Here is a 144,179-nt window from a genome sequence, read left to right as displayed (position 1 = left end):
CTTCTTGTGATGTATTCTTTTCTACCCTTTAAAATGAAAATAGTGAGTCTTCTTTAAACGGAGCCAACTATTAGCTAAGGAATAATGTGGACAGGGGAGAGTGATCTAGAGCAATCCACAAAGTCAATTCAGGTTCATGGCTGTGGACACAGTCTCACTGAGTCTATCTCAATTTATATGGTGGGCTAGGAGCTCTGGTGCATATATTAAGCTAACAGTTTTAATCAGAATGAAAGGAAACAGCCATCTGGACACCTTCATCCGCTTTGAAAGGGTGCTCATCGCCAACATTCCTGGCTGATGAAACATATGGATTACCAAAGAGATTGGAAGATATACAGCCCCTGCTGTGGACCCGTCACTTTCAACTACAGACAGACCCCTCTCTGTTTTTCTCCAGCCTTCCTTAGGAGTGAAAATTCACGGAGGTTAACACTTCTGCTCAGTGTTGTTCAGCATCACAGTGGACTATTTTCTCATCCCCAGTGAAATACTGAAATGGTAATGAAAACTGCTGGTGAATAATAAACCCAGGGATAGGCAGGGGCAAAATGAGTTAGAACCAAAAGATGTGTAACTGAAAGGGATGCTTGGGAGAGGGAGAAAGGGGATGACATACTCAGAATTATGCAGGGGGCAGAGTTAAATGTATAAGAAACTCTAGTATTGGGATTTAGAGCTTGAGTACTGCAGAATTTCAGAACTGATCTGTGCCACTGGTTAGACAAGCAATTAAGCTCTGATTACACACATTTTTCCTCCTGACTCATAATTCTAGTACCTACATGGAAAAGCCAAAAACTGAAGAAGGGTTCAAATCACAGCCCTGACTGCTCTGCTCCTTCCCAAGTGCTTCCTCTTGCCATTCCTAGGAATTCAGAAGCCCCAACTGATTCAGACCAGGAGCTGAGAAGCTGGGTGAGGGGGGTGGTGCGGACAGGGACATCAAGGTGGAGGGAGGAGGATGTGGTTGCTGAAATCTGCCAGAGGGCAAGTCCAGAGGTGGGAGACCTAATGCTTTGCCCTGGGAGGATGTCTCCTCTTTGTCTCTGAGGGTTAGCGCCGCTGTCCATCAAGTCCTTTCTAGGTTATGAGTAGGTGAAAAACAGTTCCCCTGCTCTCCTTTATCCTGCTGCTGTTTGGATGGATTTAGACAAGAGGAATATCCTAGACTCTGATCTCAGCTCTACCTTTTACTTCCTTACTCCCAGGGTAAGCTTTGACACTTTATCCTCTCTGGACCTCAGTTTCCTCATATGTGAGAGGTACAGTCTACTGTGTATAAAATAAATAGGCTCCAAGGATAGACTGTACAGGGAATATGGCCAATATTTTATAATAACTATAAATGGAGTATAATCTTTAAAAATTGTGAATCACTATCTTGTACACCTGAAATTTATATAATATTGTAAAGCAACTGTATCTCAATAAAAAAGAGAATTAAACTCGCAAAAAAAAAAAAAAAGGAATGTCAGTGAGGCTTTTCTTTTAGAGATGGCATCACAGCCAGTGAGAACTATTAACCTGGGTCTCCATAGGGCATTCCTCACTTAGTGACCTGTGTCCTGTCATAGCATACAAGATATCCTGGGAATCTAAAGAATTATAGGATGAGTCTTTAGGTTTGGGACATTTGAGAGAAATCTGGGGCAGTTTGGGGCAGGTTGCAGTTGGGGCCATTTTATTGTTTCATTGAATATAAGGGTTTCCCCCCCCCCTGTTTTTCATTATTTTTGCCACTTTAGGTGAGTTTTAAGGGAGGAAAGAGAAGTAAAAATGCTTTTACAAGTATTTAACCAGAAACTCCCTAAGTTTGGCTTAAATATTTAGCACATTTTGATTACAATTCACAGTGTATGTGCAGAGGGAGTTTGGGGGTTTAGAGCATTGAATTTCAAGTCAGTTTAAACACTGCCCCCATCACTCATGAGATCTTGGACCAGTGACTTAATCTCTCTATGCCTCAGTTTCTCCATAGGAAAAAAATGGAGATAATAAAATCTTCATGATAAGCTTATTTGGGGGCTTAAATAAAATAACTCATTTTAAACATTGAGCAAATAGGAGGGGAACCAAAAAAATACTACTTAACTGTTATTATAAATTTGCCTGAAAAGTGTCAGTTTAAAGAAACAATGAAGTATTGGTTGATTTGCCAAACCTAAATTTGGATAGACCCTACTAATGCTCAGGTATTTATACCTATTGTACATCCAAGTAAGAAAATACAGCATTCTTTTCCCTGAAGGAATAATATGCGACACTTTCTTGTAGTTCTATCCCATAAATGTATCAGTGGGATAGAGTACCAACCCGTGATGGAAGCACACATGGCACTTCACAAGGCAAGTGTGTAGTCATTATTATCTTTGATGGTGCAGTCACACTGAGTCAGACATTATAATTACCACTATGTAGATAAGGAATAGAAGTGACTTGTCTGAGATCTCACAGTAAGGGTTTCAACTTGGAACTTCTCTCTTTTTGTCCTCACTTTGACCCATAGACCCTCATCAGAGAGATGCAGAAGGAACATGAGTCATCCTCTGCCTCCCGCAGGTATTGGAGAAAATAAAATACCAAAATAGACAGAGGTAGCACACCTCTCCTCTTTATAGCCATGCAGTTTAGGAAGGCTTAGAATGAGTGAATAGAAATTTTCTCAAGTCCTATATAGAATAAGGTAAGGTATAGAAGGAAGAAAAGGAAGGAAGGAAGGAAGGAAGGAAGGAAGGCTACTTCTGCCCCAAGAATATAAGTTGCCATTCTTATACTCTCACAGACCTGTATTATTTGAGAGTTTTATTTCCTACAATCTCTGTGAAAGCAACTTATAGTCATGCTTGACATTATCAATTGATTTCAAACTTAACTTCCCCCTGGTATGTGAAAAAAGGATGAAGCCTGAAGAGATGACAGCAAGAGATATTAGGAATGTAAGCATACAAATTGCTCAATATCAGGCTATCATTGGGAGCCGAGCATTGTTTCACTGATGGGAGACTGGCTAGGGAAGCAGTGATTGTGAATTAAAGAAAGAGCTTTATAACTGTCTTCTCCTCTGTCTATAGACAGTGGGTGAGCGTCCAGAGCAGATATTTGTCTGTTACAATAGATGGAACAGTTCTTTAAGACATGCCTTTATGGAGATGCCAACAATTTTATGAGAATGACTAATCCCAATTTGTAACAAGATCCATGTACAGTTTTACAATATGGTTAACTTAAGCACATGGACAGGCAGAAAATATTTAAATGGGTTTTCTCCCAAAAGATGCTCTCTCCCTAGCTCTTCTACCCATGTTAGTCCACATCCCTGTTCTGATTCATTTTACAGCATAAAGGAAGTTTCATTTCTTAGCTTTGGGGAAAGAAACATAACTCCCAGATTGAGTTTAAGTTGAAAACAGGGATCACTATTAAACATCCTCTGTGGAGGTCGGCGCTTTAAATGTGTAACTGTCCACTAATCATGCTCATTAATCAGGAAGGCTAACTACAGAATAGCTGCAAACAAGGAAAAGCTCTCAGTGAGGAAGATCTGTTTAGGACACCTAATGACACTTTTGCTGGGGGACTTCTCTAAAAGCAGCTAAGGAAATAAGCTAGAGACACATAATATTCAATAGGTCAGCCTATTAGTTGAATTTGCATGTTTTTATCTTTATCTTTTTATCTCTTAAACTCAGAAAACAATGTCTCAGAAGATAATTAGGCATCATAGGCACCATGAAGCCATTCATCTTCAAAGCTTCTGCCTGGCAATTTGATACAATGTTGAGACAACTTCAGTTTCTTAATTTCCTTCATATAGTAATCACTTAAATAATTGAAACAAATTTTCTAAGTCATATCCTTCCTTATTCATTCATAATTATCCAATGAATTGAAGTACTTTCCTGTAATTTCAACCATAATATAATAAGTGCTATAATCAGATAAGTTTAAAGTTTAATCAGCTCAGACTTCTATGTCTATGGAAATGTTTTAGTAATCTAAATTAAAATCACCTCCGATAATTCACTCCTCTCAATGGTATCTGGTAGTTCAAGGAGGGGCATGGTGTTAGCATTCAACGCCTTTGTATTGTATTGAGCAACAGTTATTTTCTTTAAGCACAACATAAACTGCATTTCAATATCTCTACAGATTTCCATATTGACAAGAAGAAAGTAGAGCAAATTTACTAAATAAATCTGAACGGGATGGCCTAGTGTTATTACATCTCCATATTTTAAGGACATGAATTTGCTTGCTTAAAAGCCATCTGATGAAATTCTAGTGCCTGTATTTTGAAGGGCAGGTAAGCTCAATCTCATTAGAGTCCATGGTGACAGTCTAGGAAAGCATATTCAAACTGCACTTTGGAAATAATCCACTTTGTTGTAAAAATCCATTTATGATATAAATACATACACACACACACATACACACATACACATATATTCAGTTCTACAGATCTATTGGAGGCAAAAGTCTACTAAATTAGGAAGCCACTTCTGCAGACAGTCTCTCAGTACACAGTGATATCAATACTGTGAATTGATTGATGCTTTTTTCCAGTTATACATTCTATGCAGAAAATTATAAGGAAAGGGAAAAGAATAGGCTGTAAATCGCATTTACTATTAAAAATATACTTATCATTAACTTTTTTTTTTTTTTTTTTTTTTGCGGTACACGGGTCTCTCACTGTTGTGGCCTCTCCCGTTGCGGAGCACAGGCTCCGGACGCGCAGGCTCAGCGGCCATGGCTCACGGGCCCAGCCGCTCCGCGGCATGTGTGATCTTCCCGGACCGGGGCACAAACCCGTGTCCCCTGCATCGGCAGGCAGACTCTCAACCACTGCGCCACCAGGGAAGCCCTCATTAACATTTTGAAAATATAGAATAGTATAAAAAATGAAATAAAAATCGTCTATAATGTCAATATTCAGTGATAACCACTTTAACAGTTTGGTATACACACGCATACATACATACACAAGGACTTACACATATAAGCTTTTCTTCAATTGGGATTTTTACTACTATATATGCAAATGCAGCTTCTTAAAACTTCTTGGAAGTTTTCACTTGATATTGTGCCATTAATTTTCTTTTTGTATTATGTACGGTCAGGCCACTCAGGATGGCTGTTCTCTCGCTCTCAGAACATCCCCTGCCCGACCAGTGCCTGCTTCTCCTATATCTTACTCAACTGACTGAGCTTCCTACTTGCCCCAGGCCCCAGCTGGTGATTGTTCTTATCAAAGGGGACGGGAGGGGCGTGCCCTTCTGCTGGTTTCCCTAGTAACTAATGAGCCCACCTGTTGTCAATTCCCTATAACTGGTAATCTCTCCTCCACCACAAGGGGCCCCTCCCCGGGAGCGAAGACTGCCGCCGCGTCCTGCGTCCTGCCCATCATTCGCTGCACGTGGTGGGGTGCTGCTCCAGGACCTTGCTTCAGACCTGTAAGCTGCCCCTTCCATTAAACCACTGATGTCTCTGTTGCTGACTCCGGGCTCTTTCTTTGGTTTTGAAGCTGGGCAAGCACAGGCCTCGTAGGCCTGCGGGGTGCAGCCCAACATATTATTAACTATATTTCCAAAACATGTTTATTGTTAATGGCTGTTAGACTATAAGCTCCATGAGCATAGGGACTATCTTGTTCGTATAACCAGTAACAAGTATGACATAATTTATTTAACCATTTTCCTATTGTTTGACATTTAGGTGGTTTCCAAATTTTCACTGACATAAATATTACAGTATTCTTTTTTTTTTTTTTTTTGCGGTATGTGGGCCTCTCACTGCTGTGGCCTCTCCCGTTGCGGAGCACAGGCTCCGGACGCGCAGGCTCAACGGCCCTGGCTCACGGGCCCAGCCGCTCCACGGCATGTGGGATCCTCCCAGACCGGGGCACAAACCCGTGTCCCCTGCATCGGCAGGCGGACTCCCAACCACTGCACCACCAGGGAAGCCCCAGTATTCTTAATGTATGACTTTTCCCAGTCTTTCCCCTTTACTTGACAGCTGTTTTGTTTCTATCTCTCTGCCACCCTCAGAGGGGAGCTCTATTTTGCCTGTTGAGTCTTTGAGCTTTTGTGATGCAGATTTAGAAGGAAAGAGGTGAAGCTGAAGTTGAAGAACAAGAGGCTTGTGGGCGCTAGGAGTGGAAGAGGGATTTTCTGAGAATTTTGGAGGACAAGATGTGGGAGTAGCTATGTGAGAGAATTAGATGGGAGGTAAAAAGTGTTGCAGTGGTCCATGTAGCCTCTTCACTGTGTTCTTAAAATGTAAGTACAGAAATTGAAGTGAATCAGGTGGGTTTCTTTGCCTGCCCAACATTCATCCTTTAGGATTAGGGAATCCTAACTTCTGAAACAAACAGCCCCCAAATCTCAGTGGTTTAACATCATTAAAGTTTAGGACTCGCTCATGTCACTGTCCATTGGGGTGTTCAGTGGGTGAACTTCAGGTAGTGACACAGGAACTCAACTCCTTCCATATGGTGAATCTGACATCCCACAGGGTCCCTGAGTCTCGCACTGGTCCTTCTACATCCTGCCTGGAAGCAGAGAGAGCACCAAGGACTCTGCAGGAGGTTTAATGGGCCAGACCTGGAGGTGGAGTACATCGCTTTTGCTCCGTTCTGTTTTCCAGAATTCAGTCAGGTAGCCCCCATCTAGCTGCAAGGGAAATTGAGAATGTAGTTTATTGTGTCCCAGAGATGGCTAGTCTCTGTTATCACTTCCTATTCTCTGAAGTCTTGATAAAACTGTTACTCAAGGTATCTGTGTCCTCTTGGCCAAATGGTAGACAGGGCCCAACTAAGGCTATTTGGAATCTCCTTCCTTCCCAATTATTTGAATCTTGAGTAAAGTGACAAAAAGATGGAAAACATTTGGGGCTGGTTCATTCTGATGACAATGCTCTGTAATAACCATTCCTTTGTTCCTGCAAGGGGGACCACCGTAGCCTGGGTACTGTCTTTTATAAGAACTAGATATTCGACTTTTCCTTCATATCCGTAATCTACCCACATCCTTACAACAAATTCCTTTGCTGCCTAAGTTAGCTACAGTTATTTTTTGTTGCTTATAATCAAAGGACCCTAACTAATACAGAACTTGAACTCTCTTTGAATTATGTTCCTTTGTTATTATTACTAATCTGTGTTTCTTCACTCATAGCACCACTTTTGGATGATGGTTTTATAAATGTTACAGAAATAATGTTGAGATAAACTGATGTGTACATAAATCTTTACCTTATTTCCATTTCCCTAAACCAAATGCCTAGACCAAATATATTTTAAAAAAGCATTTATGGGCTTCCCTGGTGGCGCAGTGGTTGAGAATCCGCCTGCCGATTCAGGGGACACAGGTTTGTGCCCCGGTCTGGGAAGATCCCACATGCCACGGAGCAGCTGGGCCCGTGAGCCATGGCCGCTGAGCCTGCGCGTCCGGAGCCTGTGCTCCGCAATGGGAGAGGCCACAGCAGTGAGAGGCCCACATAACGCAAAAAAAAAAAAAAAAAAAGCATTTTAACCCTAATTATGTATTTCAGTCATTTAAACACCCATACAAAATATTTTCATATCATAAACATTCCATTTCAGCTTCAGAAATTGTGTTTTCATCATTCTAAGTAATAGCAAACACAAGAAAGCATTCATCACACAGCCTAGTGTTAAAGTTAGGTTGATGAATCTAATCATAAGTGAGGAAATCCTTCCAGAAACTTTAGATACAGTGTGAGTTTTCTAGAACACTGTGTCCTCAGTTGCAATAGGATGGCAAGAAAAGTTGTGTCGTATCCTTAGTGAGCCTTCAGTCGCTTATTTGCTTTTGGTCATGGTCAATTCAGATCTCAGTTTCAGTGGAAGCCATTCTTGGCCCCCTCTCTTTTATTTTTGTCTCTTTTCCTCCACACTGGGACGTCTCTTAACCTCCATGAAGCACCAGGCCACTAAGTTCTGCCCACATAAGTCAGTCAGGTCTTTATGAAATTGCCCATGGGGTTTTGCTGTTGCATGAAGACAAATTCTTTCATAGAGGGTTGGTTTGTCTTCTTGGTTTAGGAAAGAAAATGGGAAAATCTGGCATACAGATATTCATGTATCCCAAAAAGAAAGATAAAGACAATTTTTCTTTTTAATTTCCAAAAAGAGGAAAAGCTTTTTTGAACCCTGCATACCTTGGGCAATTCTTTTTTTTTTTTTCATCTACAGCATTACAGTTTATTGACCTATAATAACCAACTTTTAATAACACTTTATCATTGTAAAGATCTCGCCCTTTTTTTTTTACCATCTTTATTAGAGTATAATTGCTTTACAATGGTGTGTTAGTTTCTGCTTTATAACAAAGTGACTCAGTTATACATATACATATGTTCCCATATCTCTTCCCTCTTGCGTCTCCCTCCCTCCCACCCTCCCTATCCCACCCTTCTAGGTGGTCACAAAGCACGGAGCTGATCTCCCTGTGCTATGCAGCTGCTTCCCACTAGCTATCTATTTTACGTTTGGTAGTGTATATATGTCCATGCCACTCTCTCACTTTGTCACAGCTTACCCTTCCCCCTCCCCATGTCCGCAGGTCCATTCTCTAGTAGGTTTGTGTCTTTATTCCCATCTTGCCCCTAGGTTCTTTATGACCTTTTTTTTTTCTTCTTAGATTCCATATATATGTGTTGGCATACGGTATTTGCTTTTCTCTTTCTGACATACGTCACTCTGTATGACAGACTCTAAATCCATCCACCTCACTACAAATAACTCAATTTCGTTTCTTTTCATGGCTGAGTAATATTCCATTGTATATATGTGCCACATCTTCTTTATCCATTCATCTGTCGATGGACACTTAGGTTGCTTCCATGTCCTGGTTATTGTAAATAGTGCTGCAATGAACATTGTGGTACATGACTCTTTTTGAATTATGGTTTCCTCAGGGTATATGCCCAGTAGTGGGACTGCTGGGTCGTATGGTAGTTATATTTTTAGTTTTTTGAGGAACCTCGTCTCATAGCGTTGTGGTCGGAAAAGATACTTGATAAGATTTCAATTTTCTTAAATTTACCAAGGCTTGATTTGTGACCCAAGATATGATCTATCCTGGAGAATGTTCCATGAGCACTTGAGAAGAATGTGTATTCTGTTGTTTTTGGATGGAATGTCCTACAAATATCAATTAAGTCCATCTTGTTTAATGTATCATTTAAAGCTTGTGTTTCCTTATTTATTTTCATTTTGGATGATCTGTCCATTGGTGAAAGTGGGGTGTTAAAATCCCCCACTATTATTGTGTTACTGTCGATTTCCTCTTTTATAGCTGTTAGCAGTTGCCTTATGTATTGAGGTGCTCCTATATTGTGTGCATATATATTTATAATTGTTACATTTTCTTCTTGGATCGATCCCTTGATCATTGTGTAGTGTCCTTCCTTGTCTCTTGTAACATTTTTTATTTTAAAGTCTATTTTATCTGATATGAGTATGGCTACTCCAGCTTTCTTTTGATTTCCATTTTCATGGCATATCTTTTTCCATCCCCTCACTTTCTGTCTGTATGTGTCCCTAGGCCTGAAGTGGGTCTCTTGTAGACAGCATATAGATGGGTCTTGTTTTTGTATCCATTCAGCCAGTCTATGTCTTTTGGTTGGAGCATTTAATCCATTTACATTTAAGGTAATTATCGATATGTATGTTCCTATTACCATTTTCTTAATTGTTTTTGGTTTGTTATTGTAGGTCTTTTCCTTCTCTTGTGTTTCCTGCCTAGAGAAGTTCCTTTAGCATTTGTTGTAAAGCTGGTTTGGTGGTGCTGAATTCTCTTAGCGTTTGCTTGTCTGTAAAGGTTTTAATTTCTCCATCAAATCTGAATGAGATCTTTGCTGGATATAGTAATCTTGGTTGTAGGTTTTTCTCCATCACTTTAAATATGTCCTGCCACTCCCTTCTGGCTTGCAGAGTTTCTGCTGAAAGATCAGCTGTTAACCTTATGGGGATTCCCTTGTGTGTTATTTGTTGTTTTTCCCTTCCTTGGGCAATTCTTATACAATAATATACAACTGTGAAATTGGAATAACTGTCACTGGGTAAAATTTACCTCAGGTGTGGCCACCTCAGCCAAGTATTTTGTTATTGTTGTCCAACTTGTGCTGTTTGAAATACATTCTTTATCAAAATGTTAGCATAAAATGTTTAATTAGTATTTAACCCAAAATATAATATAATATAATATATATATATATATATATATATATATATTTTTTTTTTTTTTTTTTTTTTTTTTTTTTTGCAGTTCGCGGGCCTCTCACTGTTGTGGCCTCTCCCATTGCAGAGCACAGGCTCCGGATGCGCAGGCTCAGTGGCCATGGCTCACGGGCCCAGCCGCTCCGCAGCACGTGGGATCTTCCCGGACTGGGGCACGAACCCGTGTCCCTTGCATCGGCAGGCGGACTCTCAACCTCTGCGCCACCAGGGAAGCCCTATAATATATATTTAAAGAAAAAGAGGCACAAAATTAACTAATGATAGAAAATTTAACAAAGCAATACAAAAGTAAGAGTAAACACTTTTAATAAAATTAGACTGAAACAAGTCTTTCTTAACTTGAAACCAAAGCCAGAAGAAAATGAAAAAGATTTTAAAAGCCACTTATCAAAAAGATCTGGTAGAATAATTTTGTGAGCAAATTTTAAACATCTATACAGAATAAATTTTGTTACTGAGCCCTGGAACAGTTTAAAGAAAAAGGAAATAGTCCAGATACATGGTACAAACAACATTACACTATTGCCAAATCTTACTAAACTAAAAGAAAGCTACTGACCAACCTCACTTATGAATGTCAACCAAAAAATATCCTAAACAAAATGTTAGTAGATAGAATTGGATAAGACACTGAAAGGATAGTAGATCATGAATAAGTGTAATTCATTCTAGATTGCAAGGATAATTTGATATAAATAAATAAGTTAACATACTATTTTAGCTGCCAAAAACATTTAATTCCAAATCTTTTCCTGATTTTTTAAAAAATTTGTGAAGCAGGATGGAATGGATATTGCCTGAATATATAAGATAAATACATATTGAAAATTTAAGGCCAGTATTTAGTGGATAAATATTGGAAATGTTTCCATTAAAGTCAGAGATAAGGATTTCTTAGATCGTCACAATTATTTAGTACTATTCTGAACATTTGAGACAATGCAATTAATCAAGGAAATGAAATAAGAGGTATACATCCTTGAAGGGAGGATGCAAAATTATCATAATTTCCAGCTAATATAATTTTATACTCATAAACGCCAGGAAAACAAACTGTAAAACTTTTGGAACTATTAAGAGTATCAGTAATGTAGCTAGTTTTAAAATAAATATACAAAAACACAGTCAGTCTTTTCATTTACCAGTGATAACTAGTGAGAAAACTACCACATTTACAACAACTAAAAACAAAGAAAATCAAATAGAAAAATAACTAAAAAGAAATATATAGTAATACAAGTTATAAAACTCTACCAGTGTACAAAAATTAACTCAAAGTGGATTGAAGACTTGAATATAAGACCTGAAACCATAAAGCTTCTGGAATAAAACATAGTCAGTAAGCTTCTTGAAATACATAGGTCTTGGCAATGATTTTTAAATCTCATACTAAAAGCAAGAGTAACAAAAGCAAAAATAAACTGGGGCTACATTAAATTACAAAGCTTCCTCACAACAAATGCAGCAATCAACAAAATAAAAAGGCAACATACTGCATGAGAGAAAATATTTGCAAATCACACATCTGATAAGGGTTTAATATCCAAAATATATAAAGAATTCATACAACTGTGGTGATTATTTCATAATGTATACAAATATCAAATCATTATGTTGTACACCTGAAACTAATATAATGCTTTATCAATTATACCTCTATAAAATGAATTTAAAGACATACCTTGCTTCTGGACAAAAAGATTTGGTGTTGTAAAGATGTCATTTCTCTTTAAAATAGACTCCAAATTATATGAAATTTCAATAAAAATCCAACAGGATTATTTTACAACATGACAAAAATTACTTTCAAGTTCATCTGCAAAGACTGTAACAAAGGAGAGGTAGGGAGGGGACACACACTTTCCCTATTAGATAGTAACATCTTGTATTTAGCAGTAATAGTAATAACAACAACAGCAACAACATGGATGGTATTGGCATAGGAAAATATAGTCTGTGAAGTGGTGGGGTGAGAGGGTAGAAAATCACAAAAACAGACTCAAGTATTATGAAAGCTTAGTGTTTTTGGTTTGCAAACTCAGGAGTTTCCTGGGTGACATCTGAAACTGTCCCCCCCACCCCTCCATGCGGAGACAAGCCACTCCCTATTGGTGGGTGGCAGGTTTAATAAGGAAGGGAACTTAACGATGCTTGCCATGGGTGGATGCAAGATGAGTAGCTCTCTGCACCTGCCCCCCAGTTTATACAGAGTTTAAAAGTTTATACAGAGGCCTTAACTGGGTTCAGTCATGCATACAGTCCAAATGGTCTCAGCAACACAATACTCTCTCAAAGCTGTGTCCTTGAAGGACTTCTAGGTAGGCAGAGTAGGTGGTACATACATTCCGAGGATAGGGGAGGGGGCGAAGTCTCTGATTGCCCGGGGTCCAGCTTGCAGTTCAACTAGTAGTCACGTCCTCACTGTGACCTCCTCCAACAAGTGTATGATAAATGTGTTATTTCAAATCACAGGGGAAAGATTTGCTATTCACTAAATAATTTGGGGCAACTGGCACCTTAAGGGAAAAATTACATGTCATTAATTCATTTCCAGGTAGATTAAAATTTTTAATAAATGTCAAAAGTGAAACAAAAGTCTGAGTACACACTTTTAATAACAATAAAGTGGAACAAGTCTTTCCTAACTTGACACCAAAGCCAGAAACCATAAAAGAAAATGCACTTACATAGAAATTAAGTACTTCCTGGCAGCAAAAACAAAAACAAAATAACACAATTATAGAAGTGTAAAAAACTTAGAAAAAACTAGTAACACACAGGATGGACAAAGAATTACTACTACAGGATGAATAGCTCTTACAAATCAACTGTAAAAAGAAAAATGGTCAAAGGCTATGAATAATCAATTCGTGAAAGAACAAATTAAAATGGATGAAAAGTATGAAAAGATGTTCAGTTTCATTATTTTCTAAAACAAACAAACAAAAAAATAATAAAAAACAAATCTTTTTAAACCATAAGATTGGCATCAGGTGAATCAAATGTTGGTATAGAGGAGGCAAATTTTTACCTCCACCCTCTTACTATTGTTGGCTGGGCCTGAGGATTAAACTGACATAGACAGGTTAACAGGAGAAAAGTATACACATTTAAATTAAGTTTTACATGACACAGCAGCCCTCATAAGGAATGAAGATCCAAAGAAATGGCAGAACCTACATGCTTTTATATTAGGTTGAAAAAAAGAAGCAATTGTGGAAAAGTAACTAAACACTGTAGAGAGGCTAAAGGAAGGTAAGAATTATTTGAACAAGGTCTGTTTGTACAGAGTTCTTTCTGCCTCAGTTCCGTGTCTCTGGTGATAAGAACGTCTTCCTTTTTCCTGGCAGAGAGATCACACCTTTCACATGGGAGTTTTATCTCCTGCTTTCAGGAATAAAAAGGAGGGTCTGAATGCCCATCTTGCCTCTGCTGCTTCTCAAGTGCGTTTAATGCAAAATAAGCAATATGCCAAATCTGTGTATTTTGGGGTGGCATGCTCTGAACTCCTTCACTGGCAAAGGAGAAAAAAACTGGCATTTTTCCAAAACTTTTGATAGGGGGTATGAATGGATACCTTTCTGGAAGGCGTTTTTATCAATCCATATAGCAATTATAATGGCATATCACATTCAATCCAAGATCTCATATGTAGAAATTCTCCAAAAAGACATAGTTATAGCATAGGGGGGAAAATGCGTAAATATGCCCGTTGTTTTAATAATGATAAAAGCAAAACTGAAAAAACAAAACACGACAAAATGTCCATCAGTAGGTGATTGGTCAAGTAAATGAGACACTTGGCTACCATTAAAATTTAAGGCTGTAGTTTTTTATCTTTTGAGGTAGAAACACAAAATCAGCACATTCCTGAGTGGGAAAAAATAGGCTGCAGTAAAGGATGAATTCATTTATAAAGCATATGTCCACATATCTATACATGTGTCCATGTACATTTAGAAATCTGGAAGTTTATCTCTGGCTGGTGAGATTTGGTGATTTTATGGTCTTAATGGGTTTTTTCTCATTTGATTTTTATTTATTTATTTATTTACTTGCTAAATGGGCATGTACCCTCTTAACTATAAAATATTAAGCTTTTCCAAAATAAGTCACCTTGCCAACCAGTTCCCCAACCCTTTTGGTTCTGTCCCTCCCTCTACACCGACAGTACCACATTTCTTCAATACTAAGCTGCACATTTTTTTCTCACTAGGAGCCATCTTAAAGTATATGGCATCTCACAATTGCTGTTGGCCAGGAGGCTGACATGACATAGCTGTCAGTGCCTGTGTATGTGCAAACTTGGTTATAGTTATTCATATTGTCATCACTGAAGTTAATTGCAGACATCACTGGTACTACATCTGTTGAGTATAACTGGCATTTAAAATTGCTTTGGTTACTGTTGCTACATAACTAATCACCTCAAGACTTAATGGCTTAAAACAACCATCATTTTATTATCTCTCACAGCTTCTGTGGGCCAGGAATTCAGGAAGAACTTGACCGGATGCTTCTGGTTAAGAAATCTCTCATGAGACTGCAGTCCCATAGCGGCTGGAATCAGAACAGCAGAGGCTGAGGGTGCAGGAGCACCTGGAAACTGGCAAAGCATCTTTCTCTCTTTGCTAGTCTCAGGGCTTCTCCATGTGATCCTTCTGAGTTAGAATAGTTTGGGCTTCCTTGCAGCATGGCGGCCACAGACCAGCCAGACTGCTAACATGGAAGCTCTGGGCTCTAGAGCAAATATTCCAGCAAACAAGGTGGAATTTTTGTTGTTGTTGATGGGGGTAGGAGTTTATTAATTAATTTATTTATTTTTGGCTGTGTTGGGTCTTCGTTTCTGTGCGAGGGCTTTCTCTAGTTGTGGCAAGCGGGGACCACTCTTCATCACCGTGCGCAGGCCTCTCACTATCGCGGCCTCTCTTGTTGTGGAGCACAGGCTCCAGACGCGCAGGCTCAGTAGTTGTGGCTCACGGGCCCAGTTGCTCCGCGGCATGTGGGGATCCTCCCAGACCAGGGCTCGAACCCGTGTCTCCTGCATTAGCAGGCAGATTCTCAACCACTGCGCCACCAGGGAAGGCCCAAGGTGGAATTTGTATCATCTTTTTCAGACCTGGCTTCAGAAGTCATGCAGTGCCACATCGGATGCTTTCCACTGGTTACATGCAAGTCACAAACTAGCCTAGATTCAAGGAATGAGAAACTAGACTTCCCCTCTTAATGCGGCAGTAGTAAGCTTCTAGAAGCACATGTGGGACAAGAGCTATTATTATGATCACCTTTGGGGAAAAAAATATCTGCCACAAAATGTTCTCAAAAAGATTATACTTGCATTTAGCATTAAAATGTAAAGTTATCTTAAATCCAGAAAAGTACTACATGATAAAAACAAATCCCTTTCTTTATGTCTAACAGAACTCTTTCAATAGGTGTAAAATAAAACTTTCAAATGATAAGGGAGCAGTGTCTCATAGTTTAATTGGCAGAATTTATTCTGTCTTGGTGTCCATTGCAGAGATGTCTTCCATTTGCCCGTTCAGGTCTACTTCCCACACTTCTCCTTGTGAGGCGGATGGATGTGCTCCTGTGCCCACTGGCTTCAGGTTGGGTTGGACCAGTGGAGAGGCCCGGCAGGAGATGGGAGGGTGGGAGGGTGGGAGGGAGGGAGGGCAGGCAGACGGAGCATTCACTTACCTGTTCTCTGCCTGTGAGCTCCTGACTCAGGTGGTCGCTGTACAATTCGCTCCCCTTCCAGGTTTATGTAACATCCCCCATCCCTCTTTCTTTTATACTAAGGTAGTGACAGTTCCTCAGATGTTAGCCCTAGGTTTCTACACTTTCCTTTCTGGTTCCCCTACACCTTTGTAATTAGTGCCTTTGTAAATAAGTCCCTGACTGGTCAAGAGGTGTATAGAATAATGCTGCGTTTTACAACTAATGGCATCTTAGAATAGATTAAACACGGCCTTAGAAGTGACTTCACTTTACATGTTAACAGGGTGAACAGAGACTGGCCTGTCCAAGGCCTTCCCACTGTGGGGAGGTAGGCTGGTGAAGCTGGAAGCTAAGGGGAGAGACATCAGGAAAATTCCCTCCTGTAGAGAGGCATGGCCACTGGGCTGTATGGGCGTGATCCACTGTAATATTTTCTGTTGTAATGCCCTCGTGCTACAAACACACTTTCAGTTATGTTTGCTTGGTGTTACAGCCTGATCTCATCTATGACGTAGGCAAGGCCCAAACCTACCCTTGTTGTGTAGCAGAAATACAAGAGCAGCAGGAAGGAGAGACTGTTGCCAAAGCAAGAAATGACCTAAGAAGGATGGAGAATGCTCACATAGAAACAGCTGACTGAAGGGATAAGTAAGAATCAGAATGGTTAGGACGTGGATGATTTCTTCATGGAGTCTCAGATACCTGGGGAACCTCTGCTGCCGTATGTGACTCAGGGTCTCAAAGGAGAGGGGAGGTCCCTGAAGTCTGGGGGCACCTAGGTTTCATAGTTTTAAACCTATTTAGGTGAGCCTATTTGTTGAACACTTTTAGGCGTGAGCCCACTCTTAGCCATATCTCTGTGTCTTACTGGTGGGAAGCAAGCCAGAACCTCCTAAATCACCTTGAAATCTGCTTAAAAATTTTAGCCATTTCAATTCTGCCAGATACACCAGTGGTACACTGCACTGAAAATAAGGCATATTCTTTGCGAGTAGAAATGGGTAAAGGGACGTGTGCTTGCTTTCATTTGACACATTACTGATTCTTCTGAAACTTACCAAAATAGAGCATGCAGACTCTAATTGGTTGTGGAAACTGCCTTATAAAAAATTCAGTTAACACTTTTTTGAGTAAAAAATTATTTCAAAGGTGACTGTCAAGTTAATTTCAACAATTACGAATCCTGTTTTTTCAATAATTCTAATTATTGAAATGTCAAGGAAAAATAGATTATATTCCCAAGAAAGGGATTAAAAGGATCATTAGGAGAGCCTGAGCTTTGGCGCACCACGTACTGTTTATACTGAAAGAGCTCTTGCAACTCCCTCTTTCTCCACTAACTTGTCTCTTTCCCATATTATAAGAATCCGCTATGTGCAGAGATCTCTGTTTCCACAACTGCAGCAGTTGTTACTTAACTTTCTTCCCTCAGGGTATTTACAGTGTCTCCTAAAGATTAGCTGTGATGTTCCATTTTGCCAAAGGTGCCCACCTCCCTCGAACAAGACCTCCTCCAGCAAGATAATTCTTTAACGTTTCAGAGTTTAAAAGAAAGTGTACTGAAAATGAGAATTATCTGTAAAACAATCCCATTCTGAGGGTTGTCTACTTTCATTTGTGAATGGATTAATAAACATGGAAGATTAAAAAATAGGTTTATCTTTATATCATTTGGCCCTGACTTAAGATCATTCAGGTCTAGAAAACCTACCTGCAACAGTAACCCTGGGCAAATAGTCCCAGGAATTCCAATTGTCCACATATGCCATGTTTGATACATACATTCTATGTCATAATTAGTAGGTAGAGAAATATAAAATATTATACAATGTGGCTGGTGAGGCAAAATGTTTGCTTTCAAAAATCTGAACTTTGAGACCCTAGAAATAGACTGGGAGAGCCTCTGCAATATTCTTTCAGCAGAGGTTCTCTATAAGGCAGGATTATTCTAGGTGCTCATGTCAGAAACCCAATTCAAACTAACTTCTTTCAGAAACTCAAACTTGTCTAATAAGATCGTTCTAAAACTCTGGTTAAGATACTTTTCAAGAAAACATGTCTTTTTCTCAGCTGTCCTCACCAATGGTAGATAAATTAAATAAATTAGTGCCCTTTTTTATCTTTGCTGTGGTGAAATGGAAATGAAAACATTTTACCTCAGCCTATATTAGGTTGTGTTGCTATAAAAGCTCACGCTCCACTACAGTTCATGTTATAATGTTGAAGAGATAGTTTACATCCAAAAGATCTGTGCTTTGCATGATCCAAATGGATGATTGGGAATTAGGCCAAATTTTCCCTTAATTGATTTAATTTACTAAATTTTTTACTTTTGCAGATAAGTTAAAAGCCAATATTTAAAAGCTTGCTACAATTAAATTTCTAAGAGCCAAGCAAACAAGTAAAAAGAGTAATCTTTGGCTATGCACCCAGAAATAGTTTCAGGTGTTAATTTTATCTCCACGTCTAAAATATATTCTAACATTCCATTCAGAGCCATTGATGAGAAAGTCGATGGAGTAATGGGAATAAGAGGCAACATTCCTCACTGGAATTGCTCTCTTGAGCCAGAAAAAGGCAGTCAAAGGTGTCTCACAGGAGCAGATCTCCCAAAGACCAGGACTGGGGGCAACTGGCCAAATCTTCCTGACAAACCTCAGCTATTACCTAATTACCCTCATTTGTCTTTGCTTTAAAAAGCTAGGGAATTCCCTCAGTTCTCAGCTCCAATAGAGCGGGAGAGAGACCTAGCCCATGGCATAGGTGAATTTGGTTAACAGCTTGCTTTCAGCTGCAAGGGACCCTGGGGGGTCTGTAAGTAACTGAACAAGGTCAGAGTTGAGCTACTATTGCCAACACTGTCTGAAATTTCTATAAACACTCTCTCAGGTTCAGACATTGATCCAAGGAATGTATCTTGTAAGAAGGGGACATTGCCTCTGAATAATGGATTAGTGTATTTGATCAACTGGCTGACCGTAAGGAGATGGCAAAAGATGAGAGAATGGGACATAGGTGAGTTAAGTTTTAATAAGGAGACTATAGAAGGGCACACATTAAAGGGCAATAGCAGTTAGGACAGTGTATTAGGGTTCTACAGAGAAACAGAACCAGTGTTATTTTATGTATATTATATATAGGTTTTTAATATACATACATCATATATATATATTTGCATACATATCAACCAATAGTCTATTGAGATATATATGTGCATATATATAGATATCTATGTCAATATCTATACATATATAGAGACAGTTTTATACATATACATATATAAAGAGATTTATTATAAGGAATTGCTCACGTGATTACGGAGGTGGAGAAGTCCCTCGATCTACCATCTGCAAGCTGGAAACCCAGAAAAGCTGGTGATGCAGTTCAGTCTGAGTCCAAAGGCCTGAAAACCAGAGGGCTGATGGTCCCATTTCAAATGCAGGAGAAGACTGATGTCTCAGCTCAAGTAGTCAGGCAAAGAGTGAATTTTCCCACCCGCCATCTTTTTGTTCTATTTAGGCCCTCAATGGATTGGATGAAGCCCACCCACATTGGGGAGGGCAATCTGCTTTACTCAATCTATGGCTTCAAATTTCATCCAGAAACACCCTTACAGAAACACCCAGAAAAAACGTTCAGCCAAATATAGGGACACCCCGTGATCCAGTCAAATTAATACAGAAAATTAACCATCACAGGCAGGCTGCAATAGAAAGGGATAACCAGAAGAAAGCACTGAGATACTAGGTACCTAGAAATGCAGGAATCCAAGAAAAGGATTTGGAAGCAGGAATCAGAACCTTTGTTCCCTTCACCATGATCTGGGATTTAACCTTGAACAACTGCTTTTGGGTATTCAGTGTAAGACGAAGTATTTGGAGAAGCAAGAGTGAGTCCCCTCTGAGTTCAGATGCATATTTCCAGGCCCACAAAAACAGTCAGTAACCAGTGAGATGCATTTTGTGGAAGGGAGAATGTCAGGAAAAGTACACATCAGCTGGAAAGCTCACATTTATTACTTACAAGTTAATGTCCTTGAGCTCCGTAAACCTCAGTTCCCTTACCCAAAAAATGGAGATAAGACCTTTTAGGTTGTTTTGAGGATTAGCAGAATGACTGGTGAGTAAAAAACACTCAATTAATGTAAGCTGTATCAATCGCTGCCATAACACACACACACACACACACACACACACACACGATGGTGAAAGCCTGGATCTTGGCCAAGGTCAACATCTCATTCTCAATGGATAATATTCAACACATATTTGACAAAGATCAACTCTTTGTTTTGTTGACAACATTCTGATCAGCTGCTTGGCCATGGGGACCGAAATATGATGCACTGATTCTTAGCCGACCCTGTGCTAGCACCAATATTAATTAGTTTATGCCAGGAATTCCTCAATAATGTAGGAATTAGCCAGGTCTGCACTTAAACTTAAAACCCATATGTCTTTAAATATAACTGAAAACTATCTAAGATGACCTGTGGGTTATTTCCTTCCACAAGCTTGCTGGATTTTTGGTACCAACAGTAGCATGGAATCCTAAAGGGTACTTACAAGAGAGTTTGTGAGAATCTTGTGTATTCCTCTGACAAGATTCTGTAACCATATACAAATGATTTAAATATTATTTCACACTAATCATGCTTTCCATACTAATTGCACACAGAATCAGCTAGATGATTCAGTTTTCCAGCAGCTGTGGGAACAGCGATTCTCAACATTTGGAACCCGGCTGAGCTGTACCAGAATCACCTGTTAGGCACCCTCCACTGCATTCCAGGGCATAATGAATCAGAATTTCTGTAAATGGGGCCCAGGAATCTTTATGTTTAATAAGCTCCCTGGATCATTCTTATTCAGAGCAAAGTACAGAAAACACTAGGTTTAAGATATAAGGTGGTATGGCTAATGTTAGAATTAACATTTCTAATATCAGAGCCCTTTGCCTTCAAACTCTGTGGCTGACATTCTATCAAAATTCAGTCTCTTTCTTTGCCTTATTTAAGAACAATTCAGTTAACAGAATCATTCAAAAAATTAAACACTTTTCCGTGCCTTTGGGTCAGCATTCTGGATTCAATTTAATTGTAGATAATTAAAGAGCAGAAACACGGTTGGGGGGGGGAGTTCAGTTGTTTAAAGGCTGTGATTTGTGACCATGGGTAACTTCTCTGCACTTCTACTACCCCAGGGGTAGTTCTCAGGGGTGAGCTGTTCCTCACCCGCCCCATCAGTACACTCTCCCTATATCACGCTCATCACATGTGCTGTGTCCTGCCTTGCATAGGTGCCTTGCACACTTGGTGTTCTGCACATGTCATGGTTTTGCTACAGTCATTTCTCAGCTGGGGAAGTGCTAGGCTTTCCCTGAGTAACTGCACACTCTCAGTGGATGATGGTCAGTTTTTGTGATTCATTTCTTTTCCTCCACGTGATGTTTGCTCTGACCATATTTATTGAAATGCAGTTTTACATCTATTGAACTTAATAAGGAAAAAATTGAACTTATATTTTGTAGGTTTTTTTCACTTCACTTTTCTTGTAATAATCATTTTTATTATATTTTTAAATGCATAGCTGTGTCACAGATTTAAAAAACATTCCTTCACCAAAGATAGTTTGCAAAGCACTGCTCTATATCACATTTTGTAAACAACTTCAGACAAAACAGCTCTAATTTACCATGTTCTCACTTGCTAATCAGGAGGGAGTTGTACTAGATCAGCCATGAGATTCTCTAGGTCTGTAATTCTCTGTGTATACAGTATATCTCATTTTCCTATGGGTGGATTATTCACTTATTCCATGACAAACTTTTATATCTACACTGACGTTTTGCTGCCTCTCCTCATAGCTCTGCACCATGTCTCCCACTGTGAGACTGTGTAGGTCTAAAGAATAAAGAACATTTTAATAATAGCCCAATCAAAATGTAATTAAGAAAGGTAATTTGGCACCAAAAATATCATATAATACATATCAAAAATGAATTCTAGGTAGTTCTTGCTATCTGCTATTTTGAATTACCACTTCTCTCCTCCACTGAGATTTAAATATTTATATCAATGTATTGAAGTATGCATTTCTTTTTGAACTCCCTGCATGTGCCTTATCATAGTAGACATCACATTTTATTATAATCATTTGTGTAACATTTCAGCTTCCTTGCTAAACATTTAGCTTCACAAGAATGGAATGCATTTCTGTCTTACTCACCACTTAGTTCTACTGTTTAGATAGCCTCTGACATATTAATAAATATTTATGTGATTGAAGGAGTGAATGGATGAATAAATGAATTTCATAGAGGAAGAAATATGGATTAGTCTTTCATTTCTTTATTGTCTCCTGAGTATTTCTTGTCCATTACCTTCCTTTTGTTCCATAATCTCTGAGCACAAATTATATAGTTTGAATAGAATCTAAGATTTCATGTGTCTGTTCAGGGAGCCATAGTTACAAGATGTCTTAATTCCTTCTCAGGTTTTTGTAAAGTGCCAAATGCCCAGAATAACTGTTATCTGTTAAGTCTACTTCTGATAAGTTATCAACCTCTCTCCCTTTCTGTTTTGGATTAGACATCATAAATTTTGCTTTTAGATTTTTATTGATGATCACATCACATCTCTCTTGCTTGCATTGCATAAGCAGGGCTTTGGTTTTGTCTTCCTTTTTTAATGTATTTAGCCAGCAGGAGCTTAAAAAGCAAAGTGTTTTAAGTTAAGAAATTACTTTTTTTCTCCAGAGAAAGTGTAGACAAAGCAAGTTGAAAGAGAGACCCAATTAAATAAACTTCTGTCTCTGGTCATGAGATCCCAAGGTCTGCATGCTTCACATGTAATACTAACAAGGCCTTCCTTTTTGGATTTACTCTGCTTAGAGTAAGGAATGACATCACAATATGCATTACTCCCAGTGCTTTCAAAATGTGCTGACTTGCTGAAAGTTTCCAAATGGCTTCTTTGTAAGCTGTTAGGGACCATCTGGCTAGCTGTAGATAGACAAGTTTCAACATATGGACCATAACACATACATGGCACTGCTTCACAAGTGCAGAAAATTAAGAAAAGGTTGCTCTCCTGACACGAGAAACTCATGCTAAAGATGCAGCACCATGTAGCGGAGGGCCTGCCCTAAGTTGCACATAGGAAAGCTTAATTCCACTTCCTGCCCACTCACTGCACGTGTCACTTGATCACACCAAGTCTCCTGGATTTCCTCATCTGAAAATTAAAAAGAATGCTAAGTCAACATTGGCTTTCCTCCTTCTCTTTCCCTCCTTCTTTCCCTCTCTCCTTTTCTTCCTTCCTTCCTATTAAGAAATATTTATCAATGTTTTATAGTTCTCAGCACATGGGTCTTTTACCTCCTTTTTTAGGTTTATTCCTCGGTATTTTATTGTTTTTGAAGTGATTTTAAACAAGATTGTTTTTTACTTTCTCTTTCTGATATTTCATTGTTAGTGTAAAGAAATGCAACAGATTTCTGTATATTAATCTTGTATCCTGCTACCTTGCTGAATTCATTTATTATTTCTAATAGTTTTGTCCGGAGTCTTTAGGGTTTTCTCTATACAGTATCATGTCATCTTCAGATAATGACAACTTACCTCTTCCCTTCCAATTTGGATACCTTTGATTTCTTTTTCTTGCCTTATTGCTGTCACTAGCACTTCCAATACTATGTTGAATAGAAGTGGTAAGAGTGGACAGCCTTGTATTGTTTCAGATTTTAGCAGGAATGCTTTCAGCTTTTCACTGTTGAGTATTATGTTGCCTGTGAGTTTGTCATAAATAGCTTTTATTATGTTGAGATATGTTCCCTCTATACCTACTTTGGTGAGACTTTTTGTCATGAATAGATGTTGAATTTTATCAAATGCTTTTCCTGCATCTATTGAAATGATCATGTGGTTTTGTCTTTTTTTTGTTAATGTGATGTATCACACTGATTGATCTGTATATGTTGAACCATCCTTGCTGCCCTGAAATGAATCCAACTTGATAATGGTGTATGATCCTTTTTATGTATTGTTGGATTCGGTTTGCTAAAATTTTGTTGAGGATATTTACATCTATATTCATCAAACATATTGGCCTGTAATTTTCCTTTTTTGTAGTGTCTGTCTGGTTTTGGTATCAGGATGATGGTGGCTTCATAAAATGACTTTGGAAGTGTTTCCTCCACTTCAATCTTTTGGAATAGTTTGAGAAGGATAAGTATAAGTTCTTCCATTGAAAAAGGAAACATTGATAAAGGAAGTTGAAGATGATTCAAAGAAATGGAAAGATATCCCATTCCCTTGGATTGAAAAATTTATATTGTTTAAATGGTCATACTACCGAAAGCAATCTATGGATTTAATGCAATCCCTATCAAATCATCCATGACGTTTTTCACAGAACTAGAACAAATAATCCTAAAATTTATATGGAACCACAAAAGACCCAGAATTGCCAAAGCAATCCTGAGGGGGTGGGGAACAAAGCTAGAGCCATAACCCTCCCAGGCTTCAGACAATACTACAAAGCTACAGTAATCAAAGCAGTGTGGTACTAAAGGGCATATACTTAGAGAAAACAGTAATTCAAAAAGACACATGCACCCCAATGTTCATTGCAGCACTATTTGCAATAGCCAGGTCATGGAAGCAACCAAAATGCCCATCAACAGACAAATGGATAAAGAAGATGTGGTACATATATATAATGGAATATTACTCAGCCATAAAAAGGAACAAAATTGGGTCATTTGTAAAGACATGGATGGACCTAGAGACTGTCATACAGAGTGAAGTAAATCAGAAAGAGAAAAACAAATATGCTATATTAACACATATATGTGGAATCTAGAAAAATGGTACAGATGAACCAGTTTGCAAGGCAGAAATAGAGACACAGATGTAGAGAACAAATGTATGGACACCAAGGGGGGAAAGGGTGGGGTGGGATGAATTGGGAGATTGGGATTGACATATATGTACTAATATGTATAAAACAGATAACTAATGAGAACCTGCTGTATAGCACAGTGAACTCTACTTCATTTCGCTGTACACCAGAAACTAACACAACACTGTAAAACAACTATAACCCAATTAAAAAAAAAAAAAAACAGTGTGGTATTGGCACAAAAAAAAAGACATATAGATTCAACAGAACAGAATAGAGAGCCCAGAAAGAAACCTATAAACCTATGGTCAATCAATCTTAGACAAAGAAGGCAAGAATATACAATAGAGAAAAGACTGTCTCTTCAGCAAGTGGTATTGGGAAAGCTGGAGAGCCACATGTAACTCAATGAAGTTAGTGCATACCCTCACACCATACACAAAAATAAACTCAAAATGGTTTAAAGACCTAAATATAATACATGATACCATAAAACTCCTAGAAGAGAATATAGGCAAAACTTTCTTGGACATAAATCATAGCAATATTTTCTTAGATCAGTCTCCAAGGAAAAGAAATAAAAACAAAAAAAATACATGGTACCTATTCAAACTTAAAAGCTTTTGCACAGCAAAGAAAACTATCAACAAAAAGAAAAAACAACCTACAGAATGGGAGAAAGTATTTGCAAACAATGCAACTGACAAGGGGTTAATTTCCAAAATATACTAATAACTTACACAACTCAATGTAAAAAAAAAACAAAAAAAAACAAAAAAAAAAACCCAAACAGCCCAATCAAAAAATGGGCAGAAGACCTAACTAGACATTTCTCCAAGGAAGACATACAGATGGCCAGCAAGCACATGAAAAGATGCTCAACATTGCTAATTATTAGAGAAATGCAAATCAAAACCACAATGAGGTATCATCTCACACCAGTCAGAACGGCCATCATCAAAAAGTCTACAAAGAGGGACTTCCCTGGTGGCACAGTGGTTGAGAGTCCGCCTGCCGATGCAGGGGACACGGGTTCATGCCCCGGTCCGGGAAGATCCCACATGCCACAGAGCGGCTAGGCCCGTGAGCGACGGCCACTGAGACTGTGCGTCCGGAGCCTGTACTCCGCAATGGGAGAGGCCACAACAGTGAGAGGCCCACGTACTGAAAAAAAAAAAAAAAAAAGAATCCGCCTGCCAATGCAGGGGACACAAGTTCGAGCCCGCCCTGGTCCAAGAAGATCCCACATGTCACGGAGTAACTAAGCCCATGAGGCACAACTACTGAGCCTGCACTCTAGAGCCCACGAACCACAACTACTGAGCCTGTGTGCCACAACTGCTGAAGCCCAGACACCTAGAGCCCGTGTTCTGCAACAAGAGAAGCCACCACAGTCAGAAGCCAGGTCACAATGAAGAGTAGCCCCCACTCGCCGCAACTAGAGAAAGCCCACATGCAGCAATGAAGACCCAATGCAGCGAAAAATAAACAAATAAAATACATTAATTTAAAAAAAAGTCTACAAAGAATAAATGCTGGAGAGGGTGTGGAGAAAAGGAAATTCTCCTACACTGCTGGTGGAAATGTAAATTGATATAACCACTATGGAAAACAGTATGGAGATCCCTTAGGAAAGTAAAAATATAGCTACCAAACTAAAAATAGAGCTACTATATGATCCACCAATCCCACTCCTAAGCACATAACTGGAAAAGACAAAAACTCTAATTTGAAAAGATACATCCACCCCAACGTTCACAGCAGCACTATATAAAATAGCCAAGACATGGAAGCAACCTAAGTGTGCACCAACAGATGAATGTATAAAGATGTGATACACACCCACACACACTAGACTATTACTCAACCATAAAAAAGAATGAGATAATGCCATTTGCAGAGATTGGTTCAAGATGGCGGAGTAGAAGGATGTGCTCTCACTCCCTCTTGTGAGAGCACCGGAATCACAGCTAACTGCTGAACAATCATAGACAGGAAGATGCTGGAACTCACCAAAAAAGATAACCCACGCCCAAAGCCAAATGAGAATCCACAATGAGATGGTAGCAGAGGTGCAATCACAATAAAATCAAATCCCATAACTGCTGGGTGGGTGACTCACAAACTGGAGAACACTTATACCACAGAAATCCACCCACTGGAGTGAAGGTTCTGAGCCCTGCGTCAGGCTTCCCAACCTGGGGGTCCAGCAACTGGAGGAGGAATTCCTAGAGAATCAGACTTTGAAGGCTAGCGGGATTTGATTGCAGGACTTCGACAGGACTGAGAGAAACAGAGACTCCACTCTTGGAGGGCACACACAAAGTAGTGTTTGCATCGGGACCCAGAGGAAGGAGCAGTGACCCAATAGGAGACTGAACCAGACCTACCTGCTACTGTTGGAGGGTCTCCTGCACAGACGGGGGGTGGCTGTGTCTCATCGTGAGGACAAGGACACTGGCAGGAGAAGTTTTGGGAAGTACTCCTTGGTGTGAGCCCTCCCAGAGTCTGCCATTATCCCATCAAAGAGCCCAGGTAGGCTCCAGTGTTGGGTTGCCTCAGGCCAAAGAACCAAAAGAGAGGGAACCCAGCCCAACCCATCATCAGGCAAGAGGATTAAAGTTTTATTGAGCTATGGCTACCAGAGCAACAGCCAGCTCTACCCACCACCAGTCCCTCCCATCAGGAAACCTGCACAAGGCTCTTAGATAGCCTAATCCACCAGAGGGCAGACAGCAGAAGCAAGAAGAACTACAATCCTGCAGCCTGTGGAACAATAGCCACATTCACAGAAACATAGACAAGATGAAAAGGCAAAGGGCTATGTACCAGATGGAGGAACAAGATAAAACCCCAGAAAAACAACTAAATGAAGTGGAGATAGGCAACCTTCCAGAAAAAGAATTCAGAATATGATAGTGAAGATGATCCAGGACCTCGGAAAAAGAATGGAGGCAAAGATTGGGAAAATGCAAGAAATGTTTAACAAGGACCTAGAAGATTAAAGAACAAACAAACAGAGCTGAACAATACAATAACTGAAATGAAAAATACACTAGAGGGAATCAATAGCAGAATAACTGAGGCAGAAGAACGGATAAGTGACTTGGAATACAGAAAGGTGGAATTCACTGCCATGGAACAGAATAAAGAAAAAAGAATGGAAAGAAATGAAGACAGCCTAAGAGACCTCTGGGACAACACTAAATGTAACAAAATTCGCATTATAGGGGACCCAGAAGGAGAGGAGAGAGAGAAAGGACCCAAGAAAATATTTGAAGAGATTATAGTCGAAAACTTCCCTAACATGGGAAAGGAAATAGCCACCCAAGTCCAGGAAGTGCAGAGAGTTCCAGGAAGGATAAACAGAAGGAGAAACATGCCGAGACACATAGTAATCAAATTCACAAAAATTAAAGACCAAGAAAAATTATTGAAAGCAGCAAGGGAAAAATGACAAATAACATACAAGGGAACTCCCATAAGGTTAACAGCTTATTTCTCAGAAAAAAAGTCTACAGGCCAGAAGGGAGTGGCATGACATATTTAAAGTGATGAAAGGGAAGAAACTACAACCAAGATTACTCTAACCTGCAAGGATCTCATTAAGATTCGATGGAGAAATCAAAATCTTTACAGACAAGCAAAAGCTAAGAGAATTCAGTACCACCAAACCAGCTCTACAACAAATGCTAAAGGAACTTCTATAAGTGGGTAACACAAGAGAAGAAAAGGACCTACAAAAACAACCCAAAACAATTAAGAAAATGGTAATAGGAACATACATATCGATAATTACCTTAAACATGAATGGATTAAATGCTCCAACCAAAAGACACAGGCTTGCTGAATGGATACAAAAACAAGACCCATCTATATGCTGTCTATAAGAGACCCACTTCAGACCTAGGGACACATACAGACTGAAAGTGAGGGGATGGAAAAAGATATTCCATGAAAATGGAAATCAAAAGAAAGCTGGAGTAGCCATACTCATATCAGATAAAATAGACTTTAAAATAAAAAATGTTACAAGAGACAAGGAAGGACACTACACAATGATCAAGGGATCGATCCAAGAAGAAAATGTAACAATTATAAGTATATATGCACACAATATAGGAGCACCTCAATACATAAAGCAACTGCTAACAGCTATAAAAGAGGAAATTGACAGTAACACAATAATAGTGGGGGACCTTAACACCTCACCTACACCAATGGACAGATTATCCAAAAAGAAAATTAAGAAGCAAACACAAGCTTTAAATGACACAATGGACCAGATAGATTTAATGGATATTTATAGGACATTCCATCCAAAAACAGCAGATTACACTTTCTTCTCAAGTGCGCAAGGAACATTCTCCAGGATAGATCACATCTTGGGTCACAAATCAAGCCTGAGTAAATTTAAGAAAATTGAAATCATATCAAGCATCTTTTCTGACCACAATGCTATGAGATTAGAAATCAATTACAGGGAAAAAAACGTAAAAAAACACAAACACACGGAGGCTAAGCAATACGATACTAAATAACCAAGAGATAACTGCAGAAATCAAAGGGAAATCAAAAGATACCTAGAGACAAGTGACAATGAAAACCTGATGATCCAAAACCTATGGGACACAGCAAAAGCAGATCTAAGAGGGAAGTTTATAGCAATACAAGCCTACCTCAAGAAACAAGAAAAATTTCAAATAAACAATGTAACCTTACACCAGAAGGAACTAGAGAAAGAAGAACAAACAAAACCCAAAGTTAGCAGAAGGAAAGAAATCATGAATATCAGAGCAGAAATAAATGAAATAGAAACAAAGAAAACAATAGCAAAGATCAATAAAACTAAAAGCTGGTTCTTTGAGAAGACAAACAAAATTGATAAACCATTTACCAGACTCATAAAGAAAAAGAGGGAGAGGACTCAAATCAATAAAATTAGAAATGGAAAAGGAGAAGTTACAACAGACACCACAGAAATATAAAGCATCCTAAGAGACTACTACAAGCAACTCTATGCCAATAAAATGGACAATGTGGAAGAAATGGACAAATTCTTAGAAAACACAACCTTCTGAGACTGAACCAGGAAGAAATAGAAAATATAAACAGACCAATCACAAGCACTGAAATTGAAACTGTGATTAAAAATCTTCCAACAAACAAAAGTCGAGGACCAGATGGTTTCATGGGTGAATTCTATAAATCATTTAGAGAAGAGCTAGCTCCTATTCTTCTCAAACTCTTCAAAAAACTGCAGAGGAAGGAACACTACCAAACTCATTCTATGAGGCCACCATCACCCTGGTACCAAAATCAGACAAAGATACTACAAAAAAAGAAAATTACAGACCAAAATCACTGATGAATGTAGATGCAAAGATGTTCAACAAAATACTAGCAAGCAGAATCCAACAACACATTAAAAGCATCATATACCATGATCATGTGGGATTTATCCCAGGGATGCAAGGATTCTTCAATATATGCAAATCAATGCGATACACCATATTAACAAATTGAAGAAGAAAAACCATATGATCATCTCAACAGATGCAGAAAAAGCTTCTGACAAAATTCAACACCCATTTATGATAAAAACTCTCCAGAAAGTGGGCAAAGAGGGAACCTACCTCAACATAATAAAGGCCATATACTACAAACCAACACCAAACATCATTCTCAATGGTGAAAAATGGAAAGCATTTCCTCAAAGATCAGGAACAAGACAAGGATGTCCACTCTCACCACTGTTATTCAACATAGTTTTGGAAGTCCTAGCCCCAGCAATCAGAGAAGAAAAAGAAATAAAAGGAATACAAATTGGAAAAGAAGAAGTAAAACTGTCACTGTTTGCAGATGACATGATACTATACATAGAGAATCCTAAAGATGCCACCAGAAAACTACTACAGCTAATCAATGAATTTGGTAACGTTGAAGGATACAAAATTAATGCACAGAAATCCCTTGCATTTCTATACACTAATGATGAAAAATCTGAAAGAGAGGAAACACTCCCATTTACCATTGCAACAAAAAGAATAAAATATCTAGGAATAAACCTACCTAGGGAGACAAAAGACCTGTACACAGAAACCTATAAGACACTGATGAAAGAAATTAAAGATGATACAAACAGATGCAGAGATATACCATGTTCTTGGATTGGAAGAATCAACATTGTGAAAATGACTATACTACCCAAAGCAATCTACAGATTCAATGCAATCCCTATCAAACTACCACTGGCATTTTTCACAGAAGTAGAACAAAAAATTTCACAAATTGTATGGAAACACAAAAGACCCCGAATAGCCAAAGCAATCTTGAGAACGAAAAATGGAGCTGGAGGAATCAGGCTCCCGGACTTCAGACTATACTACAAAGCTACAGTCATCAAAACAATATGGTACTGGCACAAAAACAGAAATATAGATCAATGGAACAGGACAGAAAGCCCAGAGATAAACCCATGCACCTATGGTCCACTAATCTATGACAAAGGAGGCAAGGATATAAAATGGAGAAAAGACAGTCTCTTCAATAAGTGGTGCTGGGAAAACTGGACAGCTACATGTAAAAGAATGAAATTAGAACACTCCCTAACATCATACACAAAAATAAACTCAAAATGGATTAGAGACCTAAATGTAAGACCAGACACTATAAAATTCTTAGAGGAAAACATAGGAAGAACACTCTTTGACATAAATCACAGCAAGATCTTTTTGATCCACCTCCTAGAGTAATGGAAATAAAAACAAAAATAAACAAATGGGACCTAATGAAACTTAAAAGCTTTTGCAAAGCAAAGGAAACTACAAACAAGACAAAAAGACAACCCTCAGAATGGGAGAAAATATTTGCAAATGAATCAATGGACAAAGGATTAATGTCCAAAATATATAAACAGCTCATGCAGCTCAATATTAAAAAAACAAATAACCTAATCCAAAAATGGGTGGAAGACCTAAATAGACATTTCTCCAGAGAAGACATACAGATGGCCAAGAAGCACGTGAAAAGCTGCTCAACATCACTAATTATTAGAGAAATGCAAATCAAAACTACAATGAGGTATCACCTCACACCAGTCAGAATGGGCATCATCAGAAAATCTACAAACAACAAATGCTGGAGAGGGTATGGAGAAAAGGGAACCCTCTTGCACTCTTGGTGGGAATGTAAATTGATATAGCCACTATGGAGAACAGTATGGAGGTTCCTTAAAAAACTAAAAATAGAGTTACCATATGACCCAGCAATCCCACTACTGGGCATATACCCAGAGAAAACCATAATTCAAAAAGACACATGCATCCCAATGTTCACGGCAGCACTATTTACAATAGCCAGGTCATGGAAGCAACCTAAATGCCCATCGACTGATGAATGGATAAAGAAGATGTGGTACATATATACTGTGGAATATTACTCAGACATAAAAAGGAATAAAATTGGGTCATTTGTAGAGACGTGGATGAATCTAGAGACTGTCATACAGAGTGAAGTAAGTCAGAAAGAGAAAAACAAATATCGTATATTAACGCATATATGTGGAACCTAGAAAAATGGTATAGATTAACCGGTTTGCAGAGCACTAATTGAGACACAGATGTAGAGAGCAAACATATGGACACCAAGGGGGGAAAGCGGTGGGGGGTAGCGGTGGTGGTGTGATGAATTGGGAGATTGGGATTGACATATATACACTAATATATATAAAATGGATAACTAATAAGAACCTGCTGTATAAAAAAATAAATAAAATATAATTCAAAAATTCAAAAAAAAATAAACCAAAAAAGAAAAACAGAAAAAAATAAAACCACATACAGGCATCTCAAGCACATGACACCATGGTAAACACTTTAAGAATTTATGAAACAATTTCCAGAAAACCTAGGCTCTATGAGTGCCTCCTGTTTAATGTTTACAGAATCAAACTAAGGCAACAGTCACTATGTTATCTCTTACAAGTACATTACTGCTCAGTAATTCTTTCCCAACATTCAGTCTTACCAAAAGATGATAGCTGATATCCTAGAGTGAGAAGAGAGCTTAGAATAGTAATTCTTGCTGAACAATCCAAAAATATATGTAAAATGTTTATCTCAGTGATCTTCCCAATTCTTAGTTAAAACAAAAGCCGTACCTTTGGCACAAATTATATCATAGGTGAAATAGTATAAGTTGTTTGACATTTTTTCTCATTCTCTCTCAATATCTACCTTTTCCTTTCCTTTGGCTGCCATACATGGAAATCACAGTGTCCAATGTCCAGCCTCTGTAGCCAGAATGAAGCAGAGAATTCAAGGATCAGGCGTTCAAGTCAGGCAGGATAAAGAGCCAATATGAAAATCTAAGGTCCTAATAAAAAAATTAAATACATATGAAAACCTGCATCAACCCAATTAACCATAATGTCCTGTCTTAAACTACAGGAAAGAAAAATGTCGTTCCCTACAAACCTCTACAGCACTTACTATACTATATGGTGACAAGCTGAGAAATGTCTGCCTTCTGATGGCAAATTCCTCAAAAGGAAGGACTTACTTTATCCATTCTGGTTCCCTCGATGTCCACAGCGCTGAATGTAGCAGGAACCCAATAAATGCTCATTAATCAAATCAAGGAGTCACTATTTTTTTTAAAAAGTTACAAAATGGATGCAGTTAATTACAGAACTGTCTTAACTACCTGTTAGGATTGTAGCAGATATATAAAGTTTGCCCTTCTGTTATTCCATGTAGAGCGACATTTATAACGTCAGACCTTCAATTAAAAGTCATTTAAGTTGCTTTATTACAGCTACAAATAAACTTTATTTGATGTAATGTAATAAAACATTTTCAAATTTAACAACATTTATCTGACCAGAAATAATCATTTAAATTATGAATATAAGTATTTACAGTTACTTTAGCAAATCTGCGGTTCAGGAATTTGTACAAGCTTTGTTGGAAAGGACAGTGCCCACCTCCCCTTTCAGAAAGGCCGACCCTTCCCCGTGTGTTGTAAGAAGCAATGTCAGTGAAAGTTGGAAGAAATCCACCATCCACGTAGGAATTCCACATTATCCTGTGAAAGAACAGCTATATATATTATAGGAAAATAATATTCTCTTTCAGTTCTCTTTTGTCAAATGAAGGTTGGTATTCATTTTGTCCCCTTAGAGGTACTCTTCTCTGATCTACTGTCTTTCTGTCTCCCTAGCTCATACATATTACACAGAACCATTTAAAAAATATATACTATCTACAGAGGGATCTTTTCTGTTTCCTGACCTGCCCTGAATGTCTACCACTTTGGGGAGAGGGAGAGGAGAAGAACAGAACTGGCCAGGCGCACATTTGATTTAAGATACAGAGAACACAAAAACCAATCCTCCAGAAGGAACAGAATGGTATTCTGGAGGGTTCCTAACACCGGCCCAGGTGACCTCCGATGCACACAGTTTAATAAAACGCTGCTCAATGAGAATTAACATGTGGATGTTCCATCTCCAGAAGCATCACAGTCTTCCATGGAAACCCCATTATTCCCATACTTCCTCCCCCAAACCTCACAGTTAGGGACCAGCCTGTGGGCCCACTGCGCCCAGGTGTAAACAACAGTCACAAGTTCTGTGCCAACAATCATGTTACTATATGGTGTGGTGACGTAGCCCCCGCTCTTCATCCAGGGAAAACCCCTCACAGGAGGAATTGCCCTCACCTCTCAGGATCCCCCAGAAGAAGAGCAAGTGCGAGAAAAACCTTTATTCAGGTTTTACTATTCTCTCCATCCTGAGATGTTTCTGAGTTAACACCATAACGAGAGAAGCGAGTTAACAAAGAAAGTACGCTGGTGGGGACGTCACAGGGACCCTGCAAAAAAGCCAAACCGTTTGACAGAAGCTGAACAGACACTGCTCTGGGAGATCACTTGTAGTAGCTGATGACGGGCTTCTGTTTTCTAACGTGGACATGCAACGTATTCATCACTATGCTTACGGCAGTTTGCTGGGGAAACCACCCTTCTGTCCCACAACAAAATACATGTCTCATAAATGATTCCTGAATATTCACAAGGCCTAGACTCAGAAACATGGGAACTTTCTTCACTTGCACGGACTTGGACAGAAGCAAAGCACCAGAAACTTTCCTTTCTGGAACTCAGTTCTGTGCGTGTGCTTACTGCTGAGCTCATTGGGCTGCTTTCATCTGCACACGATAGCAGTGATCCACAGGTAAAAAAGCAGAGGTCACCAGCCCCCTCATAATATACTTTGAACACCAGGTATACTTTGCTGGTCACATTTTAGCCATCCCAAGAAAGGACAGAAGCCTCATTCCGTTCCGAAGTCTCAGCAAATGATTTCGTTCTGTCTCCACCTCTGTCTTGCCTTGTTTATTTCATCTCCATTATTCTGCTTTTGATCATGAATCATGACTTTTTTTTCTACAGTAGTCAGAGTTTTGTCTATAAAGAGAAAGAGAGAGAGAGAGAGAGAGAGAGAAAGGAGGCAAGAAAATGATTTAGCAGAACTGTAAATGTGAGTTTTCATTTTGTGGTGGGTGGATTTAATGTTTACTGCATTCAGTAATTTGAATTATTTGTGGTTTCTAAGGGGTTATGAGCATCTAAGGGGAAAGAAAAAGTGCTATGGCTCTTTTCATACATTTCGTAGCTTCTACAAGTTGCCGGGGCCTTAATATATTTGCAAATCAGCTCCAGATAACCCTTTAGAAATTCACTTTTATAATATAGCTTTAGCCCAAAATGGCTCTACTCTCAATAATCCCTGCAAAATACTACTGCACTTGCCATACTTGAAAATAATAATGTTGACTACAGTGCAAGTGTTCTCCCAGTCAAACCTAGGAGGGTGCACTATAGTAAACCCTGTGTGCAGAGACCGGGAAACCCCACCTCCCTGACTTCCTTCCTCCTAGATTCACAGAAGTGCCATGAATCATGGAGAAGTTTTGGCCAACAGCTGAGGAAGTCTCTTTCTCCTTAGTGTAGAGCCACAGTCCCTCTAGATACACACTCTCCTACCTCTGTACCATCACAGGACTCAATTTACCGAACTATATCCATATGCATGAGAGCCAGGTCTAAGAGGGTCCAGGGCCTCTGCCTTCCCATCCCATTGAAAGTGCCCCTCTCACTTGGCTGTCAAGACTTGTCAGATGGGTTTCCCTGGTGACAGGATCAGTTTCTCCATAAGACACCATCTCTCGCTTTGTGCCTTACCCCACATGATGGTGCCTGAGGAGAAGCACCGCACTTCAGTTCGGACCCATGGTTCCAGGCTGCTGGGTACGTAGGAGAAGGCACTGGAAAAAGGCTGTGTCCCCAGTGGGGCTCCACACTTCTTCTTAGCCTGCGGTCTCTGCCTCTTCTCCCATAGAGGAGACTGCACTTCCTCTGTAGCTCACAACGGCTCATGAACTTTACTGAATCTCTCCAGGCTCCAGCACCATCTCTGAAGTCTCCCTTTCCTCACCATCCACCTGCTAGTCAACTTCCAAATGTCCAGACATCCTTGACCTCTTTCGTAGTCTCAATGCCACCCTCCTCATGCAGGCCCTCCTGACAGGAGGCCTCACTTTTACATTGGTCTCCAACCCATTTCCTTTCTTCTGCTGTGAACCCCTATTTACACTGCATACCTTGTCTCACTCCAGCTCAAAAACCTTCCTCTCTCCCCACACCCACTTTGCCTACCTGCCCTCCAAGCTGACCCCAATCTACCCAGCTTCTAGGTCCTGCTGAAGACATACCCCAGGTTCTTTATGTACCTCCATCCATTTCTGTGTCCCTCTGTCCATACTGTCCCCTCTGCTTTGAGTAGCCCCAAACCCACCTCCACCCCTGCCATCCTTTAATCCTACTTTTTATTTAAGACCCACCCCAAATATCACCTCCTTCATGATTTCTACCATGGATATTTTCTTTCTAAGACATCCCCCCCCGAGGCTTATTTTTCTCGTAGGTATGTTTGTATTGCTTCATTTTATTTTGTGCTATGTGTATTTACTGTCTACTAAGAAAACAAACAAACAAGAATATTAGAAAAAGCAAGAGAGGTCAATTGCCTGCATTTCCTACTTTAAAGAGACACTGCAAAGTTAAAATGTAGGCAACTACAAAGCATGAAGCAAACAAGCTATTATTAGTACTAATTGATGATTTAATAAAAATAAAGAGCTGAATTCCAGCTAGTTAATGATGAGGAAAATACTACTCTGGGGAAACAGCCAAATTTTTGTTTGTTTCTGTCTTTAAGACAACATCCCACCACAGATATCCAGGTGCTTGATGCTTCTTCCTAATTTCCACTGGGACCCGTTTCATGTTTTTTTTTTTTTTTTAATCACTGGTTTCTGTAAAGAAAAGGTAGAATCACCCTGAACTCCAAAGCTTCAGTACAAACCAGGGAGCAGCATATTGACTACATTCATGGCAGGAACTCAAGGTTATTCCACTAGAACTGCAATTGACAGGGATTATAAGAGGCTCATTGACGAAAAGAAAGGAGAAGGGAAGGCACAGCTACTTCAAAACAATTTCATGAAATTCTTTTATATGGAAGTATTTTAGAAACTGCTATTCAATATTGTTCACAGTAATGGTGTCAAAGAACAAAAGTCATCTAAATGTGACACTTAAAAGCCATTTATGGTGATTGAAAGCAAATCCATAAATAAAGCCATCAAATTAAAAAAAAATCCCTGCTTCTATCACATTATCACATTTGGTTTTATATTACCAGTATTTGAATGCTTGTGAAAAGGTGACAGAGACTGTAATTTAGACTAGTGAATTACAATTACCAGTGAAGTATTTATAGCCTTTTCCCTCTATTCACTCCCTACCCAAGGAAGACTCCTGAGTGCCTGCCAGACTCCTGAGCCTCTCATTACGTTGATCAAGAAAATGGGGAAATATTTGGAAGTAGCAATACACAATCCAGTAGATTGTTTTTACAGGAAAGGAGGGAAACTATTATATAGGAGAAAAAATAGAGCCAAGAAGGTGGAATTAGGGACAAAAGTAAAAGAGACTAGAACCTAAGCAGCCAGAGGGGAAGAAAAGAGCTAGAGAGATTGGAGGGAGCAGCCCGGAGTCTCTAGGTTGGCCAAGAAGTGTGAGCGCAAGAGAGATAGGGAGGGGAACAAAGGGTTCTAAGGTTTGCTGTGAGCTATGGACTGGATGCCACATTATTCTTCCAGAGACTCCAGGAGAGTTAGGATTGCTTGGGGTTATCCAACTGGTGTTTACCTGAATGCAGCTGTGGAGAGCATGGACCATGGTGGGAGGTCTGGTTACTAGTCTTTTACCAGCCACCACCACATCTACAGCTACCCAGCCCACTGGACTGTGAGCTTCCAGAGGCAAAGACTGTCACTTATTCATCCTTATATCCCAGACATTCCTGGGGCCATGCCTTGTACACAACAAGCCCTCAAATGTTTCTGGAGAAAACAAGCCAATGAAGAGATGCCTTACTTCCAGTCTCTAGCTTCTAATTCATTCCACATGATGCCACTAAATCAGTCTTCATGGCTTTGGTGATTCCATTTTCCTACTTGCAGAGATTCAGTTAATGGCTTCCTTCTGCCCACACTAGGGTTTCTCAACCTTAGCATTATGGACATTTGGGGCTGGGTGATTCTTTGCTCTGGGGGCTGCCTGTGTAAGCCAGGATGTTTAGCAACATCCTCAGCCTCTACTCACCAGATGCCAGGAGGTCTTCCCCTCCCCCAGTTGTGACAACCAAAATGTCTCCAGACATTGTCAAATGTCCCCTGGGGGCAAAATCACCCCAGGTTGAGAACCACTTATCTACACTAAAAATCCCAAATTTCTGGGGCTGGAATGGAAGATCCTTCATAATTTAATTTATTTGACCTTTCCATTATGATCTCTAAATCTCCCCTACAATAATGCTTAGCTTTGGGCAGCCTGTCCTTTGCATAAGATCCCACACTGACGCCTCTATAGCAAATGTCTCCTTCATGTGGAATGCCATCTCTAGTCTCCTTTAGTTATAAATGCTTTAACTTTCATAGATATACTCAAGCCCATATCCTTCCGGAAGTCTTCTCTGATCAGAGTTAGGGAAATCACTGAGTTACTTTCCTCTCCTTTGAATCCTATAGCTTTTCCTGTCTCCACTTTTCCTGTGTTCTCAACACCAAAAGAGTGAATGAGCATGTGCGTGTTTAATGTACAGTCTGTGCAATAGAAATACATGCACTAAGGCAGGAAAGACATCATGTGTTTTCTGGATCCTCCTCAATGCCTGACACAGTTATAAACAAGAATTTAGAAAGGAGTCCTCCCACATTGGAACTGAAAAGAAAGCAGCCTGCTATAGAATTTTTTTAAATAGCAGCTGTTCCAACTCTCTAATTAGAAACTTCTAATTAGAGTTAATAAATATTTAATAAATATTTAGGCCATTCATCCCAAATGATTTTAACATTCCATAATTATAAATAAAATCAATAATTATAAATTCAAACAGAGAGATGTAATGAGGACACAGTCATTTTCTGAGGCCAGGGGAGAGCAAACTATGACCCGTGGGCCAAACCCAGCTGGCTACTTGTTTTTGTAAATAAAGTTTTATTGGTACACCACCATACTCATTTGGTTACTTGTGTCTGGGACTGCTTGCTCACTACAAAGCCAGAAATAAGTAGTTTCAGTGGAGACCGTATGGCTAGCAAAGCCTAAAATATTTACCATCTGGCCCTTCACAGTAAAAGTTTGCTGACCCCTGTCTTAGATTAACAGGAAAATAATACCCAAGACTCCGCATTAGCTAAAGACACAGAGGCAAATATCCTTGGATGTTATGTTGGCTGATTTACTTTTATACAAGTCATAGTAGTGTGGAAGTTAAAAGTACATTTAAACACAGATGTCCTGTGCTCAAATTCAGCTCCACATGGATGACTGAAAAAATTATTTGACCTCCCCAACAGAATGGAGATGAAGGAACCCAACCTCTCATAAAGTCATAAGGATTAAGTGACATAATTCACATGGAGTGCTCAGCATAATACGTGAGAGTGAATCATCAATATATGTGGGTGACTATTATTTCAAACTGGAAAGCCTGTTTGTGTGACATTTGAAAATTAGCATTTTCTACACTATCTGAATTATGTGTGAGTTATTAGCTAAAATAATCAATAAAATTATTCTCAAGTTCTTTGACTGTATAGGAGGAAAACTAACAGAGTGGTGTTTCCTAGTTCAGGATTTCAATGGTTCTTTCCTAGTTTCTATACTGGCTACTTAACTGGACCCCCTGCCACCAGTCTTTCTATTTTATCAGCCCTTCCCACTGCTGCCAGGGAGACTCTCTTCAAACGCATCTTTCAGCATGTTACTCCTGGGAACTGAAACCAACATGCTTTTCAGCTCCTGTGCTAAACAACTCTGGGGCCAGGCAAAATCACCCAGTACTTGTTCCAGGAAATAGTTGTTTCCAAAAGATAAGACTGGGCACCAACTAAACAAGCTTACTCATCAATAGTAAGACTATTAGACTTACTGATAGTTTGCTCATTCATACTGGCATCGAGGTGCCTGGATGGGAGGGGAGTTTGGGGGGAGAATGGATACATGTATATGTATGGCTGAGTCCCTTTGCTGTGCACCCAAAACTATCACAACAATGTTAATCAGCTATAATCCAATATAAAATAAAAAGTTAAAAAAAAAGGCCCTCACTTAGTTATTAGTTATACTCACCAATCCAAAGCTATCATGTCATAATCTCTGCCCAGTCCTTACCAGTTCCCTACCTTAACATGACCCAGCCCCAGCTCTAAAACTCTATCAGTATCCTTTGCTTATTCCCTCCATCTGAGAAGCTATCAAGTCTCTGTCAAGGAGGTGTCCTCCTAAGTTACAGTAAGTCTAATAAACTTAACTTACTTCTGTTAACAAATTTTTTCTAAATGTCTTCTTAGAGAGCTGATGGCTAAAATCCACAGCTCAAAACATTCAATAGCTCTTCACTCCTACAGACTCAAGTCATTTGACAAGTAGTGTTGCATAATAGCTAAGAGCACATGCATTGGAGTGATTCATACCATACCTACCACTTAGGGGCTATTTGATCTAAGTTACTTTACGTCTCTGAGCCTCAGTTATTCTTCTTAAAATTGGGGATGCCAGAAGCACCTACTTTACGGGTAGAATGATGTACATCATGATAGCATGTAGTAGGTGTTCAATAATTGTTAGAAATTATTACTTTATTATCTAGTACAGTGTCAGGCACCGTACTAGATTCTGCAAACAGAAATTTGACTAAGACATAGCTCCTTCCCTGAAGGAATTTAGAATCTGGTCCTGGTGAACAAACACTAGTGGTCAATTCAGTAAGAATCTTATAGGCCTGGAAAGATCCCTGGGGATATAGGTTGCTCATTGCATATATTCTGAAACCTAAGATTGTATTCTTTCTTAAAAAAAAAAAACTCTTAATTTTTTACTACGAACAATTTCATAGGTACCAAAGAGTGTATGTAATAGAAGTAAAAATAAATACCTGTGAAGCTATTTCACAGCTCAAGAATTAGCATATCTGTAGTCTTACAACTTTGAGTTCCTAGGACAGGAAATGATGATCTCTGGTTTCCCTTATACATATTAAGGAGATGTTTCTGCCTCCTTCATCCTGGTGATGAGTTAGAGAACAAGCTGAGTTCCTTGAGGTTTTCAGAGTCATTTGGGGTGTATCCTAGGTTGGGAGCCCCTAGAGTCTACTGTAATCCATGAGGGCACTTCGGGACCCTGTTCCCCTGAGACAGCTGAGAGCACAGAGGTCTCCCTGGCCATCTTGATCACAAATAAAGGCAGGCTAGTATATGTATGGTATATAGAGGCAAGACTCACATGATGTGGGATCTAGACCCAGTGGTAACGCTAATCACTGTGGGATATCTCACTTGCCAGGACTCAGTTACCTCTCCTGTCAAATGAAAGGATTGGGCAAGATGACTGAGGAGGTCCCTCTAAGCTACCACCGTCCATGGTTCTCTGGTCTATTCCAGAGAACCATGTTCAGTGAAGAGGGATAACTCTTCTCTCACATCCAACACTGATCTGCTCTCTCTCTCACCAACACCTTCTATTTCCTAAATCCAGTTTCTTCCCCTCAGCTTTCAAACATGAAGATGTCTACTCTACCTCAAATTTAAAACAAAGTCTTCACTGGACCTGACAACTTTGCTATATTGTCTCCTTCCTTCTTTACAATGCCAAATTCAATCATATGTGTGTTACATGTAAAACCCATTTCCTTATCACCACTGGCCCTTTGTGGTCCTTTTTTGGATCCCAATGCCCACTGTAATTGCTTCTTGGAAAGCTACTAGTGCTTCCCAGACAAACTCAGCAACTCTCTATCAATTCCCAACCCCTAAAGATGGGTAGTACTTTCTAAAAGCTCTGTAGTTTTCAAGACTTTGCTCCATCCTGGCATCTCCCCACACAAACCACTCCATACTGCCCTACTCGGGCCCTTCTCCCACCCTCCTCGTGCAGGCCCTCCTGACAGGAGACCTCTCTTTTACATTGGTCTCCTACCCATTTCCCTTCTCCTATTGTGAACCCCTATTTATACTGCATACCTTGTCTCACTCTGGCTCAAAAACCTTCAGCTCTCCCCACACCCACTTTGCCTACCTGCCCTCCAAGCTGACCCCAATCTACCCAGCTTCTAGGTCCTGCTGAAGACATGCCCCAGATTCTTTATGTACTTCCATCCAGTTTTGTGTCCCTCTGTTCATGCTGTCCCCTCTGCTTTGAGTAGCCCCAAACCCACCTCCACCCCTGCCATCCCTTAATCCTACTCTTTATTCAAGGCCCACCCCAAATATCACCTCCTTCATGATTTCCACCAGTGAAGGATGAAGTCATCAAAACAGTTTTACTGGATCTAAGAGTAATAGCAACTAAAATGATAATGTTACAAGAATCAGAGCTATAAGGACCTAATGTGGATGTTATTTATGGAGAAAGGATGAAAAACATCACCTTCCTTGTCAGCACTGACATCAATTGCAATTCATCAGCGAATCAGTCTCTTCTTCCAATCCAACTAAAAACCTATCTTTGGCTTTTGGGATTCTGTTGGGTGGAATACTGGAGTCTACAGTATTCTAAATTCAAATCTGATATGCTTAGTAGAAAATAAGCTTGCTACTGATTCCGGAAGCTTTCTACGATGTGCTTCAAAAAGGAGTCCCATATAAGGGTTGGGGGGATAGAAGGAAAACAGTGATAAATGACCTTACAGCACAAGCTCAGGTCTCTCAGGCCTCTCGGCAAGCTTCAGGGCCTCGTGCATGCCTGCAGCCGAGAGCTTCCGGTTGATATTCCGGTACTGGCACTGGAGCAGGCTGCGGTAGGTGGTCCTCAGGTCCCGGTTGAAGAAGGCATATATAAAGGGGTTAATGAGAGAGTTTGCATAGCCCAGCCACAGAAATGTCCTCTCCACCCACAGCGGGATGCAACTGCATGCGGTGCCACAGATGAAGGGTCTGGCCGTCGAGAGGAGGAAAAATGGCAGCCAGCACACAGTGAAGGCCCCGACGATGATCCCCAAGGTGGTGGCTGCTTTCTGTTCCCTCTTAAAGATGGAGATGTTTTTCCGTTCATGTTTGAGGAGTCTCGAAAGGTTTGCACACTCCTCCACCTCCTTCTGGAGCTTCACCATGCCGTTCAGGGAGACGATGCTGTCGGGCTCCTCGGGACGCGGGAAGCCGGGGAACTTGTGTTTGGCGGCGCTCTTCCTGGCAGCCTTGTAAATCTGGTAGTACATGAAAAGCATGACGGACATGGGGATATAAAATGCCACTGCGGTGGAGTAGATCGTGTAGCCAAAATCCTGGCTGATCAAGCACACCTTGTCATCATTTACGTTCTGAGCCCAGCCGAAGAGTGGTGGTAAAGTGATGGAGGCAGACAGGAGCCAGACAGAGAGGATCATCTTGGCCATGCACTTCCCATTCTGTCTCACAGGGTACGTCAGCGGCCTCGTGATCCCAAGGTACCTGGGAGAGAAATGGAAAGAGAACACGTGACTGCCGTGATCACGGCAGATCAACTGGGGAGTACCACCAGCCAGGGACTAGGCTGTGTACCTAGTAGCTCTCTTCTTCACACAGCCCTTCCTGGTAGGCATCATTATTCCCATTTCATAGAAAAGTAAACTAAGACTCTGAGAGGTTACCTATTTTTTTCCAGGTCACACAGTCAGTCAAAGGCACTGCCAGCATTCAGCCTAAGAGCCCTGTGCCTGTAATGCTAGTCCATGCTCTTTTCATACCTTGTAGCTTCTCACAGACTGTGTAGTCAATGAACTATAGATTCAATATATGCCTTCCCCCCCATGACCACTGCCACTGAAATCAGCCAGGAACAAAATGTCAAGCCTGATGGGATGTTGTGATGCATCCTCACGAGTTAGCCAAGCTCCACCACACTCGGATATTACACACCCACTGATCTCCTCTGTTGTCTTAATTCAGGCCAGCTCTGAATTCATTTTCACTTCCCCTTTGCACTGAAATGAAAGCACTTCTTTAAGATCAGAGAGAGCTGTGAGACATTTAGGAAATCCTAGGGTTTTGGAATGGAAAGTAGCAAGTGATCATTTTTTTATCCCCAGAAAATTCTCACGCAAGAGTAATGTCTGAGGAACAATCTATAAAATAAAAGCAGCCTGCCTCGTCTCTCCAGTTCTAAGGAGGATCACAAGGAAGGGCATAATTCTGAAAAATATTAGGCAAATTCTGTGCTTAGTTCTATATAGAGAATAGATATTTCTCTGTCTCTGTTATCAAGGATTTATAATGCAAAAGAGACTCAGCAAACAGAGAAAACATAGTCAGCAAGATGTTCTGTCAAATGCTTGGTAGTGTTCCGCTTTCCAAATCTGTTTTCTCCTCTGTATTTAATAGTCTTAGCTTCTATTTCAGGGAGGATTCAAAGAGCACTTGAGAAGCTAAGACAGGTAAAAGCTGGCCATTTTGTTGGTTTTCTACTTCATTTATGTACATAAAAGATACACTCGTGAAACATGAAAAGTTATTTTCTGAAAGTAGGTCACTTGGTGGTTTGGAATTTAAAAAATAATTATTTTGTGATAGAAATAGCCTCACATGTTACGTTTGAATTATTTCACAAAAGTTGCAAATCATGCTTTCACAATGAAAATTAGCATCAATGGAACACTTACAAGGCAAAATTGAAATACAGTAAAAAACGAATAAGCCAGATTTGCTTATTCAGTGAGAATATTCATTCCATCCTTCAACATATATCAATAGAGTTCCTTCTATATGCCAGATGCCGTTTTAAATGTTGGGAATATGAATAAAAGAAGCAAAAATCGTGAATGCAGGCACATGGGGAAATCATGCAGGGGGTGAATGGGAGGACTGAGCCTCGTGGTAATGTTGAAGGGACTTCTGATCCCTCCTCCCAAGGGTGCAGGCGTTAGTGGCAACAGTTCTTCATTTCACCTCTGCCTTCCCTTGTCCTTGATAAAGCTGACTCACAAGCACTATCTCTAGGTTTTTCAGCTGTAACTAGGATTATGTTTTGGTTCCTGGATAGAATGAAGGATGAGAAAGAGGGAGGTTCTCCTGAGAACTCAAGAGTAAGAGCTGAAAAGGAAGGGAAAAGAGAAAAGGAAGTGGGAAGGAGGGAGCAAGGGAAGAAGAGGGGAAAGAGAGAGGGAAGGGAAGTGTGAAGTAGCCTCAACCTTATGTGGAATTGTCAAATTATCTGAGTTTTAAGCTATGGGGAAAGAAAAATTTAAGGAAAAGAAAAAAAAAAATAGGTAGATGAGGAAAGCCCTGAAGAAAGGTGTTAGAACTGACTGCACGCTCACAATTAAGCTCATCCCTGCCCTGAGGCTGAATGCAGAGTTTCCCCGGGGGTGGGGGGTGGGGGGCAGGGGCTGGAATCTCCCCTGCTTTGCTTTGGTTCAGGAGCTCTCTCCAAGTTTTTCCTGCTGGAACTCCTTTGCAAACCTCTCTTTTTGGACCTAGTCCTTGCTCTCTATCAACTCCTGTGAATGGAGCCTTTGGGCTCCTTCCCAGATTCCCCAGGCAGCCTTCGCCAGGGCTTGGACTTTGATTATTTTCTCCCTTTGCCTGTAGCCACAGGCATAAGCTGTTTGCTCCCAAGCCTGGACCTGGCTTCCAGGATATTGTACCAACCCAGGTTGGAGGTCCAATGACAGGGATTAGTTCATATAGTTTCCAAGGTGGCCACCAGATGGCATTGTCAGACCATCTTACATCTACTTACTGGGGGGTTGGGATGGTAGGTAGTTAGAGCAATACTGTAGGTGTTTGTTGGAAGGAGGAAGGAGGATTACTCATGACAAGAAAAGAAATTATATTGTATTGGGGGGGGTCATACAAAAAATTAGCAAGCCTGGAACTCACAACCTGGTAAACTCCAATTCTTGAGGAAGTCAGTTCCGTTTTCCCTTCCATCCTTCACATTTTCATTACTTAAATAGGGACTTATATCTTCAGGCTTAATTAAATCTAGCCTCTCTCCTGCTCACATAAGTAATATCAAATCTACAAAGATTAATCCTGAGAGATTAATTAATTATCAAAGGACATCTCAGAGTATTAAATAATCTCATAGGAACAACATACTTATTCATCCTAATATATTTAGTCTGACTTACATTTCAGTGATGAGGACTCAGTCCTTCCTGGATATACAAATTATATTCCATAAACTTCCCTATTTTAGGCTCCATTCTCTAACGGCCTCAAGTAATGTCTTACAGTAAAGGAATTATATTTTCTTCTTTAGTCTCCTGGGTACCACCTGGGACTTTGAAAGGCTAAAATCAACCAAAAGATGATCAGAAAAAAAATATGAGTGCTCATTAAAGTGTCTGGAAATAAAATAAATAAACAAAAGTCAACAACTTTCTAAAAAAGGATTAACAATCAGAAAATAGCATGGAAGAAAATAATTTCATTCACAGCAACAAGCAAAAAATTAAAATATCTAGAAAAATCTTTTAAAATGACCAGAGCCTATACGAAGAAAACATAAAATGATACCGAGAGACCTAAAGGAATGCCTGAATCCATGAGAAAAAAATTTTTTTAATAAGAAAATATAGTATTATAAAAGTGCCAATTTTCCCTTAATATAAAAATATATAACTCTAGCTGAAAATCTTAGCATTTCTTTTGTTAGTTCAACCAAATGATTTTTAAGTTCATCAAGTAAATAAGCAAAAATAGACAAAATCTGAAAAAGATGAAAAATGAAGGGATACTTATAAAAAAAGTATGAAGCCACAGAAATAAAAATTCAATAATAATTATTCAGAAATAGACAGATCAATAGAACAAAATAGATCCCAGAAGTATATTCAAATATATAAGGGAATTTAATATCAGAAAGTAAGTCATTTTAAATCAGAGTAAAAGATTAGATATTCATGAAGTCTGACAACTGGCCAGCAATTGGGGTAAAAATAAATCTGAATTATCCTTCTCCTTATTCAAAAATAAATCCCAGATGGATCAAAGATTATCATGTAAAAAAATTAAACCCTAAGACTATTAAGACTACTATGAAGAAATATAGGTATTTCTGCAATCTGGCCAAACCATGATACAGAAGCTTGAAACTATCAAATGATGCATTGATAAATTTTTGACAAAAATTTTATTAAATAAATAAATAAATGACATTTAGTTTAATTTAAAAATCACTACATACAGAATTAAGTCAAATGACAAACTTGCAGTCCAAATAACAATATCTCAATGTTCACAGATCTCTTACAAGTCAGTAAGAAAAAGACAACCATCTCAACAAAAATAGTGAAGCAATTAAACAAAAAAGAAAAAAGAATATCCAATAAGCACTCAGAAATATGTACAACTTCATTAATAATTAAAGATATACAAATTTTAAAATAAGGACAAGTGCTCTATCATTTTGCTGACGGGAGTTTCAACTGAGATAACGGTTTTGGAGGGCAGTTTGGTAATTAATATACATTAACATTTGCCTTTTGGCTCAGTCAGGTTTCTAGGAATTTGTCTTGGAAATATAATTGTACAGGTGCAAAATGATTAACGTGCAAGGAAGGATGTTAACTAAACATAAAATAGAGGAGAAAAGAGATGCAATCTAAATATCTATCAGCAGATTAAAGTGTAGTGTGTGTGTGTATATATCGTGTAACCATTAAAAATTATGATGTATATATCTATTTACTGATATGAAAACAACCCAACCAAAAGTAGATAGAAAACAATGACTAGCCCTAAAGGACAAGTAACAGAATATCATATACTCTATTAACCTGTTTATGTAAAACTAGGTGTTTGTATGAGTGTGTGTGCATGTATATATACTGAGATGTCTCGAAAAATATCCACCAAGATATTAATAGCAATTTTATCTGAGTTGTAGAGATTTGATTAGTTTAAAATTTTTTCTCTTTGCTTTTTTATGCATAATTTTTAAACTGTATATAATTTTTTAAAAGCCATGTTAATTCTAAGAACAAAATGAAAGGTTTAAGAGAATTCTGTGATTCCTAAGTCACGTAAGTGATTTTGGCAACACAGATGATCTGGTGCATAAAATCTGTAAGAAGCTGATAATTAAATCTTAGATAGTTTTATTCGATTAGCTTTTCAAAAGTGTTTTATTACATTCACAAGTTCACACAAAGAAAACAGAACTCATTGGCATTTAAAATCCCATAATTACTACATAAAGTAATATTGGTTATTCAGGGAAGTGTTTGTCCAAATTACAAATTCATTCTCCCCAATCTTGGATAGTATAAATCTGACCTTTTGGGGCGAGGCGGGGGGAAGCAACTTAGATTGATTCTAAATATTCCCTAATATGCATGGTTAACATTTGTCACACTAGCATTTTATGCTCACTGTTAATTAGAAAGTGGTGTGCTTATAAAGCCTTCAGAATTTTACTTTAAAATGCATACAAATGTGAAAGTACAGTAAATCTCAGAGACAAAGGCACCAAAGTATTATATAATTGAAAAAATGTATGCAGCTCACATTAGGGGTTCCATTATAGTGGGGGTTTAGAGAAAAAGAGGATTAGGGAGTTAAAATACAAATGGAGAGGGATTTGAAAGCAGATTAACTCGCTGCCTGTCTTCTATCCTAAGTGTATAGAAATTATAGATAATGGTTCTTTAATTAAATGGCTTCTCCTGAGTTTTGTTGCTATAGAATAATACTTTATAGGGTAAAGGAATATGGGTAGAATTACTCTGAAATACAGTGTTTTGGGGAATGTTAGGCTTAATAAAGGTTTGCACACTTAGAATCTCTCTTCCATGAGACCTCCTCCCTTACAGTAGGTGAGATTCACTGCAAGCTCCAGCCTCCATCAGTGGTTCCCGAAATTATCAGATTATCAGACTCACCAAGAATCTTCTGAAACATACAGACTCTGGGGCCACCATCCACAGATTCTCTTTCGAGGTCTGGAGACTCAGGGTTCTGCATTTAGGACTGATAATTCTGGTTCTTTACCCCATGCACTTTTAGGGTAACTTTCCTTCATTCAGTTACAAAGACTTTACACTTACTGTATGAAGGACTTTACTTTTACTTTTCATATTTCATCTTAATGGTGTGCTTCCAGTTTGGCCTAACAAAATTGTCACAAATCATATTTCCAATATCTCAGTTATGAGTTCTATCTTTCAGAACTGTGCTAAATGCAAATGAGGTAAGCATGGTGTTTGTCTTCATTGAGTTGTAGATTTGTTTAAATGTGTAATACACAGCAGGGTTTCATAAACCTTTCTGACAATAAGAAATAAGAATATTTTTACAACAAGAAATACATTTCCCACAGTCGCTCAGTGCAAATATATATATTTATATATACAAATAAGAAATTGATACATACATATGGGTATACATCTATGAAGGTATATAGATAGAGATGCATATATTTATACATATGAAACTGAAACAAAGTTTCATATGTATAAATATACACCATACTTACCATTACAACTTGCAATTCACTCTCTTCTACTGCATGCTATTCTACTTCAGATTTTTTAAATGCTGGTCTTAATGCACTAATTTGATTTCATGACCCAATAATGGAGCACGACCCAAAGTTTGAAAAGTACTGGCTTTCAATAAACACATGGAAAGGTATTAAACATCATGAGTCATGAGGGAAATGCAAATTTAAAACACACTGAGATAATACCAACATACATCAGACTGGTTAAAATTTTAAATAATGATGATGCTGACAATAATAGTAAGAAAAATAAATTATAATGCCAAGTGTTTTGTAAAGATACAGAGCAACTGTAATTGTCATGCACTGCTGGTGGGAGTGTAACCTGATGTAACTTTGGGAAACCATTTCTTAACACCTACTAAAGCTGAAAAAAAAAACCCCACTACATATATATTTTTTTCTGTGACCCAGCAATTCTTCTATGTATACAATGAACATTCATCAGAATACATGTATAAGAATGTTCAAAGCAGTGCTAATGGTAATAACCCCAAATAAAACCAACCCATTCTACAAGAATAAAATAAGTACAATTCTGCAACAGTAGAATGGGTACATAAATTGTGGTATGTTTACACAGCAAATTCTATAAAATAACAAGAATGAACCAACTACTGCATCAACATGGATGACTCTCACAAACATAACACTGAGCTAAAGAAGCCAAAACCAAAAGAGAACACAATGCCCCAAAACAGGCAAAACTAACCTATGGTGATAGAAGCCAGAAGAGTCATTGCCTTGATGGGGGAGGGCATGTTCTGGAAATGTTCTATTTCTTTATCTGGGTGTGTACATAGGTATGTTCACTTTGTAGAAGTTAAGTGAGCTGTGCAGTTAGGACTTGTGTAGTGTTCAGAATATATATAAATAAAGTTAATTTTTAAAATAAAATTTTAAAGAACACCATGGACTTAACATATGCCACTGAACTGGATGTTGACCTGTTCTCTAAAGCTATTTTTTTAAAAATTTTATTGGAGTATAGTTGATTTACAATGCCGTGTTAGTTTCAGTTGCACAGTAAAGTGAATCAGTTATACATATGCCTATATCCACTCTTTTTTAGATTCTATTCCCATATAGGTCATTACAGAGTATTGAGTAGAGTTCCCTGTGCTATACAGTAGGTCCTTATAAGTTATCTATTTCATCACCCGGATACCAAAACCAGACAAAGATACCACAAAAAAAATTACAGGTCAATATCACTGATGAACATTGAAGCAAAAATCCTCAAGGAAGTGCTAGCAAACAGAACCCAAGAATACATTAAAAGGATCATACAGCATGATCAAGTAGGATAAAACTATTTTCAAAATGGGGTTCCACTATACTTTTCAACCATTTTCATCAGTGTGTCCAAGCTGTAACTATAGTTAAAACCAGTAAACAATCTAAAATCCCTATTCTGACCTCAGTATTGAGGTAGAAAAGTGGGCAGAGGAGCGGGGACAAAAAAGTAACAAAATTTGGAAAGCATAACAAAAGCTACCTCTTTGAAAAAGTAAATTATGAAACAAGAAATGAGCTTTTCCCTTTAGGGAGAGAATCAGAATTAATTAAAATAAAGCAAATCGCTTAAAAGTACTTTTAAAATATTCATATATTGTTGCTACCTAATTAATTACCACAATTTAGTGACTTGACACCAATCCTGTAGGTGTCCTCACAGTTCTGTAGGTCAAAAGTATGGACACAGCACAACTGAGTTCTCTACTCAGGGTCTCACCAGGCTGAAATCAAAGCGTTGGCCAGGGCTGAGGTGTCACATGAGGCTCAGAGTACTCTTCCAAGCACGTGTGTTTGTTGGCAGAATTCATTTTCCTGTAGCTACAGAACTCACAGAGGTTACCACCTTCAAGCATCGGCTGCAGTTCTCAACCTCTCTGATCTTTAGACTCTCTTTGAAAAGCACTCACCTGATTAGATCAGGCCTATTGACATTCAAGGGGAAGGAAGCATACAGAGCATGCACACTCGGGAAGGGGAATCTTGGGGCCATCTTAGAACTCTGCCTACCACAGACACTTGGTTATAACAGAAGCTAAGGAGACAAAAAATATCCCACCAAGGGAGCTCAGCAAAGACCTATTTGCTACCTACTCAAGTTGAGACAAGCCTTCCAGTGAGACTAATGTTGTCTGCACTCTATCATAAGGCAATGGTTTTTCTGCTGAATTTTTCTGTCATTTTATGCAAAAACATAAGGGTCCTCTTACTGTCCACTTGGTTTTTTAGTCACCTATTACGTAAAACTCTTTATGTCTATTAAAAACTACCAAAGTAGTGTTTTTAGGTAATTACAGAAAGTCATGAAAATGAACAATATAGGAGATCACTAGTGACCGCTACATTATGCCTGGTGTTAATCACTGCAGTTGTATCTGAACTTACAACAGACCCTGAATTTTCCCACCACAGAATTTTTCCACTCAGAGAAACAGAGAAATGGCAAGGCAAAGAGTGAGCCCCAAACTTACCAACAACAATAAAAAAAAAGGAATGGCATAAAAGCTTAGCTAAAAAGTTCAAAGATTACAGGAAGGGAAAAAAAAATATATATATATATATATTCTGTTGTATGATTGTACTAAGGGGCTTCTAATCCCACCTCACCCCCAGAAGCAGTACTGAAGAAAGAGGGTAAGTGAGTAAAATCCTTAAAATTCGGACTAGTACCCTCTTATTTGGAGAGAAGCAAACTGAGGTGGTAAGAAGCCAGCCTGACAAAAAGTAATGAAAAACCGTCGTGAACAGAAGCCCCAACATATCATTTCAGCAAAGGTAAGAAGGGCCACCAGAATTTGCTCTCTTTTAGGACACTGGGCTGAACCGGGATACACCAAGGTCCACAAGGGGTAACCCTCAGCTTAGTGGAAAGTACTCCGGTACAGGACATTGAATGAGAATTCAGAAAAAAGAACAGTCCTCCATTAAAGGCTACACTCAGCTGCAGTGAAGTCTACTCCCTTCCCTTCTTCCAGCCCTTCAGGCTACGGAGAAGTAGATACAATAAACGGTAGTCTAAAGAATAAAACTAACCGATATCAAATAGGGCTGAATATCAAGGAGAAGTCAACCACACTATGTCAGAACAAACATTAAGCTTTAAATAACTCATGAATGAGCAAGATGGGAATAAAATGATATAGTAACTATACCAACATGCTACAAAAATAACCCTGGTGAAAGAAGCAACTGAATATGCATAAGACTGTTGAAGAACAAAGTTCAAAAAGAAAACACAACCCTCAGAAGAGAAGCAGTTTTCCTACAAATACTTTTCACTGTGAAGGAGCTTAACAAGTATATGTTATCACTACAGTAGAGGCTCAAAGATGAGATGTTAAAACAACAGAACAAGACACAAAAAGGGACTGTAGGGACTTCCCTGGCGGCGCAGTGGTTAAAAATCTGCCTGCTAATCACAGGTTTGAGCCCTGGTCCTGGTCCGGGAAGATCCCACAGGCCGCGGAGCAACTGAGCCTGCGAGCCACAATCACTGAAGCCCACGCGCCTAGAGCCTGTGCTCCGCAGCAAGAGAAGCCATCACAGTGAGAGGCCCGCGCACCACAACGAAGAGTAGCCTCCACTCTCTGCAACTAGAGAAAACCCGCTTGCGGTGACAAAGACCCAACGCAGCCAAACATAAATAAATAAAAGAAAAAAAAAAGGGACTGTAGAGTTAAGGAAATAAACTGAGGCCAAAACACCACCAGTGCAGATTTAATAGATAAATTAGAAGCAGCTTGGAATAGAACAGACACACCTGAAAAGCAAATCAATGTCATGAAGTAAAGGCTTGAGGTAATAACAATAAATAAAACACAGAGGGAAAAATGCATTCAAGCAATTAAAAAGAAGATAACAGTCATACAAAGAGAATGCAACATAAACATCACTGGTGTTCCCAAAGAAAAGAAAGAACCCAACAAACATAAACAACAAAATCGAAAACAGAGGTGCAGAGGTAAACAGAGGTACAATACATAAAAAGTATAATATAGGATATTTTCCTTAATGAAAGAGCTGAATGTTATGATCCAAGGAACATATAACATAGTGGGGGAAAGAATGACAGAATTATTATCAATGAGATCTATCCAGGTAAAGTCACTGAACTTCAGAACGTGGAAAGGTGTACGCAGACATCTGAAATGAAAAAAGAAATCAAGGAATATGAAAGGGGGAAAAAAATCGAGCTGGTTCTCAACAGCATCAATCCGTATCAGGACAAACTTAAAAAAAGACGTGAGTGTACAATAACATTATACCTGCTATTTAAGGTTATGAAATCAACAAGGAGACTTTTTCAAACATGAAAGAATTTGGGAGGATATAGTGCCCTTTATGGGTTTATCCCTTTGGGGGGGCAGAAACCAAAATTCATCCAACCAAAAGATGAATCAAATTGAAGAATTTAGAACCATGATTCTAAACCAAGGTTATCACTGAACCTGTTTAAATGTAGAAACTAACACCTGTGGGAATGATATTAGAAAAACATTATGTAAATTTCACAAAGTAAAAACAATATAAACCACAAGAATCAGGAGCTGAGGGAAACAGTGTAGGACACAGTGTTAGAATTCTAACCATGTAAACTTTCACAGTGGGGAACAACTGATACTGTCTAAAATTTTAATATATAGTTTATGTAAATCCAATTTCTCACCAGTTTTCATATTTTCCCCATGACCTTCATACAATTTTTTAGGAACTACTAGCTCTAAAATTAATAGCTCTTACTTGAAGTTCTTCCTTCTTTTTCAATTTTCTTCTTTTAAATTCAAGTAAATTCAGTTTCAATATTTCATGAAAATAACATGTATAGTGTGATCATATTCTTATAAGTTTTTATCTATCAACTTTCTATCTACCTGCCTGTAGAGTCAGCCAACCAGACAGCCAGCCATCCTTCTAAATGGACATAAGCACAAAGAGACAACTAAAATGATGCTCACCAAATGCTATCATGGATTTTTTTCTCTGCACAGGGAGAGTTTAGATGATTTGTGGTTTTATTTGTATTTTTTACAATTGCTTGAAATTTTTTAAATGAGCACATTTAATTTTCACAAAAATTAAATTATTTCTCTAAAATATAGCAAGGTCTTTTTAAAAATAATGATTTCAACCAGTCATTTAACTCACCTGCCAGTTGGTTCCTTACAAATCTCTCCATGAACTTGGCAAGTGTGGAATTAACTGTTAATTTAACCGTATTCAATTCCTCAGAAAATTTTGCAAATTATCTGTGCTCTCTGAATTCTCACTAACTTCTTGGATTGCAAAGTAAATTGGGAGAGAAAGCCAGTTCTAAGCATCCTAACAATATAATCTCCTAATGAGATGCGGTGGACTAAAGATGGCTATGTATTCTTTGTCCCCTCTCTCTTTGAGAGGTAAACTCTTCCCCTCTCCTTTATTCTAAACTCAACTTGTGACTTATCTTTACCAACAGAGAGTGGGGCAAGTGATACTGTGTAACTTCTGAGGCTGAGCCTTAAGAGATCTGCAGCTTCCACCTTCACTGCTTGGAAAACTCCCTCTTAGGAGTCAACCATGCTGCAAGGAAGCCCAAGCTAACCCTGTTAAGAAAGACAGTGCCACGTGGGGAAGCACTGAGGAGTCAGACATATAAATGAAGCCTTCTTGGACCTTTCATTCCAGCCTAGATACCAGCTGAGTGCAGCCAAGTGAGTAATCCCACATGATGCCTTTTGGAGTCAACAAACCACCCCACATGAATTCTGCCCAAGTTCCTGACCCAGGAAATTAGAAGCAATAATAAATAAAGTTACAGGGTGGTTTATGAGGCAACAGTAGATAATTGAGACAGCATAACAAGGCCTTATTCTCCTAACTAGCACGTGACCTTAGAAATTGGATTCGCTGGCAAGTACTTCACCACACCACTAGGAATGAGTCTGTCCAACCCTACTGTTTTAACTTGACACCTGCATCCTCTAAAAAGTGAGCCACAAACACTAGTGTTTGAAGCAACTCTAAAATCCATTCCATGCCTACACTGGGACTTTGACTCCATCTTGACTGATTAATTTATTCATTCAAAGACTATATCTTCAGTATCTGCAGTACTGCTTTAAGGACTGGGGAGATACAGTAGTGAATGAAACAGACAAAAATCTATGAATCTGACAAACTGGTGTGGGGTGGAGAGAAAACTCATAAATAAATAAGTAAAAGCATATAGTAGGGTCAGATAATTATGAGTGCAATGGAGGAAAATAAGGCAGGGGAGGGGACTAGGGAGTTCAGGGTGGGGTTGGGGGCAAGCTGCAACACAGATTTGCATTATGATCACAACCTCTTTCACCTCTACCTGCCAGGCTAGGTGTCTGGACCTCAACTTTTCCTTGAAATTTGAGATTGGCATGTCCCTTTGGGTTGAAGATCCCCATTATCTCAAGCAGGAGTTTCCTACACAAGTTTTATTCAACAGAATCTAAACCTTCCCCATGCAAGGACGTATTGAAAGAACACTGACTGTGGGCCTGTGCTTTCTTCCCTCCTCTAAGGCTCAGCTTCTAAATTATTTCTCTTCCTCTCTCTCTAACTTTCCATGTCTACAGGCTTATTCTGTTCCACCTAAAGGTATAAATGTATGGGTGGGTGCATGTGTTTCTACTGTGTGTCTATATTATATTCCATTCAATCCTCCATAGTTCTCATTCCTTTTCACCCCAGTTTTATGGAACACCTTGTCTATCTCAGCTGCTTTTATTTCCTACCCACCCACTTCCTTCTGATTCTCCCAATAATCTGGTTTCCACCCCCATCACTCAAAAGCAGTTTACTCTAAAAGGTTACCTCCCTTTTAGTCAATTCTAATTGTTTTTTCTCATTTTTGGTAACTCTCGACTTTTGTCCTCCCTGAAGTGTGATTGCAGACTGCCCAGTCTTTCTCAAAATGCTCTCCACCCTCAACTTCTGTGGCACTGCCTTCCCCCCTTCCTTATCTTAGGCTGCATGGAGAGGTGCCATCTCTGGAGTGGCTAGATGATATTTAACCTCAAGAGAAAATGAAAACAATCTAAACCTTGCACTGGGCAGATCTGGTTTGCATTCTAGCTCTGTCCTTTTAACTAACTAAAGTATTCTGAAAAAGATCCTCAACCTTCCTGAGCTTTCTCTGACTCACACAGAAAGCAACAGGAAAAGAATATCTATCTTGTGATTCACTATGATGATTACATGAGAACATGTATGTAATTAAAGCTTTTGCCCCACTCTCTACCTAACAGCCACTCAAAATATATAGCTGACTTCCTTTTCTCCAAACCCCCTTTTAAAGAAAGGAATGGGCAAATAAAACTGTAACCTGAGTCGATCCAATAAGAGAGTAAGAGGGCTGTAATACAAAGCATCTGAGAAAGGAAGTAAGACTAGAGGGGAGTTATCTCTACATACAACAGAGTATAGCAGCACACAGTAGGTGTTTGTAGAATTCACTGCTGTGACTGCTGGCTGGATCTGAATTGGTGAAGTGGCAGTACGAATGGTGAAAAGAAGACGGAAGCAAGAGGTAATGTTGAAACAGAGTAAACAGAACTTGAAAATGGTTTAGTAAGGATGAGGGATAGGGATAAAGATACAGGAGGAATTGAAGAAGCTCATCTGTTTTCAAGCCAGGATGACAGGGAAGATGGTGCGCCAGTATCTGAAGTAAGCAGTTCTCAATCCACTGTAATCCACCTTTCTCCCAAGAGGCCTCTGAGACGGATCTCGCTGGGATGACTGATGCCCGCTCTAGATCCCGAGGACATTCCTCCATCCCCATCATACCCGATAGCCCTGCAGCTCTCAGTATGCACTCACTGCCTCCTTCCTGAAACTCTTTCCTTGGTCCAATATTGCCACACTCTCCCAGTTTTCCCACCCCTCTGCCCACTCTTGCCCAGTCTTCTTTGCTGCCTTGTCCTCCACTAGCGGGCCTTGATGTTGTGGAATTCCTCAAGGCTGGGTCCCAACGCCACTTTTCTTCTATTTCTAATTTCCTAGTTGTCCTCCACAATTGCCAGTGCTTCAAAAACCTCTATGGGCTGATGACCCCAAAATTTGAATCCCTAGCCTGGACCTCCCCTTGGAGCCCCGGACTGACAAACCCAACTGCCTCCTTCACGTCTCTACTTTGCTATCTCTAAAACATTTTATTCACTCCTTTGTTCAACAGACTTCTATTAAACACCTTGTATGGGTCTGGCCCCATCTCGACATGTGCAAATGTATCATCGTCCCCACCAACTGAGCCTTCTTCTATTCCCCTGATTCGTGAATCCATCTAAGGGTGTGGTCCAGAAACCTGGGAGTCATCCTTGACTCCTCCTCTTTCATCATTCCCCTCCCCGTTATCGACACAGCCCTGCCTATTTTACCTCCTCAGTGCCTCTAAAACCTACCCGCTTCTGTCTGTCTCCACTGCTACCACTCTAGAATCACTCTCTCTCCATGGATCACCACAACAGCCTCTAAATCGGCCCTCCATATCTCTTCTTCTCTTTCCTAATCCATTCGCTTCATGCATCCAGGGTGATATTTTCTTTTTAAAATTTTTAATGTTAACTTATTTCATTGGATAAGTAACATCTTCACATACTTCAAAATTTTACATATAATTAGGTGTATATTGAGAAGTCTTACTTCAAATCCCATTTCCATCCTCCTCACCCCCACCTCATATATGTATCCCTTTTATTAGAATCCTGTGCACTCCTCCAGCTTTTCTTTATACAAAGGCAAGCAAATAGAAATACGTGTTCACGTCCACTGTCTTACACATGAGACAGCATACTGGACACACTATTTTGCATTTTTCACTTAACAATATATCCTGGAGATACTTTTACACTAGTGCACTGAGAGCTCCCTCGTGCTTTTTCAGAGCTGCATAGCATTCCATTGCAGGGCTTTGCCATTGTTTATTTATCCAGTAATCCATAAATAATAGGATAAATAAATTCAACTGGTATCAACAACATTTTTACCTACGCCATCCACCAATCAAGGACATCCACACTTCAGATGTGAACACCCAGACGTATAAAGGATGAAAGAATTCCAACATCTTGGTGATATGAACCCTAAAACTTAGGGGCCACCTGTCCTTCGGTTGGCCTTTGAAGAAAAGGAAGGATGTGGTTGGCAAAGGCTGGTGTTCAGCTACTCAAGGTCCCACTGACACACAGCACAGAACTGATGTTTATTCTGATTAGCCAAGAACACTCCCATTATCTGGAGCCCAGGGCCCAGTTCACAAAAATCCTGCAACGGCTGAAGGTGTGTGTACTTGAGCCATCCTTGCAGAAAAGACAAGAAGGCAAGTTTCCTTAATGTACCCCAAGTTGCTGCACCATTGGAATATGAACATCATTTTACTCCTACGTTAAGAATATCATGCATAGCAGTCTAAATTCATCGATATTCAAGTTATTAAAAAGCATAGAAAAATATGGCATATATAGCTTTGGGAAAGACACATGTCTTTCTATTTAATATTTTGAAAACACCATTTCCCCTTAAATGAATTGTATGGAAAGTTACAAATGAAATTTACTCTATACTCTCTTTTTTATTCATGATTGTTGATAATTAATTTGCCCATTTCCATTAATCTTCCCCCAAAGCAATCAACTAGCAAGTATATTTAATCTTCAAAAGCATATTATGTATGCATATGAATACATAATTCCAACGTATTTTCTTTCTGAACTGAATTGCTTATCTGACCTAGGCCCATCACAAATGTTCACATATTTCCACTGAAATAGAGTAGAATATAAATCAGCATGTACTTACCAAAATGCATTTTCTCGTTTAAAGTTTTAAACATACTCAGCTTTATACCTCACGACTAACTATAACCAAATACATACTTTAAATAATTATGAGAACAATGAACAAAACATGTTTTACAATTAGAAAATCAATGATATAATATATTCTAACCTACAAAAGGAATTTTAAAAATTAGGTTCTAAAAACCAAAGCAAAAATACAACAGTAACATCAGAACCAGTTGACAAAACACCAAATGCCAAGAGTCAGTGCTTTGAACAAAATGAGTAAAATTGAAAATCCCTTTTGTGGACTGTGAGATGAGAAAGAAATTAAAAGAGGAAAGAAACAAAAAGAGAAAGAAAATATTATATAGAAAGACCAATAATTTTCAAAGTAAATTAAAACATACAACAAAGAATTAAGAAAAACCTCTTGGGAAGAACCATAAATCAGTATATCTTTAAAAATAGTATTTAGGAAGGCATCTCAATTGAAAACTGATGACAAAATTACCATCAAATAATTCAATAACCTCCTAAGTTCAGAGGATATTAAGACAAATTCCTAAAAACAAAACCTCCACATCATAGCAGCACAATTTTATTCTTATCTATGTAATACTTTAAAACAGCAAATAGGCATCAGGTATTTGGTTACTTATTCTTGTCTTTCATTTTAATCCTTTATTCTCGCATTTTTAAAAACTATTTCCCCATAAAGTGGCATTACTTATCAGTTTGAAATAATATTCAGTATTAATAGTCTATATGAGCCATCGCAGAGTCTAATAGCTTAGCTGTCTTCCTCTCCTAGGACACACGACCTACATCAGTAAGAGAGAGACGTTCCCCTCCTCTTCCTTCCTCCTTTGGCACACTAATCACTAAAAAACCACTACCACTTTAATTTAAAGGTTATCTGGCAATGAAAGGGACATTTATCCCCCAAGGAGAGAGGGGAACTACTTCAAAGGAATAAGACTTTTATTAATATTTTTCAATCAAATGTTGCAATCTCTTTATCCTTTTTCCTTTTGTAATTTTCATGTTGGCTTATGTAAGTGCTTTGTCCATGTAATACTCACCCTTTCTAGGAAAGTCATCAGATGGGATGAGTTAATTGAAAAAGAAACAGAATTAAAAATTCAATGACCAAAAAAAAAACAAAAACAAAAAAACACTACAGCTTTAGTGCAGAGGCTATTTCTATTCTTCCCTTCCTTCCCTTTGTCCTGTTTCACGACATGTGTCTTTACACTAAAGCAAAAACCTTCCAGAATTAAAAATCATAGCTGATAAAATTACTTTCTACATGTATGGGGGGAAAAATTGTGTTCTTTTTATACGTTTGTCTACCCATAAACCCACCCTCCATTGTGTAAGTTTAATGAAATATGGCTTATTTTTTCCTTTTATCCCCAGAATGATTATGCTAAAAGAACAAGAAGAGCAAAAATAATTCTGCCTCATGTTTTCATAGCATTTGAATAATACCGGCTGATATCTACTGAGCATACAGCATGCCAGGCTCTGTGATAAATGCTTATACACAGCATTGGATTCAGTCCTTACAACCCTAAATGGTAGGTATTATCCCCATTTTACAAATGGGGAATTTAAGGCTCAGAGAGGTTAACTTACTCTCCCAATGTCACATAGTTAATAAAGCTCAAAACTGGGTTTCAAACATGGGTTTTTCTCCAGAGCCTCCCCTTAACCAATACACACTTTTCTACTGAATAAGTTACAAAGCACATCCATATACCTGGTCTAGTATAATCCCTGTCTCCCATTTATATTGGAGAATCATTGAATATCTAGCTGGAAAGAGCTTAGAAGCCCTGACTCTAACTCAATATGGAAATTCCCACTTAGAGCATGACTAGCTTTTAGTTAAATTCATACACTGACAGAGAAGTCACAGCTGCTTGAAGCAAACAGCTACATTGTTGGATCGTCACAAATGTTTAAAAAGTTCTACGCTAAGTCCAGGACAACTGAACCTTTTAATGGATTCCCTTCCATGGGTGTTATTCTTTTAGAGCAACTGAGACTAATTCTTAATCTTTTCCATGTGACAACTATTCAAATGACTGCAGTCATTTGTGATCTTTTCACATCTGTTCAGTTAGGTCCTTTCCATTGGAAATGACAGAACTCCACGCTCAGACAAGATTAAGCAAGAAGGCAAGTGTAAGGGCTCACAAATAAAAAAAGTTGAGGTTACACTTCAGGCACGTCTCAATCCAGGGGCCCAAAATGATGTCACCAGAATCTGGGTTCTCTCCAATTCTCATCTCTATTCCCATCAATGTGGCTTAATTCTCAAGCTCAGCGAATGGCAATATGGTGTCCAGCAGCTCCAGAGTTATATTTTGCAAGGTTCAATCTGATTCAAAAGTGTATGCTTTCCCCCAGCACAGCCAGAAAATGTCTTATCGTGTTTTGTTGGCTCTGATCAGTTCACACATCCATCCCTGAACAAATCATGCAGGCCAGGAAAAACAACCAACACCCCGGACTGGGGCATCCACTTCACCAAAACACATGGAGTAAGAATAGGGGTAGGGATCGTTTCTCAGACAAAAATAGTAGTTCTACTGAAAACAAATCATCCTTCTTTTCAGTAGAATTTGTCAGTGATCTTATAACATGACTACAGACTTGAACTCAGGACTCCAAATGTGCCTGAACCAGCATAGATTATGTGAAAAGCAGAATCATTTTTTCACATTTGTGTGTTAGATTTATAATTCAAGCTTATATGATTATATTGGTAATTCAAGGTGTTTCTTCTTTGTTGGAGTTGTTCTTCTCTCAAGTACTGAGCGCTCATTTTGTGCTAATTGTGTCCCTAGCCTATTCCTTAGGGAGACTCTACAACCGTATCTCTTATTATGACCTCTGCACTTTTGTCTGACAGGGTTATAATTTGGAGGCTGCTTCACTTGAATTTTGTTATAACAGAGGATCAGTTAGATACATTTGGCTAGGAAAAAATTTTTTTTCAGAAAAACCAGCTCAAAATGGCCTAAACACTGAGAATGATTTATTATCTCCCCAAACATGAAGTTGGCTGGCTCTGAGATACTTAATTTGCCAGCCCAAGAACATCATGCAGGACTGGGTTTCCTTCCATCTTTTCACTCTGACATCCTCAGTGTTGGGGCCGGCAGCTCCATGGACAGGATATGGCAACTGCCATTCCAAGCATCACACACAAACCAAACCCAGTGGGACTCTGACATACCGTCTCTTCATGAGCATCTCTTTGTAAGCAATAAAACCCTCCCAGATGGCCTTCTCCACAGCCTTCTGCTCAAAGCTCTCCAGCTGTGCATGACATCATATATTTATCCCTAAACCAATCACAGATAGAAACACGAGATAACCATGAGTGGTTGAGTGAAACATGACCACGTGTAGAAGAGGGGGTGCCTGAACAAAATAAGGTTCTTTTAACAAGGAAGAAGAGGGGACATACGTGGGGAGGTAGCAGAAAAGAGTTAAAATCAATCATACTCTCACCACCCCAGAAACAGATCTGATTTATACTGTGGTGTATTTCCTTCCAAAGTTTTTTTCCATCTTTTTTGGTTGCTTCTCTTAAAATGTTTTCATTCATTCATTTGCTTGACAAATATTTATTGAGAACCTAACTGCTTCCCACTACTGTTCTAGGCAATGGAGATATGGTGGTGATAAAGGCAAGGAAATAATTGGATATGGCTTTTCAAGGCAGTGTTAGGTGCCGGGTAGATGAATTAAAAAGGGATTGAGAGCGAGGACAGTGCAGTGGGCGAGGAGAGGTGGTGAGGTGAGGGCAGGCCTATCTGAGCAGAGTCCTGAGACAGGTGAGAGTGAGTCACAGGAGGATCCAGAGAAAGTGAATCCTATATGCAGAGGCCCTGAGAGCAGCACACGGCCATGTCCAAAAGCCAGCTGAAGGGCCAGAGTGGCCAGCATCATCGGGTAAGCAAGAAAGGGAGATGTAAGTGACACATCTGGCCAGGAGCCGGACCTTGTGGGGCCTGGCAGGCCCTTATGAGTCCTTCAGTTTTATTCTCAATGAGATGAGAAGCCCTTGGAGGGCTGAGCAGGGGAGACAGGGCCTGACTTACATTTTGTGACATTCACTCAAGCTGCTCTATGCATGAGAGACTCTGTGGACACAAAATTCTAGTAAGCAGACTTCTTTCAAGAATTTCTGACAGCTTTTTTTTTTTTTTTTTTTTTTTTTTTGTGGTACGTGGGCCTCTCACTGCTGTGGCCTCTCCTGCTGTGGAGCACAGGCTCCGGACGTGCAGGCCCAGCGGCCATGGCTCATGGGCCCAGCCACTCCGCGGCATGTGGGATCCTCCTGGACCAGGGCACGAACCTGTGTCCCCTGCATCTGCAGGCGGACTCTCAACCACTGCGCCACCAGGGAAGCCGACTGACAGCTTTTTAATGTCATTTTTTCCTCATTTATAAGAACAATGCTGTCTATTCACTAGCTTTCTCCTACGTCTCTGAGAGTCTGTTTCAATTCCTTATTGTAGACAGGCACTGGCCAAGAGAAATATATAATGAGAGCCACAGATTTAAAGTTTCTAGTAAAAAAAAGAAGTAAAAAGAAATAGGTGAGCTTGAATTTAATATTTTATTTAACCCATATTTCCTAAATATAATTTCCACATATAACCAATATAAAAATTTTAATAAGATATTGTACAGTCTTTTCCTTGTATAAAAGCCTTTGAAATCTAATGTATATTTTACACATACAGCCCCATCATAATTCTCACTAACCACATGTAGTTACTGCTTACCATACTGGACCTGGAAGTTTGGGACAATAGTTTCCACTTGTTCTGTATTCCTTCTAATGTGTCCCTTATGCTATATCATACCTTTAATATTTGAGGACTTAACTTCATAAATATTTTAATTTTAAAAGGTCTGGCTAACTTTAATATCCAGTATCACTCAGATCTGTTGGGTGGAACTTGTCTCATTCTATTATCTCCTTAGATTAACTTTTTAGTCTCAAATACTTTCATTAAAAAACACACTCATATAGTTGTAGGCTGGCTAGCTCTAGTTCAGGATATTTACTTGAGAAAAGTAGAATACTGGCAATCTTTATGTCCTGTAATTAACTGGATACATTTTATTAACCTTAGAAAAGATGTAAAGCAGAATTATTTTTTCTTTCTTTTAAGTTCATGACCTAAATTTGATTTAGTCAAGTAAGTAATTTCATAAACTTCACACCTCATAGGTTGAAAGAACTTCTCATAGGTTGAAAGAACATAACATCGTTTTTTAATTTTAAAAGCAGCATTTAATCAGAGTAAAATAAAATTATCAGGTATAAAAATGCTGATTAACCAGAATACTTAGGGAATAAGATGGTTTTGCTAATTGAATTCTAAAGTTACTGTTTGTTCCTTATTGTGAAAAATCTTTCTAAAATATATTAGGCAGACTTCCACTTAAATAAGTATAGTCTACTTACTATAACATAATTTTGTTTGATGATTCCAGAAGTTGTGCAGCTTCGGTGTTATTATTCTGAATAACAGCCATTCTTGTACAGCGATATAAAGAAAATCCAATTATTTAAGGTCTTAGTTTAGCTGAGGTCTGGCCAGAATTCCCTACAGCATGGCAAAATGAGAATAACTATTATTTTATAGAGTAAGTGAGAGTGTACCAGTTAGGAATGCTTTGGGCTGAACACAATAACCTCTCCAAAGTGGGGTTTGTTTTCCCATGGAGGTCAGGGGTCCCAAACAGGTATGGTGACTCTGCAATGCCATCAGGGACCTATCCTTCTAAATTCCCATTCTTAACAGACTTATTTTGTGACCTTAAGATAGCTCCTACAAAGAGAGGCATAACTTCCACATTCCAGGCAAAAAGACAGGAGAAAGGTCAAAAGGCAAAAGATTAAGCCAACCAAGACTGTCCAGTTGTAAGCCCTTCTCCAGGAGCTGCCCCCAAGAACTTCCATCTCAGTCTCTTTGGCCAGGACTGTGTAAAATGACCGCTCTAGTGCCAAGAGAGGCTGGGAGGCTAGTAGTTCAAGTGGAAGCATTGCCATCCAAACCAACCAGCGTCTTGTTAATAAAGAAAAATGGTAGAATGTGTTGGAAAACACAATCGGCAGTTGCACACAAGGAATTCCCACTGTGGGAAACAGGGAGTTGGCTCCTGAATCCCCTATGTTTTGTGGCAGCTGAACAGGAAGTGAGAAGCAAATAGGATCAGTAATGAGAGGACACAGTTTGTTTCGACAAGTAACAATGCCACCTCACGTCCACACATGCCTCTTCATCAATTCCTCCTCACTTGATGTTGGAAATTCCTCCGAGGACAGACACTCCCAAGTGTACAATTCCTACTTGTTCTTTCCTCCTCTGATTCCCCTGAAGGTGATTCTAAGTAGCTGAACCACGGATCCCAAAGGATGTGGACAATGGCATGACTCTTTCTACGCCAGCCGTGTCAGCCAGCAGGCTAGACCACTGGACATGCTGAGGCTCCTGACTATCCTAAAAACAGAGACTGTAATATTAAAATGAAAGAGAAGTCTCACGGCTCCGGATGCTCAAACATGACCCCTTTAAACGAACTGGGGTCCCCCCACAGAAACATATGCTAGATATTCGCCTTCTACCTCTATAATTAATCCAGGCCACTTCCCACTTGCCCGCACCCACTGCCTCTCACACAGGGCTTTCCTGTTTCTTCCACCATCTAAACATGGCTCAAATCTGAACCTGATTTTTCAGCTTTGACTGCAACATCCCTCCAGACTTCAGAACACTCTCCCTCCAGCCCCAGGCAACCTGACCTTTGCCTTGTTCCTGGGTGACCCGCAGCTGGTGTTGTCCCACCTGTCAGAGAGGAGATCAGGCACCCCTAAATTTCTACTTGGAAGTGGGAGAGCTGCCACCCCAATCCTGGCTGGGAACATTGGTGAAGTGCCAGTGGGAGGGAGGATTTTACACGGGCCACTTGACGGCGCTGTTGTCTTGCACAGCCCCCAAGCATGGTCCCTGGGGAAATGTGTGTGCCCCCTGAAGATTCATAAAAAGAATTCCAGGGACTTCCCTAGAGGTGCAGTGGTTAAGAATCCACCTGCCAATGCAGGGGACATGGGTTTGACCCCTGGTCTGGGAAGATCCTGTGGAGCAACTAAGCCCATGTACCGCAACTACTGAGCCTGCGCTCTAGAGCCCACGAGCCACAACTACTAAAGCCCGCATGCTCTAGGGCTTGCGTGCCGCAACTACTGAGCCCGCGTACTTCAACTACTGAAGATTGCGTGCCTAGAGCCTGTTCCCCGCAACAAGAGAAGCCACTGCAATGAGAAGCCCGCGCACAGCAACAAAGACCCAAGACAGCCAAAACAGTAAATAATAATAATAATAATAATTTAAAAACCCAGAATTCCAGCAAGCTCTCTTCCTCTCCCTTCCCCTTTGGAGCAGAGAATGCTGGAACAGAAGAGGGTTACAATTGACAGGGGCAGAGGGACTAACATCATCAGAAAGGACAAAATGAAACTCTCTACGTTTCTGAGTCTGCTAAGAAATAAAATCTGCTGTGTCTTTGGAAAGCGGCCAGTGTTACATCCCAGCTAGGAAATAGCAAGCGACAGCCAAGGCCCTCTGTGATCTGACCCCTGCCTTCTGCTCCAACCTCACCACAGGTCACTCCTGCCCTCTACCTGCTTTGTGTTTCTCACATACTGTGTTGGTTGAAAGAAGCTGGGTTATGTTCTGAGCAAAAGCAACCCTAAGATCACAACAGTTGTTTATTTTTCACTCATGTCACATCTTCTATGAGTCCAGGCCAGCTCTCCTCCTTAGTGGTGGCTAAGCGGTGCATCTCTGTGTCAAGGCATGCTTCCACCATCCCCGTGGCAGGGGAAGTGTGCTCTGGAGCCCCACACCCACAGATGAGTGTTCCCACCCAGAAGGAATGCTTGTCACTTCCACCCACATTCCACTGGCTATGGCATATTATGTAGCCTTAACTAACCATAGTGGGACAGGAAGTCAATCCACCACGTGTCCAAAAGGAGGACAATGGAAACACTGGTGAGCAAGGCTAATCCCTGCCACACAGTCCATGTTCTCTTCCACCTCCACACTCTAGGTCCTCAGAGTGGACCTTGGTTAACTTCCGTTCCCATCACTTATTCCTCACCCTCCAGCCCGGTACCCAGGCTAAGTGAAACTGTGCTGATATCATTATATTTGTCACAGCATGTTATTATTCGTCTTACTCACAAAGTTGCATGCTTCCAAAGGTATTTTACTTGTCTTTTAAAAATTCAAGTATGGAATTCAGTACATGGTATAGAACGGGCACATAGTAGGGGATTCATCAATGTGTGATAAAGGGTTAAGTGAATAAACACAGAGCAGCTCGGGGGTATGAAGGAATAGTGAGAGGCACAATGCCGCAGGGAAATGGAACAGACTCATGTCTAGTGTGAAGGTCAATCATCACTAAGACTGACAAAATCAAGCTCCCTACATTTGTAAATCTAAGAAGTAAAATCCAATGGAATTATGGGAAGTTATCTGATTTTTTTGGTTAGTTTTTTAGGTGGTGCTGTAGTTGTTTGTCCCAGCGAGAGACAGACAGAGCCCAGTGCCTAGAACATTGTGGGATTCCGTATGTCTGAAGTTTCTCCCTCTTTCCTAAGAGTACCACTGGTACTCTTGAAGAAGAAAACAAGGACAATCAAAACTCCCTTACAAGGAATAAATATTTACATCTATGACATATATGACTTGAAATTTTAAATTTTGAAACCTTTTTCAGTTTTTATATTAGAAAGTAATATGAGACCCATAGCAAAAATTTTGAATAATATGAAAAGGTATGAATTCAAAAGTGAAAGTCTCCTTGCCCATTTCTACCCTAGATTCCCAATACTACTCTCAGAAGAAATCGCTATAATAGCGTATTCTTCTAGAAAGTCTCTGCACATACTGCATTCAGACGTGTTGATATGTAATCTTTTCACATAAATGAGATCATACCCTACAAATTCTACAACCTGCTTTTTTCTCTTCACTGTATATATTGGACATGTCTCTATTATGTCTCCTTTATTTAAAGCTGAATAGTGAGAATAAGGAATTTAAGCCAAACCAATGAGCCACAATTTTTTGGAGTTTTTTTTTTTTTTTGCGTTATGCGGGCCTCTCACTGCTGTGGCCTCTCCCCTTGCGGAGCGCAGGCTCCGGACGCACAGGCTCAGCGGCCATGGCTCACGGGCCCAGCCGCTCCGCGGCATGTGGGATCCTCCCGGACCGGGGCACGAACCCGTGTCCCCTGCATCTGCAGGCGGACTCTCAACCACTGCGCCACCAGGGAAGCCCCCAATTTTTTGGAGTTTTGCTTTAAAATATATCTTTCAAAGAGAAGAAGAGCTTAAGACATTCTCCTATGGAAACAATGAGAAAACTGAGCTCATATTCCACAGAAAATCCAGAAGACATCAGAAGAGTACTATATGGTCAATACAATGCATCTATTCATCTTTTAACTGAAAATAAGAATCTGAGAAAATAAGTATCTTACTTTCCTAGAAAGCGTGTGTGATTCTACCAGGAAAAAAAATCTGATTTCAAACGTCCTTATTTCAAACATTCTGTCTTGTTATATAACAAGGCCTCTTCTTTTATTTTCTCATAAGCAGAGAATCAGAATTAAATTCTCTCTCCATCAACTTAAAAGCAATATTTATGCGTCAAGTTTTCTCCATCAAAATCAGCATTTCGCTTGGAAAAGCCCTCTCTCTGCTGTTCTTTGACCACTATAATGTTCCTGGCATAACTTTGCCTGCAGCCACAGTGAGTGCACACAGCAGTCAAGCCGCAATCTGCACCTTACACAAGAATTACTCCCCCAGCCAGGCTCCTTGCTCTGGGCACACTCTCCTTTGGTGCCAGACCTTGGCTCTCTCACTCCTCTGCCTGAGTTGGATCAGACTGCACTCCAGGACCAAGCATTGACCTCTGGCTCTGCTCTGGTTCCCCCATGGGAGGCTGATTTCCTGTCACTCATGGGACATCACAAATACAGCAAGGACTGATTCTCCCATATCCTGGAGAGGCTCCTGGATACTGGCACTAGCTGATCCATGGCACCTCCAATTCCACAGTCATTGTCTCTTGGGTGCAAGAGACAATGCACCCAATGCCCCAGCCTCCTCGGGATACCACAGTGGCTACTCTACTTCTCCAAGAAGACACTGAGCAGCTTCTAGAAGCAGTCAAGTCAGGAATGTGAGTTCAGAAGTCAGTCTGACTGGGGTCACACCCGACTTCTATTCATAAGCTTGAGTGAGCCATTTAACCTATGACTTCATTATCTCACTGATAACATTGGGTTAATGACAGCATTTCTATAATATGGTTAAGTAAGGTAAAATCTTACTTAACAAGACTAAATAATCCCTATTATTTATTGTGCTCAGTTAAAGTTCAGTTAAGTCATAATAGTATTACTGTGCTTAGCACAATGCATGAAGCTCAGTATGTGCTTAAGGTCAGTGGACATGTGATGCTGAGAGTGATGATAATGATGCTAGACCTCTCCAAAAGTCTTTAGAATTACTGACTTCCTAAGTAATTAACTCCCTAGAATCATGCCCCATTACCTTTCCTAGATATTAAGGAATGAGATGCCTGGATCCTTCCAGAGGAAAGGCACTCTGACAAAGCTATGACAGTGCCCTGGAATGGCCAAGTAGACTCAACCAGGATCCTCCAAAACAAGGCAAACCCTTGCCCCTTTCCATGTTCTTGAGGCTCCCAAGAGCTCATCTGAGGCTCGGACAATTTTCTAATACTCATCCTGGAGCATTTTATTTCCTTTTCCCGCAAATCTGCCTGGTCATTTTTGATCGTTTTTGTTCCTTGCTCATACTTTTGATTCCATCTTTTACTTCTTTAAAAACAGTAAACATGGGTATCTGAGGTTCAGTATTTTATAATTACATCTAAAGTCTACAGACCCAATTGGCTGTGAGTAGTGTCTGATAGTAGTGCCTGGTTTCCTGAGGAGTTTTATGATGTGGTGATTGTGAGCCTGGGCTTACTGGGACTTTAACTGCAGGGACTCTCTGAGGCCTATAATGAACGTGTGTTTCTCCAGAGACCATTTGCATCCATTTCTCCCAGGCCGGGCAGCATTGTTAATCCATAATCCCTTTATACCAAATTCTAGTTTGGGGTTTTTTGTTTGTTTTCCTTACACCTCAGGAGTAGTATGAACTTGAACCTAAACCTCATCAGTGCCTGCTTCTGGTTACAAATCCTTAAGAGAGATTTTGCACCATACAGTGCCAGGGTTAAGAAAAGCAAATTTCCCTGCTAACTCCCTGCAAGTCCCCACACCTACAGGGCATCCTTGCAAGGGTCCTGAATTCGAGTGGCAGCTTCAGTCTCATTCCCCATTTTGTAAAAACCCAGGGTTTATCTCTTGCCTACAGATTGCAGTCTTTGCAGTCAAGGTTCTAGGTCGCCAAAACTCAGCAGCTCTCCCAAGGGAGGCCACCAGCTTCCATGCTGGTTTTCCCCTCTGACTGCTTGCTTTCTCTCCATTTCAGGCTTATAAGGATTCCTCTCACTTTCCTGCCAGATCAGCCATGCAATTTAAATGACATATTTTCCTTTTAATTTTATCCGGCATTCTAGGGTTTTGCATTAGATAGGCTTTACAGAATAACTAGTCCATCCATAATACTACCAGAGATAGCCTGGATTTTAATCTGATGCTAAAATTTACTCAGTATTTTGTTCACCCCATTATTTGAATGGTTTGTTTGCCTCTCCTTGTCATCTGCTTCAATAATCATGATGTTCCTGCTATACTATGGTGCCCCCTCAAACTCACCTCTGCCTGAGTTGTCTCTTATTATCTCCTCTCATTTTCCATTAAGCTCTGGCTCTTCACCATGGATTTTTCCAACCAGGTCTGCCCAGAGGAGAAAGGTTACTGTATAATTATTATTTTTATTATGTGACTTCAAGCAAGAGTTCTAGAAAATTTAGTTCTTGACAGGTACAATAAAATTACACACAGAAAGATGGGGATCAATTACATTCTCACTAAGACAAGTCTTATTGTAGAGATGATGTGGAATAGTATGGCATTTTATACATTATCTGTCATAAAATACACCACACACAAAACCATCTAATTATGTTGCCAACCACCTCAGGGGATATAACCATCTACATCCTATAATGCTTTCATTATCTTAAAATTAATCACAAAGGACTCTGAAAAGATCCATTAATAGCCCCCGCAAAACAGACTAAATACCTCCATGTTGTTCTTTCTTTGAAGCTCAAGCATTGGGATTCCAAGCCCACCCTCTGAGATAAACAACCTGGGTTTGAACCCCTGCTCTAATCCTTATAGGTGAGAGCCTGGAGCAGGTCACTTCATCTCTATGAGCCTCTGGTCCTCATCTGCACAACAGGGATAACAGCTCCTCCCTTACAGGACCACATCAGGGTTTAAATAAGAACATCTGTAAAATCCTTGGTACAGTTCCTGGCACATAGGTTGTCTTCAATAAACAGCAGCTAAAAGAATGAATTCTATTAATACATAGTTTTTAAAAAAATACCCAGAATTCTCACAAATGGAGTAGTGAGCACAACTGGGCCAATATCCATAACGTGTAAAGAAGCCCAGAGGTTTGTTTAAGGAATGGGAATTCATGTGTGCTGACCTGACCACTCTTCTACTTGGTCCTCTGTGGAACTAACCCACTCTCCAAGATGATCAGTCAGGATAAAGCCTCAATTCAGAATCTGTAATAGCTGGTTGTGTGACTCAGCATCATTAGCACAAGTACATACAGTTCTATTCTACTGCCCAGCTCATTTGTCAGCTGTTCGTGCTCTTGACCACTCTGGGGAACACTCACGCTCCCAGCTACTGCACTGGATGCTACTCTGCCTGGAATACTCCACAGTCTTTCTTAGGCTAAGCCCTACTCATTCTCTACATACCAGCTCGGATGCAGCTTCCTCCAGACTCTCCAGTGTTACTGAGAGCCCTGCTCTGAGTTCCCAGAGCACCTCCTCATCACAGCATCAACTACCCTGGACTCTGACTACACACTTATTTGTTTGGATCCTCAGTAAGGTAAGATGCATTAGGATAGCAACCATGTTCTTCCTTGATCAGCACGAAATCCAAACCCTAGTACAATGGCTGACAGGCATTAAATATTGGTTGGTTGGATGAATGAATGAATGAATGAATGAAACATACAAACAACTGTAGCAAAAGACTTATTTGTCCCATAGACATCACTTAGAGGTATAAGAAATATCAAAGGTGTTTTTGATCACTCAGACAGACCTAAATATCTAATTGAGGTAATCGAACTGAAGAAGTGGAAGACATACACATTGAATGCTGTCTTCTTGGTAAAAGCCAAGAAGAGTCTAAGGGATTTTTAAATCCTAGATGCAAATTCCTTTTCACCTATATAAGATCCCCCATCTGTCTGTCTGTTTCCTTCTCTCTTTTTTCTCTCTCTGATACACACACATACCTCCATATGGTACATGACTTGTTACCTGGTACATAGCCACTAAATAAATATTATCTGAATAACTGAATGGCACCCCTATATTTTCCCCCCATCAATCCTAACACTTTGCCTGTGGTTAAAGTGTTAACTTCCAGCAATCCACCTCCAGCCTCCATTTTTGTGATGTATTTTAAATAATATTTACTATAGTTGATCCTTTTGTTTTTCAATGAACATACACAGTATTTTATTAATATCATTTAAGAACTTTTAAAAATAATACATGTTATATCAGGCAATCACTAATATTTCACTAGTATATGGCCAGGTGTCTTTTCCTTTCATTAATTTTCGGATTTGGGCATTTTTTAAATTTATTGTTTTATTGAAGTATAGTTGACTTACAATGTTGTGTTAGTTTCTGGGGTACAGCAAAGTGATTCAGTTACATATTTTTTTAATTATAGTTATTACAAGATATTGAATATAGTTCCCTATGTTATACAGTAAGACCTTGTTGTTCATCTATTTTATATATAGTAGTTTGTATCTGCTCATCCCAAACTCCTAATTTATCCCTCCCCACCAACTTTCCCCTTTGGTAACCATAAGTTTGTTTTCTATGTCTGTGAGTCTGTTTCTGTTTCATAGATAAGTTCATTTTTGTCATACTTTACATTCCACATATAGGTGATATCATATGATATTTGTCTTTCTCTGACTTACTTCACTTGGTATCATAATCTCCAGGTCCATCCATGTTGCTGCAAATGACATTATTTCATTCTTTTTTATGGCTGAGTAATATTACGTTGTATATATAGACCACATCTTCTTTATCCATTCATCTGTTGATGGACATTTAGGTTGTTTCCATGTCTTGGCTATTGTAAATAGTGTTGCTATATGAATATAGGGGTGCATGTATCTTTTTGAGTTATAGTTGTTTTTCTGGATATATGCCCAGGAGTGGGATTGCTGGATCATATGGCAAGTCTATTTTTAGGTTTTTTGGGGGAACCCCCATAGTGTTTTCACAAATGAACTTATCTATTAAACAGAAACAGACTCACAGATATAAAGAACAGACTTGTGGTTGCCAAGGGGAGGGGGGAGGGATGGATTGTGAGTTTAGGATTAGCAGATGCAAACTATTATATATAGAATGGATAACTCTCCATAGTAGCTGCACCAATTTACATTCCCACCAACAGTGTAGGAGGGCTCCCTTTTCTCCACACCCTCTCCAGCATTTATTGTTTGTAGACTTTTTTTATAGTTGATCCTTATTCTTTACGCAGTCTTAAAATCGTGGGTTTTTTTCCCCAATATTTCTTACTGCTCTTCAAAGTGCACTGTAATGCCTGATGATAATGACTGAGCCCTGAATACAGAGATCCACAAAGTCCTCCAGCCCTCAGCAGCACTTCTCAGGAGAGCTAGGAAATAGTCACTGTGTGGCCTGCTAAGCAACCCAACATGAGAATGTACCTGCCCCTGGAGTGTGCTTCCCAACCTAGATTCATGTGACCATGGGGATGTGGCCTTTCTGTGAGGAGCTTTCATACGACCTGGCTTTCAGCTAAAATACTGCTCCTTCCAGGACTTTCTGGGGAGGAACTTCCTCAGCACATTCTGCCCAGGTTTATCTCCAACCTGAACCAACCTGTGTTTTCATTAAAAACACAATTTAGAAAAGCAGCTGGAGGATCACCAGCACAGCGTTTGCCCACACACCCAACAAGCAGGATAAACGCCTTGGGGGCCTTCACACTCTGTCAACACCAAGTGGCCAAGGGTAGGCCTCAGCTAAGAAAGGTTCATCCGCTTCAGCTGCAGGAAAAAGCTGGGTATACTTGCCTGCTGCTAGAGACCTGTTCATATTTCTCTACGCAGGTCAGTGATTTTTTTCCTTCCCACACACATTCTCGTGGGAACTTTGAAGCTAATAAAGAGGACAGCTGTGATGCCTGGGTTAACACTCCCATGTGTGTCTGTTCCTGACATCAGGGTACGTGACATAGGAACATGATAAGAAATGCTTAAAAAATGGAAAAGTGATGAGATGGGGAAAGAGTGAGAAACCCTGACAGAGTCTAACTTTCCTTACTCTCAGTTATTATCTGAACTTTTATTTTTAAAACCACAAAGCCTTGAAATTCATGAATAATACAGGAAATCTGTAAAATGCCACTTTTCTGGAATAAGCAGGACATTAAAATGCAAAGTGCAGTTCCACACACAGCTGTACTCAATGTGACAAACTAAGCTCTTCTTATTCCTAGTCTTGACATTTACCTTCAAGATGTTTGTTCAACGTAGAGAGAAAGAGCAGGGAAGAAGCAGATGAGAGGAGTGGCCACAACAACCCCCAGGAGGCCAGCCCCCCGTAAGATGCCCTCAGGGGGCGAAAGGTTACCCTGGGAGCCCTCCTTCCCCTCCAGCAGAGGACACGAGAAGAACCATCTTCTGCGCTGTTGCATTGTCTCAGGAAGACTTTCTCATAAAAACGGCATTCTTAATCATAACGATGTCTCTTCCGAATGAGCAGGACAGAAATCTAGAAACGGAGTAAACTAGAAAGTTTCTGACTCCCTGTTGGACCCATAACTCCACCCTTTACTCACTCAGCTAGACTCACAAAGCCCATCCTCACACCCTCCCTTATTATTCAACGTATTTATTCAGGAGGAGTGCCTACTATGTGCCTGGCATGCTTAGGATCCCTCAGTAAATAGTGCAGACCAAGCTCACTGCCCTCCGCCGGCAGCTGGGGATGGGCATGAAGAGCCAACCTTCCATCAGCTGCAGTAATAAGTGCTTCACACATTAGCTTACCCAATCCCCATTGCAGCCCTGTGAGGGAGGTACTATTATTATTCGCATTTTACAGATGAGGAAACTGAGGCACAGAGGGCATCTGGCTGGCGAACTAGTAAGCAGACGAGCTGGGATGTGAACCCACGCACCCTGGCTCTAGAATCAGCATGCTTTAACCACTTCACTAGTTTACCTCTCGCTATGGCCTCCTCCACTTGCTGCCTTATTATTTGTTTAAACAATGAGCGCACCCTCCCAAGGGCAGGGTCCACACCCTAGTTATTTGGGAAACCACGACTCACAACCCCTATAGAGTTTGGGTCATGGGTACTCAATAAATATTTACTGAATAAATGATTCACCTTCTATTACTATTAAATTACCCTGGAGCTACAACAGCCAGTTGTAGTGGAGAGAGGCCTGGCACAGGAAAGACTACTGATATTACCGAGTGGTTGACAGCATAGTCAAAGGCAGCCAAAGGTTATAGCAATTACCTGGCATGCTTAGGGTCCATCAGTAAACAGTGCAGACCAAGCTCACTGCCTTCCGCCGCCGGCAGCTGGGGATGAGGATGAAGAACCAACACTTCTGTCGGCTGCAGGGCTAAGTGTTTTACACATTAGCTCCCCCAATTTCCATTGCAGCCCTGTGAGGGAGGTACCATTAATATTCACATTTTACAGACGAGGAAACTGAAAATGTCAGGAAAATGTCTCCATGTAGGTGCCTTGCCATCATGCTGCACACCTCACGCTTGATTTGATAACCAATGCTAGTTGCCTAGTATATAAATAACATTCCAAACCCAAAACCAGTCAATCCGTGGTATTCTTAAGGGGTCAACAAATCAGAACATTTTAAACAGAGCTCTTCTGAAAAATCCATGATCATGGACACAACATAACAAGGAAGATCTCAGATTCTTAGAGGAAAAACCTACACATATGTAGCTACAAAAGACTGTACTAATCTTGTGAAAAGCAGATAAAACCAATCATTTGGAGACCAAGAATTCAACTGACTGTTCAATTCAAATGACTGTTCCTGATGTCTACTTCTGCAGGAACCCAATTCTCTTTGCACATTTTTTTTACTAATACATTGTGATATCAATGTATTAGTATGAGATTAGAATAAAGGCACTATCTAAACCAAACAAACTGAATTAACTGCTTTTGTAAGACCTCTTATCAAAAATAATAGAAAAAAATAAGAGTATCTTATTTCAGTTAGTCACTTTTGGTTGCCTTTCCCCTCTGACATAAAGTGAAGATAAAGAAAGAGAAGAAGTCAATGAAAAATGCTGGGAAACACTGTCATAGGCAAAAATGCAAATGTCAGGAAGAGTCTGTACACTTCTAATCCCCACTTCCTAACCTAGTAAACTCCTATTCATCTTTCAAGACCTTGCTCAAGTGTCACCTCCACTGTGAAGCTCTTCCCTTCTGTGCCCTACCTCCAGCTGCTCACTCTCATTACTGAGATCCTATAGCACCTGAGAAGTAACACTATCATATCATATCATATCATATCATATCATATCATATCATATCATACTATAACTGCACCGACATCCTTCTCCCACAGAGAATATGAGGCCTTCCTTATGAAGTTTCTCAGTACATCCACCAGCTAAATAACTACTGAAACGAGAAGTAAACAATGATCATTTAAACAAATATTATTTCCTTCTTTCTAAGCTATTTGTATTATCGCACAACAAAAAGCTCTTCAAAGCAGCATAAAGACCCAGCAATTCTCAAGGCCTTTACTTTGACTCTCCTTTTGTGATTTTTTTTTTTCCTGTATGGTCTTCAAAACTAGTTCTGCTGAGCTACAAAATCAACCATCACTGAAATGTAAAGTAGAAGAAATAACCAAGGACTTTGGTTTTCAATGCTATTTTTGTCTGTTCTGCCCACGATAAAACTGTCAGTAAGGACACCCCACACACATCAGTGCATCTGCCTGAACTGAAAAGAATGCGGAAAGGCTCACTGGGAACATCAAACCTACTTTATAAATCCAAGTGCCCAGACATGATCTCTTTCTTTAAATACTCTTGGCAAATGTATGGCTGAAGGTTAACAGACGATTAAGAATCACTGTAGTTCAATGAAAATGATGAATAAAACAGAAAGATCAGCCTTGCATGGTTGCATAAAATCAGCTACAATTAAACAAAAATAAGCCACTAGAGAAAGCACTGTGCTTGCTAAATGTGTCTTGCTGGTATAGTGCCATGGTTAAATGTTTGGATTTAGGGAGATCACAGAGCCAGAATTTAAATCCATGCTCCACCACGTATAAGCTGGGCAACATTGAATGTGTTACTTGATCTCTTTATGCCTCAGTTTTCTTATCTGTAAAATGGGAATAATAATAGTACAATCCCAGGTTTGTTATAAGCACTTAGCAGAGTGTCTGGCATATGGTAAACATTCAATAAGTATTAACACTTACCATTCTTTCTCTTATCTCATTTACTTATTCATTAGTTCAAGAAAATAAACATTTAATGCAGACACTAAACATTGTGCTGGAGACTTTCACACACTATTGTGATTCCTATCTGGAAAAATGAAAGGGTTAGACACGATGAAACTTTCCAATGCCAACATCTTTTATCCTAGTTGTGTGAGTAGTCAAACATGGCTACCAGGGTTCTGCAAATATTTGATTCAAATTTCATTGTTAAAATATATCAATCATTTTTTTGGAACTGTGCTATAAAGCATCAGCCACACTCACTTGTATTCTCTATCAAATTTTAACAAAAAGCAGACCCCAAATGATTTAATTTGTGCTGCCTGGTTACCTCTGCTTTTTTCTGGAGCCCTCATGATAAAGTTTCCTTGTGGATATATTTGAACTTCTTGGGAATGTGATGCTGATTAAGAAGACTGCAGGTCTTTTCTTGTTTCGTTTTGCTAAAATTCAGACCTACCCATGTCTACTCACATAAAATCATACAAGCCAATACAGCACAACATACGTGTGCTCCACTCAATTAAATGACAAGATACATTCTTATGGTATTGTCTACTAAATGGTGACAAATTAAGATGGCCAAGGAACACATTAATTGACTCTTTAAACTGAACACTTAACAATTAATAATTGCATGAACTTGTTACTTGCTGTGATATTAATTTGAAATCAGCATTTCCTACTCTTTTGAGCTACTGTAACAGTTAAATTGAAGAGCAAGCTATTAAAAAATACTACCATGTGCAGCTACTCGTCTGTGTGAACCCAGATTTTCTTGATACCATGTAAAGAGAGAGTGTGTGTGTATATGAGAGAGAGAAAGAGATACAGAGAGACAGAATGAAAAGAGAGAGAAAATTAAATTGGATGTGACTAGAACTGTTTTCTATAAACACAAATTTCATTGGAAGTTTATTAAATCAGCCTCATTGACTTTTTTTTTTTTTTTTTTTTTGCGGTACGTGGGCCTCTCACTGTTGTGGCCTGTCCTGTTGTGGAGCACAGGTTCCGGACGCGCAGGCTCAGCGGCCATGGCTCACGGGCCTAGCCGCTCTGCGGCACGTGGGATCTTCCCGGACCGGGGCACAAACCCGTGTCCCCTGCATTGGCAGGCGGACTCTCAACCACTGAGCCACCAGGGAAGCCCCTCATTGATCTTTTGAATGACTTTATAGTAATCGAATGTCGCAAATTCAAACTAACAGCTTATACTAACAAAACGTCCCTTTAATCTCTTCTTCAGATTTGAATCTTACATGATATTTCATTTAAAAGTGGGGGTTCAGAAAACTTTGTTCCAAGCTATTCTCTTTAGTGAGCAATTACCATAGGCCAGTAACTATTATGATTCCTAGGTGGGACACAAAGAAAAATATTACCAAGTACCTGTCCACAAGCTTTAAATCTAGAAAAGACAGACATATGCACATTTACAATAAGGCAGTACATGGGAAGTGCCATCAAAGTGTGTGTGTGTGTGTGTGTGTGTGTGTAATTATATATAATACCTGAAGGAATGAGGAGGTAGATTGGGGGATGATCAATTTGAACTGGGAAGTTAAAGGAAAAGTTATATAAATAATTAGTATTTAGGTTGCACATTGAATATTGAACAGAATTCAATAGGTGGGTTAAATGGAAAGATTCAAAGGTAGAAGATTCAGGAAATGTTCAAGAAAAATGTGTGGTCCAGTGTGTGTATATACTTGTTTGTTCACATGCACTGAAGGGGGGAGGGGAGAAGAGAGAACAACCTGAGATAAGGCTAGCTTAAATTAAAATATGTTGTAGCCCCTAAAACTGCACCTAGAATAAAGATGTACATTTGGTATTTACCCTATATCTAATGAGCCCAAAGAGAAAATGTTTAAAGTGAACTGTTGATATTCCCTTCCAGTTTTTTTCTTTCAGTCAAGATATCATTATAATTTCCAGTAAACTGAAGCTTGATAATCCTCCTGTTTCTTGATCTTTCCTCACAAATGTGAAAATTATTCCAGTATTTGACAAGAGTTTTAATTCTTCAAATTTGAAGTATCTGGTCACAGCTGCTCCCTATAATTCTTTGGTATTTACCTGAGAAATCTCCAAGTCTGCTTTCGGTATAGTCTACAAAAAAATACATCATGAAATTAAAGAACTTTGAAGAGGGAAGGAACCATAAAATCATGTAACTCAAATTCCTCATTTTCAAAGGCAACTATGACCCATAAAGGTTAGACGACTCTGTTGAAAGGATGAAATGAAACGGAGCATGAAACCATTTTTTAACTCAAAAACCACTAAAAAAAAAATTTTTTTTAAGTGTCAAACAAGTTCATCACACAAGTCCTCAGCGCTAGGACTATAAACATGATAGCATGATTCCAATTTTTAAGTTTCTTGACTTCCGAGCCAAGCTTATCGTCTTGCAGGGTCCAGTGGGGGATTAAAAATAAGGCAACACCAAGTCCCTGGTTCCAAGACTTCTATGTCTAATTGGGGAGATAACAGATAAAGTCTATAAATAGAAGACTTTTTTTTGGCTACAGCCATACCAGATGGAAATAATCATAATTCTTCGTTTATAACACATTATCAACATTGCTCCATGTATGACTCTCTTTTTCATTTATTTTATTTATCTTTACAAATACAGTGAACACCATGAATGCCCCATCCATCCCAAGAACCACGATGAAGATGATCATATCTACCCATGGGCACCTTCCTGTCCCTTTTTCTGCCTTCCCTCACACAGGAGGGGAAGCCCACTTCCTGCTGTTAATAAGGGAAGACTCAGTGGAGTCAGTCCAACTTGAGCCGAGGATGATCACTAGCATTTGGATACATGGAAAATAATATCCAAACGTGAATAAAATCTTGAACAAAGTTCAAACACAAAAAACTACAAGGCAGGTTTGTGGAGGGAGTAGGAAGGATACAAAGACTGATTCAGTGGAATAATAATTTGTGAACGGGCTTAATGAGAAACAATAGAAGATACACCTTATGGGTAGAGGGCTCTAAACACCACCTAAAGGGTCTTAAGTTTATTCTGAAGACAATGGGGAGATTCTCAAAGGGGAAATGAATGATCAAAGTAGTGTTTGGGGAAAATCAGCAGGATGGATATAACCAAAACAGTCTGAAGGGAAGGAAACCAAAGTCAGAAAGTTCAGAGTTGTACAAGAAAATGTCACAGAAAATGACAACTGGCCAACATTCCAGTAGCAGCCACTCCCTGCTTCTCACAAAAATAACCACCCGTCATGAAAAACAAAGATGTAAGACTTATAAAATCACTTAAGTAAATAATCTAACTATTACCAAGAACCCTCAGATTATCTTTAAAAATATTCAACAAGAGATAGCTTAAAATAAACACTTCTATTAAAATCACAGAGAGTTAAAGGATAAACAGAGTCACTGGGGCAAACGCTAATTTAAAAAAAGCAGATAGCCATATTAATTTCAGTGAAGTAGGGTATACAATTCAGCTGACCTGAAATGTGTATAGGAAAATATAAATTTCACAGGTAAACCCCCCAAAGAAGTACACAGTGTAAAGAGACTAATTAGTAGTGAAAGAAACTGAAAAATTAAAGGGAAGAAAAAGGCTCCAGAACCAGATGTTCTAATATGGACAAAAAGATGTAAAACCAACCAATTCATTTTATAAATCTAATATAATTCTAATATTTGAGAAACTAGCTCCCATTAAAAACAAATTGCTGAAATTAACTATGGACCAGTCCCATGTCTTTATTTATTTATTTATTTATTTATTTTTTGTGGTACGCGGGCCTCTCACTGTTGTTGCCTCTCCTGTTGCGGAGCATAGGCTCCAGACGCGCAGGCTCAGCGGCCATGGCTCATGGGCCCAGCCGCCCCGCCACATGTGGGATCTTCCCGGACCGGGGCACGAACCCGCGTCCCCTGCATCGACAGGCAGACTCTCAACCACTGCGCCACCAGGGAAGCCCCCCATGTCTTTAATTTTAATACGTATTACATAGGGTCCTGTATCTACCAGGCACTATGCTAAAACATAAGAAAAAACATGTTCTCTGTCTTCCTGGTACTTACAGTCTAGCCATTAAACAAGTAATTATTAGTGTCATGGGGTAGATATGTGAAAATCACAACAAAATATTGACAAACATTTTTAAAATAAACTAAAAGAATCATTCATAATGACCAGAGAGGAGGTTAATCCCAGGAATGCAAGTATAGTTTAATGTTAAGAAATTTATTTATGAAAATGACTATACTACCCAAAGGAATCTACAGATTCAATGCAATCCCTATCAAATTACCAATGGCGTTTTTCACAGAATTAGAACAAAAAAATGTACAATTTATACAGAAACACAAAAGACCCTGAATAGCCAAATCAATCTTGAGAAAGAAAACTGGAGCTGGAGGAATCAGGGTCCCTGACTTCAGACTATACTACAAAGCTACAGTAATCAAAACAGTATGGTACTGGCACAAAAACAGAATATAGATTAGTGGAACAGAATTAAAAGTCCAGATATAAACCACCAACCCTATGGCCACCTAATCTATGACAAAGGAGGCAAGAATATACAGTGGAGAAAAGAGAGCCTTTTCAATAAGTGGTGCTAGGAAAGCCGGACAGCTACATGTAAAATAATGAAATTAGAACACTCCCTAAGGCAATGCACAAAAATAAACTCAAAATGGATTAAAGACCTAAATGTAGGAACAGACACTATAAAACTCTTAGAGGAAAACATAGGCAGAAGAACATTCCTTGACATAAATCGCAGCAAGATCTTTTTTGATCCACCTCCTAGCATAATGAAAATAAAAACAAAAATAAACAAACGGGACCTACTTAAACATAAAAGCTGTTGCACAGCAAAGGAAACCATAAACAAAATGAAAAGACAACCCTCAGAATGGGAGAAAATATTTGCAAACAAAGCAACCGACAAAGGATTACTCTCCAAAATATACAAACAGCTCATGCAGCTCAATATGAAAAAAAACAAGCAACCCAATCAAAACATGGGCAGAAGATCTAAGTAGACATTTCTCCAAAGAAGACATACAAATGGCCAAAAAGCACATGAAAAGATGCTCAACATCACTAATTATTAGAGAAATGCAAATCAAAACTACAATGAGGGCTTCCCTGGTGGCGCAGTGGTTGAGAATCTGCCTGCCAATGCAGGGAACACGTGTTTGAGCCCTGGTCTGGGAAGATCCCACATGCCATGGAGCAACTAGGCCTGTAAGCCACAACTAATGAGCTTGCAGGTCTGCAGCCTGTGCTCTGCAACAAGAGAGGCTGCGATAGTGAGAGGCCCTAGCACCGCGATGAAGAGTGACCCCCGCTTGCCGCAACTAGAGAAAGCCCTCGCACAGAAACGAAGACCCAACACAGCCAAAAATAAATAAATAATTAACTAATTAATTAAAAAAAAAAAACTACAATGAGCTATCACCTCACACAGGCCAGAATGGCCATCATCAAAAAAAATCTACAAACAATAAACGCTAGAGAGGGTGTGGAGAAAAGGGAACCCTCCTACACTGTTGGTGGGAATGTAAGTTGGTACAGCCACTATGGAGAACGATATGGAGGTTCCTTAAAAAACTAAAAATAGAATTACCATATGACCCAGCAATCCCACTCCTGGGCATATATCTGGAGAAAACGTTAATTTGAAAAGATACATGCACTCCAATGTTCACTGCAGCCCTATTTACAATAGCCAGGACATGGAAGCAACCTAAATGTCCATCAACAGAGGAATAGATAAAGAAGATGTGGTACATATATACAATGGAACATTACTCAGCCATAAAAAAGAACAATATAATGCCATTTGCAGCCACATGGATGAAACTAGAGATTGTCATACTGAGTGAAATAAGTCCAACAGAGAAAGACAAATATCATATGATATCGCTTATATGTGGACTCTAAAAAGGGGGTAAAAATGAACTTATCTACAAAACAGAAATATAGTCAAAGACATAGAAAACAAAGTGGATATATGTATATATATATATATAACTGATTCACTTTGCTGTACACCTGAAAATAACACAACATTGTATATCAACTATACTCCAATAAAAATTTTAAAAAATAAAATAAAGTTCTGGGGCATGGATTCAGGTACGTGAATCAATAAAAAAAGAAATTTATTTATATAATATAGTTGTATATCAACATTGCTAATATATATATATATATATATATACATGCTAATATATAGCTAGTGAAAAGTTTAATTATATTAAAAACAATTTTTTTAAAAAAACAACAAAAAATAAGATCATCTCGGAATTGCAGGCCAGTGTAAACTGTGGCCTTAACCCTTATATGCCAATTCCTTGATGTATAGAAAAGTATTTTTTAAAAACCCATAACAGTGTTGGAAAGCAAGAAGGGGAACCTTCAGTGAACCAAAACTCATATGGAACCCCTTAAAGATAGAAAGTAGACTGGATCAGATGAAAAGAGGAACCACAGTCCAAAATACTCAGAGAAAATGACTGCTGAACAATGTGGTAGAGCTTCTGGGGGTGTTCTAAGATAAGAAGTAGGATGGATATAGGAGAGGGATCCAGGGCAACCAATAGTGTGATCTGAGTGGAGATAGTTATCACAGTAGGAACAGACAGGCAAAACCTGTCACTCCCCACTCACCCCTGTGCCCCGAACACCGACCAGTAGAACAGCCCACATGGAAATGCATCCTCCCTCTCTTATCATTACTGGTCTGCTTCAGTGAAAGAGACACCATTAGCAGACAGGCAAGATGAGTCCACAACCAAGAACTCCAAAACATTTGGGGACAACCAAAATCACCAAACTCAACAAGACCTAACACCAGAGGAAGAATTATTGGAACAAACAGGGAGAGACTTTAAAATAAGTATAATTTTTAAAAGCATAATTAATAATCCCAAAATGATCAGGCAAGATATTAGTCATTAAAAAGTAAAAGTTTATAAAGAAATTGTATCTTTGAAATATAATATGATATTTGTTTTCTCAAAATGAGTCAAGTAATTCTAAAGCTCATCTAGAAGAATACCTAGATGATACTAGCCAAGAAAGTTCGGAAAGAAAATAAATGGTCTTATCAGATAATAAAAAATTAAAACAGCAAGATAGTGGTATAAGAATTGATAATTAATCAGGTAGAATAATAGCCCAGAAACAGACCTCGGTATGTATTAAACCTTACTACAACAACGAAAATAATGAAACTGACTGTAAAAAAAAAAACAAATCCACAAAATAGCTAAAATAATTCACAAATATTTAAATTATCAAAGGATAAAGACATCCTAAGCAAAAATGCAATCTACGAAATAAAAGAAGATAGTTTTGACTGTATTAAAAATACTACACAAAAATAAAAAGCAAACGATAAATGAGAAAAATATATCTGCAAAATATATGACAAAAAAGGGATTAGCCTCCAAATATAGAGAGCTCCTATGACTTAATTTTTAATTAGTACAGATATGGAGATACAAAGATTCTTTGAATATTCACCATTTTAATGGTATTTATCTCTAAGTCATAAAAGTAAAAATTTTACTTCCTTTATATTTTTTGTATACCCCAAATTTTCTACAATGAACAAAGTATTTTTATAATCAGAAATAAAAGTTATTTCCAAATCAGTAAAATGAAGATGAACACACAGGCAAAGACAATTCACAATAGAAGAAATAGAAGGCCAGTTAAGATATGATAAAAGGTGGGCATCTCTAATCAAAACTACAAAATAAAATAGGATGCCATGTTTGTTTCTTAAATTGTCGAAGTTTAAAAAATAATTTTTTAAAAATGATACTACCAAGTGTTGGCAAGAATTCAATGAAACAGATACTCTCACATACTCTTGGTGGTGGAAACTAAACTGGTATTATCTTTCCAAAGAACGTGGCAATATAAACTGTAAGTATTAAAAATGACAAACTCTTATAATTTCTACTAACAGGAGATTACCCTGAGAAAATAAGCATAGCAGCAAACAAGTATTTTCGAATTTTATTTTATTTTTTTATACAGCAGGTTCTTATTATATCTATGTTATACATGTTAGTGCACATATGTCAATCCCAATCTCCCAATTCATCCCACCACCACCACCATCACCACCCCCGCTTTCCCCACTTAGTGTCCATCCATTTGTTCTCTACATCTGTGTCTCTATTTCTGCCTTGCAAACTGGTTCATCTGTAACATTTTTCTAGATTCCACATATATGCATTAATATACGATATTTGTTTTTCTCTTTCTGAATTACTTCACTCTGTATGACAGTTTCTAGGTCCATCCACGTCTCTACAAATGACCCAATTTCGTTCCTTTTCATGGCTGAGTAACACTCCATTATATATACATACCGCACCGTCTTTATCCATTCATCTGTCGATAGGCATTTAGATTGCTTCCATGACCTGGCTATTGTAAATAGTGCTGCAGTGAACATTGGAGTGCATGTGTCTTTTTGAATTATGGTTTTCTCTGGGTATATGCCCGGTAGTGGGACTGCTGGGTCATATGGTAATTCTATTTTTAGTTTTTTAAGGAACCTCCATACTGTTCTCCATAGTGGCTGTATCAATTTGTATTCGCACCTACAGTGCAAGAGGGTTCCCTTTTCTCCACACCCTCACCAGCATTTGTTGTTTGTAGACTTTCTGATGATGCCCATTCTAACAGGTGTGAGGTAATACATCATTGTAGTTTTGATTTGCATTTCTCTAATAATTAATGATGTTGAGCAGCTTTTCATGTGCCTCTTGGCCATCTGTATGTCTTCTTTGGAGAAATGTCTATTTAGATCTTCTGCCCATTTTTTGATTGGGTTGTTCATTTTTTTAATATTGAGCTGCATGAGCTATTTATATATTTTAGAGATTAATCCTTTGTCTGTTGATTCGTTTGCAAATATTTTCTGCCATTCTGGGGGTGGTCTTTTTGTCTTGTTTGTAGTTTCCTTTGCTGTGCAAAATCTTTTAAGTTTCATTAGATCCCATGTGTTCACTTTTTTACTTCCGTTACTCTAGGAGGTGGATCAAAAAAGATCTTGCTGTGATTTATGTCAATGAGTGTTCTTCCTATGTTTTCCTCTAAGAGTTTTATAGTGTCCGTTCTTACATTTAAGTCTTTAATCCATTTTGAGTTTATTTTTTTATTTTTTATTTTTGGTGGTACGTGGGCCTCTCACTATTGTGGCCTCTCCCATTGCGGAGCACAGGCTCCAGATGCACAGGCTCAGCGGCCATGGCTCATGGGCCTAGTCGCTCCGCGGCATGTGGGATCCTCCCAGACCGGGGCATAAACCCGTGTACCCTGCATCAGCAGGCAGGCTCTCAACCACTGCGCCACCAGGGAAGCCCCAATTTTACTTTATTTTTGTGTATGGTGTTAGGGAGTGTTCTAATTTCATTCTTTTACATGTGGCTGTCCAGTTTTCCCAACATGACTTATTGAAGAGACTGTTTTTTCTCCTTTGTATATCCTTGCCTCATTTGTCATAGATTAGTTGACCATAGGTGTGTGGGTTTATCTCTGGACTTTCTATACTGTTCCATTAATCTATATTTTTGTTTTTGTGCCAGTACCATATTGTCTTGATTACTGTAGCTTTGTAGTATAGTCTGAAGTCAGGGACCCTGATTCCTCCAGCTCCGTTTTTTTCCATCAGGATTGCTTTGGCTATTCAGGGTCTTTTTTGTCTCCATACAAATTTTAAGATTTTTTGTTCTAGTTCTGTGAAATATGCCACTGGTAATTTGATTAGGGATTGCATTGAATCTGTAAATTGCTTTGGGTAGTATAGTTATTTTCACAATATTGATTCTTCCAATCCAAGAACATGGTATATCTCTCCATCTGTTTGTGTCATCTTTGACTTCTTTCATCAGTGTCTTATATTCTGAGTACAGGTCCTTTACCTCCATAGATAGGTTTATTCCTAAGTATTTTATTCTTTTTGTTGCAATGGTGAATGGGATTATTTCCTTAGTTTCTCTTTCTGATCTTTCATTGTTAGTGTATAAGAATGCAAGAGATTTCTGTGCATTGATTTTGTATCCTGCAACTTTACCAAATTAATTGGTTAGCTCTAGTAGTTTTCTGGTGCATCTTTAGGATTCTCTATGTATAGTATCATGTCATCTGCAAACAGTGACAGTTTTACTTCTTCTTTTCCAATTTGTATTCCTTTTATTTCTTTTTCTTCTCTGATTGCCATGGCTAGGACTTCCAAAACTATGTTAAGTAACAGTGGTGAGAGTGTACATCCTTGTCTTGTTCCTGATCTTAGAGGAAATGTTTTAGGTTTTTCACCATTGAGTATGATGTTTGCTTTGGGTTTCTAGTATATAGCCTTTATTATGTTGAGGTAGGTTCCCTCTATGCCCACTTTCTGGAGAGTTTTTATCATAAATGGGTGTTGAATTTTGTCAAAAGCTTTTTCTGCATCTATTGAGATGATGATGTGGTTTTTATTCTTCAATTTATTAATGTGGTTTATCACATTGATTGATTTCCATATATTGAAGAATCTTTGCATCCCTGGGATAAATCCCACTTGATCATGGTATATGATGCTTTTAATGTGTTGTTGGATTCTGTTTGCTAGTATTTTGTTGAGGATTTTTGCATCTATATTCATCAGTGATATTGGTCTGTAATTTTCTTTTTTTGTAGTATCTTTGTCTGGTTTTGGTATCAGGGAGATGGTGGCCTCACAGAATGAGTTTGGGAGTGTGCCTTCCTCTGCAGTTTTTTGGAAGAGTTTGAGAAGGATGGGTCTTAGCTCCTCTCTAAATGTTTGATAGAATTCACCTGTGAAGCCATCTGCTCCTGGACTTCTGTTTGTTGGAATAGTTTTAATCACAGTTTCAATTTCAGTGCTTGTGATTGGTCTATTTATATTTTCTATTTCTTCCTGGTTCAGTCTTGGAAGGTTATACCTTTCTAAGAATTGTCCACTTCTTCCAGGTTGTCCATTTTATTGGCATAGAGTTGCTTGTAGTAGTCTCTTAGGATGCTTTGTATTTCTTCCATGTCTGTTGTAACTTCTCCTTTTTCATTTCTAATTTTATTGATTTGAGCCCTCTCCCTCCTTTTCTTGAGAGTTTGTCTGAAGGTTTATCAATTTTGTTTATCTTCTCAAGGAACCAGCTTTTAGTTTTATTGATCTTTGCTATAGTTTTCTTTGTTTCTATTTAATTTATTTCTGCTCTTATCTTTATGGTTTCTTTCCTTCTGCTAACTTTGGATTTTGTTTGTTCTTCTTTCTCTAATTCCTTTAGGTGTAAGGTCAGATTGTTTATTTGAGATTTTTCTTGTTTCCTGAGGTAGGACTGCATTTCTATAAACTTCCATTGTAGAACGGCTCTTGCTGCATCCCATAGGTTTTGGATTGTCATGTTTTTGTTGCCATTTGTCTGTAGGTATTTTCTGATTTCCCCTTTGATTTCTTCAGTGATCTCTTGGTTATTTAGTAACATACTGTTTAGCCTCCATGTGTTTGTGTTTTTTGTGGTTTGTTTCCCTGTAATTTATTTATAATCTCATAGTGTTGTGGTCAGAAAAGATGCTTGATATGATTTCAATTTTCTTAAATTTACTGAGGCTTGACTTGTGACCCAAGATGTAATCTATCCTGTAGAATGTTCTGGGTGCACTTGAGAAGAAATTGTAATCTGCTGTTTTTGGATGGAATGTCCTATAAATATCAATTAAATCTATCTGGTCTGTTGTGTCATTTAAAGCTTGTGTTTCCTTATTTATTTTCTGTTTGGATGATCTGTCCCTTGGTGTAAGTGGGGTGTTAAAATCCCCTATTATTGTGTTACTGTCGATTTCCCCTTTCATGGTTTTTAGCATTTTCCTTATGTATCGAGGTGCTCATATGTTGGGTGCATAAACATTTAAAATTATTATATCTTTTTCTTGGATTGATCCCTTGATCATTATGTAGTGTCCTGCCTTGTCTTTTGTAACATTCTTTATACTGACGTCTATTTTATTTGATATGAGTATTGCTACCCCAGCTTTCTTTTGATTTCCATTTGCATGGCATATCTTTTTCCATCCCCTCACTTTCTGTCTGTATGTGTCCCTAGGCCTGAAGTGGGTCTCTTGTAGACAGCATATATATGGATCTTGTTTTTGTATCCATTCAGTAAGTCTGTGTTTTGGTTGGAGCATTTAATCCATTCACATGTAAGGTAATTATCAATATGTAAGTTCCTATTACCATTTTCTTAATTTTTTGAGGTTTGTTTTTGTAGGTCCTTTTCTTCTCTTGTGTTTCCCACTTAGAGAAGTTCCTTTAGCATTTGTTGTAGAACTGTTTTGGTGGTGCTGAATTCTCTTAGCTTTTGCTTGTCTGTGAAGCTTTTGATTTTTCCATCAAATCTGAATGAGATCCTTGTCAGGTAGAGTAATCTTGGTTGTAGGTTCTTCCCTTTCATCACTTTAAATATATCGTGCCACTCCCTTCTGGCTTGTAGTGTTTCTGCTGAGAAATCAGCTGTTAACCATATGGGAATTCCCTTGTATGTTATTTGTTGTTTTTTCCTTGTTGCTTTTAATAATTTTTCTTTGTCTTTAATTTTTTTCAGTTTGATTACTATGTGTCTTGTTGTGTTTCTCCTTGGGTTTATCCTGCCTGGGACTCTCTGTAATTCCTGGACTTGGGTGGCTATTTCCTTTCCCATGTTAGAGAAGTTTTCAACTCTAATGTCTTCAAATATTTTCTTGGGTCCTTTTTCTCTCTCTTCTCCTTCTGGGACCCCTATAATGTGAATGTTGTTGAGTTTAATGTTGCCCCAGAATTCTCTTACACTGTCTTCATTTTTTTTCATTGTTTTTTTCTTTATTCTGTTCTGCAGCAGTGAAATCCACCATTCTGTCTTCCAGGTCATTTATCAGTTCTTATGCCTTAGTTATTCTGCTATTGATTCCTTCTAGTGTATTTTTCATTTCAGTTACCGTATTGTTCATCTCTGTTTGTTTGTTCTTTAGTTCTTCTAGGTCTTTGTTAAACATTTCTTGCGTCTTCTCGATCTTTGCCTCCATTCTTTTTGCGAGGTCCTGGATCATCTTTACTATCATTATTCTGAATTCTTTTTCTGGAAGGTTGCCTATCTCCACTTCATTTAGTTGCTTTTCTGGGGTTTTATCATGTTCCTTCATCTGGTACGTGGTCCTGTGCCTTTTCATTTTCTCTGTCTTTCTGTGAAAGTGGTTTTTGTTCCACAGGCTGCAGGACTGTAGTTCTTCTTGCTTCTGCTGTCTGCCCTTTGATGGATCAGAGGCTGTCATTCTTTAAGTACAGATCAATAATTTCCCCTAAATACATTTTCTTGTATTTGCTCACACTGAGGCTCATTTGCCACTTCTCTACCCACGTAATTTTGTGAGAGCCTTCTATAATTTATTCCCAAGTCTTGTTACTTTTTAAATATACCTTCTTTCTTTTAATAAGTGTATGGGAATCACTGAATTATAAAGCTGGGAAAGACCACAGACTCTTTAACAAATTCATCCTTCTCAGTATTATAGTACAGCTTGGAGGTATTAAAACACTTGTCTAAAGCAAACGCTCTCCACCTCACTGCCTTTCTTGGCAGTCGCCGCATTCCCCATGACTGAGACAATGAAAGGAAGGGGTTAGGGAGGGAAAGGGGAGCCGGCGCCATCCCCGCTGCTCCACAGGCTGAGGCAGCTCCTGCTTCTGCACCGGTCAGAGCAGACAGTGCTCCCGGCGCTGGTTCCTGTAGTGCGGGTGGTAAGACTGGGCTGTTTCTGAGGACTAGGCTTCAGCAAACTCCTCAGCCTCAGCAGCAGCAGTGGTGGCAGTGGCAGTGACAGTGGCGGCAGTGGTGGCGGGCAGACACCAACAAGTATTTTCATCATATTCTTTAATAACAGTCAAAACCCAGAAATAACCTGAATATATCAATAAATAGGGAAATAACTACATAAATTATGGTACACAATTATGCTGTCTCCAAAAGACATACTTTTGAAAAATGACTTAATTGTGGGGTAACTGCACCCAAGATAATTTTAAATGAAAACAGCAAGACATAAAATTCTATCTACAGTGAGAATTTAAAATGGTGCAGCTGCTGTGGAAAACAGTATGGTGGTTCCTCAAAAATTTAAAAATAGAATTACCATATAACCCAGCAATTTCACTTCTGGATATACACCCAAAAGAACAGAAAGCAGGGTCTTGAAGAGACATGTGTACACCCATGTTCAAAGCAGTATTATTCACAATAGCCAAAAGGTGGAAGCAACCCAAGTGTCCATCAACAGATGGATGCATCATCAAGATGTGATATATCCATACAATGAAATATTATTCAGCCTTAAAGAGGAAGGTTATACCGACACAAGTTACAACATGGATGTAACTTGAGGACATAATGCTGAGACAGATAAAACATTCCCAAAAAGACAAATGCTGTCTGATTTCCACACAGATGTGTTACCTGCAGTTGTCAAATTCATAGATAGAAAATAGACTGGTAGTTGCCAGGGGCTGAGGAGAGAGAATAATGGAGTTATTTAATGGGTACAGAATTTCAGTTTTGCAAGATGAAGAGAAGTGTACAGTTAATAATGGTCAAGATCGTAAATTTTATGTGTATCCTACCACAGTTTTTTAAATGGGGGGAGAAAAATAAGCATGAACCCACTTTTGGAAGACATTGATATGTAAGAGAAAAAAAATTATCACCTCCCTCAACCACCTCCACTACCACAATTTTCTAAGGAAACTGATGGTATGAGCGCAAAAGCTTAGAAATTCTCTGAATAATAAATAATAAAATAGTATCTTCCATAAGATAGTAGAAGTCTAGGAAAGAGGTAGGTGGAAGAAGGCAGGATCTAGTAAGATGGGAGCCCACAAAAGGGAGAGGAGGATTAAAAGGAAAACAAAAACTCCACTGCCAAAGAAAATTTACAATACATTAGAAATGGCTTAAAAATACTTCTGTGCAAGTGGATTCTTCTGGGGAATCTCAAGAGACGAGGCTGAGTGGCAGCTGACACCTGGGTTATATAAGAAATGTCTAGGAAAAAAGACTGGAAGGATATCCCCTAATGGTCAGTGATGGTTATTTCTGGATAACAGGACTCCTGGTGATTTTTTTTTCCTTTTCACGTGTATTCATTTATGTATTTTCTAAACTTTCTACAACCAGCATGTGGGGATTTATTTTTCAGTGGTTGTTTTGGAGTGCAGTAAAAAAAAAAAACAGGGGAGGGGTGATGGGCATGAAAGAAAGGTAAACAAGAGACACTGCCTTGTGAAAGACAAATCTACAGGATTTAGGGGCAGGGCCACTGAGGAACTTTATCCTTTTGCAGTTCATTCATTTGCTGATTCGCTGATCTAACACACATTTATCGATATTCAAAGGAAACTAAAATGAAGAAGACCCAGTCCTTGCCCTCAAGTAGCCGTGAGCCTAACAGACTCATAGTCAGCTCACCATAAAGCCATGTGAGAAGCACTGAATGAATGCTTCGTACCAAGCATACACTATAAGAAGAACTAGAAATCTTGTCAAAGTACCAACTAGAATCTAGGATGGAAAAATACTTTGAATTAGTATAAACCAGTAGATGCAAGATATTGTCGTAACTAACTGAATTATTCCACTGAGGAACAAAACCCCCATAAAACCATGGAAAATATATCAAGGAAGATGTCCCACTGAGCAGATAGCTCAAACAGTGCACGTTTGGGCAGCAAACATTTTGATAAGAATTTTTGAATTAAATCTTTCAAAAGTAATGTGCTTTCTTTGCATCCTGAAACAGCATCTTCAGAACAAAATCTAATGCTTTCCTGATGACTCAGTGCCATCATCCAAAGAATCAAGTATTATGCTGCCTGTGACACAGCTCTCACATGCTCTCAAGAGCTGTTGGTTTCTCTAGGATTACTTCCTCCAGACTGGGTCCAGATTTCTAGGTTTTTCTCATTCTTGTATGTGTTTTTGGTAGCTTTTTATAAATTTTATCTTAAATACATTGAATTTTAGAGCTGGAAGGGAACTCAGAGATTAACCAGTTCAACGCACTCATCTCAGAGGAGGAAGCTGTTTCCTCCTTCACTCTGAAGCTCTGCCTCTAACTTACTGCCATTTTAATGCTACTGCCTTGATGAACTCCTCTCCATTTTCTGATTTCCTGCCTCTAATCTGACAACTGCGAAACCAGATAAGCCATCTTGTTAGAACTACACCAAAAATAACAATAATCAAAATAGAAAAAAATATTCTAAGAATACAAAGTATGACTTTTAACGTTGTTCTCTTGGGCCATACATTGTGGGAACATGGAAGCCCTTTTCCAAACTTCAGGTTTTGCAAATCTGTTTGCAATAAGAAACTGAAGGTTTCCAGGACTGTCACATGAAGAACGCTCATCCTCTGAGAAGCAGGACTTCTTCCCCTTATGAACTGTGTGATCTTGAGTAATCACACATGTAATCATGTGATTCTGAGCCTCAGTTTGCTCACGTGTATAAAGGGAACAAAGTCTACCAGGATAATAATTAATGGATTACATGAAGTCATGTGTTTTAATGAGTGCTCAAAAAACGGGAGTTGCTGCTGCTGCTTCTCTCTGCTTTTCCTCAAGCAGCACAAGAAGGTGTGTTTGCAGATGCTCCATAGTATCTTCATTTTACTTATCTCCTTCAGGACTGGATGCAATCCTGCTCAAAGCAAAATGGGTTATCCCTAGGGCTTCTCAATGTAGATACCATTAGAATCATCTGGGTGCTTTTAAAATGTTTGCTACCTAAGCCCCGCCTGCAGATATTCTGATTTGACTGGCCTGGATTGGGACCCAGGTGCAGACACTTTTTAAAAGGTCTCCAGATGATTCTCATAGGAGCCCAGGTTGTGAGTTAATACTCCAGAGAAAGACCTCGAGCCGTGCTGAGCCTCCATGCCTGTCTGCATCAGATCAGGACCCCTAAAAGTCCCCTGTCCACAGGCCAGACTCTGGGTTGGTTTCTTCTTGGTGCTTCCACACTGATACTTTGAGACCCTCCCCTGACTCAACTCCTCTTTCCCTCAAATTGCATGACAATGTCTGGTGTAAGTCTGATCTCATACCAGGTATATACACTGGTATGACTGTACCACTTGTTAATATAATACTTCCATTTTAGCTGGCAAACAGCCACTGCCCCATGCTCTCTGAGTGGCCCCCACTATCTCCATCATCCAGCCCTAATACCCACATCCACTGTGACTGGTCAGTGGTCATAGTTAAATATCTTGAATATCATCCCTGGTGTTCATGACCTAGGACTTTGCCCCAGAGCAATGAAATTTAGAGTCATGATTTGTAAAGATTATGAGTGGGACCCTTTGCATAGACAGCCATGCAGCTTACCGCCTAATTTTATTCAGGTCTTTGTTCAAATGTCCAAATATTGGAGAAAATGTGTCCCAGACCACTCACTCTACTCACCTCACCATGTTTTAATTTGCTGCAAAGCGCAAATTACTTACTATTACACTTCTTAGTTTATGTGTCATTTGAGTCCCTCCACTAGATCCAAGGTTCTGTGAGAACGAGGATTTGGTCTGGTTCGTTTGCTCTCTATAGCCAATGTGTTGAACAGAATCCATTCCATAGTAAGTGCTAATCAATATTTGCCAGTAATAAGTGAATAAAATAATTCACATACTACCAAGAAAATATATGGATGAAAGAAAATATCTGCAAATCATATATCTGATAAAGGACTTGTGTCCAGAATATATAAAGAACTCCTACAATTCAATAATAAAACCACAAACAATTCAACTAAAAAGGGGGGGGTGGAGTTTTGAATAGACATCTCACCAAAGAAAATACACGATTGGCTAATAAATTGCTCAAAATCAGGAATGGATAGGAAAATGCAAATTTAATGACAACGAAATTCCACTGTACACCCACTAAAGTGGCTATAAGCAAAAAAGACGTGTGAACATAAAGAAACTGGACTCCCACGCATCGCTTTTGGGAATGTACAACCAATTTGGAAAATAGTTCGATAGTTTCTTAGAAAGTTAAACATATTCTTACTAGTAATTCCACTCATAGTTATCTGCCCAAGAAAAATAAAAACAATATCCACATAAGGACTTAGAACTATTCATAATAGCCAAAAAAGTAGAAACATTCCAGATGTCCTTCAGTTGTTGCGTGGATAAACAAAACACGGTATATCCATACAACAGAATACTATTCTGCAAATGTGTGTGTGTGTGTGTGTGTGTGTGTGTGTAAAAGGAATGATCTACTGATACATACTACAGTACGGATGAACCTCAAAAATATTATGCCAACTGAAAGAAGCAAGACACAAAAGACCACATATTGTATGATTCTATTTACATGAAATTTCAAAAAAATGGCAAATCTATGGATACTGAAAGCAGAAGACTGGTTGCCTAGGAATGGTAAATGGGAAATAAGGGCACAGGGAATTTGGGGATGTACTGATAATTTTCCAGAACTGGATCAAGGTGATATATACACAACTCCATAAATTCACTCAAAATCACTGATCTGTGTACTTTACACGTAGATTTTATGGTATGTAAATTATCCTCACTAAAGCTGTTAAACAACAATGAAAAGATGAAATAAAAACCACTATGGAAATACGTGTTCATTGCACTCCCTCCCAGAAAATCTCTCCTACTCCCTTTTCACTAATACTGCTTCTTTATCCACTATGGCAAGCAGACATGTCTAGGGCTGGGAACCAAGTCAAGAGGGAGCTGCTGGGTTTGGGACATTGTCTTTGAACAGCATACCCCATTCCCCCATAACTTCTCCCAAACAGCCAATGATTTGTGGATAATTTGGAGTCACAACCCCAAATTGCCCCATGAAGGCTTAACCTGATATGTGGTTTCTACTTCTGTGGCCCACCTGCTTCGAACTGTGCTCGTGGTTCCCAAGCTCACTTCTGTCCTGGATACTAGCTTTGGTTCAGCCTTATTCTTCAGTGTATAAACCTGAAACAAAAACCCTCAATTTCATCCTAGATCCTGCGCAAAGAACCTCATTTAGACTGGCACCAGCTAGCTTCCCACTAGTTCTGGGGAGGAACAGAGTTCAGGCAGTATCTCACAATCTAAAAGGTATATCCCAGGGATTCCTATCCTCCTTCAAAAATGAGGACCCCTTTTAAATGTCAAAACATTTTTCAAGCCCACACTTAGTAGTAATTGTACTTTTAGTATCGGTTGTCTGAAAAAAATACAGAATGACGAAAAGCTATGATAGCTTAAGTGCTCTTAAGTAAATTTGCATTTTATTAATCATAACTACATCTATATTTATCAGGAAGGAAAATCTCCTATTTTGAAAAAGGGGGAAACACTTACTCCAGCTGCTTCTGTGTTCTGAGAAAGTGAAGAATTCACCTCTGGGGGAAAAAGTCATTCTGTTGCTTAGGATGACATGGCCCCTAGGTCGTGAAAGGGAAGGTTCTAGGCTAATCTGATGAGAGAGAAAGGGGCTGAAGGGAAACAAATTGTTCTACATAATAAAATAATACAGATCTTTTAAGTTGTTCCCAGGCAGCTTAAAAGAATAATGGCTTTTAGGTTTTGTTTTTGTTGTTGGAGGGTGTGGGTAAAGAGGGAAGGAAGGACCCCAACACACTGAAAGAGATGTTGGGGAGGAAAAGAGTTGATGAGAAGAGGAACTGAACATGAATTCAGACCATTATTATTTGGAGCAAGGACCTGGAGGCTCTTAGAACAACCCAACCCACAAAAGGGGGATATCCACTATAGGAAATGTGGTTTGATCATTTTCTTGAGTTATTTCTTTAGAATCATAAGAACTACAAGTGACTTTTACAGATACCGGGAGAAGATCCCAAGCATCTGAACTAGTACACACAAGGATTAAAACATCAACACAGACCCCACAGTCCTGCCAAGTCTGTTGTTTCAAAGGACAACTGTAACACCCTAATACTACAGTAAAAAGCAACATCTCCACAACTTACAAAAAAAGCACTCTTGCATATACATTTTTATTTTTACTACCAAAATACCCTAGGAGAAAGGTATTACCAACCCAACTTCACAATGGGGAGAGTGAAATGATACCTTACAGTTAATAAGGAAGTCACAGAATGAGAACTAAAAGCAGGGCCTTTCCATTCTGAAAGCAGTGTTCTTTCTACATCAACACAGGTATGGAAAAGGAACAAGAAAAAAAAGGGCATCAATAAAATTTTAATTAATTTTATCAGATTTCAATAGCCAATGGAGAACACCTGAGAGGTCAAAGAATGAAGCACTGCTCTAGACAGATTAGGTGCTACTGCTAACTTTAAACCATCTCCCACTAAACAATATGAATATTCATTCATTCAATAATTCAACAGACTTTTATTTATTGACTGTTTATCTTGTGCTAGTGCATTGACAAAAGCCAAGTTTCAGTAATTACAACTTGAATACAGTTCAATAATTGTTATCAATAAACAGTGTAATGATATTCTTCCCTTGATGGTAAGAACCTGATTCACTGCCATATTGGTTTGTGGATGTTATTAAGCTGATGAAAATCCTGCCTTTCCTAAAGAACAAAAAGCATTTACCGTGAAAGACATTAATTACACTCGCACACAAACCATCTGCCTACATTGCTTTAAAATTTGTAACCAGATAAACACAGAAGACTATTCACGAATTTTTTTATTCTAGAGCACCCAAGGTAAGGCAAAAGTCATAGCTGAGAAGTTGCCCAAGTGCAGTTGAGCAATGACATGGCCCAAAGTCATCACAGGAAGATGTGACCCAGAAAAGTTGCTCTACAAAAAAGGGAAATAAATGAACAACTTCCTCAACTTATGTTGTGCCAGTCACTGTCTTTTGTCACTGGAGTCACTGGACAAGTCAATCCAGTGTGCCTTCCAAGTTCTGGTTCTGCCACTTAGTTGTTTCAACAGGTACTTACTTTCTCTGTGCTTCAGTTTTCTCTTTATAGAATGTAAAGGTTGGACTACATAAGCTCTAGAATTCTCTATCAATCAGGGTCTCAGCAAGAAAGAGACTCAAATTAGGATAATTCAAGGCGACTATTTACGGAGGTATGGGCAGGAGGTATGGAAACTACAAAGGACAGGGCAGCCACAGAAGAATAATCACCATCCCAGGTCCAAAGGCAGGAGGGAAGGAGGCAGTTACAGAACACAAAAGGAAGGAGTCATGTAGCAAGGGCCACCTTGAGAGGAGCAGCGACTTCCCAACAAGGGGCACAGTCAGTGCAAGGTGATCACCTTGCAGGAAGGGCTGGATCTCCCTTTGATATCCTTCCCTGGACTTGCCATTGGCTGAACTCAACAAGAAGCCAAAGAACATATCAGTTTCCCAGGGAAGAGAACAGAGTGGAGAAGGGTAGAGGGTAAGACCTGGAGATGGAAACAACCACAGGTCCCTTCCAGTTTTAACACTCACTGATTCTGTTTGTCTGTTAATGTGACCACTAACATGCCAAACCTGGAACTTCTGGGCAGTTAGGAATGGGTATGGAGCAACATACACACCAAGGTCGGCCCCTATGCTATCACTGTACAGAATATTTCAAGGTGCTGATATCATGCTCTTAGGTGAACCTCCAAGGTCTAGATATGTTATCTGATTTTTATCTTTAAAAGAGGATACACGACCTAAAAAGAATAGACCATATTTTCTATCCACTTCTCTGTGAAGCATAAGAGTTAAGACGCCAGCGCTGAAATCAGATACACCCAAGTTTGATTCCAGGTTCTGACCCTGGGTAACCTGATTAAACTCTCTAAGCCTCTCCTCGTTTGTAAAATGGAGATAATAGAACCTACCGCATGGGGCTGTTGGGAAGATTCAAAGAGACGGTCAGCATGTAGCCCAGAGTCTGACTGATATAAGGCAACATTTAATCCTTCACTGGGCATTTACCCAACAAAAGTTTCTTGGGGAGTTGTTAATGACTATTACCTGAGTTACCTGAGTTACCTTCATCCTGACTCTGAAGGACTCCTTCATATGACTGACTTTCTAGGGTTCCCAAAATGCCAACAATCAATCATAGATTTTTACCGAAGCTACACATGAAACGAATTTGTTTGAAGAGTTATCACCTTAGACAAGATGAAATTAATAGCTTTCAGTGGAAAAAATTGTTCATTTTGAAAATATAAACCTTCCACATTGAAAATAAAATCAAATCCAAAGAAAATATAAATCAATCATCACGTAATGCCATTTGAAAACTATAATTTAGAAAAAGGAAACTTGGATTCCATCAAAAGGATTTATTCCGGCAGTATCTTTTATGACTATATAATCCTATTTTTAAAAAACTTGGGGGACTTTATTATCTATAGATACACAAAGATAGGATAAGGATGGGTAAAAGACCACCATAACTATAAAAGAGAATGTGAAAATACAAAATGTCACAAGTATAGCAAACATCAGGTTTTGGATACCAGTGGGGAAGAAATAAGTGAAGAGACTGTTAGTGACACAGAAGCCAAGATCCAAAGACATCACAACTAAGCTGCACATTCTCATCTGGCCCGTCCACATTTCCAGAGTGCATTCTTGGTCCATGCACTGGGATAGGCACTGGGATAGGATGAGCAAATCCTATTAGCCCTCCAGACACCACTGCTGCTTTTGGAGTATCCAAGGTCTACTGGGAAGGTAGACTTATAAACAGCCATCCAGAGAACATTATGGACATTGTGCTATAACACAAACAAATCAACATGGGAACATAAATTCAGGGGAAAGGAGGGTCAAAACACTAAAGGCTTGCTGTCGGTTAGCCTTTGTTGTGTAAAAACTAATCTAAAACCGTGTGGTTTAAACGCCAGCCATTTATTCAGCTCCCTATTTGGCAGGTTAGGGGGGCCAGGCAACATCAGTCCATCTCGAGTGGGTTTTCTTATGTCTGTGGTCAGGTGGTAGACCTGCTGGTGCCTGAGTAGTTTAGGATGGCTTCATTCACCTGACTGGTAACTGGCAGCCAGGGAAATCAGAGGACTAAGCCCTGAGTCTCTTGTTGTCCAGCCTGGGCTTCCTCACATGATAGCAGTCACAGGGTTCCCAAAAGCAGCAAAAGAAGGCAAATTCCAAGTCTCTGCCTACATCATGTTTGCTAAAGTCCCATCAGCCAAAGCAAGTTAGACGGCCATGCCAAGAGTCAATATGGGAAGGGCTGTAAAGTCACACTTGAAAGGCATAACAGACACGGGAAGAATTGGGAGCCATTTCCATAATCTATCACAAGGCTACACATAAATGATATCTGAGGGGAATGTAACAGTCTCCTAGGAATTTACCAGGGTAGGAGCTATTCCCTGGAAGATGAAGCAAGACAGGAACCAGCATGTAAATGGAAAAATGCCTCGGACTTACCAAAGATGGAGCAATGAGAGGTTCTGGAGGCAAGGTTAGATTTCATCACATGATTTCTTTTTGTACAAGTATATTTGAAATATCTGTGGCTGTAGTGCATCCCATCAGACTGTCTCCAGTGTCTAGTCTTGCCCCTGGGGCTTGGAAGCTAACCCAATAAGGCTGCTGGGGATGCTCATATAATACACTCTGCAGATAAAAACACTATTACACTGACCATCCTTACAGGGAGACCTTGATGACAGGACATCCTGGAAATGAAATCCACAGCATCTTCATAAGCCATGAGAAGCAGAACTGTGCCTTCAAAGATATAGAAAAAAGGCTCTGGCAGCTATGATGAGGTACTCACGCAAGGGAGTAAGGAAACAAGACCCACCAAAGCAGAAGTGTGTCATAAATGGTGTGGCTTCTTTGTCCCTCTTTCATTTTCCCTTCCTGTTTCTTTTTTTATTATTATTAGTTTCTGCTTTATAACAAAGTGAGTCAGTCATACATATACATCTGTTCCCACATCCCTTCCCTCATGCATCTCCCTCCCTCCCACCCTCCCCATCCCACCCCTCCAGGCGGTCACAAAGCACCGAGCTGATCTCCCTGTGCTCTGTGGCTGCTTCCCACTATCTATCTACCTTACGTTTGGTAGTGTATATATGTCCATGCCTCTCTTTCGCTTTGTCACAGCTTACCCTTCCCCCTCCCCATATCCTCAAGTCCATTCTCAAGTAGGTCTGTGTCTTTATTCTCGTTTTACCCCTAGGTTCTTCATACTCAAGATACAATTAAATAGTCAATTGTTGCCAGTTTCATTCATTCATTCATTCATTCATTTACTTCTCCAGCCAATATGTATTGAGACTTTCCACATACCAAAAGAAGCTGGAAGCAAACAGAGGTGAATAAGATGTCTCTGTCCCCACGAACCTCAGCACTTGATGTGTGGGGGACAAAGAAATATAATCAACTACATTTCAGCCTGATGATAATAGAGAAGGAAGCTCAGAGTGGTCAGGGAGAGCCTGGGAGGAGTACCTAAGCCAGACCAAGGTGTCAGGGACAGCCTCCTGGAGACCATGACACTTTCGCTGCATCATGAAGAATGCTTGGGAAATAGGCAGAAAAGAGGAGGGCATTCTAGGCAGAGGAAACAGAATGTACTGGGACATGGAAGCAAAGGAGGACATGGTATATGCAGGAAAACAGAAGCAGCCCCTATACTTCCTGTGACACATAGGAAGTACACAGAGGAAAGGGCAAAAGCAGGAGACAGCTAGGATGTTATCTGAGGAGTGACAGTGTACCACAAACCCTCCCCTCCCCATTCTCTACAACATCATACAAGGTACCAATCATTCATCCTTCCCGACTGACCCACTGAGCGCACCTCAGCATGAATGAACTCAAGTCCCTGATGTGCCTCAAGCAGCATCTGAAGTAAATCATGGAACTGACCTTGGCCCCTATTTCTGGCATCATTGGACAGGTAGGGTGGTTTGCAGGCAGGCTGGCATTCCCTGAAGCCTCATCAAGACCCCATATAGACTTTTCCTAAAGGCAAACTTGATTTATGGATACTTTTTCCTTTTAGGATGAAAGAAGAAAAGACTCAGAAAGGGCATCAGTGAACCTTCCCATTCAAACAACTCTCCAGTCCCAGAGAGCTGCCCTGACTAGCTGGTAGAACTAGCTGGTAGAATTCCCTGGCACAGCTATTATTAATATTAATATTAGTAATAATAACAATGCTCTCAATCAGTGGTTGTTTTATATGAGTCAGGCCCTTGGCTAAACTCCTCATGTATATAATCTCATTTATGCCTCATATTAACTTCATGGAGATATTTCTACCATGCATGAGGAACGAGGTTTAGAAATTAAGGTACAGTGACCTACGCAAGGTCACAGTTAGGAGTCACAGAAACAGAATCTGTATCCTGTCCCCTGGCTTCTGTCTTAACAGAGCTTTCTGTGCCCTTCCCCAATCCTACGGGAATCCTGGTCTAAACAGCCCCGATCCCTGACCTTTCCACACCAAGCTCCCCCACTCTACTCCCAAGTTTACCAGACTCATTTATTCATTCAGGGATATTTTTGCATCCCCACTAGTGTACATGAGCCTGAAGAAGATGAATCAGACATAGTCTTGAGCCTAAAGTGTTTCTACTCTAGTAGGATATTCCTTAATCCATTGATCCATTCATTAAACAAACACGATTCAGCGCCTACTGTGTGCCAGGAGCTCTGCAAATGCTAGGAAAATCGAAGTCAACGTTCTTGCCCATTCTAATGGCATTTAAGACAGGCACATAAATAATTATCATGAAGGTACAATGCAGCAGATACAGGGTTGGAATGCAGGTTACGCGACTCCCAGGTGAGTAGCTAAACTTCTTGAAAGAGCTGTTTCTAGTCAATGCCTCTCCTTCCTTCCTCCCAATCTCTCCTCACCTCTCTCCACCGGGGTTTCCATTCCACTGTTTCACTGAAACCTCTCTTCTCAAGATCACCAGTGACTTCAAGGCCACCCAATTCATTGGCCATTTTTCTAGCTTTATCTTACAGCAGCGTTTGACACAGTTGATATTCTATCCTTGTCAAAACATTTCCCTTAATTTCCGTGATAGCACTCTCCAGGTGTTCCTATTTCACTGCCCATTCCTTTTTAAACTTTGCTGGCTCTTCTTCTTCTCTTGACCTCTAAACATTTTATCTTGCTAAGGACAGGTAGCTGGACCCCACCCTATGGCTTTAAATATCATTTCCAATGATGCCCAAATTTGTATCTCCAGTCCTGACTTCTCTCTGGAATCCGAGGCTCTTATATCCAAATGTCTAATGATATCAAACTTAGCATTCAAAATAGAACTCTTGGAAATGCAAATCAAAACAACAATGAGTCAGAATGGCCATCATTTCTTTTTTTTAAAAGACACATTTATTCAGCATCATGATCAGACTATTACATTTAACAATCAACACCATGGGTGCAAAAAAAAAAAATCTACATTAAGACCCTTTGTTGGAATGCTTAACCCTTTCCACAGAACAGAAACTAAAATAACCTGTTATACAATTAGTCACAAATACAGTCCTCGAGTGTTTTTGCCCATACACATGAGTATTGTTTAAACCATGTCTTCTTTTGTAGCAGCTAGGCCCTGCCACCACTGTGCTTGGCTGAGTTCACAAACCTGTAGCTTCCCTGTCACTTCTCTGGCTCTCCTCTCCTGCTAAGCTTTGTTTCCTGGTGGTAATCAAAACCTCCTGCCACTTCCATAGCTCCTGCTGCTGCTGGAACAGCCATAGCCACCTTGGTTTCATGGTTTGGCAAAGTACTGACCTCCACCACCATAGGGGCCAGCACTTCTGCCTCCAAAGTTTCCTCCTCTTATGGGTTCAAAATTTGAAGATTGATTGTTGTAAATGCCAAAATCATTGTAGCCTCCACCACCTCCAAAAATGCTCCCATCATTACCAAAGCCGTTAGAGCCATCCCCACTGCCACCATAGACACCACCACCGTGGCTGCCACCAGAGCCAGTTCGACCACTGAAGTTCCCTCCACAACCAAAGCTGTCATTCCCACCAAAACCCCCTCCACGATCACCACCAAAGCTTCCATAACCACTTCGACCTCTCTGGCTGGATGAGGCACTAGCCATCTCTTGCTGAGATAGGGCTTTCCTTACTTCACAGCTGTGGCCATTCACAGTGTGGTATTTCAGGATGACAATCCTGTCTACGGAGTCATGGTCATCAAAGGTTACGAAAGCAAAGCCTCTCTTTTTGCCACTGCCTTGGTCAGTCATGATTTCAGTCACTTCCATACTGTTCAAAATAATCTCTTAGGTGATGTTCTTCAGTGTCTTCTTTAATGCCACCAACGAAAATCTTTTTCACAGTTAAGTGGGCACCAGGTCTTTGAGAATCACCAACAAAAATCTTTTTCACAGTTAAGGGGGCACCAGGTCTTTGAGAATCTTCCCTTGAGACAGCCCTCTTTTGTTCCCCAACTCTTCCATCCACCTCTTGTGGCCTTGCCTTCATGGCCTCATCCACCTGCTCCACAGTGGCATACGTGACAACCCGGAAGCCTCTGGAGTGCCTGGTGCTTGGATCCCTCATTACCACACAGTCTGTGAGCACTCCCCACTGCTCACAATGGCTCCTCAGACTGTCATTGCTTGTTTCAAAGCTCAAACTTCTGATGAAGAGCTTCTGCAGCTGTTCGGGCTCTTTGGGAGACTCTGACTTAGACATGACGGCAGTGGAGCGGGTGGTGGGGGGAGATGTCAACGATGCTTACTCGGCAGCATCCATGGGCAGAAAGCAGAATGGCCATCATTAAAAAGTCTACAAATAACAAATACTGGAGAGGGTGTGGAGAAAAGGGAACCCTCTTACACTGTTGGTAGGAATGTAAATTGGTGCAGCCATTATGGAGAACAGTATGGAGGTTCCTCAAAAATAAAACTAAAAATAGAGTTGTCACATGATCCAGCAATCCCACTCCTGGGCATATATCCAGACAAAATTATAATTCAAAAAGATACGTGCACCCCTATATTCAGAGCAGCACTATTCACAATAGCCAAGACATGGAAGCAACCTAAATGTCTATCAACAGATGAATGGATAAAGAAGATGTGGTACATATATACAATGGAATGTAGTGCTCAGCCATAAAAAAAGAATGAAATAATGCCATATGCAGCAACATGGATGGACCTAGAGATTAGCATACTAAGTGAAGTAAGAAAGAGAAAGACAAATACCAAATGATATCACTTATAGGTGGAATCTAAAATATGACACAAATGAATTTATCTACAAAACAGACATAGAGAACAGACTTGTGGTTGCCAAGGGTGGGGGGAGGGAAGGATTGAGAGTTTGGGGTTAGCAGATACAAAATATTATATATAGAATTGATAAATGACAAAGTTCCACTGTATAGCACAGGGAACTATATTCAATATCCTGTGATAAACCATAATGGAAAAGAATGTGTGTGTGTGTATGTATTATATATATATAAGTGAATTATTTTGCTGTACAGCAGAAATTAATATGACATTGTAAATCAACTATATATCAATAAAATAAAATTTTTTAAAAAACCAAGATAGAACTCTTGATTTTCACCACCAGTTCTGCTACTCTCTTATTTGATCCACAGCATAACCATCAACTGAGTTGCTTGAGCCCAAAGCATATAGTCATCCTTTTTTCTTCTCTGTCCCTCACCAACCAGATCCAATCCCTCAGTTAGTCCTGCCAGTGTGCCTCCCAGAAGTATCTTGAACCCCTCCACTTTGCTCCATCTTCACTCCTCTCAATCATCTTTTATCTTAACAACAACAGAAGCCTTCCCATCGGTCTCCCAGCTTTCACTCACACTCCTCACGATTTCATTCTCCACAAAGTAACCACAAGGAACTATTAAGATTACAAACCAGATCATGTCACCCAAGACTTCAAACTCTCCAAGGCCTCCACTGCATTTAGAATAAAATTCAATCTCTTTACCTGCCCCAAATCCCAAAATGAGTTGTGACCACTGCTCTTCTCTCATCTCCTTCTGGGCTTTCCTTTTATCTCTCTACTCCAATCACACTGGCCCAGGGCCTTTGCACCAGCTGCTGCCTTTGCCTGGAATGTTCTTCCTCCTAATCTTCACATAGCCAGCTCCATCATGTTATTTACATCATGATGTATATGTCACCTCCTCAGACAGGCCTTCCATGATCAACCACTCTAACACATCACTGTTTTAATTCTCCATGTGGCACTTATTACTAATAAATCAGTGTGTGTGTGTGTGTGTGTGTTTAGTTTATATGTTTCTTGCCTATTTATTCTTACTAGAATGTAAGATTCAAGACAGCAGAGGCCTTATTTGCTTTTGCTGAGGATATAAAAGAGTAATAAATGAAGATTAAGTAATCAATAAATACTGAAGATGTGAATAGATGAATCTCCTAGGACTCCCATAATAAGAAAAGGCAATTTTTCTATGTCAAGAAATTGCTAACATTCACAGGAAGACAGACAAAATGAAAAGGCAGAGGGCTATGTACCAGATGAAGGAGCAAGGTAAAACCCAGAAAAACAACTAAATGAAGTGGAGATAAGCAACCTTCTAGAAAAAGAATTCAGAATAATGATAGTAAAGATGATCCAGGGCCTCACAAAAAGAATGGAGGCAAAGACCGAGAAGATGCAAGAAATGTTTAACAAAGACCTAGATGAATTAAAGAACAAACAGAGATGAACAATAAAATGACTGAAATTAAAAACATACTAGAAGGAAACAACAGCAGAATAAGTGAGGCAGAAGAACGGATAAGTGACCTGGAAAACAGAATGGTGGAATTCACTGCTGCAGAACAGAATAAAGAAAAAAGAATGAAAAGAAATGAAGACAGCCTAAGAGACCTCTGGGACAACATTAAATGCAACAACATTCGCATTATAGGGGTCCCAGAAGGAGAACAGACAGAGAAAGGACCCAAGAAAATATTTGTAGAGATTATAGTCGAAAACTTCCCTAAGATGGGAAAGGAAATAGCTACCCAAGTGCAGAGAGTCCCATACAGGATAAACCCAAGGAGAAACATGCTGAGACACACAGTAATCACACTGGCAAAAATTAAAGACAAAGAAAAATTATTGAAAGCAGCAAAGGAAAAATGACAAATAACATACAAGGGAACTCCCATGAGGTTAACAGCTGGTTTCTCAGCAGAAATTCTACAAGCCAGAAGGGAGTGGCATGATGTATTTAAAGTGATGAAAGGGAAGAACCTACAACCAAGATTACTCTACCTGGCAAAGTTTTCATTCAGATTCGATGGAAAAATCAAAAGCTTTAAAGACAAGTAAAAGCTAAGAGAATTCAGCACCACCAAACCAGCTCTACAACAAATGCTAAAGGAACTTCTCTAAGTGGGAAACACAAGAGAAGAAAAGGACCTACAAAAACAAGCCCAAAACAACTAAGAAAATGGTAAGAGGAGCATACATATCAATAATTACCTTAGGGCTTCCCTGGTGGTGCAGTGGTTGGGGGTCCGCCTGCCGATGCAGGGGACGCAGGTTCGTGCCCCGGTCTGGGAGGATCCCGCGTGCCGTGGAGTGGCTGGGCCCGTGAGCCATGGCCGCTGGGCCTGCGCATCTGGGGCCTGTGCTCCGCAGCGGGAGAGGCCACAGCAGTGAGAAGCCCGCGTACCGCAAAAAAAAAAAAATTACCTTAAACATGAATGGATTAAATGTTCCAACCAAAAGACACAGGCTCACTAAATGGATACAAAAACAAGATCCATATATATGCTGTCTACAACAGACCCACTTCTGACCTAGGGACACATACAGACAGAAAGTGAGGGGATGGAAAAAGATATTCCATGAAAATGGAAATCAAAAGAAAGCTGGAGCAGCAATACTCATATTAGATAAAATAGACTTTAAAATAAAGAATGTTACAAGATACAAGGAAGGACTTTACATAATGATCAAGGGATTGATCCAAGAAAAAGATGTAAACATTATATATATATATGCACCCAACATATGAGCACCTCAATACATAAGGCAACTGCTAACAGCTATGAAAGAGGAAATCGACAGTAACACAATAATAGTGGGGGACCTTAACACCTCACTTACACTAATGCACAGATCACCCAAACAGAAAATTAATGAGGAAACAAGGTTTAAATGACACAACAGACTAGATAGATTTAATTGATATTTATAGGGCATTCCATCCAAAAACAACAGATTACACTTTCTTCTCAAGTGTCCACGAAACGTTCTCCAGGATAGATGACATCTTGAGTCACAAATAAAGCCTCAGTAAATTTAAGAAAACTGAAATCATATCAAGCATCTTTTCTGACCACAATGCTAGGAGATTAGAAATCAATTACAGGGAAAAAAATGTAGGAAACACAAACACATGGAGGCTAAACAATATGTTACTAAATAACCAAGAGATCACTGAAGAAACCAAAGAGAAAATCAAAAAATACCTAGAGACAAATGACAATGAAAACACAATGATCCAAAACATATGGGATGCAGTAAAAGCAGTTCTAAGAGGGAAGTTTATAGCAGTACAAGCCTACCTCAAGAAACAAGAAAAATCTCAAATAAACAATCTAACATTACACCTAAGGGAACTAGAGAAAGAAGAACAAACAAAACCCAAAGTTATCAGAAGGAAAGAAATCATAAAGATCAGAGCAGAAATAAATGACTAGAAACAAAGAAAACAATAGAAAGATCAATAAAACTAAAAGCTGGTTCCTTGAGAAGATAAACAAAATTGATAAACCATTAGCCAGACTCATCAAGAAAAGAGGGAGAAGACTCAAATCAATAAAATCAGAAATGGACTTCCAGGGAAGATGGCGGAAGAGTAAGACGCGGAGATCACCTTCCTCCCCACAGATACACCAGAAATACAGCTACACGTGGAACAACTCCTACAGAACACCTACTGAATGCTGGCAGAAGACCTCAGACCTCCCAAAAGGCAAGAATCTCCCCACATACCTGGGTAGGGCAAAGCGGAGAGATTCCCGCACAGAGGATGGGTGACGACCGGCACTCACCAGCCTGAGAGGCTTGTCTGCTCGCCTGCCGGGGTGGGCGGCGCTGGGAGCTGAGGCTCGGGCTTCAGTCAGAGCACAGGGAGAGGACTGGGGCTGGCGGCGTGAACACAGCCTCAAGGGGCTAATGCGCCACAGCTAGCCGGGAGGGAGTCCGGGAAAAAGTCTGGACCTGCCGAAGAGGCAAGAGACTTTTTCTTCCCTCTTTGTTTCCTGGTGCGTGAGGAGAGGGGATTAAGAGCGCTGCTTAAAGGAGCTCCAGAGACGGGCGCGAGTCGCGGCTGAAAGCGCGGACCCCAGAGACGGGCTTGAGATCTTGGGGCTGCTGCTGCCACCCCGACGAGGCCTGTGTGCGAGCGCAGGTCACTATCCACGCCCCCCTTCCGGGGAGCCTGTGCAGCCCGTCACTGCCAGGGTCCCGGGATCCAAGGACGGCTTCCCTAGGAGAACGCGCGGCACGCCTCGGGCTGGTGCAACGTCACGCTGGCCTCTGCCACCGCAGGCTCGCCCCGCTCTCCGTGCCCCTCCCTCCCCTCGGCCTGAGTGAGCCAGAGCCCCCGAATCAGCTGCACCTTTAACCCTGTCCTGTCTGAGCGAAGAACAGTCGCGCTCCAGTGACCTACACGCAGGGGCGGGGCCAAATCCAAAGCTGAGACCCGGGAGCTGTGAGAACAAAGAAGAGAAAGGGAAGTCTCTCCCAGCAGCCTCAGAAGCAGCAGATTAAAGCTCCACAATCAACTTGATGTACCCTGCATCTGTGGAATACATGAATAGACAACAAATCATCCTAAAGTGAGGAGCCAGGAGTCAGTGCTGTGCCTCTGAGGTGGGAGAGCCAACTTCAGAACACTGGTCCACAAGAGACCTCCCAGCTCCACATAATATCAAACGGCGAAAATCTTCCAGAGATCTCCATCTCAACACCAGCACCCAGCTTCACTCAACAACCAGCAAGCTACAGTGCTGGACACCCTATGCCAAAGAACTAGCAAGACAGGAACACAATGCCACCCATTAGCAGAGAGGCTGCCTAAAATCATAAAAACTCCACAGACACCCCAAAACATATCACCAGACGTGGACCTGCCCACCAGAAAGACAAGATCCAGCCTCATCCACCAGAACACAGGCACTAGTCCCCTCCACCAGGAAGCCTACACAACCCACTGAACCAACCTTAGCCACTGGGGACAGACACCAAAAACAACAGGAATTATGAACCTGCAGCCTGCAAAAAGGAGACCCCAAACACAGTAACATAAGCAAAATGAGAAGACAGAAAAACACACAGCAGGAGAAGGAGCAAGATAAAAACCCACCAGACCTAACAAATGAAGAGGAAATAGGCAGTCTACCTGGAAAAGAATTCAGAATAATGATAGTAAAGATGATCCAAAATCTTGGAAATAGAATAGACAAAATGCAAGAAACAGTTAACAAGGACCTAGAAGAACTAAAGATGAATCAAGCAATGATTAAAAACACAATAAGTGAAATGAAAAATACTCTAGATGCGATCAATAGCAGAATAACTGAGGCAGAAGAACAGATAAGTGACGTGGAAGATAAAACAGTGGAAATAACTACTGCAGAGCAGAAGAAAGAAAAAAGAATGAAAAGAAGTAAGGACAGTCTCAGAGACCTCTGGGACAACATTAAAGGCACCAACATTCGGATTATAGGGGTTCCAGAAGAAGAAGAGAAAAAGAAAGGGACTGAGAAAATATTTGAAGAGATTATAGTTGAAAATTTCCCTAATATGGGAAAGGAAATAGTCAGTCAAGTCCAGGAGACACAGAGAGTCCCATACAGGATAAATCCAAGGAGAAATACGCCAAGACACATATTAATCAAACTGTCAAAAATTAAATACAAAGAAAATATATTAAAAGCAGCAAGGGAAAAACAACAAATAACACACAAGGGAATCCCCATAAGGTTAACGGCTGACCTTTCAGCAGAAACTCTGCAAGCCAGAAGGGACTGGAGGGACATATTTAAAGTGATGAAGGAGAAGAACCTGCAACCAAGATTACTCTACCCAGCAAGAATCTCATTCAGATTTGATGGAGAAATTAAAACGTTTACAGACAAGCAAAAGCTGAGAGAGTTCAGCACCACTAAACCAGCTTTACAACAAATGCTAAAGGAACTTCTCTAGGCAACAAACACAACAGAAGGAAAAGACCTACAATAACGAACCCAAAACAATTAAGAAAATGGCAACAGGAACATACATATCGATAATTACCTTAAATGTAAATGGACTAAATGCTCCCACCAAAAGACACAGATTGGCTGAATGGATACAAAAACAAGACCCATATATATGCTATCTAAAAGAGACCCACTACAGACCTAGAGACACATACAGACTGAAAGTAAGGGGATGGAAAAAGATATTCCATGCAAATGGAAACCAAAAGAAAGCTGGAGTAGCAATTCTCATATCAGACAAAATAGACTTTAAAATAAAGACTACTAGAAGAGACAAAGAAGGACACTACACAATGATCAAGGGATCGATCCAAGAAGAAGATATAACAATTGTAAATATTGATGCACCCAACATAGGAGCACCTCAATACATAAGGCAAATACTAACAGCCATAAAAGGGGAAATCGACAGTAACACATTCATAGTAGGGGACTTTAACACCCCACTTTCACCAATGGACAGATCTTCCAAAATGAAAATAAATAAGGAAACACAAGCTTTAAATGATACATTAAACAAGATGGACTTAATTGATATTTATAGGACATTCCATCCAAAAACAACAGAATACACATTTTTCTCAAATGCTCATGGAACATTCTCCAGGATAGATCATATCTTGGGTCACAAATCAAGCCTTGGTAAATTTAACAAAATTGAAATTGTATCAAGTATCTTTTCCGACCACAATGCTATGAGACTAGATATCAATTACAAGAAAAGATCTGTAAAAAATACAAACACATGGAGGCTAAACAATACACTACATAATAACGAAGTGATCACTGAAGAAATCAAAGAGGAAATTAAAAAATACCTAGAAACAAATGACAATGGAGACATGACGACCCAAAACCTATGGGATGCAGCAAAAGCAGTTCTAAAAGGGAAGTTTATAGCAATACAATCCCACCTTAAGAAACAGGCAAAATCTCGAATAAACAACCTAACCTTGCACCTAAAGCAATTAGAGAAAGAAGAACAAAAACATCCCAAAGTTAGCAGAAGGAAAGAAATCATAAAAATCAGATCAGAAAGAAATGAAAAAGAAATGAAGGAAATGATAGCAAAGATCAATAAAACTAAAAGCTGGTTCTTTGAGAAGATAAACAAAATTGATAAACCATTAGACTCATCAAGAAAAAAAGGGAGAAGACTCAAATCAATAGAATTAGAAATGAAAAAGGAGAAGTAACAACTGGCACTGCAGAAATACAAAAGATCATGAGAGATTATTACAAGCAACTCTATGCCAATAAAATGGACAACCTGGAAGAAATGGACACATTCTTAGAAAAGCACAACCTTCCGAGACTGAACCAGGAAGAAATAGAAAATAAGAACAGACCAATCACAAGCACTGTAATTGAAACTGTGATAAAAAAATCTTCCAACAAACAAAAGCCCAGGACCAGATGGCTTCACAGGTGAATTCTATCAAACATTTAGAGAAGAGCTAACAGCTATCCTTCTCAAACTCTTCCAAAATATAGCAGAGGGAAGAACACTCCAAAGCTCATTATAAGAGGCCACCATCACTCTGATACCAAAAGCAGAAAAGGATGTCACAAAGAAAGAAAACTACAGGCCAATATCACTGATGAACATAGATGCAAAAATCCTCAACAAAATACTAGCAAACAGAATCCAACAGCACATTAAAAGGATCAGACACCATGATCAAGTGGGGTTTATTCCAGGAATGCAAGGATTCTTCAATATACGCAAATCGATCAACATGATACACCATATTAACAAATTGAAGGAGAAAAATCATATGATCATCTCAATAGATGCAGAGAAAGCTTTCGACAAAATTCAACACCCATTTATGATAAAAACCCTGCAGAAAGTAGGCACAGAGGGAACTTTCCTCAACATAATAAAGGCCATATATGAGAAACCCACAGCCAGCATCATCCTCAATGGTGAAAAACTGAAACCATTTCCACTAAGATCAGGAACAAGACAAGGCTGCCCACTCTCACCACTCTTATTCAACATAGTTTTGGAAGTTTTAGCCACAGCAATCAGAGAAGAAAAGGAAATAAAAGGAATCCAAATCAGAAAAGAAGAAGTAAAGCTGTCACTGTTTGCAGATGACATGATACTATACATAGAGAATCCTAAAGATGCTACCAGAAAACTACTAGAGCTAATCAATGAATTTGGTAAAGTAGCAGGATACAAAATTAATGCACAGAAATCTCTGGCATTCCTATATACTAATGATGAAAAATCTGAAAGTGAAATCAAGAAAACACTCCCATTTACCATTGCAACAAAAAGAATAAAATATCTAGGAATAAACCTACCTAAGGAGGAAAAAGACCTGTATGCAGAAAATTATAAGACACTGATGAAAGAAATTAAAGATGATACAAACAGATGGAGAGATATATCATGTTCTTGGATTGGAAGAATCAACATTGTGCAAATGACTCTACTACCCAAAGCAATCTACAGATTCAATGCAATCCCTATCAAACTACCACTGGCATTTTTCACAGAACTAGAACAAAAAATTTCACAATTTGTATGGAAACACAAAAGACCCCGAATAGCCAAAGCAATCTTGAGAACGAAAAATGGAGCTGGAGGAATCAGGCTCCCTGACTTCAGACTATACTACAAAGCTACAGTAGTCAAGACAGTATGGTACTGGCACAAAAACAGAAAGATAGATCAATGGAACAGGATAGGAAGCCCAGAGATAAACCCACGCACATATGGTCACCTTATCTTTGATAAAGGAGGCAGGAATGTACAGTGGAGAAAGGACAGTCTCTTCAATAAGTGGTGCTGGGAAAACTGGACAGGGACATGTAAAAGTATGAGATTAGATCACTCCCTAACACCATACACAAAAATAAGCTCAAAATGGATTAAAGACCTAAATGTAAGGCCAGACACTATCAAACTCCTAGGGGAAAACATAGGCAGAACACTCTATGACATAAATCACAGCAAGATCCTTCTGGACCCACCTCCTAGATAAACGGAAATAAAGACAAAAATAAACACATGGGACCTAATGAAACTTAAAAGCTTTTGCACAGCAAAGGAAACCATAAATAAGACCACAAGACAACCCTTAGAATGGGAGAAAATATTTGCAAATGAAGCAACTGACAAAGGATTAATCTCCAAACTTTAAAAGCAGCTCATGCAGCTCAATAACAAAAAAACAAACAACCCAATCCAAAAATCGGCAGAAGACCTAAATAGACATTTCTCCACAGAAGATATACAGACTGCCAACAAACACATGAAAGAATGCTCAACATCATTAATCATTAGAGAAATGCAAATCAAAACTACAATGAGATATCATCTCACACCAGTCAGAATGGCCATCATCAAAAAATCTAGAAACAATAAATGCTGGAGAGGGTGTGGAAAAAAGGGAACACTCTTGCACTGCTGGTGGGAATGTGAATTGGTACAGCCACTATGGAGAACAGTATGGAGGTTCCTTAAAAAACTACAAATAGAACTACCATATGACCCAGCAATCCCACTACTAGGCATATACCCTGAGAAAACCATAATTCAAAAAGAGTCATGTACCACAATGTTCATAGCAGCCCTATTTACAATAGCCCGGAGATGGAAACAACCTAAGTGTCCATCATCGGATGAATGCATAAAGAAGATGTGGCACATATATACAATGGAATATTACTCAGCCATAAAAAGAAACGAAATTGAGCTATTTGTAATGAGGTGGATGGACCTAGAGTCTGTCATACAGAGTGAAGTAAGGCAGAAAGAGAAAGACAAATACTGTATGCTGACACATATATATGGAATTTAAGAAAACAATGTCATGGAGAACATAGGGGTAAGACAGGAATAAAGACACAGACCTACTAGAGAATGGACTTGAGGATATGGGGAGGGGGAAGGGTAAGCTGTGACAAAGTGAAAGAGAGGCATGGACATGTATACACTACCAAATGTAAGGTAGATAGCTAGTGGGAAGCAGCCGCATAGCACAGGGAGATCAGCTCGGTGCTTTGTGACTGCCTGGAGGGGTGGGATAGGGAGGGTGGGAGGGAGATGCAAGAGGGAGGGGATATGGGAACATATGTATATATATATAACTGATTAAATTTGTTATAAAGCAGAAACTAACACACCAGTGTTAAGAAATTATACTCCAAAAAATAAAATAAAATAAAATCTGAAATGAAAAAGGAGAAGTTACAACAGACACCACAGAAATACAGAGCATCCTAAGAGACTACTACAAGTAACTCTTTGTCAATACTCTATGGCAATAAAATGGACAACCTGGAAGAAATGGACAAATTCTTAGAAAGGTATAACCTTCCAAGACTGAACCAGGAAGAAATAGAAAATATGAACAGACAAATCACAAGCACTGAAATTGAAACTGTGATTAAAAATCTTCCAACAAACAAAAGCCCAGGACCAGATGGCTTCATGGGTGAATTCTATCAAACATTTAGAGAAGAGCTAACACCCATCCTTCTCAAACTCTTCCAAAAAACTGCAGAGGAAGGAACACTCCCAAACTCATTCTATGAGGCCACCATCACCCTGATACCAAAACCAGACAAAGATACTACAAAAAAAGAAAATTACAGACCAATATCACTGATGAATATAGATGCAAAAATCCTCAACAAAATACTAGCAAACAGAATCCAACAACACATTAAAAGAACCATACACCACGAACTGTCAAGTGGGATTTATCCCAAGGATGCAAGGATTCTTCAGTATATGCAAATCAATCAATATGAAACACCATATTAACAAACTGAAGAAGAGAAACCATATCATCATCTCAGTAGATGCAGAAAAAGCTTTTCACAAAATTCAACACCCATTTATGATAAAAACTCTCCAGAAAGTGGGCATAGAGGGAACCTACCTCAACATAATAAAGGCCATATATGACAAACCCAGAGCAAACATCATTCTCAGTGTTGAAAAACTGAAAGCATTTCCTCTAAGATCAGGAACAAGACAAGGATGTCCAGTCTCACCACTGTTATTCAACATACTTTTGGAAGTCCTAGCCATGGCAGTAAGAGAAGAAAAAGAAATAAAAGGAATACAAATTGGAAAAGAAGAAGTAAAACTGTCACTGTTTGCAGATGACATGATACTATACATAGAAAATCCTAAAGATGCCACCAGAAAACTACTAGAGCTAACCAATGAATTTGGTAAAGCTGCAGGATACAAAATTAATACACAGAAATCTCTTGCATTCGTATACACTAATGATGAAAAATCTGAAAGAGAAATTAAGGAAACACTCCCATTTACCACTGCAACAGAAAGAATAAAATACCTAGGAATAAACCTACCTAGGGAGACAAAAGACCTGTATGCAGAAAACTATAAGACACTGATGAAACAAATTAAAGATGATACAAACAGATGGAGAGATATACCATGTTGTTGGATTGGAAGAATCAATATTGTAAAAATGACTATACTACCCAAAGCAATCTACAAATTCAATGCAATCCCTATCAAATTACCAATGGCATTTTTTACAGAACTAGAACAAAAAAATCTTTAAATTTGTATGGAGACACAAAAGACCCCGAATAGCAAAAGTAGTCTTGAGGGAAAAAAATGGAGCTTCAAGAATCAGACGCCCTGACTTCAGACTATACTACAAAGCTACAGCAATTAAAACAATATGGTACTGGCACAAAAACAGAAATATAGATCAGTGGAACAGGATAGAAAGCCCAGAGATAAACCCACGCACCTATGGTCAACTAAGGTATGACAAAGGAGGTAAGGACATACAAAGGAGAAAAGACAGTCTCTTCAATAAGTCGTGCTGAGAAAACTGGACAGCTATATGTAAAAGAATGAAATTAGAACACTCCCTAACACCATACACAAAAATAAACTCAAAATGGATTAGAGACCTAAATGTAAGACTGGACACTATAAAACTCTTAAAGGAAAACATAAGAAGAACAATCTTCGACATAAATCACAGCAAGATCTCTTTTGATCCACCTCTAGAGTAATGGAAATAAAAACAAAAATAAACAAATGGGACCTAATGTAACTTAAAAGCTTTTGCAAAGCAAAGGAAACTACAAAGAAGACGAAAAGACAACCCTCAGAATGGGAGAAAATATTTGCAAACGGGGCTTCCCTGGTGGCGCAGTGGTTGAGCGTCCGCCTGCCGATACAGGGGACACGGGTTCATGCCCTGGTCCGGGAAGATTCCACATGCCGTGGAGCGGCTAGGCCCGTGAGCCATGGCCGCTGAGCCTGCGTGTCTGGAGCCTGTGCTCTGCAGTGGGAGAGGCCACAACAGTGAGAGGCCCGCATACTGCAAAAAAAATTTTTTTAAACATATTTGCAAACGAATCAACAGACAAATGATTAATCTCCAGAATATATAAACAGCTCATGCAGCTCAATATTAAAAAAAACAAACAACCCAATCCAAAAATGGGCAGAAGACCTAAATAGACATTTCTCCAAAGAAGTCATACAGATGGCCAAGAGGCACATGAAAAGCTGCTCAACATCATTAATTATTAGAGAAATGCAAATCAAAACTACAATGAGGGGCTTTCCTGGTGGCGCAGTGGTTGAGAGTCCGCCTGCCGATGCAGGGGACACGGGTTCGTGCCCCAGTCCAGGAGGATCCCACATGCCACGGAGCGGCTGGGCCCGTGAGCCATGGCCGCTAAGCCTGTGCATCCGGAGCCTGTGTTCCACAATGGGAGGGGCCACAGCGGTGAGAGGCCCACGTACCGCAAGAAAAAAAAAAACTACAATGAGGTATCACCCCACACTAGTTATAATGATCATCATCAGAAAATCTACAAACAACAAATGTTGGCGAGGGTGTGAAGGGAACCCTCTTGTACTGCTGGTGGGCATGTAAATTGATATAGCCACTATGCAGAACAGTATGGAGGTTCCTTAAAAAACTAAAAATAGAATTACCATATGACCCAGCAATCCCACTACTAGGCATATACCCAGAGAAAACCATAATTCAAAAAGACACATGCACTCCAATGTTCATTGCAGCACTATTTACAATAGCCAGGTCCTGGAAGCAACCTAAATGCCCATCGACAGATGAACGGATAAAGAAGACGTGGTCCATGTATACAATGGAATATTACTCAGGCATAAAATTGAACGAAATTGGGTTATTTGTAGAGACGTGGATGAATCTACAGACTGTCACACAGAGTGAAGTGAGTCAGAAAGGGAAAAACAAATATTGTATTTAACGCATATATGTGGAACCTAGAAAAATGGTACAGATGAACTTGTTTGCAGGGCAGAATCAGAGACACAGATGTAGAGAACAAACATATGGACACCAAGGGGGGAAAGCAGCAGGGGAGGGGTGTTGTGATGAATTGGGAGATTGGGATTGACATATACACACTAATATGTGTAAAATGGATAACTAATAAGAACCTGCTGTATAAAAACATAAATAAAATAAAATACAAAAAAAAAAAGAAGGAGAAATTGCTAACAAAGGACTATCACCTTTGTGACCCAGAAAGGAAGCCAGAGTCGTAGGAGCCTGGCAGTATTCAGAAAATTATCAAGTATAAAACCATGAGGCAATCTATTTATTAAACGGGAGAATCTGCAAAGACTTCTCTTGAGAATATCAGAGACTTTTTCAAACCTAACGTATAGAACATACATCTCCCAAAATACAATTCTGAAATATTCAGGCAGCTGGGCTGGATTGATTATAGATGGAGTGAAGCATGCCATTTAAGTCTCCCCATGATAGACTATAAATATTGATAGCCCCCTTTAGGTGGACGGTTCTGCCTGATGTTCCAGACGAAAGAACCATTTGGAAGGAAGAAAGCTATCCAGCTGCCTCTCTTTGAAAGATTGGGAAATATTATCAGAATGCCCAGAAATACAGAATTTGAATCAGAACAGAGGCCAGGATGAAAGTGAGAATACAAACCGGCTAAATGGGCAAAAATAAAGCTCCCCAAATAGATGCACTGGAGATGTTCCCCCAAAGTCCCACAGCTGCTCGGCCCCCAGAGGCTGGCATCCTGTACTTCAAGAGGCAACATCAGAAGCATGAGCACTTAGTTCTGACCTAGCAGTCCTCGTTTTGCAGCAGGCCTTAACAAGAATTCTCCAGGTACAGAAAGGCTGTTCAAAAACAGACCATAGAGGGCTTCCCTGGTGGCGCAGTGGTTGAGAGTCCGCCTGCCGATGCAGGGGACACGGGTTCGTGCCCCCGTCTGAGAAGATCCCACATGCCGCGGAGTGGCTGGGTCCGTGAGCCATGGCCGCTGAGCCTGCGCGTCTGGAGCCTGTGCTCCGCAACGGGAGAGGCCACAACAGTGAGAGGCCCGCGTACCGCAAAAAAGAAAAAAAAAAAAAAAAAAAAAACAGACTATAGAGTACTGGGGGTTTGATTGATGGAAGTGCTCAAACTAGCCAATTGTTTGCAACCAGAAGCTAAATGACTCATAAACTCTTTCAGGAAAGGTCATATTGCACAGGGATTGACTGCAAAGCAATATGTACACCCTAACTTTTTAAAGGTCCAAGTTTTCTGGTGTGTGAATAAAATAATCTTAATTTAGGCTCAACTAGATAACCTCTTGAGGACGAGGCTGTGTCTTTATTCAGCTTTGTAGCCCCACAGTACTTCAATATCCAGTAGGCAAACAACAAGGGTTTGCTTAGCAAATAAATCTCACCCCCACCATCTCCTCTAGCTTGCTTGCCCATGTATCCTCTAGCTCCCTCTCACCTCCCCCCCTCTCTTTCTCTCTCTCTCCATCCATATCCCCACCACCTACCTAACCCTCTCTCCACCCCTCTTCTCTCTCTCTCTCTCTCTCTGTCACTCACACACACACACACACACACACACGTATATACACTTGGGCTGTTTGTTAGGGCCTCCTGCTCATCTAACTTAAAACTATGAAGATGTGGATCTTAATATTCCACAGTGACCTCACCTTAACCATTACCCCAAAGCTAACAGATGGACTGGAGTGGGAGATACCACGGATCAACACTAGAGAAAAATGTGACAAAACACATCTGGCCCCAAGGATATTAGATAAGAGACTACGGACTGATATGAATATAATAATAATTATTATTAACATCATCACTGTCCTGTCTGAACAGCAGGAGAAAACACTTATCACTTGACATGGTTCAGAGATGATGTTCACGAAGTCAACACCCCTCTGAGCTGGAGTCAGACCTTCCCTCAGCCAAGCAGGATTCACTGCTTTCCTCCTGTGTGCTCTTAGGCAAGTTACTTAACCTCTCTCAGCCTCCCTTTCCTCATCCTGCAGGAGTGGCAGGGATGAGAGTAACCACAGAGTGGTCATGGGGATGAAATGAGATGCATCACATAAATCCCATGGCACTGGGCCCGGCACATAGTACGTGCTCAATAAATGATATTGCGACTGTCAGTTACTGTGCTTCCCTACTTGGGTATCTCCTTCATGCCTGACACTTATGGCTTTCCTTCTGGGATGCATGAGCTTGGTCGAAATATGTTTTGTTCATTGAAATGAAAAGGATCCGGGATTTTTGCTTAATTTTGCCTGCCTTTTCACCCTGCTTCATGGCACAGCAATGATGACAATAAAGAGCTGACTCCTGGCTCTAAGCTGCTAAATCTTTTGTATCACTAGGGCTTTGTTTATGTCAGTGTTCCGCACACGCGTGGAGAGCAGAAAGGGACTCACCAGCCTACTATGCCTTGATGGGATGACCCCTTGGGACTGTCCCATTGCCTCCACGCTGTTTCTGTTTCATTATACAATCTCCTGGCTCTAATTTGGTTTCCCAAATAAACTTCACCAAGAAGAATATTTCATAAGAAGCTGGAGAATAAGAAGGCAAGGCCAAGGCTTCCCTGGTGGCACAGTGGTTGAGAGTCCGCCTGCCGATGCAGGGGATACGGGTTCGTGCCCCAGTCTGGGAAGATCCCACATGCCGCGGAGCGGCTGGGCCCGTGAGCCATGGCCGCTGAGCCTGCGCATCCAGAGCCTGTGCTCCGCAACGGGAGAGGCCACAACAGTGAGAGGTCCACGTATCGCAAAAAAAAAAAAATAAGAAGGCAAGGCCAGACATTTGGGAATCAGAGACAACCATCTTCCCTCTCTTCCTTCCTTCCTTCCTCAGTCAATCCACACAGATTAACTGAACACCTACTATGTGCCAAGTACTATGCTGGGGGCTGGGGATTCAGCCTCCAACAAGACAGACCCTGGTCCTACCATGCCTGCTGTATGGATGACCCCACAAATCATGAATCCATTACAATTAATTTCACAAACCAGTAATTACAAATTGAGGTGAGCGCAAGAAAGAAAAAATGCATGGAGTTATAAGACTGTCTAAGATAGTCCGGGGATTCTCGGAATGCTTCCATGAGGCAGTAACATCTAGTTGAGGACCTGTCTGAAGAGTGATAAGAATTAACCAGCCCAAGAGGCACATGAGTGTGTCAGGGGGGTGAGGTGGGGAGTAGGCAGTAAAAAGACTTATGAAGTCCCTGAATTGCAAAATCTCAAGGAATGGAAAGAAGCTCAGAGTTGCCAGAATATTGGGCGGGGGGCGGGGGGAAGGGGGGCAGGGGAGGAAGAGAGATGATCTACACGATAGAGAATTGAATTGACTTGAACAGAATCTTTGGCAGAAGTCGGCAAACTCCAGCAGGGTTAAATCTGGTCCCTTCCTGTTTTTGTATAGCCTCCCCCCACACACCAGCTAAGAATGTTTGTTTTCATATTTTTAAATAGTTGAAAAAAATAAAAAAGACTAATATTTAATAACATTGTGAAAATCTTATGAAGTTCAAATTACAGTAGCCATAAATAAAGTTTTACTGGAACACAGCCATGCCCGTACATTTACATATTGTCTATAGCTGCTTTCACACTACAGTGGCAGAGCTGGGTAGCTGCGACAAAGACTATATGGCATACAAGTCTAAAATATTTACTATCTAGCTCTTTATGGAAAAAAATTGTCAACCCCTGATCTAGTGAGATAGGCAGAAGTCAGATTATAAAATCTTTTAAATCATATTAAAATTTTAAGATCTTATCCCAAGAGCAGGGGAACTCATTAACCCATTAAAGAGTTTGAAGAGGAGAACAGCATAATTCAGCAGTGCCCAGACCTGTCTGCACATTGGGTTAACCTAGGGAGCTTCCAGAATATAATGCATGAGTCTCACCCCCGGAGACTGTGCATCAGTTGGGTTTGTGTATGGCCTGGGTATGGGCTTTGGAATTTTTTGAAGATTCCTAGGTGATGCTATTGTGCAAGATAACTTTGGGAACCACGGATAGAATCGCATTTGCATTTTTACAAGATCACGCTAACTCAGGGCTTCTCCCTCAGGCTGAATACACATTAGAATCACCTGGGGGATATTTTCAAAGATACTGATGCCAAGGCCCACCCAGACCAATTACATCAGGATCTCTAGAGATGGGCTCCGAGCATTGCCCAGGTGATTCTAACGCGCAGCTCAGGTTACACACTCTGCATTAATGTGCAGCAAGGGTAGATACACGAAAGCCCTGGGAGGCTACTTCGCATGGTCCAAGTGAAAGATGGCAGAGGCTTGGCTTGAGTGTCTGGCGCTGGGACTGTGGAGAAGAAAAGTGAAGGGACAGTGAGCAGGACTTGGCGATGCACTGGTGACAGTGGGGGGCTGGGTGGAAAGTTTCAAAAGTGATACCTAAATGTCTAGCAAAGCAAATGGGTGCAGCCTGATGTCATTTATTGGGATGGGAACCTTGGAAGAGGAAGAAGTTTGGGGGGTAAGAACATTAGTTCTGTTCTGACATCTTGTTAAAAGGGAGGATGCCTATGATGGGATTAGTCAGATTGAGGCTATAAAGAAGGCTGGGGTCAAGTCACAAGAGGCCTTGAATGCTATCTTAACAATGCTCTCTTTATATAGCAGACAATGGCTACAATGATGTAGAGGAACACATATGGGCTTTTGATTCAGATGGTGTTCCTGCCACACACAGTGTGTGTGTTCCCTCAGCTTCCTCATCTACAGAATGGAATGTAAAATGTTCACACTCTGTCTCCTATGCCTTTGGCCAGCCGACCTCAATGACAGCACAGGCCTCAATAAAGACACTTACAAAGGTGTTGTGAAGATTAAATGAGATATTATGTGAATCTCTAGAAATTTATGTAGCACAAAAGACCCTCAAAAATGGTAGCTGTTATTCCTAAAGGAGAATGACACAGTGACACCTCACAATGATGTTTTAGGAAGTGTATATGGACAATGGTGTGAAGGATAAGCACATAAGATTAGAAACTGGCACTTAGGTTTAGCAGTTATGACAGACAACATGATGGTATCTGTTCATCTATCAGTAATAAGTCAGAGTCCCGCAATCCTGTGGAGTCCACAGTCCTCCAGAATCCCGGCTACCCTCCCAGTGCACTGCTGCTCCTTCCCAAGTGTGGCTCTGGTTGTCTGTCTTGACCAAGGTGAAGGCCAGATCTCTAGCCACCATACTCACAGTCCAGGCGACAAGATGGAGAAAAAGAGAAAAAGAAGAGGATTCTATCAACTCTTAAAGTGTATATACAAGCTGAAAATTAACTTTAGAGATGAGCAAGAATGACTTCCTTCAAAGAGAAAGGGGATCCAGAGAAACCAGAATGCACCCTGCACTGCTGATCACAGCAGAATTAAAGCCAAGAGCAGAACTCAGATCATCGAAGCAAATGAGTCATAGTACCTGGCAAGGAAGCAAGGCTTCAGCCAGACACCAGTCAGAACTAAAGATTATGGCTCTTGCAAGTTAGCCAGAGGAGTTCCTATAACTGTGGACAACCCAAAAATGACCTCTGCCCTCAAACATGAGGCTAAAAACTAATAGATGCTGAGAGCATTAAAACAATAACTGTACCTGCTCAGATTAACCATACATCTGATGTAAATCCATATACACCTCACAAGATGTCATCAAATAAATACTTCTGTCCCTTTAATGTAAAACAAAATACGTATGTAGGAAAGTGCCTAAAATATACATGAATAGTTTAATAGTAATTTTTAAGTGAACCCTCATGTAACTACCTCTACAGGCAAGAGATAAAACATTACACCACCTCAAAAGCACACCTCTCTGGTCACAAAACCCCTCCTTCCCACCCAGAAGTAATTAACTACTATCCTTGTTCTCGTGATGTATACTTCCTTCCTTTTCTTTATGATATTTACACTTATGTATGTCTCTAAACAATGTTGTTTCTTTCAGTTTTATATGAATGGAATCATGTGTTCTTCTGGACTCCACTTCTTCTGCTCAGCATTATGTTTGTGGCCCCAAAGAATTTATGGGTGAAATTACATGATGTCTGACATCTGAGTTAAAATACTGTGAGGAAGGAGGAGTTGCAAAGTATACTTTGAATACGGTGGTCATAAATTCATCACTGTTGAAGCTAGGCGATGGATAGATTAGGCTCTTTATACCATACTCTTGACTCTTAAATAAGTTTCAAAATTTTATAATAAAAAATTGTTTAAATTACTTTGTGAGATTCTTTTTACGACAACAATTTTCATTGCTGTATAGCAACAGTTTTCTAAGTAAGGTCCCCAAACCAGGAGCATCAGAATCATTGGGGAATTTGTTTAAATGCAAATATGCAAATAATTGGGCTCTACCCCAGACTTACTGAACCAGAAACTCTTGGAATGGGGCCCAGTAATCTGTGTTTTAATAAGTCCTCCACATAGTTCTGATGCATGCTCAAGTTTGATAACCACTACTCAATAGTATTCTATTCTGTGAATGTTCCACAATTGATTTATCCATTCTACTATGGATACACTTATATATTATTTCAAGTTTGGGAGTTTCAAATTTGTGGATATTATAAATATTCTTGTACAAAACTTTTGGTGACAAGAGTCTCTATGACATATACCTAGTGGTAAAATAATAGAATCCCAGAATCATAGGGTGTATGTATCATCAACACTACATGATAATGGCAAACTATTTTCAAAGTAGTTTACCAATTCACAGTCCCACTAGTAACGTACGAAAGTTCCCTCTGCTCTACATCCTCGCCAATATTTGGTATTTTTCAGACATTTAAATTGTTGTCATCTTAGAGGGTTAAACACTTTTAAGCTATCCAAGTTGGGATCAAAAAACATGTATTAGGGAACAGAACTCCAGACATGAAATCATAGTATTGCAAATATATTAGTTGGTGGGTTTACATGGAATAGGCCTGATGTAAGAAGAATTTGGCATGATGGAGAAACTGAAAAAGGTCAATATGACTATACCATGGAAAGCAAGGTGAAATACAGTACAAAATGCTGTTGGGAAGTAAGGGAGGAATAAATCAGGGACCTTGTAGGTGTGCTAAAGACTTTTAATTGTATTCCTAGTGAAATGAAAAGCCAATGAAGGGTTTTAAGCACAAAATTTACATCATTATATTTCTATATCTGCATACATTTAAAATCTTTCAGGCACACATCCACTTCTACCTATGATGGGGTTGCTTAATGCTTCAGACTAATGCTTCTGCTGAAAACAACTAGAAAATCGGGATAAAGCACAAATACACACACACACACACACACACACACACACACCTGCTTAAAGACATAACAGAGTTTTTGAGAAAACCAGGAGTTGAGCGGACAAAACCCTAGAAATGAGAGAACCAAAAAGAGATGAGCCAAAATTCTGCAGCCACTCTTTCCCTTGGGACATTTGCCTAAACTAGGTGAGGGGTAAGGAGCTGAGGATCCAGGCAAAGAGCCTCAACAGAAATGCTATTAAGAGGCAAAAATACCAGAAGAAATTTTGGTAGTCTCTTGAGGAAAGAAAAACAAAAATTAGAGACCTGAGATGCCAAGATCCAAATAAGAAGGAAGGAACAGAAAACTATGCCCAACACTTGGCTGGTATTCCTCTCAAGACATTTGCTGAATTCTGAAGCTGTAAAGGGCAGGAGGCTAAGAAGCCAAGGAGAAAGCTCCCAAAAAAACTTTCAGTGAGAGTTTTGATAGTCTCACACTGCTAAGGAGAGAAAAAAACAGAGTTCTGAACTAACCAAGGAGAGAAGTCATTGAGAACCCACTCTGCTCTTAGCTGAAGTTCCAAGAAAGCTACACCCTAGAAAGAGGCATTGGCCAGTGGCAGACACAGCTTTATCAAAACTAAAACAAAGCCTACAGTCAGCTAAGTCCCTAACTGGATTATAATAATCAGTCCCCCAATATGCCTGCCTAGAAGCTATTTTCTCTGGAGTAGAATAACATCATATACAACATCCACAGTTTTTCATATAAAATGTTGAGCATACAATTAAAGTTTATTCAGCATGCCAAGACACAAAGTCAAAACCCAGAGCTGGGGGGGTGGGGGGAGAGATCACACACAAAGAAACCACAAGTGATTCAGATATTAGAGTTGGTAGAAAAAGAGTCTAACTATGATTAATATGCTCAGAAGTATAATAACAAGTTGGAGAAATTCAGTGAAAAGGCAAAGAATTTCACCAGAGAGTTAGAATCAATAAAAAGGATCAAATGCAAAAAAATAAAAAATAAAGATCAAATATAATTTCTAGTACTCTAAAATTAAGAACTCAATAGATAAGACCAAACAACGTATTAAACAGAGCGGAAGAGATGATTAGTAAATTGGAAGGTAGGTCAAAATTCTTCAAAGCTGAAGAACAGAGAAAAATATAAAACGGAAAAGAAAGAAAAGAGTGTAAGATACATACGTGATAAAGTAAAACAATCTAAATTATGTAACATTGAAGACAGAGAAGAAGAGAGAAAGAAGAGGACAGTAAAAGTATTTAAAGAGATACTAGCAAACTGATTAGAGATATCAATACACAAATACAAAAGTTACTAAGAACTTCAGCAGGGTTGACAGCAAATAAACAACAGAAAATAATCAATAATGCCAAACCTAGGGACATCACAGAAAAATGTATAAAAACTAAAGACAAAAAGAAAATCCTGAAAGCAGCCAGAGGAAAAAAGACACATTATCTTTCAAAGAATTAATAACAATGTTGGTAAATGACTAATATTTCAACAGAAATGATGGAAGCCTGAAGACAATGGAATAATGTGTTAAAGTGCTGAACAAAAACTCAAACATAGAATTCCATACTTAGAGAAAATATCATTCAAAATGATAGTAAAATTAAGACATTTTTAGATAAGTAAAAACTGAGAGGATCTGTCACCAGCAAACCCTCACTTTAAAAAATGCTAATGAAAGTCTAACAGGCATAAGAAAATGATCCCAGATGAAGGCATGATAATATAGGAAAAAATAAAGAGCAATGGAAAAGGTAAACATGTGGGTAAATAAGAATGAATACTGACTGCTTAAAATAACAATAAAGATAATATCTAATAGGTTTTTTAAATATGTAGATTAAAATGCTTGACAGTAACACAAAAGACGTCAGGGGGGTATATAGAATTATATATATATAGAATTCAATAAGGTACCTTATTATCCAGTGTTATATTTACCCAAAAGGAATGACAATATGTACACAGGATGACTTATAAATAAATATTTATAGAAGCACTGTTAGCGACATATAGAAAATGGAAACAATGAAAATGTTCATCTACAGGTGAACTGATAAGCAAATTAAATGGAATACTACTCAGCAAAAAAAAATGAATAAATCATTGACAGGCTAAAAACTATGGATGAATCGCACAGCAGACATTATTATTGAGCAAAAGATGCCAGATTTAAGAGTACACACTATATGATGCCATTTTATGAGGTTTTGTCCAAGAAAAACTAATCTATGATGCTAACAGTCAGGACAATGGTTATCTTTGGGAGTATTAGAAACTGGAGAAGAGCAAGAGGGGACCTCTAGGAGGTTGGTGATGTTCAATTTCTTGATCTAGCTGCAGATTACCTCCATGGGTTCACTTAGTGGAAATGCATCAAGCTCTACATTTAGGATTGCTCACTTTTCTATATGTATTTCCAAAAATCGTTTTAAAAATATATTTCATAAGTACAGAAAGTTATATGCAGGACAACAAGACTGTATCAAGCATCAAGATTAAGAAACAAAGTACGGCCGATATCATTGATATGTATGTTACTCCCTGATTACGCCTCCACCCACCCCACCAGAGATAACTGCTCTCATGAATTTGGAGCTCACCATTCCTCTGAACTATTTTATACTTTGATGCCTTATATAAGTTCACCTAAACAATATATAGAACTGTTCTGCATGTTTTTAAACTGTATATAAAAGATAATTTGACTTCTATTTTTTAAAGATCATTCTAAAAAGGGCACAAGGAAACTCTCCGGAATGACAAAATATTCTGTATCTTATTTGGAGTGTTGGTTACATGGGTACATACATTTGTCAAAACTCATCAAAATGTACATTTAATATCTGTGCATTTCACTATAGGAAAATGTTATCTCACTTAAAACCATTTTAAAAAAATAGATCATTCTAGCTGCTTCATAGGCAATGGATGAGGACTGGACAGAAGTGGAAAAGTATTACAGCACACCTGGTGAGGGTCAAACTCACCTATCTGAGGAGTAAGGAAATAAAGTCAGGTTGTGGTCACAGTTCTTTGAGCAGCTTAACTGTGAAGTGGAGCAGTAACTGGAGGGAGAAGTGAAGCCAAAGAAGGAGTTCTTAAAAATGGAATATCAAGCTTGACCCTGTTGAGAGGCAACACTGAAGGCAAAAAAGAGATGAGGACTCAAGGGAAAAACCAAGTCTTCCAGAATGTGAGAGGGAATAGGATGTGAAGTGCAGGTGGTTTGGTCTTTGCTGGGACACAATGTCTTCTTGTTTTTTAACTGGAAGGAAATAAAAAGGGTAGAGATGTAGGAAAAATCGTTTGGTGGTGGAAAGACAAAGTAGTTTCCATCCAATGGCTGCTACTTTTTCAATGATCATGGGTCATTATCTATAAAGGGTGGGGATCAGAGTGTTGAAGCCTGTGAAGAAGAAGGGCACGAAATTCCATTGGAAAAGGCTGGAAAAGCATCCCAGCATGGTGGGGAGGGGTTAAGAAAAATCAAAGTTTCCATTTTAGACAGGTTAAATGCCCAACAGGTAACCAAATTCTTGTAACATAGCATGGGCTCAGAATATTATTATTCATCTTTGCTTATGCTGCACAAAGCATGGCATAACACATATTAGGTACCTGAGAGAGAATGGATAAATGAATGAATGAAGATTAAATTTTTTTCATATTTTCTTAGCACATTTTTTTTTTTTTTTTTCTTTTTGCGGTATGCGGGCCTCTCACTGTTGTGGCCTCTCCCGTTGCGGAGCACAGGCTCCGGATGCGCAGGCCCAGCGGCCATGGCTCACGGGCCCAGCCGCTCCGCGGCATATGGGATCCTCCCAGACCGGGGCACGAACCCGTATCCCCTGCATCGGCAGGCGGACTCTCAACCACTGCGCCACCAGGGAGGCCCTTAGCACATTTTTATATCGTTGGCCATATTCCACAATGGAACTGAAGAAAAAATAGAAATAATGCACCTTATCAATCAACCGATAACAACTGCATGTTCCTTTTTCTCATTTTTAGTTCTGTATATTCTTGGAAGAAAGGCAATCTGTGTCTTCCGATGCTATAAATTCTTCATTTTATCTAAATAAATGACATGTTCATCTTCTAAAATAACTGTTAAGCAGAATTCACTAATGGGGCAATTCTCATAAAAAACTAAGAGACAGAATATTTATCCCTATGTTAACACAATTTGTGACAATCATAAGGATATAGTTGACAAAGAAATTAGAAGCTCTTGCCAAGGTGGATGGACCTAGAGTCTGTCATACATAGTGAAGTAAGTCAGAAAGAGAAAAACAAATACCACATGCTAACACATATATATGGAATCTAAAAAAAAAAAAAAAAGGTTCTGAAGAACCTAGGAGCGGGACAGGAATAAAGACGCAGACGTAGAGAATGGACTTGAGGACACGGGGAGGGGGAAGGGTAAGCTGGGACTGGAATGAAGTGAGAGAGTGGCATTGACATATATACACTACCAAATGTAAAACAGCTGGTGGGAAGCAGCTGCATAGCACAGGGAGATCAGCTTGGTGCTTTGTGACCACCTAGAGGGGTGGGATAGGGAGGGTGGGAGGGAGATGTAAGAGGGAGGGGATATGGGGATATATGTATATGTATAGCTGATTCACTTTGTGATACAGCAGAAACTAACACACCATTGTAAAGCAATTATTCTCCAATAAAGATGTTAAAAAAAAAGAAAGGATTAACCTCATCTCTGTATTGGAGATGTTCCTGCTGCTGCTAAGTCACATGTGCATCATGAGCAAAGAAAACCTTTAGCTCACGTACAGGAATCTCAGCTGGTCCCACCCAAACCTGGTCATCCTAGGAGACAAATTAGCACACTGTGCTGTTTGTTTATCATTTATCAATTATGAAATGAAAAAAGCTTATAAATGCATTACCTGCAGCAGAAATTGTTATTCACTTTATTACACTAAGTTCCATTTAAAAGGACTCCATTCATGCAAGAAGCACCATTTTCGTTGGATGAACAGTCGGATTTTTACGCTTATAATTCAAGCATATACTTACTATGTATATTGAGTGCACTCTCCCAGTTCCTGTTGCCACAGCCAGACTGCAGCCAGACTGTAAATGCATGTCTGTGGTCATGCTTAATTACAATCATTCAGAACTTCAGCTGTCAAGTTTGGAGCTAATATTCTCACATATGCAGTTCATGCTCTACTCTTAAAAATAATTCCTTGTTTGCTATTAGAAGCTCCTAACATAACATACAAAATGGCAGGATCAATTTTTTGAAATAATCTAGATCTTTAACTAAATGCAAATACAATGTATTTTTCTTCCCTGAAAATATCCCCTTTCTTCAGTAACTATAAACCCTGGCCAAGCAGTAAAATAGCACAACATGTTAAATATTAAAAAAAAAAAACCCCACACACAATATAGCAGTGTTTACAGGGAGGAAAAGGAGGAAACCTCAGTTTTGTGCTACACCATCCTTTGAGACACTCTCATTTTAAGTGTGGAGGCATCAATTATTTCTCCTTTACTGTAAGGTCTACACATTTAAAGGTTCTGTAGGTCCACTAAGAAAATAAGCAACTGTTTTTCTGTATCATTAAACACAACAGGATACCAGCCTGTGCTGGTTTTAAAACACTAGCAGTATTCCAACTGTGAATATTAAGGTTTACTATTTCAGTCTCCAGAGAAGCAGAGAGTTGTTTTGTTGCCAGAGCATCACAACCGTACTTCAAGTTGTCAACTGCACAATATTTCTAGGACCAACGACCACCTCCACTGCAGAATCTTGTAATCCTAGAGTCTGAAGAAACATTGCAGGTCTCCTATTCCAATCTGACATCCAAGACAGGATTTTTTTCCCCCAGCATCCCTGACAGACGGTCAGCCTCTGTTTCAATTACTCCAGTGGGGGAGTTCTCAAGAGAAGATTCCCAAGGGATATGATGAAATGCTAGAACCAACCATTCAGACAGGGAATAAGGCTCCAGTAAGCCTGGAGGATACAGACAGCCTTGCCAGACAGTAAAACCAGACTTCCAAAAGAATGTGACTCAGAATTAGCAATCATAGAGGTGCAACGTTAAAACATGTAGACCCCCCCAATTTGGGGCCATTCTAGGTCTTTTTATTGGCCTGAGAAGTAGCTCGTGCAATCAGGAAAGCAAGGTGGCTTTTCTCCCGCTGATTTCTTAAAGTAAGAACTGATTCTTTCAGGCTCACAGCAAGGGTTTGTCGGGCTCAGAGAGGATCAAATCCCTTCCTTCTGAAAACCAAGACAAGGGACTCCCTGGTGGAACTTCTAACGCTTAAAATACTCTTAACTTTGGTCTTAAAATTCTCACTACCGTAAACCAGAACATTTCGAGCTCTTCTTTTAAAGGTGTATATAGGCTACGCTGTAACTGAAGTTGTTTGGTTGGTGTCGGGTTGATGTGGGGGGGGGGGCGGGGGGGGGTGTTAAGCGCAGCCCTTCCTCCCGCAGGGGAGTCTGGTTTATCCGACCAGGAAAGGCAAGTGTTTGGGGCTGAGCTGCCAGCACATCCTCAGGCGGACCCCGGGACGGGGCAGCCCGGCCCTTACCTGTCGATGCTGATCACGCACAGGGTCATGATCGAGGCCGTGCAGCACATGACGTCCATGGCGATAAAGACGTTGCAGAAGAAGTGGCCAAAGATCCACTTGCCCCCGATAAGGTCGGTGACGCTGACGAAGGGCATGACCGCCACGGCCACCGAGAGGTCGGCGAGCGCCAGGGACACGATCAGGTAGTTGGAGGGCTGGCGGAGCTTCTTGACGAAGCACACAGAGATCACCACCAGGCAGTTGCCGGCGATCGTCAGCAGCGTGATGAGCGTCAGGATGGAGCCGATCACAACTTTCTCGGCTCTGCCGTAGTTGATCTGCTCCCCGCAGCCGGAGGCATTGTCCGGGAGTGCGCCCCAGGTGGGCACGGGGCTGGCCGTCACCTCAGGGACCCCGTGCAGCAGGTGCGGCGCCCAGGAGCCCGCGACCGGGCCGGCGCCGTCGGGGCTCAGGTCGGGCAGACCGCGTCCCACCTCTGGCAGGAGGAAAGAGCGGAGGTGCCCGTAGAGGTCCGGGCGGCCGCTGCTGTTAACGTCCATCATCGTGCCGCTGTGCGTCGCTGCCCATGGAGCCGGCGCCCCCGCCACGCGCTCCGGCTGCCGGCCCGGGGGCTTCACCTCGTCGGTTCCGCTCCGCTCGGCCCAGCCATGGGGCCCGCGCAGTCCGCTGGGGGGCGCCCCGGCTCGGCCTTGCGGCCCGCACGTCCCGGTCCCCCAACAGCAGCGGACGACGCGGGAGCGCGGCCACCCGGGGACTCCCTGTGGGAGGCGCCTCCAGCACCCGACGGACCCCCGGGACGCGCGGGATCGCGGGCCGGCGGGCCGGGCTCGGCTGGCGGCACCGCACCGCACCGCTCGCACCGCTCGCAGCCTTCAGCCGCCGAGTGGCTCAGCCGAGAGCGCCCGGGAGGCAGCGGCAGAAGTTGCGGAGAGCGCCCCGCCCCTCGCGCCCGCCGCCGCCGCCGCCGCCGCCGCCGCCGCCGCTCCCCTGCGGCAACCGCGCCGCGTCCCCGCCGCCGCCGCCGCCGTCGCCGTCGCCGCGTCCGGTCGCTGCCCGCGCGCCCCGGGCTCCGGGACGGGTTTCCCCGGCTGGGCAGGGGCCGCCGTCTCTCCCGCGCTCCCCGGCACTGGGCGGGGGACGGTGCTCCACGTGCCTCCCGGGATCCCGAGCCGCTTTGCCCGGGGAGCTTCCGCAGGAGGCTCACACTCCCTCCGACAGACCCGAACCTCCTCACTAGTAAACGACAGTTTGGTGGGGGAGGACTAGGGAGCCCGCGGACGCTCGGACTCATTGCAAAATGAAGAACCCGGGGAGGGACTTTTTTTTTAATCTTAATTAAAAATGAACCTTTCTTAGCACTCCACCAAGCAACAAACAGATACTTCCGTTTTCTATTTTGACCACTGATGGGAGAAAGGGAAGATGGAAAAAGAGAAGCGGCTGAATGGGGGTGGGGGTGGGAGCTCAGAAGAAGGAGAAAAGGGAGAGGGAGGGACGCCCGGGTCCAGACACCTAGGAGGAGATGGGGGCTCTGGGGAAGGGGCCTCCAGAGGGCTTAAACCCATTGTGACCAACCCTCCAGGCGTCTAGAAACAGGCCTCTCAGCTCTGAAAATAGACCTTGGCTGCTTTTACATTCAGACTTCAGTGCCTAATATATTAAAATGAGGATTAATTCTCCCATGGCATTCTGGAAATCTTTCACGTAAGAGAAGAAATGACCGGTTATAAATGTTCTGCAGAATCCTGGATGTGTATGTTGATTTAATTAATGCGTATTGCCTAAAATCCCCTTGGTATTGAAACCCTGTCAGAGTGGTTGATTTTTATTATTTGTGAGACTTATTTCACTCCATTTTGTTTAAAGATTTTATCGGAAGCCAGCAGTGATTTCTTTAGTTTAAAGACTAAGAATAATCGAATCTGTTTTCTTTTCTAGTTAGACCCTAGCGGATCATAAATAAGAAAAGGAACAGAAACCTCAAAATGTATTGATGTGAGTGCTGGGTAACACTCTTCATTCTTCAGGGTGGGTGTTAGCCCTGTTTTTCCTGATGAGGAAACACAGTTGCTATTGCAATCAGCTGGTAAGTAAGAGGTTTCAAACCCAGGTTTATCTGATTACTATGTTCATATTCTTCCCTCTACACATTCCAAAAAAAAATTTTTTTTAAGTAGAAAAAATAAATCCCTAAATCATGGGCCAATGCTGACAGCTCTTTCACTACTGTGAACATGTCAGCGGCTCTCCTCTGTCTGGGGTAAGCGGATCAACACATTCAGAGGAAGAGTGGAGCGTAACATGTAGACCACAAAACAATACTATTTCATGGTTAAGAGGATGGGTGAGGAAATTTCTTCAACTTTACTTAAGTTCGTATTAAACATAATTCCAGACAAAAGAAAACTAGTTTGTAGCTGGAAGGCATCTGAGAAACCATTTGTTCACCCTGCAATACAGAGAGGGAAATAGAGGCTGGGACAAGTTTAATGACTTGTCCAAGATCACTCATGACTACATTGAAACGTCTCAGGTTTTTGGTTTTTGAGGTTTAGAATTGTCTCAAGGCCTCTTAAAAATTCCTTAAGGTAGTAAATTTCACAAGCTACTTGGGACTTTTCTCATTTTAACTTTTTTTTTTTTTTTTTTTTCGGTTTGCGGGCCTCTCACTGTTGCGGCCTCTCCCACTGCGGAGCACAGGCTCCGGACGCGCAGGCTCAGCGGCCATGGCTCACGGGCCCAGCTGCTCCGCGGCATGTGGGATCTTCCCGGACCGGGGCACGAACCCGCGTTCCCTGCATCGGCAGGCGGACTCCCAATCACTGTGCCACCAGGGAAGCCCTCATTTTAACTTTTTAACTTATTTTAACTCATTTTGACTTTTCTCATTTTTTTATCCCCCTTGAGTACTCTAATCAGGGTCAGCTTACTTTATGTCTTGGCTCTTTTAAGTAATATTCCACATTAATTAATTATACAAAGAATTTGAAAAGTAATATTTTTTATTTGAGTTTACAGTCAATTAATTTGCCCCCTACACTCTGGTCAGCCCTTACCCAGCCCACTTATGTTTCATCGCTGCTTCTGATGTTTTTTGCTTTTGTTTTTTCATTGTAGACATATAAATGCACCAAATAATCAGTAAAATACCACTTTCAAATTTACTTCCTCTTCCATTTTCAGTATAGCACCAGGTCCAAGCTCCCCTTTTTATACAGAAGTCACTTATATTATCCCTGGTGATGGCTGAGTGTATTTCCTAAGATTTGCTAGGTTTTTAATTTATAAGCTATCACAGTGCATAAACACAGTTATTGAAAATCTCGGCTTCTGCAGCATTACCTTGCTTATGTTGAGTTTAAATTTCATCTATCATTGTATCATTCCAAAATCCAGACAGAACAATTTGGAATTCTTTCTGATTCCCTCTAACCTTGAATAACAAATAATCATATCTTAATAAAAATATTAAAATCTCATTTATCCTTTTCCATAATTTTCTCACACAAAAAAGCTAAAGATACAGCTTAACAAAATATTCATAAAAATACCTAAATATTCACCTAAATGTGTTGTTTTGCCCTTGGTTTCCTGGGGTTTTAAAATCCATATCAGGGTGTTGCTGCCTTTCCCCTCCCCCTGCCAGCCTACTCTGGCTCTTATATTGGAGATAATAAGAGAGGGCTTGGCATCTAAATCAAATCACATCTTTAGTTTTTAATCCCTTTGATTTCTTTCATTGAAAAAATAACTCTGCTACTTTAAAAAGTATCAAACCTTGTGTAGACTCTCATTTCCTGTAACAGCATTTTCCTAAAATTGTCAATAAGGGTACCTGAAACGACAGCTTTCTGAGGTTTCCAACTGGCCATCTCCTGCACTCAAAACTGCTCTGGGGGAGTACAGAAGAATAACCGCATCCTTCAATAAAAATTATCGCCTTTTTATAAGCTCTTCTTCCTGTAGGTACACATCTGGCTCATCTAAATGCATGTGCTGAATCATATCTCTGCAGACCCACACATACCCATCCGGAGGACATAAGCTTAGGAGAGTTTATTTTCCCATAAACCAGCATACTCTGACAGTCTAGATTTACTTTAAGAAACACAAGTAAAATAAAGCTTTCTATGCCATAGGAGTCATTGGCAACACACTGGTCAGTTAAGCATACTAACGTCATGCTGACTGGGGCTCTAGTAATTTCCAATGCCCAACGAGGCTGACTTTCTACAGAACTACTCTTGTACTTCTCCAAAGTTTTTCAGCTACTTACTTGTACACCCCATTGGCTCACTCAACTAAACTAATTGCCTGGGTGTTGACCCCAGAATTGGATGAGAAAAGACTAGGAAAACAATGCTTAGATAGGTATAGTGCTAAGATTAGTGTATATAAATATCCAAATCCTACCCTGTGTACCAGTCGGGTTGTAGAGCAGTAGCACAGAGCCAGAACACACATCCTAGCAACCGTCAACACAGATATTGGGAGGCCCAGTTGGGATAAAAGGTAGTCTGGGACACAAGGATGTCCCCATCTCTGTGACAATCCCCCTCACCATGGCTAGTCTCATCCTTTCTAGGCTCTGAAGGTTCTTAAAGCACTTTTTTCATATCTTTATTATAGCACTTACTGGTGCATTACGCTTTATGTTTACATGACTGTCTTTTCCAGCAGACTGTTAACTCCCCAAAGGCAAGGATATTTTCTTATTCCCGCTACATACTAGGTGCTCAATAAATGTTTGTCAAAGTGTAGAAAAATGCCTACAACCAAGAGTCGTTCATGATTTAAAATAATTCCTCAGCTTAAAAGTGAATGGTGAGTTTTGTTTTGATTCAGATATATGTGTCCTTTAATTGTGATACTTTCACTTGCATTTTCCCTTAATGCTAACTAGAAAAAATGTATTTTTTTCCTTTGGTTCCATTTAGAAAATGTTCATTCTCTTTACAAAGTAAATGTATCCTTTAAAATTTTTCCTCAACAGCAAGAAAATATGAACAGAAAATCAGAGAATGGATAGACCTAAGAACGCTTATTTTTCTAATTACTCCATTTTTTCTTACCGTGACCATCTCGAAATATAAGTGGTATATGCTCACCCTCTAGTGGTGAATCTATTCCTCATACAAATTCCACACAGAAAGAACTTCATGGAAAGCTCTTTTCAGGGAACAAATTGGACAATGTCAGCTTCCATGGTCCAAACCTGAAGGACTAATTGAAAGAAAAGTTGTCCTTCACCTTAAAGAAAAACAGATAATATGAGCATTCACTCGATTGAGTCAATATTTATTGAGTGTCTAATACATACCAGGTATTGTTTTAGGAGTTCTTTTTAAAAAGGACACGTTAAGTTGGAGACCCTGTTGGACATCCAAGTGGAGATGTCATATAGTCAGATACAAGTTCAGGAGAAGATTTCTCAAGAAGAAGAGCAGATAGAGAAGAAGCCTGAGGAATTAACCCTAGGATGCTCCAACATCCTGAGGTTGGGGAGAGGAAGAGAGACCAACAAAGACTGAGGAGAGACCATTGAGTTAGGAGGAAAACCAAGAGAGATTGGATGCTCAAAGGCAAGGGAGGAAGATGTTTCAAGGAGAAGAAATTGATGAACTCGGCCAAATGCCAAGTAAGGAAAGAACTATTCCAGTGAAGTGGCAGGAATAAAAGTAGACTAGAATGGGTTCAAGAGATCATGAGGAGAGAGAAAATGGCAACTGGGAGGGCAGACAACTTTTGGAGTAGTTTTATTCAAAAGAGTAGCAGAGAATTGGACAGAAGCTAGAGGGACATGTGGTATTTAAAGATAAGTAGAATAGAAAGAAGAAAGTCTTTCACTGAAGAATTGATAGGCTGCATCTTATACTACATTTTCTAATCCCCTGTAGAATTTTAGGAATCCTTCTACAGTCTTCAAAATAATACGTGATATGAAAATTGCCATTATGTTCATGTCCCCATTTCCAGGCAAAATTATCCCTCATCCAGTCATTCAATAAAAATGTACCAGCGGGCTTCCCTGGTGGTGCAGTGGTTGAGAATCTGCCTGCTAATGCAGGGGACATGGGTTCGAGCCCTGGTCTGGGAGGATCCCATATGCCGCAGAGCAACTAGGCCTGTGAGCCACAAATACTGAGCCTGTGCTCCGCAAGAAGAGAGGCCGCAATAGTGAGAGGCCCGCGCACTACGATGAAGAGTGGCCCCGGCACCGCGATGAAGTGGCTCCCATTTGCCACAACTAGAGAAAGCCCTCGCACAGAAATGAAGACCCAACACAGCCAAAATAAATAAATTAATTAATAAACTCCTACCCCCAACATCTTAAAAAAAAAAATGTACCAGCTATATATTAATAGGCACTGTGCTATGTGCTAGGGATGAACAAATAAGGCAAAATTCTCCACTCTGCAGGTGTTCATTACCTGGTGAAAGAGACAGACTAGATGCAGTGCAATATGAAAAACCTCCTAATATAAGTATGAAACAAAGATGTGGGAGTCCAGAGGAAAGGCGCATTGGCTCTTCCTGGGGAGACCAAGGAATTCACAGGAGCTAACACTTCCTCTCAGGCAGAAGTTTCATCAGCAGACTGGAGGAAAGGGGAGTGCAATGTCAACAGGGGTCCATTAACATGTGGAACACTTGCCATAACTGCATCACATAAAATGCATTGGAAACGGCGAGGGTAGACTTCTTGGGGGCCAATCATAAAGAATCACGTGTGCCATGCAAGGTACGTATGAACTTTACTCTGTAAGAAGTGTCATATTTTTCTAAAATTAAATATGACTCTGAGCCCCCATCCTATTTATCTGATGGGCAATTCAACTCGTCATTATTGTGGCTCCCTCTTCCCCTGTTCTACCCTGAGGCTCCACTGATGGACTGGAGTCTTGTACCCAAAGCAGACCATTCCACAAGGCTGCTCTGTCTCTCCCTGTTGTCTAAGCCCACATAATCCCACGAAGCAGTACTGCTGCTCCTGTGTGCTTCAGGAGCATGGGAACCTTGGCTGAGGCTGTACACCCAGAGTCTAAGGGTCCATGGCCCTCGGTGAACAGAGCACCCATCCCACAATAGGTCCGCCCGCTTCCCTGAGGGTCCCTACTACGTGAGGAAAAGCAAACCGCATCTTCCCTATAGTCAGGAAATGTATTCCTTTCACTTTCTAAAACCACCCTCCCCAAAAAACAGACACTGACCCTACAATTACCTGGCGTGAACACCTTAATGTTACTGGCCTGGGATTTTGCCCTTCGGGATACATTTGGCAATGTGTGGAGACATCTACTGTTACTACAACCAGACGGATGCTGCTGGCATCAGTAGTTAGAGGCACAGGACAACCTCCCACAACAAAGGATTATCTGGCCCAAAATGGCAACAGTGCTAAGGTTGGGAAACTATGTTATTGACTACATTTTAAATTGAAAATGCACAACTTGAGAAATAAAAATAATAGATTTTTAAAAATCAGTATTCCTTTGATTTATAAATTTTTAAAAAAATTATTTATTTATTTATTTTTGGCTGCGTTGGGTCTTTATTGCTGTGCACAGTCTTTCTCTAGTTGTGGCGAGTGGGGGCCGCTCTTCGTTGCAGTGCTCGGGCTTCTCATCACGGTGGCCTCTCCTGCTGCGGAGCACGCGGGCTCTAGGTGTGTGGGCTTCAGTAGTTGTGGTGCACAGGCTCAGCAGTTGTGGCTTGTGGGCTCTAGAGCGCAGGCTCAGTAGTTGTGGTGCACGGGCTTATTTGCTCCACAACATGTGGGATCTTCCTGGACCAGGGATTGAACCTGTGTCCCCTGCATTGGCAGGTGGATTCTTAACCACTGTGCCACCAGGGAAGTCCCTATTCCTTTGATTTAGACTGGAAACTTGATGAAATTTTTTTTCCTGAACCAAAATAAAGTACAGAGTTAGTTTCAGGTATTATTAGTATTAGTATTAGTATTTTGCATTGTTGTCTACAGTACAGAATCCAACCTTGATTCCTCCAACTGGAAGCAATATTTAGTTTTATCCATTTTTATAACTAAAGACTATTGTGCAGAAATAAAAATACTTCTGAACATAGATAAATTCTTTGCACAATGGATTTTATATTCGAGGCAATAATTCTCAACTTACGATATTCAGAACCCCCTGTTTTAGTCAGTTCAGACTGCTATGACACATTACCAAAGACTGGGTGTCTTAAATTTCTCACAGTTCTAGAGCTGGGAAGTCAGGTTCTGGTGAGGACCCTCTTCCTGGTTTGCAGATGGTCATCTTCTTGCTATGTGCCCATATGGCAGAGATCAAAGAGAGAAGAAGCAAGCTTTCTTATGTCTCTTCTTATAAGGGCACTAATCCCATCATGAGGGTTCCACCCTCATGACCTAACTATCTCTCAAAGGCCCCATCTCTAAGTACCATTACATTTGGGGTTAGAATTTCAGCAGATGAATTTGGGGGTACAAAACATTCAGTCCATAGCACCTGCTTTTTAAATAAAATATTTTGTAGTGATAGAGGAGAGAATAAATAAATATGTATTTAAGTATATGAATGCTTGGGCACCACTGTATCAAAAATATAGCAGATGCCTATATCTACTTATAACAAATATGTTTATATTTTAAAATATTTAAATAGACTTAAGATAACTAACTGAATATTGTCAATAGTTCTAACTTACACATAATATTTTGAAGTAATGGCTAAATACATATATATATTTACTTATTTAACATATATCAGATAGTCTATAAGATGATGTATGTATGTATGTGTGGGTATGTCTGGTAATATGTACATATATGAATCACCATGTTTGTGACTGCTGTAAATGCAGAGTGATACAGGTGTGCTGCATTGTCAACTCGAATAACAAAATTAGTGTTGCTGCAATGATATAATTTTTTGAAATGGGGAACAACTCTTTTTTTTTTTTTTTTTTTAAGTTTATTTATTCATTTTTTTAATTAGTTTCTGCTTTATAACAAAGTGAATCAGTCATACATATACATCTGTTCCCACATCCCTTCCCTCATGCATCTCCCTCCCTCCCACCCTCCCCATCCCACCCCTCCAGGCGGTCACAAAGCACCGAGCTGATCTCCCTGTGCTCTGCGGCTGCTTCCCACTATCTATCTACCTGACGTTTGGTAGTGTATACACGTCCATGCCTCTCTTTCGCCTTGTCACAGCCCACCCTTCCCCCTCCCCATATCCTCAAGTCCATTCTCAAGTAGGTCTGCGTCTTCATTCCCGTTTTGCCCCTAGGTTCTTCATGACATTTTTTTTTTAAATTCCGTATATATGTGTTAGCATACGGTATTTGTCTTTCTCTTTCTGACTAACTTCACTCTGTATGACAGACTCTAGGTCTATCCACCTCATTACAAATAGCTCAGTTTCGTTTCTTTTTATGGCTGAGTAATATTCCATTGTATATATGTACCACATCTTCTTTGGGAACAACTCTTATAGTTCTCTTATATATGTAGTTCCAACCAACTCTCATAGTTCCAAGCAAAGAAAAGTACAATCTTCCCTCTATTTACTCGATAGTTATACTCCTAGAAAGTTCTGTGCCTATAAAAATTGTGAAAAAATTGCCGTGCTTTTATATGTAAAACCTATTTAGGTTCTAGGCTCAGGTAGTGATAAGCAAGCTCTACCCCATGTGAATGTCTGGCTTGATATTCAAAAGTCACACAAGATGAGGGACAAGTGTTCATTGTATGAGACTTTCTCATTCACTGCAGCATAGTTAACACTTCTGGCCCCTTCCTACTAAAAGCTAGTGTCAACCACCTCACTTCTCAATTATAGTGACAATGATAAGATTAAAACAACAAATTACTATGACAAGCGAAAAAAAAAACATACCCACACAAATTTTCAAATGCCCCCCTAGGGTTAGCTGAGAGGTAGAATACAGGGTCTGAACACTGTTGGGGACCTCTG

The 144,179-nt window shown here is 40.0% G+C and overlaps 1 protein-coding gene and 1 pseudogene across 2 annotated transcripts; both read right to left on the bottom strand.

Annotated features, from left to right (window-relative positions):
• Positions 1-43,138: 43,138 nt before the first annotated feature.
• Positions 43,139-134,854, bottom strand: HTR7 (5-hydroxytryptamine receptor 7). The gene is made up of 2 exons (XM_081251797.1): positions 134,215-134,854; positions 43,139-43,969 (listed from the first exon to the last, which is right to left on the bottom strand). The coding sequence occupies exons 1-2, from the start codon at positions 134,757-134,759 to the stop codon at positions 43,207-43,209; spliced, it is 1,308 nt and encodes a 435-aa protein (XP_081107923.1). The 5' UTR covers positions 134,760-134,854; the 3' UTR covers positions 43,139-43,206.
• LOC308620028 (heterogeneous nuclear ribonucleoprotein A1-like) lies at positions 105,416-106,421 on the bottom strand (annotated as a pseudogene). Its single transcript has one exon. The product of its transcript is annotated as a heterogeneous nuclear ribonucleoprotein A1-like (transcript).
• Positions 134,855-144,179: the final 9,325 nt, after the last annotated feature.

Source organism: Mesoplodon bidens (genome assembly GCF_964165515.1).
Source record: "Mesoplodon bidens genome assembly, chromosome: 1".
In the NCBI taxonomy this organism is placed as follows: domain Eukaryota; kingdom Metazoa; phylum Chordata; class Mammalia; order Artiodactyla; family Ziphiidae; genus Mesoplodon; species Mesoplodon bidens.
Note: the sequence above shows the minus strand (reverse complement) of the source record. Positions and strands in the feature narration are given on the sequence as shown.

Coding starts and splice junctions, on each gene's coding strand:
- HTR7 (XM_081251797.1), bottom strand. CDS start 134,759: ATGATGGACGTTAACAGCAGCGGCCGCCCGGACCTCTACGGGCACCTC. Junction 43,970..134,214: donor TGCGTGATCAGCATCGACAG/GTAAGGGCCGGG, acceptor TTTCTCTCCCAG/GTACCTTGGGATCACGAGGC.